At 46.3% G+C, this 125740-nt stretch overlaps 3 protein-coding genes across 10 annotated transcripts; all 3 read right to left on the reverse strand.

The window, feature by feature from the left end:
* Positions 1-18069: 18069 nt before the first annotated feature.
* Positions 18070-25480, reverse strand: AREG (amphiregulin). The gene is made up of 6 exons (XM_051618262.1): positions 25438-25480; positions 25091-25273; positions 22432-22615; positions 21823-21981; positions 20010-20112; positions 18070-19106 (listed from the first exon to the last, which is right to left on the reverse strand). Exons 1-5 carry the CDS (start codon positions 25478-25480, stop codon positions 20025-20027), a joined length of 657 nt encoding a protein of 218 aa, XP_051474222.1. The 3' UTR covers positions 18070-19106; positions 20010-20024.
* Positions 25481-42456: 16976 nt separating this feature from the next.
* On the reverse strand, positions 42457-51973 carry EREG (epiregulin). The gene is made up of 5 exons (XM_051616752.1): positions 51753-51973; positions 45310-45393; positions 44738-44861; positions 43940-44086; positions 42457-42861 (listed from the first exon to the last, which is right to left on the reverse strand). The coding sequence occupies exons 1-5, from the start codon at positions 51796-51798 to the stop codon at positions 42801-42803; spliced, it is 462 nt and encodes a 153-aa protein (XP_051472712.1). The 5' UTR covers positions 51799-51973; the 3' UTR covers positions 42457-42800.
* Positions 45326-119724, reverse strand: LOC127383591 (bifunctional methylenetetrahydrofolate dehydrogenase/cyclohydrolase 2, mitochondrial-like). 8 transcript variants are annotated; one of them, XM_051616751.1, is made up of 13 exons: positions 119563-119724; positions 114595-114779; positions 113151-113273; positions 109540-109692; positions 108691-108798; positions 98806-98898; positions 93481-93606; positions 80478-80567; positions 74937-75057; positions 74042-74194; positions 70084-73737; positions 53148-53203; positions 45326-45393 (listed from the first exon to the last, which is right to left on the reverse strand). In XM_051616751.1, the coding sequence occupies exons 1-11, from the start codon at positions 119715-119717 to the stop codon at positions 73683-73685; spliced, it is 1362 nt and encodes a 453-aa protein (XP_051472711.1). In that variant the 5' UTR covers positions 119718-119724; the 3' UTR covers positions 45326-45393; positions 53148-53203; positions 70084-73682. The 8 variants fall into 8 exon arrangements, with proteins under 8 accessions (XP_051472711.1, XP_051472708.1, XP_051472709.1 ...); XM_051616748.1 differs by lacking the exons at positions 45326-45393; positions 53148-53203; positions 70084-73737; positions 74042-74194; positions 80478-80567 and adding exons at positions 82688-83067; positions 84727-84986 and having other exon boundaries at positions 75039-75057; XM_051616749.1 differs by lacking the exons at positions 45326-45393; positions 53148-53203; positions 70084-73737; positions 74042-74194; positions 80478-80567 and adding exons at positions 82688-83067; positions 84727-84986 and having other exon boundaries at positions 75044-75054.
* Positions 119725-125740: the final 6016 nt, after the last annotated feature.

A 125740-nucleotide genomic window follows, 5' to 3' on the forward strand; every position in this document is an offset into this window, starting at 1 on the left:
AAAGACACAAAGCTAAGGAGGCCCAGCAGCCTTTGGAAGAAGCCTAACGAAGTTAATGAAGCCACTACCTCTGTGATCTTTATCTGAGTGCCTCTGATCTCCCCACACAGCTGCAGGGCCGAGACAGCCCCGTCTGCAGGGATGCTGTGAGCCTCCACCACGGCCTCGGGGACAGCAGAGTGCCAGGAGCAGGGAAGGGGGCAGGTGTGTTCCGCGCTCTGCCACGGCAGCCTGGGTGCAGCTGGCCTCTCTCCCTCCTTCTGAGCAAAGCAAATCTGAAGTACCAAGCCAGGCGGGACTTGCAGTCATTACAAATGGAAACATTAGCTTCACTAGGTCAGACCACACACTAACACCGAGGTGAGAGGTCTGCAAAGTTCAGCCTCTCTCGGTTTCCCTTATTGCCCTCGGTTCAGACATTCATTGCAGTTACACCTTTACATTCCTAAACTTCTCACAGTTGCTATTGCAAATGCTGCTTCTGCATATTCACAAGTTTCCATTTTTGCAAGGAAAACCTGAGCTGATTAGTTCAGGAAAAACAAACAGATTTTTTGCCTTCTGAACTTTTAACCAAGTGAGCAAAATACGCCTCTGGATTTCCCTGCTGGACTTTGTTTTAATTAAGTAACAGATCAGGTCCTCATTGCTGGAACTCTTTGAACTCCGTCAGCTGTAATACACCCTCAAGGGCAACATCCCCCCCTGTGCACTGCCGACTCCCTCTGCAAGGTGCAAGGAACAGCACAGGAACGCAGGGTTTTGGGTGCCTTCTGACTGATGTGGTCAGGTGGCTTGGCTCAGAGTGCGTAACAAGGAGGCAAGAAACACTCACAAAGCAATGTGCTGCTGTGGGAAAATGTGGCTCAACATTGATCTGACTTGATAGGACAAGGGGTGATGGTTTTAAACTGAAAGAGGGGAGATTTAGTTTAGACATCAGCAGAAATTCTTCGCCATGAGGGTAGTAAGGCACTGGAGTAGGTTGTCCAGGGACGTTTTTTGTTCCCCCTCCCTGGAGGTATTCAAGGCCAGGGGCATCCTGGTCTGGTGGGAGGTGTCCCTGCCCATCCAGGGGGGTTGGAACCTGATGATCTTTAAGGTCCCTTCCAACCTTAACCATTCTATGATTCTATGAAGTATTTCAGGCTGATATAAGCGAGACACAGTAGTCTGAGTTGCATTCCTGCATCCTTCTCAAGCTTTAGTTTGTTGGAAATTTATGTTAAATAAATAGCAGCTATTGGACCTGATCTAGGACAAGAAAAATGCAGTAATTTCTTGAGGGAGGAAATCTTGCTTATCAGAGCATCCTCCCCAAGTCACATCTCCACATGGGCCCAAGCGGAGCAGGACCAGTTTGCTCAGGATGTTCAGGATGGAGAGTTAAGTCTCCAGAAGCCTGAAAAGGATACAGGCACTGGAAAAAATTGCTGCACCTTTTTTTCTTAAGGAGCCGAACACCCGTGTTTACCCTGAGCTCCTGTGTTGGGCCCACAGAGTCCTTTGAGGGTACAGCTGCAGATCATATCTCCCTAGCATCGTTCTGATCGTCTCTCTGATTTCTGAGTCTCCAGCTCACGTTACACACCAGGTACAACATCTGATCCTACAGCTTCCCTGCAGACAGATCCTCTGAGCTTCCACAGTCTCACAGACGAAGTTCATGGGGCTCCAACTTGCCAGAGAAACTAGAACAGGACTGTGAATGCATGCTGGAGAGGCTGTGCAGCTGGGAGAGAAAACTTGGCTTCCAAAAGCTGAAGGTGAAGGAAAAAACTGGGTTCGTAGGACAGGCATCCCTGATCCCAAATGGGGTTTCAAGAGATGATCATAAGGAAAATATAAGACAGCACCTAACAGCTAGAAATACAAACACACATGCAAACACTTAGGTAGGGATCTAAGAGCTGATGGAAAAAATAAAAATGGAAAAATGTACTTTCTTCAGACTGAAGTGAGAGAGAAGCAGCACTTGTCTTTCCTGTGCTAAGAGTGCTGAGCTGTGCCTTACAGCATGTCCCAGCTGAGGATCCATGGAGCAGCTCAAGCAGCATGCTGAACCAGCTTTTCCACCACACCTTTGGGCTGCAGCACACTGTCATTATATCATGCATGCTTGAAATATCTTAGTAAAGCCAGGATAAAGGAACCAAGGGGCCTGTTTCTGACTTCACTTGCTCAAGCTAGCAACAGCTCTGAGTGCTTTCTGGGGGGGCTGTTCTGGAGGTGTGAAGCCAGCCAGTCCCAAGCACACAGGCAGACTGGCATCCTAGGAGGTACCACCTCCCTGCTGTCTCTCTTTGTAAGCAAGACCACACATCTCTGCAGGACTGAGCCATTACAGGGCAAGAAAGTGTCCAGGTCATTATGGTGCACACAGGGCCTTTCCTTAACTAGGTTCAGCCTTCAACACGAGTCATGTCTGCACATGTGTGAGGGAGAGAGCACACAAGCACACTGAGATACTCAAGCACTACTGCTTAATTCCCACGCAGATGGGCTTCAGATTCAGAAGAAGAGAAAAAACCCAAAATCTAGACAACTGCAGAGTCCTTGGCCAGTGCAGAAGATCGTGGAAGTAAAACAGCAACAAAACTGTGTGGTGACTTGTGTGCAGCTTGAGAGTCAGCATTCAGTAGTGATGGGTACTCTGCAAACCCTGGGTAAGTTTCAGTGAGGCCAAGCCCACCTCCTGTACACAAGGCCTGCCTGCTCTGTGACTCAGGTTCTGAATGACCTCTCACTTTGCAACATTTTTCAAACATTTCTGAAAAATTTCAAGTCCTTCCCATTCATGGAGAAAGGGGCCAGGGATATCAGAGCTCATTTCTTGCCCCGCCTGAGCCACCTTCTCCCAAGACCCACAAAACCACCTTGATGGAAAAGCTTGGGTCTTTCTATAGGACAGGCCTTGTAATTTATAGCAGGAGATAATGTCATGCACTTTCCTCATTCCTTTCTCCTGAGTAATACCTTCTCCTGTAAATGGACAAGAGAGGAAGGAAAAAAGGAAGCCAAGCAACTCCTTCACTGCCTCACAAAATATTAATATTCCCAGAATATTTACTGGGGCTAGGTTCAGGCAAATCCAAAACGGTTTTGCTTGACCAGGACCAAAGCCTGATTTCAGCCTTTTGCTGGACTGTCACAGGGCCTTTGATCTCCTTTGGCAGGACATTCAGAGCACTGGTAGCTGTCTGGCTGCAGCACTGTAAGAAACATGGCCTGGCTGCAGAGCTCGCCCCGTAGAGCACACACCACAGCAGCACTTCCACATCCAGATTAGTCCAGCATAAGCAAAACGCTTTGGTATCTCCAAGTGGAACTTGCTGGTGCACAAACCATGGTTCTCCTCCCGTTTCTCCAAGTTTAAGTCAGCACATGAACACAACTTATGGGACTGAAATCATCTACCCTCAGCACTAGAGCAGCCTTGCACCGACATGCAGACGTATCATTCTTACCTCTGCCCATCTCTTTTGTCTCCACCTCTCCACTATCATATTCCTTTTCTGTGGGTTGGCTTTACAGTGCTTGCTATTGCTCCACCTCAGATGGACTTGTCAGGTGGCTTCCCCGAGACCCTACCAGCTCTATTCCTGCTTTCCCTGCTTTTCAGAGCCATCCAGCCCTGGCTCAGAGTCTTGACATACTTCCTCCACACCCAGACTCATGGCAGTTCCTCACTGTCTCCTACTGAAACCAAGAGCCCATTTGTATCCTGCTTCTGTCCTCCTTGTGGGACCTGCTCCTCTCACTTCAGTCCTAGGGTACACCTTAAGAAAACCCCAGGGATTTGTACACAGACACAATCACAGGGAAACAAAGAACAACAAACCATCAGGACTCAGTACATTGCAAACTGCCCAGGTAAACCCACACTCCTCCAACACGAGCACAGTTATTTACCTGTACTTTCCTGCCTCCACAGCTGAGAAAAAGAACTGCGTACATCTTCGACAATACTTGTTATTAAGAGCTTTGGCCTTTGTAGAGATTATGTCATATATTTAGTTATTAACTGGTATCTGTTAAGCACTTACGCTGGTGATGAGCAGAGCTGCTAGACCTCACTGTCTCTTACAATGGTGAAACACGACTGAGTTCACAACAGGCAACAGGACCAGATCCACAATTGCAAAGCAGCGTTTTCAAATGTGTTCAACATGTGTTCAACTCTGCCCTGTTGAGATGAGTGGGAAAACACCAGTTAGTGAATCCAGGGTGTGCTCCAGGCTCCTGAAAATTAACCACAGATTTCAGTGGTACTTCTTCTGTCACTCGTGAAACTTGAACCAAACGAGGTGGTTATGTTGCACCTGTATTTTCTTGTAAAGGATCCCCAAGTATTTATAGTCACTTGTGTTTTACTTTGAGGTGTGTTTGGGTGGATAAACAACAAGGACAAAGCTAGACACCAAGGTCATCTTACTGTAAACAGATATCTTCAAATCATGTGCAGCACCAAGTGAGTACCTGCACATAGATATTTTTTAGGTTTCTGTCCCCACTGGGCAGCCTGGAGCACCCTCACCTCACAGTGGATATTCCCCGGCATTCTCATCCAAATCCAAACACACCTAAAGACAAAATTCCAGTACAAAACGTTGTCTTCTACTCAGAACATTATCTTTCCTGAATGACCTCTTCATTTCATAACAAATGTAAAACAATTTGTTTTGGTAAAAATTAAATTATCATGTTTAGAAGAAATTATTTATTTATTTGTTTATTAATTGAGAAGGGTGAAATTAGATCTGGCTGCAACTTTATTTCTTCCTGGACTAATGTCTCAGATTTGTTGAACATTCATTCTGATCAGCAGAAAGCAAAGCTGTAAGCTCCCTGAAATACCTCCCACCTACAATCACGGTCAGGTACCAGCAGCCAGATGCTTCACCAGTAACACTGTTTGCTGATCCTAGGGCAGAATTTCCCCTACGGAGTCTCCCCATGTGAGACTGCATGTTAATCAGAGCACCTGAAGTATTAAACCATGTTTCTGTACCTCTAAAACAAACACACAAGCCTTCAGATCACACCCATTGTTTCGCATACCTGAACCTGCTCACGTGAACTTCAGTATCTCCTGCAGCTGCACATGTCAGCAGCAGGGAGGTCACACAGGGTCTTCACTGCTAACTCAAGCCCTGCACATCACAGCGGCTGTTCTTGGGACAGGGCTCATGGAAGGCAGGCAAGGAAAACCAGCAAAGACCAGAGCAAAGCATCCCTTTGTTGACAGTGACAGTTGCCATTTTGCAAGCTCCTCAAGAGAGCCCCAACTCTGAGAAGGTCTCCCCATCGAAGGGCAGAGGTCAATGAAAAAGCAATGCCAATAACCACACACAGTTTATGCATGTGAGAACAAGTTCCTGATCACATGGTCCCAGTCAGGCTACAGTTCCCCATGGGCAAGACAAAAGTTGCTAAGTGTGACATCAGACTAAACTTCCTATTTTTGCTCTATGTCCCACCAATTATAAAAGGAGAGAAATCCCAAATGGTACCTCTAATATTGTACAGCAAAGGAAAAACCAAACAAGAAGCACCCAAGGCAGAGGTAGTTCCCTCTACCTTCAACATCCCAACAGCTGCTCTTAAAGCAAAATCCATTTCAAAAGGTGCCCTGGATCTCAGACATGAGACTGTCCCATGACAGCAGAGAGAGAGTTTTTATTTTACTGTTTACACTAAAAGACTCTGAGGAACCAGAAGGGCAAAGTCATCTCTTCATTAACTGAGTCAAACTGAGACAGTGGGCAGGTCAGACCTGCATGCAGGACACAGTAGGTCCCACAAATTACCAGAGTTTCCCCAGTTTATCCATTCTTTTTATTTTTGCTGGGAAATGGTGTTCAGATAGAACGTGAGGCCTCTGGACATTTGCCCAGGATTTCTAGATGTCCTACAGGTGAGTCAGGGCATTAGATCTCCAGAGATCACAGCCATGTCTGCACTACATGTACAGACTGCCAGCCAGACTAGTCATTTCTGGGTCACAGTGAGAGACAGTATCTGTTTTATTTATTTGGCTCTCATTTGGGTGCTACGCTCTTTAAAAAAGGCAGACTGCTCAGAGGACTGGCAAGACCCCAAAGGTCGGAAACAGAGGTTTTGCTTTTCCTGTGGGGCAGAAGGAACTGTGCAGCTTGCTGCAATCTAGAACCACCGAGGTGGCAGAAAGCAATCCTCTGCAAGGACAGGAGGTGTTTGTGCACGGGGGAGAGGTATTACTGCCAAAATTTCAGCCTACCCTTTGTCCTTTTGGTTTCACTCAAGAAGTTTATTATTCTAGCTTATGTTCTAATATAACCAGCTTTGGAGTTTTAAAGCCGTGTTGGTCTTTTCTGGGGAGCTGGTGATACAAAGGAGGCTTGGGCAGAGCCACCTCAAAGCTCTGGTTAACCTGGGAACCTGCCACATTTGCAGAAAGTCTAAGTATGCCTACATAGAGCATTTGGAGATGTCTCACTTCTGCTGCACTGCAGAGCTAGGACCCCCCAAAGGGACATGCCAAGGCCACCACTTCCCATGCCTGTACGGTGTCCTAACAACATGGGAGTTGGTCTCAAACCAGCAGCAACTCGGAGTATTTTGAAATCTGTTTCTCCTCCGAGGAGACGTGTCAGGCAAATATAGCCTCCCAGGCTTTAGAACACCTGCTCCAGCACTGGGGAGGCAATGAAGGGAGCAGGAAGAAAGGCTCCAGAGTGCAAGGCACAGAAGGGCAGCAGGGGGAAGTGGAGCTTGTGGTGCTGGCTTTTAACAGCAGTGCCGAGAATGGCTTGGGATGGGAAGGGCTTGTTAGACCCAACTACCCCAAGCACAGCCCTGATTAATGGCACTGCACTTCAGCAACGTGTGTGGTGCCATTCCCTTCCACACAGACAGTGTTTGCACTGTAAGGACAACTTCATAGCCTCAGCTGGGACTGCTGCTGGATCAATAGAGCTAGTGGATCCCTTCCAGCCATCAGCCACAGGAAGCTGTGTTGCAGCCTTCCCAAAGCAAAACTCTTCTCCCAGAGAAAGAAATTAACTTTTGCAGCACTTGTCTCAGGCTCTTTCTCACCTTGAGTAAGATGGGCCTTACAAAGATTGCAGCTGTTCTAACACAACATCTGTTGGCAAACATTCTGTCACCCCTGCCAGAATTAGCTGATCTGTGAAACACTCAACACCCAAAGGACAATAATTTGCTTAGAATGATCTAAGCAAATAATTTGATAGCAGCACTGGCCACTGTTCCTCCATGACTTAATTTTCTAAGTAGCTTGGGATGCTAAAGGAGTTAGGCACTACCTTCCCTTCAGTGCCAGCAACTCAGCAGGTATCAGGCAACTGAACCCTTCAGAATACCCAGCCTTGGGTGCACTTAACAGTTTTACCACAGTGCTTCCCCTCCGTATTTAATTCACTGATGGAAACAAAAAGATGGGGTTTCTGTCCTTGTTCCTTTGGAGTGCAGCTAGATCCGACACAAGGACACCAACCTGCCTTTTGCATAGGTCTTGCTGCTCATTGTGCCTCAAGCACCCTGCTGGATGGAGAGGAGTCCCTGGCAGCACTGCACTTTACTGGGTGCTTGCAGAGTGCAGGGACCAAAAGGAAAGCCCGGGATCCTGCCTCTAACAGGAGCGGGACAGAGCACTGGGCCAAAGAGCATACACCAGTCAGTTTCTGACATCGTGTGTCTCAGGGTCACTTTCAGAGGGAGGCTGTGCTTTTACCTTTGTGGTCAGCACCTTTCACTGGAGTTGTCCTTTCACTGGCTCTTTGATTTTAAAGCCATTTATGTTCCAAGCCAATCCGTACTAAAAATAGGATTCCTTACTAAGAATGGCACTGGCATTACTCACCTGCTACGTTCTCATCTCACGCTAAGTTGCCACACCTCCAGCTGGAGGAGTGTGCTGCAGTAATCATCCACAACTATGTGCTTCTCTGAGCAGGTTTTGAACCTTTGCCATCCTTTGGAAGATCCCACTGTTTTTTCTTTCATGTGCTAATACGGTTCAGTGGCTTATCTCCTTTCACATCCTTGGGGCACACCTCTTTGCAGACTGTATACTGACAAACCAACCAAGAGGGAAAAACACACAGGAGATACAGCCAGACCCCTTCCTCCTGCTTGCAGTTCAGGCCAACCTGCAGTTCTCACCTGAAAGGGATGCTGCTCTTACTTGCATTCAGGAAGAAACAATTTGCTCTCCCTGGAATGTACTGCATCCTTTGGCTTTGACACTCAAACTGCTCATCAACTACTAGCACGGAGGTTTCTGGGTTTTCCTGGGGCGAGGCACCCCTTTTCCAGCTCAGTTTCACCAGATGTTAAGCATTTCTGGAGGGGATTGTTCCTCCTCATGGTGACTGGAGACTGAAGGGTGTGGGAGATGGGACATACCTCTGGCCAGGTCTAGCTGGGTAGTTAAATGAATCCTATATGTTTTTTTTTTTTTTCTTTTTGTCCAGCATTCCTTTGAGTTTTGCACACCACTTTCAAGTGCAGGAACGTGTTTCCTCCTGCCATCCATGCCAGAGGTGCAACCAGTGCCAGAGCTGACTGTCATTTATTTGTTCTGATAAGGGGTTAAATATGCACAAGTAAACCTGGGCGTATGTTCATAATGCAGGTGGCAGTGATACTTTAAAGGAGGCACCTTTCTTTGTTCCCTTAATGATTCATTCATTGGGAGTGTGGGAATTAACCTATATAAATTTTTGCTACTAAGTAGATACACCTAGATCCTGAAATAGTGGATGGGTGAGAACCAGCTAGAGATTCTGCACATCGTCCTGGTAGCACAGAAAGAAACAAACCCACAAGGGTAGGCTGGGAATAAATGACTGCATGGCATTTCTCACGGCAAATTCCCTTTACCTCCTCCTTTCCAGTGACTCACCAAAAATCCTACAGTGCTGCAGAAGACACCTCTGAGAAAGGCCTGACTTCATTGACCCCCTCTCTTCAGGGGGCTCAACTCTTGACAGCTGGACGTGTGCAAGGGGGTAACCAACAGGGCTTAGACTGGGCAGTGAGCACAGGCAGCCACACTTTGGTTGCACCAGCAGTGGGAGGCCGGTGTGAGATTGCATCAGGAAGAAGATATGAGAAGGGAGGCTGGCTTGCCAAGCCTGGCTCAGTGCCCCCTTTGTAAGCTGTAGCTTACACCTCATCAGCTGGGAGGTGGAAAAGAAACAGGGCATTTATTTAGGGCACCTCACTAACGGAGAATTTGTCTCCCTCCCACCTAGCTAGAGGAGGAAAGAAACCTTTCTGGGAGGATGTGCAGAGTGGGCTGAAATTTCCACACTAACTCTTATCTGATTTTGTTGGAAGAACTTTTAAGGCTCAATGAACAAGAGTTGAACATTCCAAGACTGTTACAGAGAACAGATCAATCATGGTTTATCCATTGGAAGTTACATTAGCATCTGAGGAGCTGTGAGGGCCTACAGAAGCATGTGGCAGTGGTCAATGCCCTGTTGCTGGTTTCCTATAGCTTTGAAAGGAGGTCACATAGCGCTATTGTTGCCAGCATGATGAGGTCTTAGTTGCTTAATCTCTTCAAGGTAGGCTCTACAGGATGAGGTAACATCCCAGACACTGCAAAAACTGTCTGCATCTGGCAGGCACCTCCAGCCAGCTTTCCCTCACAGCAAAATATGGGAATGAATGCAGAGAAAGCAAGCCTGAAGGAGACAGCAACGAGGTCCAGGAGAGGCATCACCGTCGCCAGGACATCAGGGCACTGCTAATCCGCTGCCAGGGCCCTCAATGGTCACAAGTGAATCACAAAAGTAAGAAATGCACACACAGAGGTGAGTCTCATGGGTGAATTCCCCAGTTAGCTGTGCTAGAGGGCACAGTACATTTCACAAATCTGGCACAGAGTGGTGAAAAAAGGATGTTAGAAGTGTGAAGCACCACCAATCTCAGCTGCCTAAGGAAGGGAAACCAGAGGGTTGGGGTTCCTGGGGAAACACACAGCAACTCACAGCTCAGAAGGGCCACATACATTGGGGAGAACAGCTATTCACACTGCCTACAGGACGGAGCCTAAAGCAAGGAGGAACAAGAGGCACCAGGAGGCTATACTTCATGTAGGATCCCTTGCTGGCAGGGCAGAAAAAAACCACCTCCTGTGGCTCTCTCACTGGCCAGGCCTCTGAGCTGCAGTTAGCCCTGTGAACCACAACAGCCTACCTGTGGGCTGCGAGTGAGTGTCCTTTGGGAGGCCAGGCAGACACACCACACCAGGCCAGGGCAGAAGGCATGTGGGCACAACTCCATGCAAAGCACTCTTGTGTGGCATGTCCTGTTTCTCCTCAAGACATGTACAAGGTCTCTGGCTTAGCTGTGCTCACGAGTAATACCATCTGTTTCTTCAGTGTTCACTGTGCTATTGGAGACAGCTTTTCCAATAGTAATTAGCAAGGTAGGGGGCTGAAGAAATAATTGTCAGGCCTCTTTTTGCATAGGTCATAGCAAACTGCCTCCCCCTAACCCCTGCTTCCTCCTCCCCTGGTAACTGTGAACCTCCCTACACTCCACTTTGGGAACTACTGCACAGGACTATTTCATAAACAGGCCTGAGGGATTGTCTGCTGCCTGTCCTACTTCCTCCAGAGCACCTGAGATCAGCTGGGCTGGAACGTCTGACCGTATAATGCTTCTCTGCTGCCTGGACAGGAGATGGACACTTACCTACTGAGGTAGAAGACATCTTCTCACTTGTGGTCTTGGGCTTCCAACTTGAGCCATGGTACAGCTGGGAGACAGGCCTCTCAGATCACAACACTGATTCTAAAAATCAGGAGAGGACATAAAGTAAGCCTTGCTGTTTTCAAGTCTTTAGGGTAACATTTACTTCATACACTCAATTTCATTCCTCCTGGTCATGAATATCCTGGCTCAAAACAGGTATGTGAAACTTTGGGTTCTCAGGTCATGCCTCCATGCCAGGAGACATGCAATACTTCATGAAGCATCTCCAGGGACTGGGCCCCTCAGGAACTGCCTCATCTAGTCCTTCACAGCAGCAGGCAATTGTAGATACTTAGATTTGATGTGCCTGCATACAAATACATGTACGAAACCCCCTTAAGTTATTTCAAAGCTTCAAACTGAAACACTGTTAACATAAAATACCAAAAACTACAACTGTTTCCTTCTTGGAGCACCATCTTTGATGCAAAGGTTCACAGTGAAGTCACAAGGGCTGATGACCCCACACAAAGCAGTCGGTCTGAAACATCCTTTCTGAAAGGCTGGAGTGCTTTCCATAAAGTTATCTGTATCATCAGCTGTTAATCAGCACAGACCAGTTGATTTCATCTTCCACTAAACAAGGGCCTGGCTCATCCTTGTTTTGGTAGATGCTGGTCTGTGATAGTCGTGACAGTGAAAGATAGTACAGCTTGGTTGCATTTTTGGTGCTGCTTCATTTGTCATTTCATCCTGCCACTCAGCTTGAAGCCCAGGAAAGGGTTAATTCCTTCCCTGCTTTTGCCAGGTAACAGCTGTTCTACTGACAGCCTCCCTGGATCACCCAGGTTTTGGTGAGGTAAGAGGATGTCCTTGCAGGAGCTCCTGTGGGAGGAGCTTTGGGAAAACCAGTCAGGACTGGTCCTGCCAGCCTTGGGAGCATTCCTGCTCCCATGCTGATGCAACTGGATCCAGTCTCTTGGCAGACCAGCTGGCCTCTTTCCAAAGAGCTCCCTGCAGACTGGCTGCAAGCTGAGCTGAGACCCAGGATGGCTGTGACGAAATTTGAGCAAGGGGACAAAAGGACCTTTGGCCTTCATTAAAGCTGGGAACACTTGATGAAGATAATGCTTGTTATTAATTGGCTCCTCCCAAGAGAACACAAAACCACGAGCTGCCTTGTTTTGCTGCGAGTTTACGGTTCTGTGGAGCATCTCCCCAGCAGCAGCCAGACTGTGGATGTTGAATCACAGCATTGAACCCTGGCGCAATCTCTTGCAACCTACGAGCGGGATTCATTCAGAGACTGTTGTGCAACAACAACAGGAGCCAGTAAAGCACAGAGTTCTTCCAGTGGCAACAACTCATCCTACTCCCACTTGGGATTCAGTGTGTAACAGCTTGATGTGACATGCTGTGCAGCAGAATGTGGGCTTAAACACATCCTGGAGATGAAACAGCTGAACGGTGAGCGTGGTTTAAGTACACTCCACAACCAGGAACAGGGTTTTAACAGAGAGAAAAATGCAAATTCAAACTCTGTGTGTCTAAAACATATTCCAGATGCGCCAGGAAGGCCTCAGTTACCTATGTATGTCTTCTCAACAAAAGCAAATATTAGCACATGCCAAGATAATCTCTGCAAAGAGAATTATGAGATGCTTTAATCACGTCTTAAAGCAGCATTTCTCAGACCCCAGCAAAAGGATGGGATGCTCTGAACACTTTTCCTGGAGCTCTTGCTGAATCAGTGACAAAGCTCAGACCGATGCCACAGCGACAAGACAAAGCTGCTGGATGAGCTCCCCACCACCACCCCTTCTCCAAATCTGCTTGCCGTATTTCTGCTAACAGACACACGCTGCTGAGTCTTGCACTGCTCATTAGCCTTGCAGTAAATGACTTCTTATGTAAATCGTACCAGCCCACAGAAAAACCAGTTCAGTTCCAGTCTGCACTGCTGGGATGGACATAGAACAGAAGCGCTAATGATCCTGGGGTTTTGGGGTTTTTTTCATTCTTTCTTTTTTTTCCTTTTTTTAATAGAAAACCAAGGGCCAGGCATAAAAGCAGTCACTGCGTATCTTCCACTGCAAGCAGAATTACCCTTGCATCTGCTGAGGCTGATCCAAAACCAAAATTCCCCTGGCCACCTATTTGCAAGTGCCCTCACCAAGCCTGTATGTACAACAGCAGTTTCTGTGCACCTAATTAGTGGTTTGAAACTGATGAGCATTTTTGCCTGTGGACCTCATGTCTTCTTTCAAAGCTTAACTTCATCTTCTAAAGGCACGGCTATCTAGCTAATGGCAACATATCTTTTCTATGTGGTGTCTCATAAACTTCAATACTGGAAATGTGACTGAGAAAAATAAGTGTCTAGAGATCCTTTCCTTCTTACTGCTGCTAATAGAAGGTTCCCAGAGGTTTGGATATGGTTTCTGGTTTTATCCAAGTCACAGTGCACATGGCTGTGTCAGTATCCCATGAAGCCTGCAGACAGGTAAGAGGTGCTTCCTGCCAAGCCTACAGAAGGCATGGAAACGCTGGCACTGCAGCATACACCCACACAGCACAGGGGCCCTTCCTGAATATGCCACACTGTGCCTTGCCTTAATACCTGTACCAGTATGAGAGGGCTATTGGGTAAATTTAGTACTTGGATGCTTCATAGGTTCACTTCACAGGTGGTAAGAGAGTTTGTGGGAATTATCCTTGGTAGGTCTTTAAAACTCAAAGGGAAGTTACTATTTTTCCATGGCAGGGGTATTTGTTGGGGAGTGATAATGTAAAATCCTGTGTTTATTCTGTCCCATTTTGCTCTGATACTCCACCCTTCCACCTCACTCCCCCTTCCAGCTAAAATTCCAGCTGCTACTGCCATTTTCATAGCACTTGGGTACAACATCTAAACATGATTAAGACACATAGCAACTGTTCAAGCTCTTGAAAAGCTTTCATCATAAATGAGAGGCCCTAAGACCTGACAGGACATTTGTTGCTCTAAGCCCTGGTTCAGTTTTGTTCCATTGTGCTCCACCCAAGAGGTGTCTGCCTTTTCATCCCTGACAGTAATCAGCTCTGGGCAGAAGACAGTAAAGAAAGCACCTTTTAACTGGAAGGAGCTGGATCCACAGGAGGCAGATAGGGTGTGAAAGCAATGCAGACAGGTACCAGTGGGAGCCACACTAACCCTGCACCCTATGGAAATTACATTTAAAAGTTTCTTTTGCAACTCCTTCTACCTGGGTTTTTGGTGTGCACCTTTAATAATTTCTGAACATAAATCACACTTAGAAATATGAGGGCAAAGGATGCAAGAGGAAAGGAAGTCTTGTGCCTAGCTCTTGGGACAGCTACCAGGTTCAGCTCTTGTGACCACCACCAAGTCACCTTACCACCCCAGCAGCAAAATAAGGAGTGGAATGCAGACCTGACAGCACACCACATCACCTGGATTGTTTCTGAGATGTTCAGACCCTATGCTGATAGGAGCTGTAGATGCTCTAATAGAGATATTTTAAAACACATTCATTGCTTTAGACACCTAAAAGTAATTTCTGTTTCCACTGTTTTTTAAACAGTTATATGCAGTGCTGGAGATTTCCTTCCCTAAGCAAATAAAACCATAACTGATGCTAAAACATGTACTTCCTTGTCTTCTGGAAAACTAGCAGCTAAGGCAGTCTGCAAGTGACTGCTGCCCGATTGCCAAACACAAACTCACTGTCAGCTGTGTAAGGAAAATCACACCCAAAGGAGGAAGCAGTTTTCCAAGCTCTGGACCAAAGCATCAGCAGGCAAGAATCCAAAGGCAGCTGGAAGTAATGATGGTGTTACCTGACTTAGCGTGCATGGCATTGCAATGAGGGTATGACACGTAGGTTAAGACATTGGAAATGCTGGATTAGATCAGACTCTCAGACTATTTATCTTTGCTTTTTGTCCCAAAATGCAAAGAGAACAGGCTGCGTTATTTCAGTCTAAAGATGTTAAGCTGAAAACTGGCTCTTTTTTTCTGAATTATATGCAAAAAGATGTGTCTTCTGACACAAAGAGTGTATTTGTTTTTTCTCAATTAAAACTGCTACTTGCCTTGCTAGGAAAATGTACTTTGAGAGCATTGCTTTACCTTGGACTTAAGATGTCCCACCTCCCAGGCCTCCTTTGGTTGAAAAAGACACAAATTCTGGTTCCTTGGCTTTGGGCCTAGAGCCACAGTAAGAAAACAGTATCTGTTTCCCTCTGACATTCCCAGGCATAGGTGTCTGAACCGAGCACACTCAGGAGCCATAGGCAAAGCCAGACCTGACTCGCTCAGGGAAGGTGTAACCAGCAGAGGAACGATAGGTATGTACAGCTTTGTTCACAAAATGAGAAGGAATCAAGGTTTGCTTATTAAAGGTTGTCTGACCCTTCTGTCCACTGACGTGAAGACTCCAACACTGACTCCTCGAGCATGCTCACTCACTGCATCCAGCTGTCACCAAGAATGCAAAGCCCTCGCTTCCTATCAGAGGTAACACCTCAAGAGCCAAGTGATTGCTGCTGATTGTTGTGATTGTTCATTGAAGCGAGACACACTCTTGGTGCTTCCAGAAAACCTCTGCCAGAAGAGTCAAGCACTTGTCCCAGTTAACAACCCTGCTTTCAGGTAAGTTTGCTCAGGTAGTTTACTGAAGGAAGCTACTCTGGCCATCAACAACTGCAGAACACTCTAAAGCTCCATCAATACACAAGAGAGAAATAAAACAAGGAGCTATTGTTTTTCTACAAAATACAATAATCTTGGAGAACAAAACATTCAGGAAAGAGGATGGAATTGTGCAAGCAACCATGACCTTCACATTACCAGAATACCTGCATATGGAACTGGATAACAAAAATGCCTTGCAAAATCAGCCGTGTCTGTAGAAACTTGTGCAAGAACATCAGGCTACTCTTCCAGGTCACAGCTGAGGCAACCACAAGTGACAAGACACAGAAGCTCTCCTGTCAAAGCAACATTGTCACTGGAAGGTCAAGAAAAATCTGGAGGCATAACTTACTAATAAGCTGTGGGAGTAGAAACCCAGGCATACTTAGTGGAGCTAAGGTATCACCATGGTGAGGGGGAGCAGGTTAAAAGGCAAATGATGTGTATACCCTGAAGAGCAGACTGGGCTGTGCACAATCAACAGTAAAAATTATCTTTGGCCTTGCCCTGCAGCAGATCAGATTTAGTTGTCACACAAGCACAGCATCCTTGACTGATCATCAGCAAGAGAATTCCAGATACATAGTTCCAACCATCAACTGGGTTTTTTGTTTTTTAAGCAACCAGCCCACTGGACACCACAGGCCTTGATGTGCTTGTGTATCAAATTTACATTAGGAAGCTGGCAGCAAGCTGTTATTAGCCAGGGTCACAATTTTGACAGAAACAAGTATTCCTGCTCACTAGCAAGCACTACAGCAATGTTGGATGTGACTGACCCATAGCAAGAGTCTTCTCTACAACTGAGGTGCTGGCTGCCCTACCTCTTAAAAAATCTGGCTGTAACCTAAATACTTCCAGAGAAACAAGTCTTCTCTGAAGCCTGCCCTCCACTATTTCCAAACTATCAGCTAAGGAGACTCAGCAATTATTTTCCTTCCTGATTATTGGCCAAGCCAGGATAACTCCAGATGACACTTGAATTTTCAGAGTCCAGCCTCCCCAAAATAGCTCAGTAGGGCCTCTCCAGTTCCTAGCTGCCTACTTTTAGAAAATACCATCCAGTTCACTCAGTAATCAGTGTATCAAAAATGCACAACAGATAGATCTCACAAGCTATGCCAGAAGCTTTATTCTTGTTGGGCTTTAAGCTGGGAGAAGGAAGAGGGAAAACAGCTCAGTTTCCTGTGCCAGCATTGGCTTAGCCTATCAAGTTGAAAAACCAATTACTCCAGAAAGACTAGAGATAGAAGAGTTTCATGGCTTCCAAAGGGTATTTATAATTCCATTCCAAGTCTCACTAGACGATGGCTCTGTTACCACTGAGATTGAGCTTGTTTACTCCAAAGCAAAAAGCTTGGCATGACTTACAGAAACAGCTTTTCTTGCCAGAGCTCTAATAGCAAATGTCTGTGGAAAAGCCACTTGGAGAAGTGCTGTTTACTTTGGTAATGAAACAAGTTCCCTGGAATGAAGTCTTGCAATCTTCCCAAGAGGTGTTGCAATACATTTACCTGTACCTCAGCTACAAACCATACAGGCAGAGTCCAAGTCTGAGAACTTCTTGGCTAAGTCAGGAAGCCAAGGCAAATGCATCTCAGCTACTCTGGACAGGACTACACTCTCCTCCTACAACTGGGTACACAAACTAGGCCTGACTGAAACGTTGTGGGTTTTTGGGGTTTTTTTGTGTGTGTGTGTGTGTGTGTGTGTGTTGTTTTTTCTTTCTTCCCTGCTGCAACCTGAGCCACAGCCAGCAACACCTCTTGAAGATGCTTTTAAGAAAAGAGCCTCAAAACAAGATTCTCAATCATCTTCATCACAACTGCAGCTTTAAAGCCAAACACACCCCCCCTGACACTCATTTTCTCAGACAACTCTAGACTTAAACCCCAGCTCACTGCTGGAATTGCTTCAGGGGAACACCAGCATACAGCTGGACTAATAACCACCTGGGGAAGAAAAGAAATTCAAGGTAGACTGTGGAGGGCAAGGCTCCCTTTCTGTTTAGGGAGTCACTGGCCTGAGGCTGTTGTGCTGTTCCTCATTTATGTCAGACCAAGTTTAAAGCCACCGTCCAAATTCTCTGACCACACAGAGATGAAAGGCTCTCCCCTCTCCAATATTCCCAGCTAGAGTCCAGTGCAAAGGGCTAGTCATTTGCTCAAACTTCAGTCTGAGATTCTGCTTCCAATGAGGTGGCTTACTTAGCACCTGCCTCATCCAGTAACTAAGATTCTTTTGTAGTTGAATTAAATGGACTTCCTACTGAAACAGGTACTTGCATATTTTGTTTACAAACAAATTGCACTCTCGGGAGAGCACCAAGCTCATACTTCACAGATGGCTATAGCTCTTCACAGCTTTGCTTTGTGCTCTTACATGTTGAAATTCCTGCTTTGAGAAGAAACCAAGCTCTAATTTCAGGTGTTTATACGTATTCCCAAGAGCAAGAAAAAAACCTTACCATGATGAGGTTATGTAAAAAGTTTAATTATAAAATAAATAAGTTTGTTATGGAAACATTAAATATTAAATACAGTAATAAATATTTACACATTTACAGATATAACTTGACAATTAATGGTTTTTCTCTGCTACCAGAAGAATTCTGCTCTGTTTATACAGAATACATTCACTCTTCCAAGAAGAAACTGAACTCAAATAATACTCTGTGCTCAAGACTGCATGGACAGTTCAAGAAACCAAGGACACTGGGGTCAGCAGTTTGAGGTAACTCACGTTCTTCACACCAGAAGGCAGAGCACAAGAGACCACTGCTTGCAGAGTGTCAGTGCATAAACTTGATTCTTCAAAGGAACAGGTCCTTGGTCAGGTTCATCTGACTGGATCTGATGTGAAGCATTTGATACTTTAAGCACTGCTTTAAAGCAGCATCAGGTATCTGGGTAACAGAAGTAGCTTCGTTTATAACAGATGGGTCCAGGTTTATCAGCTTGTTTGAGCATGGATCTTCTCCTTCAGATCTTGCATTTACTGTCTCAGCATCCCAAGGAGGCTAATTTTAACTTGGGCTAGCACACACACAAAGGGATAGCTCCACTCACACAAGTGAGTCTTAGTAAATTCAGAGGGATTACCTTCCACACATACAGTAACAGAACCCAGGTGTGGCTGACCAAGATCTGACACCAATGCCCTGCAAGTCAGAACTAGAGATGAAGTTCTTTGAAGCTGCTATCAACAGGGAGCATAGTGACAGCAGAATTAGGTTTTTCATCCACTGAGGTCTAAGGAAAGAAGCCATCCAGAGCTCTTCCCTTCTTAACTTTGGGAGAGGAGAGTGAATTTCACCCCTCCATCCACTCCTGAAAGCCACAAAAAGCTCTCTCCCTGAGGGTTAGAGTTGCCAAAGGAGACTTGCTAAGAGAAGAAAGTCCACCCACACAAGAGCAGAGACTGGAGCTCCAGCACTGACAGAAGAGAGGGCTCAGTAGCAGTCGTCTCTAGCAGGTCTTGATAGCAGGTGCTCTACCCCTTGTGCCAAGATGTAGCAGTAACTGTCCTCCCCAGCAAGCAATTCAGCAGCAAGTGGCACGTTGACTTCTCCTTGCAGCAGCCTCTGTCTTGATGAATCAGGGCTCAGTGGCAACAGCTCCAGCCCACAGTGTCCAGGTGGATGTGTCAGATGGCCAGAGGTACCCTGCGGCTTGGCAGTGGCCACATGAGAATTGTTCTGTAAGGGGCAGACCAGGCACATTAATCACCACCCAAGACACCTGCACTCTGCTAGAACTGCATCAAACTACACCTGAAGCTGGCAGCTTAAGCATATGCACACACCTGAGGACACTGTGCTAGATACTCTTCAGCCTCAAATATGCTTTGAACAAAACATTCCATTTATCATTGGATAAACTTTGGACAAGGTCAGTAGCTGACACGTAGCAAAGCAAAACTTCTGAGTTCTGCCCAAACTTGTCAGGACTATCCTCTATAGCTTCCTCCTTCAGCTGGTAGTACAATTCCTGTTGTAGGGTCCTGGAGTCTGCTGTTAGGTGCACTTTTGCTCTGAAGAGACCAACTTGCTTGCTCATTAAAATCCATTAGATTTCTCCCAGAAGTGATCCACCTGGGCCATGAGCTTTAGCACTCAGCTGCTATGATAGTATGAAACTTGACTGAGAGGCTATCTACGGTGCTCACAGAATTGGCAGTTTAGTCTTGGTCTACAGCCTCAAAGCACCAAAAACATCCTGATGCCTTGCAGAGAAGACAGGAACATGGGAAATACTTCTCTTACAACAGGTGATGATCCACTTGGTTGCTGCATCATCATCCATGATGAAAGCCTACCATGGCTTCTTGCACTAACTCTTTCTTCATAGCTCCACTTACCACAGTACAGCTTCCTATCCTCACTTTTCCTTTAAGACAGCAGCCAGAAAGCCAACAGCACTGCTGAAGAACTCACACAACTGAGGCAGTTTCAGGAAACAAGAAAACCAAGCCAACATTCACATGTAACCTACACGTTTTAAGGCACTTCAAGTGTTAGAAGCAAACACTAGCCTTGCAAAGCACGCATGCTAACTTGAGCCTGGAAGGACTCAAAGGCATTTCAAGCCAGCTTTCATACCTGCCTTCTCCTCATTTACACACCAACATGGCCATTTCTGTTTTCTTGTCGAAGTTTTTTCCTTTCTTCCTTCTCATCATACTGAGGACACTTTTTCCTGACCCTGTGGAATTACAGCATGTTAGAGATAATATTGAATCCTGACATACATCCTGTTGTTACCAGCCCCCACATCCTCTTCAGCATTTACACTCATGTCCTTCAAATCGTCAAGCAGCTCCTTAGCACCAGGAAGTTTCAAGCTAGGCTGTTTTTAAACACTGGGCATCAAGCATTATCTGACAATATCAAGAAGCCCCCCGAGTTAGGCACTGACAGCTTTGCCTTACAGCACCAGAACTCCTTGGCCTAAGCCTGAATGGGTAGCAAGATGGGGAAGGTTTATTGCTGGAACCAAGAAAAGCACCAGGAACCTTTCTATGGCATAGATTTTATGGTTGCTTTAGCAAACAGTTGCAGAGACCAGACAACTCCCTACTCCCCACTGCAGAGCCCTGTGGACTTCCAAGTATGTGAAGTCCCTGTCCCCTTGATGTGACTGTTGAACACATCATAAGCACACTGCTTATCTCTTGTCCCAGTCTTTTCTAGTAACTGTTCCAAACAGGCCACCTAGCTTCTCTGGATGAAGGTACAGATTACTGAACCTCATGCTTCAAGTCTGTGAGTTCAGAGCATGAAACAAATGAAACCTATTCTACGGTTCACTCCAAAAACTTCTAATCATCATTTGCTCTTACAGAACTACAAAGCTGTGTATCTCTCGTAGCAGCGAGGAATGAGGCAGTGTTGAGAGAACAAGTGTTCATCCCAGCATTCCTCAACTTCAGATCTAAATATGAAGCAACAGTGACATGAGAAATGCACACCTTGCTTCCTGAATTGCAGGAAAGGGTACAGCATGTACGCAATTCAGTTGATGATCAATATCTAAAATTAGACTGAATTTTTGAGTTTCACCTACAATATACCAAGCCCTGCTATGGTGGAGCTGCAGTGTCAAATCAGGATAGCTCCAACACCCAGGAAACCCTGGAGACAGGCTCCCTGTGCTGGCCATCTAACCTCAGCACAAACTCCAGGTGAACACACTGGCAAGGCACTAAGACAGAAGCAAGAATAAGCTGGTGCTTATTAGCAGGTACAAAAGAGAGCTTGATACAAGGCCTGACACATGGACCCAGAAAAGCACTTTTATTCACAACAGGACCCTAGATTCTGACCACCCACCACACTGAACTGTCTGCAGTTCATTGGGCTGGAATGGTTGTTCCCTCCACATTAACAGCAAGCAGTACAGTACTTGGGACTGAAGGTGATTATTCCCTCAGCTTCTCATCCCAGTGTATTTAAACCCAGTAACCTCCATTAACAACCAAGAGTTGGAGCCCCACTTCCTTCCCTCTGCTGGGTAACAGCTGTACATTAGGCTGTCACATTGCTGCTTGAGGGCTCCTCCACAAAGATTAAGGCACTGCTGCGTCAACATTAATACTCCTCTACTCCCTGTTGCTATTCTGCACCACTGTAACTATCCTGGTTGTAGCAAGAGCAGAAAGGCTCTTGTTTTATAATATAAGGGTCACAGGCTGCCCACATCCAAAGGCAAGAAAGGACAAGTAAACTTAGTCACATTTGAATTTCTCAGACCCTGCTTCTACCCTTAAGATATATCCAAGCTGGGATAAGAACAAAGGCCTTCTGGATGTCTTCCACACAGCTCATTCAGGTGAGCCAGGCCTGTTTTGGGGATATTGGACACAAGCCCCGCTCATGCTTAAGCTAGACAGACACCAAAGAGCATAATACTTACTGCACTATCACGATGATAAGTACAGTAATGAAGCTGATGCTTGAGAGCAGGACAGCTACCACCACCAACACAGTCTTTGAGTAGTCTGCTACATCATTCTTTCTTTGAGTCTTCATGAACTGTTCACCACAGCGCTCACCAAAAAAATCCTGATGACACCTGCAAGTAAACATTAACAGAAGTTCTTATCTGCTCTGCTGGTGTCTGGAGCCAAGGACACCCACACACAAACCTCCCTCTTAGACATCTTCAGAGTTTCCCATGAATCTCAAGATGCTCCCTTCAGAGCATGTTCACGAAATGCAGTCACTGCTCTAGCACAAGGTTTGTCAGCATTTCAACAAGTCGAGATTAGTTTGGGCGTGATGTCCCAGGCAGACACACCTTTTCATTCTTTTGGTTTGAGTTTATGACCAACTGATGAGTTCAGTAGCTTGTTATGCATCTCAGATTCCATCATCACTTCATTTACATGGCAGAAAGATTCTCAGTCAAAATACAACAGGAGATGGACCTACGCCAAGTTGACACCGATTTTTTTCCTCTGAGCCCTCATCCACCACCAGCTCACACCAATCACACATAACTCACAAGGCACAAGTGACTTACTTGCAGGTCACCATCCGCAGATGTTCTAGATAAATGCATTCACCATGGATGCAAAAGTTTTTGTATTCCATTTCACAGGGTGTCCCTTTCTTTTTGTTTTTCCCTTTGTTCTTCTTCTTTCTTGACTTGCCGGCATTCTTCTCACCCCCCCTTTTTGTTGGTTTGGGTTTGACCACAGGTTCAACTGAAAAAAGGACAAAATGATTCAGTCTAGCAACGTAAAAAAGCTAGATTCTGAAAACTGAATGACAGAAATTAGTGAGGGGTAAGGGAATACTAAGTGCAGGAGAACCTGCCACCAAGAAGCACAGAATGCACGTCAGCATGCAGCTGGGCATTTCACACCCAGCACCAAGGCACTAAGCTTAGAAGCTCGTTAAGCAGAACACTGCCATCATCAAGTCCTATGCAATGCAGAGCAAAAGCAGCACAAGCAGATCAGGTGAGAGCCATCTGAGGTGAAGATCAGAGTTGAAGGGCTGCAGCATTTCACAGCATACGATACTGGAGCGAAACCATATAGGCTCAACCAAAGAGCTCTAAAGGACGTGGAGTTGACAGAGCCAAGCCATCCACTAGTTTTACATCAACTCAGATACAAGGCTAACAGCCTCCATCACTCTGAACTCTCCATTTGCATCAGTGATGAAAGGCATTATAACTCACTAGGTAGTCCTGGGCACCTGCAGAGGCAAGACAGCCTGCTTATCCCAGTTAGAATACTTGTTTCTCCCAAATAACCTGCAGTGCTGTCTTCAGCAGCAGATAGTTCATTTCCAGTTCTCCTACTTTGCAAGAGATGCCAAGCACACCAAAGCAGTGAAAGCAAGACAGCCCGCAAGAGTCAGGTTATTTGTTCTGCAGCTTACTGCTGCCCCTCATTATCTCAATTAAGACAAACCTCTAGAAGTGTGTGGTTTAAGATGCTGGTGACTTAGTAGGCTTTGGTTTTAAGCAAGGGCAATCATCTTCCTTTCACTGGGGAGAACAAGCTGAAGCCAATCACTAAGGGCCACAAGCTTCACAGCTGCTCCAGAGCATGGTTTTAGAGCAAGCTGGTACCACACTGGTTCTCTGAAGAAGCCACCCCTCTGCTGCTAGCCCTCAAGTACCCCATCTCAGTGCAACCTGTGCTACTCAGGACTAACAGTCAACCACGTGAGTTCCAACCCATCTTAACAACAGCTATGTGCAGTAGTCTTCCATTGCTGTTGTGCTCTGCAGATCCAATGAAAGTAATTTTTGAAACATTAATATTTTACCCAAGAGCACTATGCATATGGGCAATCAGCACAATAGGGCACAACTTGATCCGACTGCTCCATAACCCTGTATTTCTAGTGACAAGAAGAAAGCCTGCACAAAGAATCAAGGTGTAGTTCACTGTTGTCTAGACAGTGGATCGTTTCAACTTCTAAAGCAACAAGCCTGGCTTGAAGTTACTTAAAAGTAAAAATGCCTTCAGCAACCAGAAGTCTGATTCAAATGGCATAAGCTATATTAATATGTAAACAAGGAACACTATTCCTGCAGCAAGGTTTCCTGTCCCTAAAAGTGTGAGCTTACTACTGACTGCTGAGCCTCCCGATCTGTCCAGTTCAACTTGATATTTAGGTTCACACTTTCACAACTGAGGCTGCTTCCATTCTCCCCTCTTTCAGGCTCAGCTTGTCAGTTTGATCTCTGTGTGCCTGCCTGCAAGCTGCAGAACCAGGAAAGCTATCCACAGTTGAATCAGAACAGCTTGAAGGCTCCACAGATAAACCCCATGCCAAGCAGTAGAGCTGGTCTACAAACCAACCACCTTTGCAAACAATTCTGGTTTCTGTGTAGTTATACAACACTTAAGTCACCAAGCCAGTCGTTTTACAGGCCAGACTGCTCAATAACTCCCAACATTCCTGCTTCCCCTGGAGGGTCTTCCATTCATGAAAAACTTCAGCAAGGTCTACAAATTCCCCAGATTGCCCCCCCTGTCACCTAAGAGTTGAAGTCAAGTCTCACTGGGGGTTCTTGGAGGAAAATTAGCCAGATCCACCCTAGAGGGAAACAGCACCAGCCCAATAACACCTACTTGTAGGTACCAACCCAGTTTGGATTACAATTGCATTTAGGTCAGAATCAACAAAATCCCGCACCCCCATAATCAGGTGTGCTATTCATTTCTCTCAGCTTCCAAGTGGACAAACTGCAATAAATTCACACAAGAGCTACTCATATTGAAGCCTGAAAGATACTTAAAACTTCCCTGCAGCCACTTCAGGAGTTTAAGTGTTTGACTTCCCAGGAAATGTTGGGGTTTTTTTGTCAGCTGCTATCCAAACAAGCCACCACGAGAAAACACCCAGGAAAACGCTTCAAGCAAAGAAGACAAGCTGACATCCAACCTGCTCTGGGACCGACCAGGAGCCCCGAGCTCCCCGTGGCAAGCCGAGGGCAGCTGCCCCACCGCAGCCCTCCTGGCCAGCTCTGTCAGAGAACCCGCAGCCAGGAGAGGTCTCCCGCGTTGAACGCGAAGAGTTCCACGCAGCCCGGGAGAAGCAGCGAGCCCGAAGGCGATCGGGCAATCAGTGCCCACACCTGGCGAGCCCTCAGCCCCGGGCCTGGCCAGCCCCCCCGGCCCCCACACCCGGCCCCGCGCTCCCCTGGCCGCACTCACCTCGAATCAAGTCGTCCACGAGGTACTGATGGACGGGCAGCGCTTCCTCGTCCTCCTCGTCCTCCTCCTCGTCGGGACCCGACACCGCCTCGCCCTCCCGGGGCTCGGGCTCCCGCGGGCCGGGCCCGCCGTGCCTCTGGGGCTGGCTGGCGTTGGTCGAGGCCCCGCGGGCCGGCCGGCAGGCTGTGAGGGGGGGGGAAAACAAAAAGCCGCCGTCAGGTGCGGGTGTTGGGAGGGGGTGTGTGTGTGGGGGGGGGGGGGTGGAAAACCCGCCGGGAGAGGGCCGGGGAATCGCGCGCCGCCCCCTTCCCGCCACCCGCCGCCCGCCTCAGCCGCCCCGCACGCACCTGCCAGCAGGGCCAGCGCGGCCAGCAGCGCCACGGCTCGCATCGGCGGTCCCGGACGGGGGGGGGTTCTGGGGTGGAACGGGGGTAGGAGGTGGGGGGGGGGGGGTGTGGAACGGACGGGCGACAAAGAGAGAGGAAGAGAAAGGGAGAGACAGAGAGAGGCGGCCCCGAGGCGGTGACGGCGCCGCTGCCCCGCGCTCCATGAGGGGCCGCGCGCCGCCGCCGCCCGCTTTATAGGCGGCGGCCGTGACGTCAGCGGGGCGGCAGGTGAGGGAGGGAGCGGGGGGGGGGGGAGCAGCGCAGGCCCCGCCCACCCGCCGCGGCGGAGGGATCCCGGCGGCGGGGCACATCGCCCCCCCCCCCCGGTTGCCACGGTGACGCCAGACACACACACACACACACGGCGTGGGGTGATTGCGCCGCCACGCCCGACTGGTCACTCCGCTCTTTGCTCCCCCCCCCCCCCCGCCCCAAACCCTGTCCCCTGCTCCGCCGGCGAGATAGGGCAGAAGTGTTATTCTTCGGCCATAAATGTGGTGGGTGACCCTTCGCCGCAGTCCGCGTGCGTTTGCTGGAGCAGAGCGTGAGTAATGGCTGAGTAAGGAGCGAGGAGAAGGGCTGCAGGGCACCCGGGCACTGGGAGACCTCACCTTAGAGGGGGGAAAAAAAAAGCTAGGGCAGAGAGTTGTAACCGGTGTTGGGGTGGGAACCGAAAAGGCCTTTGGGGGGCAAGGAGGAAGGGATTGCTGCCCCTCTGCTCTGGCCCCAGCGCATTGGGAGAAGAGGATCTGGGCAACTTTCTGACCAAGAGGGGCTGCGATGCTGCTCACAGCTTAGGAAGGTGACAGAGCCTTTGCTAGAGGTGGCTGGGATCCAGGTTTCTCAGTCATCAGACCTTCTCCCCTCTTCCGCACGCGGTGAAGGAGGAGACACAGCTCCTGATGCCATCCAGTTCCAAGAAGAGATCATAGAATCACAGAGTGCTTTGGGTTGGAAGGGACCTTCAAGATCATCCCGATCCAACCCCCTCTGCATGGGCAGGGACACCTCCCACCAGCCCAGGCTGCTCCAAGCCCCATCCAACCTGCCCTTCAACACTGCCAGGGATGGGGCAGCCACAGCTTCCCTGGGCTACCTGGGCCAGGGTCTCACCACCCTCACAGCAAAGAATTTCCTCCTCATGTCTCACCTCAATCTCCCTCTTCCAGTTTTAATCCCTTCCCCCTTGTCCTCTCCCTCCCTGCCCTTGTCCCAAGTCCCTCCCCAGCTTTCCTGGAGCCCCTTCAGGCACTGGCAGGTGGTTTAAGGGCCGGGTAATTAAAGTCGATTGTCATTAGCTGAGGGCTTCACACCTGGGGGGGTTTATGGCCGTGTGTTTCCCTGTGTTTCCCCTGTCTTTCCTCATAGTGTCTACAGCAGGGAAAAGACATGTGGTGGGTGCAGGCAGTCACTGAGGAGCTCGGTGATCGCTGGGGGCAACTGGGGTCTCCACAGGGTGCCCCTTCCCCTGGGGCTTGTTGGGGGGGGGAACATAAGAGGCCCCCCCCAAGGCTTCTCCTCCTTTCACTGCTCCCGGGAACATCCTCTGGGAGCTTGTCGCGGTGGCCCGGTGAGTCCCAGGGCCTGGTGTTTAGCAGGGCCCAGGGGTGTGTGAGCGGGGTGTCTCCAGAGGCAGAGATCGGGGGGCTCGGGTTCTCTTCTGCAGAATCCTGGGGTTGGTTGTGTGAGAAGGGAGCTCTGTAAACTGGGAATTTCCTTCCTCCTCCCTGCGGTGCTCCGGGCCGGCCAGCTCAGCCAGGCACTTGCACCTTCCCTCCTGCATTTCTTTTTCTGCAGGTGGTAAAACGAAGCATTTCTCCCTTTTTGTTTGTGTTTGTTTGTTTGTTTGTTAAGCAGAGTTTCACCTGAACCATTTTCAATTCTTTTTTTTTTTTTTTGTCTTTGTCCCAGCTCAGTGGGAGGAATATCCTGAGCACGGAACGTTTCAGGCCCACGTGCTGGGCTTGGCAAGTGGCTGGAAACATGAAAGGAGCAGCTGAGCAGGGGAAAGGTTGAATGACCCGAGTGCAGTCGCCCGTGTTACCTGCGCTGTTTGGAGACCAAACACGGCATTTCCAGGGCCTGACTCACTGCGTTCCCTCTCTCCTCCAACCTCCAGCCAATGGCTCCGTCTCTCACTGGCAGCAATGAGGAATTTGGCTCCCTGGAATGCTTTGAATTCATCGGGTGTTTCGCAGACTTCCTCCTGCTGCTCCAGCTTCCTCGAAGAAATAGGGGTGGCCTGGCATCAAGCAGCACCGCTCCTCCCCGTGCAAAAGCCTCAGTGAGGTGGTGGTGGCCAAGGACAGGTTCGGGTGGGACATCAGGGGAGCTCTTCCCAAATGGCAGCAACCTGGCAAAGCCCTACTTGGCTGCTTCTCCGAGAGGACACCCACTGGAGGCCACATTTCAGGATGTTCATGGTGGGATTCTGCTGTAAGCTCCAGCTTATCGGGCAAGAGGCACTAAGTTTGGCCATTGCCTTCTTGAAGGGCTGGAATAATAGAATCACAGACTGGTCTGGGTTGGAAGGGATCTTAAAGACCATCTAGATCCAACCCCCCTGCATGGGCAGGGACACCTCCCACCAGACCAGGCTGCTCCAAGCCCCATCCAACCTGCCTTTCAACACTTCCAGGGATGGGGCAGCCACAGCTTCCCTGGGCAGCCTGGGCCAGGGTCTCACCACCCTCACACTGAAGAATTTTTTCCTAATGTCTAACCTAAATCTCCCCCCTTCCAGTTTGAAGCTATTCCCCTTTGTCCTATTGTCACCTGTCCTTGTAAAAAGGACACCTGGACTCTGCCACCAGAGGATGTTCCTGGGAGCAGTGAAAGGAGGAGAAGCCTTGGGGGGGCTGCAAGGCTCACCCACATGGGCTGCCCTGCTGCAGCTGGTCTGGTGGGGCAGGTTGCTGGGCCAACAAGGGCAGGGCTCTTCTTTGGGAAGGTAGCTGGTTCCTCACGGATGCAGAGTGCCATCTACTGAGAGGCTGCTCCGCACTCGGGGTTCTCCAGCAGGACACCCGGGATGGAGCTGCTCCTCAAAGTGCCCTTGCCTGCTCTGGATGGTCCATCATGCCAGTCCCAGAGGATGGGACTGGTCCTCTGGTCTCCAGCCATGCCTGTGGAGTCCAGCACTGTGGTCATGTCAGAGGGGAGGTTTCTGTCTGTCAGCCTGCCTCTCTTGTCCCAGGCTCATCTCCAGAAAATATCCCAATGATGAAGACTGTGGCTGTGTTTCCAGCTGTGGATCCATCATCTGGCTCCCTGCAGCCCCAGAGAAACAAAGCTACCCTGGCGAGGACATGATGTTCTGAGGTAGTGGTTCAGTGTCTCCCACTCTCTGGTGAATCCTGGTAAATGTTGCTGCTTTGACATTCATGCTCTCTCTGCTTCCACTTGGCAACTCCTGGGACCTGCTGTCCTCATCCCTGACCATGGCTTTTCACCCTGATGGGACTGGAGGGGAACGATGTGCCCAGGACGTGACGCTGCACATCCTCAGCTCTGCTTTGTGCTGGGAGCCCCCGGATTGGCACAGGATTTGAATTCTATTTCCTTCTGCTCTGGGACCCTGGGGACCAGGGCGAAAAGCCACCCTGCTGTCACCCAGGATGGGGTGGCCAGCACACAGCTTGTCCCTCCTCCAGCCATGGGCAGGGACTCGGGGGCAAAGCAGCTGACAGCTGCCTGGCCTTGGGCATTGTGTCCTCCCGAGGAGCCCGAGTGCCAACTGCCATCTTGTTATTCACTCTCTTTACTTTTGATAAGCCCCCCCGAGAAATGCGTGAAGGGAAAGGAAGTATCTCAAATACCTGCCCATTAATCTTCTTCACTGACATCAAATGTTTATTTTGCAAGGGCGGGCACAGGCTGACCCGGGTGTTTGAGCATGAGTTATCTCTTCTCATCCCTCCAGCTGAGAACAGGTGGAAAAGGGCCATGACTCAAAGTGGAGCTGTGTCTGTCTGGGAAGCTTCGCCAGACTTTCACTTGACCTATGATCTGCAGATGCCAGTCCCTCCTGCTATCAGCAGCTCCCTCACAAGCAGGAGGGAGGTATGTGTGACTCGGGTTCCTGCTGATGTAAACCGGGGTTGCTGTCACAAAGAGGATGTAGATGCGGAGCCAGGGTGTTGGTGAGGAGGGAAGGGGAAAGCCCCAGACACTCCCTTTCTGGAATTCCATATGGATTTTGTGAGCAGATGCAGGTGGCCGTGCATCCCTGCCATGAAAGCCTGCAGCAGATCATTTTTTTTTACCCAAGATGGTGCTGTTTTCCCTGTGCACCACTCCTGTCCTCAAGACTTCATCTGGACCAGGGATTTGCTGCCCTTTTTTCCATTTCCTTGGGAAAACCACTTCCCCCAGGACTCCCCAGCGAGGCAAAACTCACACCCCTACCCATGTACCCCCAAGGCAGGCTCTCCATGGTACCCCAAGAGCAAAACCCCCTTCCTGGCAATGCATGCCTGGCCCCACGGGACAGAAAGGGGCAGGTGCTGGAGACAGGAATCCCTAAGGAAACCATGGCCAGAGCTCAGCTGTTGCAGTCAGTGCCTTTACACTGATTTGCCCCAGCAAAGTGGGGCACCTTGGATCTGGCAGTGCTTCCCCCGGACTGCAGAGGGCTCGGGGTGTTCAGAGGATCACAGCACAGTGAGATGGACAAAATCATCACATCACCTCCCTTCCCTGGAACTTCTCCAGGAGAGCGAGCCAGCGCGGTCCTTGCGGAGGACGACTCATCGCTTTCCAAAGGTGTTGGGCAGCTTAGTGGATCATTCTGCAAGTGCTCCACAAGTGTTCACTCTAAAAAGAGGAGAAAAAAAGAAAAATTAAATAATGTTTCAATGTGGAGCCATGGTGAAGGTGCAGAAGCTGCATGAATGCTGCTTGTGAAGTTCTGGGGGGTCAATCACAGAACGCACTCAACCATGAGCACGTGTGGCATTCTGGGCAGTGTGCTGTTGGAAAAATGATGTCTGTACTTGGGAAAAGATAGGCTTTTTTCCCCTCTAGCTTTTCTTATTTTTTTCCTCAAATCTTAAGAGATTTGAGCTGAAAAACAGCCGGAGCAGAAATTGTTGTACTAAAAAAAAAAAGAGCCTCCACCAAACAAAATGCCCCTACGTGGTTGTTTTAAGGGCTGAAACATGGTTACCTCTAATGTATGGAACTTTAGCTATGAATCTTCTGGCTTCTTCATTCCATGCAACTTCTGAAAAACCACTTTTTTTTTCCTTATTGTAATACAGTGACTTTCTGTGGGCAAAGGTGGTTTTTAATCCTCAGATGCTGACTGCAGCCTTCTGCTTAAGGAGCACTGTGTACTCCTATCAGGGCAAATACAACAGTTAGGAGGAGCAATCTTTCCCAGTCACAAGGCAAACTTCCTTGAGATAGTCCTGTACAGATAAAGTGGCAACAATTTGGGGTTACCTTTATGGCTCCCCTAAGAGGATCTTAGGATCTCATGACAGTCCAGCTGACCTAAAGTGTGTTGGTACCAATGAAAGTTTGAGTGGGTAGTTTGACTAACTGAGTTTGTTAAGTGGGGTGAATAATACATCCCTTTCCTCACCTTAGTGGCTTGGGTATGAAGTCACCTTGGAGATGCGTATCACGGCTCATCTGAAGGTGCAAAGTATGTGAGTAAATTATATGGTACTGCTCATTTTGAGGGATTGCAGCCTCACATGAGGACTGGGAACATGTGACAGAACTAGCGTGATGTTTTCCTTTTGTGTTGCGTGTCATTTCCAATTGCGCCCAGAGTAATAGAGAAATAGAGGATATGTGAGGACTGCTGGGGGAATTTTCTCCTGGAAGTGCAGCTACATTCTTAGCTTTTCACTTTGCAATCTTCTTTGCACAATATTTTTTTTTTTTTTTTTCAGCCTGGTTCCCAAGTTGAGCAGCTGGTCAGGCAGGTAAACACACATAGATGAAGAGAGTGTGGATGTCCTCCTGTGTGAAAGGATTTCATCTCAGCAGGAAAATGCTGTGAGCTGCCTGGATCCATCCCCTGCAGGAACCCAGGCAAATCCCCTTGGCCAAGAAGGGTCCATTCCCATCCAAACTGAACTCCTTTTTTCTCAGCATTTGACAAAGCCACACGCAGCTCGTGGCATGAGACAGGGGCTGCTGTTCTGTTGCTGCATGCCCGTATCTCCTCCATGTTTGCAGGTGCTCAAGTCCTACCGTCTGATGTCTAAATCAGACACATGCCCCTGCTCTCGTGGCCACTGTAGTCATGAGGGGTCACAAACCCTGTCCATGTCCTGCTAGACAGAAAGAGGATCCAGAGCCCCTGACTCTCTCTGATCATAGATTCAAAGGGGCAGGAGGAGGCAAGAGTCAAATTCTGGTGCAAACCAAGCAGAAATGGTCCACAAAGAAGTTCTTGATTCTGCTCTGAGCCAGTATGACTTTTGTCTGGGGTTGATCATGGGCTCCCCACGAAAGACCCTTTGCCGGGCTGCTGAGGGGACCCTTTCCTGTCAGTCCAGGGCCTGCACAGCTTTGTGCTGCTGAGCTCCCTGCTGCTGCAGCAGAGAGAAGGGTCTTGGCCATAAGTATGACTCACAGTATGTCCCCTGATGGGAATGTCTTCCCTTCTGATTCACCCTTCCAGCAGGGAGAGGAGGGCATCCGGTACCGCCTTGCCAGAGCTCAGCTTTTGCCTAGTGCCTCCCCAGCAGTGCATCAGGAGGTGAATTTTTCTTCACCTATTTGAAGTCATGTCGTATGTGCCGAAACAATGAATCACAAAGAGAAGCCTACAGCAATTAGAAACTCCTTTCCTCTCACCTTTGCCAAAGCCAGATTTTTTCCCCTAGAACAAAGCCCAGGCAAGCCTTCCTACGCACAGCAAGGATTACGTAGGTCACTCTGGATTTTGTTGTGTTGGGTTTTTTTTGTTGTTTGTTTGTGGGTTGTTTTTTCACAGGCCATGAGCCAAGCAAAGAAGTTCAGGAGAACACTATTTCATGGGCATGTTTTTCATGCTTCTTTGGAAAACCCATTGTTTGCTGGCAGTGCCCTCATGACGTTGGCTGCTTCTAATTGTGCCGGTATGCAAGCACATCAGCACGAAATGTGGCAATCTGAAAAGGTGCCACTGGAATAAGTCAGTCCTGGCAGTTTGGGCGTCCTTTTCCATGTGCTGAAGTGAGATCAGTGACCAAGTGCTTTCGAAGGGCTGCTTCCAGCCAGACAGGTCCACCCGTCAGCAAAACCCGTGCAGGGAGAGCACCTTGTGGTCCCCTCTTCTTCCCCCATGTCCCCGGCAGGCTGGAGCCTGGGGCCAGTGCTTTCCCAGGAGAGGACTGCTGAGACACACCACATGAGTAAGGTCTCGTTTGCATAAAGATTGCACACTCACGCTGTGAAGGTTTCCTGGGCACAGTCTCATTTCCTCCTGTGAGCAGGGTTGCCTCTTCTTGAAGTCCTTGGAGTTCAGAGACGTAGTTGACACTGGTGGGCACCGCGCCATCCTCCTGGTGTGTCTGGGTCCACCCAGGTGTGACTGCATGGAGGCACACTCTGCGTCTCTGAAGCCAAACTGAGTTTCTGCTTCAAATTGGATGCAGGTGTCCTGCTTGCACAGGCCATGCTTTGCTGTCAAGGGGTCTCATTCCACTCCAGAAAGGCTTTCCAACATCGACGATGCATCTTCATGGCTTCTCCTCTCCAGGAGGTTTCAGTGGGAGCAGAGGTCTGCTTTGAGCAGAGAGGGAGGAACCCAGAGGTGGCAAATGCAGGGCTGAGTGCTTTGGTCTCTACCACTCGAGGCTTTCCTCAGTGTTGAGCTCAGCTCTGTCCTCTTGCCACAGTGAGAGGTAACTCGGCTACCACAGGTGAAGTCACCTGGATTCAGACTAGTGCAGAAGAATCATAGAATCATGGAATGGTTAAGGTTGGAAGGGACCTTCAAGATCACCAGGTTCCAACCTCCCTGCCATGAGCAGGGACACCTCCCACCAGACCTGGCCTGCACAAGCCTCATCCAACCTGGCCTTGAACACCTCCAGGGATGGGGCAGCCACAGCTTCCCTGGGCAACCTGTTCCAGTGCCTTCCTACCCTCATGGTGAAGAATTTCTTCCTGATGTCTAACCTAAATCTCCCCTCTTCCAGTTTAAATCCATCACCCCTTGTCCTATCACTGCCCTCTCTGATGAAAAGCCCCTCCCCTGCTTTCCTGTAGGCTCCCTTTAGGTATTGGAAGGTGCTAGAAGGTCTCTCTGAAGCCTTCTCCAGCTGATGCTGAGAGGAGGTACAGGTAGTGAGAGGGATTTGTATCAAAATCTGGCAGGGAAAGTGATCCTCGTCTCTATTGCCTCTCACTTGGGTGATGCTGTTCAGGGCAGGATGGACTGATGTGTCCCCGAGGCCCCTTTAATGTACAAGCTTTTGGTAACAGGATTTGCACCCATCTGCCCCCGCCCACTGTCTTCTGAAATCTTTATTCAAGATTTAGCTCTTGCCCTGATAATGAACGATCTCATTCATTCTTAACCCTGCAAAGTTATTCCCAAGCTTGCTCAAGCTGTTTGAAACGAATGTCTTTCTGTGTAAAAAGAGAGAGAAAATTCAATGGCATTTGACTACACTTATATTATTTTAGGATTTAAAGACATATTGTCTTAACGTGCACGAAATAGGTTAATAAGTATTCCTGCCATAAAGTCATTTTTTACCCACGTTAGCAAATAAAATAAAAAACATGTAAAAGGAGGAGCTGAGCTGAAAAAAATGCACAAGACTTTGTCAGAAAACTCAGAAATGGCTGGAGAGTGTCCACCCAAGAGTCACCCTCGAGTACCCTCAGCCCTATGACTGCCAACTTCTTCATTCTGCAGGTGTTATGCCCTACACATCAAGCCACAACATAAGTAAACACTAAATGTTTTGGAAGGAGCTGAAAGGAGGAGGGCTGAGGCTGCTTGAGGCCCTACTGACCTACAGCAACCAGTGGCTCCACACTCAGCTTTAGGGATGTCTCTGCAAAAGCCATTTCCACACAGGCTGTGTCCCATCCCCACTGCCAAACGCAGCTGGTGCTTGCCTGCCCCAGGAGGCAGAGCTGCCCTGCCTGTGCCTGTAGCCACTGGGGTGGCTGCTCTCCCCCCCCACGGCCCTTGCCCAGAGTCTGACCCCATGTCTCTTGAGGGTGCTCAGGTCTGCAGCTGCCAGGTACCACCTACCATCTTGCCACCCTGGTGCTCCATGGTGGCGCCGAACAAGCTGTCCCAGGAGTCAGACCTTGGGCGGAAAGGGGGTGGAAAGGAAGCCTCTCCACAGCCCCTGAGCTCTGGAGCTGGAAACTGTGACTCCCTGCCTGCACCACAGGTGAAAATCTGCAAGGGAGACCAAGAGGTAAAGCATCACCTCATCAGTGAGGAGAGAGGAGTCCAAGGGACAGCTCTGCACCCAGAAACTGTGACTCCGTTTGCACCACAGGTGAAAATCTGCAAGGGAGACCAAGAGGTAAAGCATCACCCCATCAGTGAAGAGAGAGGAGTCCAAGGGACAGCTCTGCACCCCAGCCTGGGACAGCCACAAGCTGCAGGCCTGCCATTTCCCTGCCACCCACGACTGCCCAATTAGCAACAGGGATGTTGCCATCCCGGGTGTCCATCGGTGGGCTAAACGCGTCAGGGCTGAGGTCATCGCCAAACCCCTGGGAGGAGACGGTGATGCTTGCATTCTCAGACCGTGAGCCTGAGCAGCAGCTCCTTTTGAAGCTTATGAACAGGTGGCTGTGGAAGGCTGGCTGTGGGGTGAATAAAATCCAACTGGATCCCCTGGCATCGCTTCCAGCCTCGGCCAGTGGCCGGCTGAGGCGCAGGGCACGCAGGGATGCGAGGGACAAGGCTGGCAAAATGCTCCCGGTGGCTGCACAGCTCTTTGGCCTTTGGTTTGGAAAGAAAGGGAGACTTTGCTGGTAGATATCAGGAAAATGAGCCTTGCAGGAGGGATCACCCACTCGGAGGACAGGAGGCACAGGGAGTGGTGAGAGCCTGCTGGGGAGGCCATGCACTTCAGACCAGGACTGACCAAAGCCATGTCCCTGCCCCTTTGGGGAAGCCTGCCTTTCCAGCTTCCAGTTCCATTCCAAAACAAGGGCATTACTCCAAAAGTGTCATAAGCGTTATTGTACCATGTTGGGGTTGGCAACGCTCCAAATTTTTGCCTCCAAAAAACGCTGAAAGCTTCGACTTCCACTTTTTTTTTTTTTTTTTTTTTTATCCATACAAAAATACCCAGTTTCCGTAAGCTCGGAACGTTCTCCACTCTTTGGAAGATGAGCACAAACCCCCTGCTTTTCCACAGGACATTTCCCAGCTGACTGGGCGCGGCAGGACTGTGCTCCCACCCCGCTCCATCTCAGCCCCACTCCCCCCCTCCTGGGGTGGTGACACTGGGGATATCCCCAACAAGCAGTGGGGACCTGGCAGAGGGGATGCAGTCTCCCAGGTGACCACTAGGTGGGATGAAACCAGTGCTAGGAATGTCAGGGGGCGGGAAGCGTTCAGGAATACTGGGATGCTGAACGGAATTTAGTCCCCTTCGCTTGATTTGGAACCAAACAGCTGGGGTGAGCTGAACAAAACAGACAAGTTTTAACTAGTGATGAACTGGCTGAAATGAAATATCCCAGGAAATATTAAAACTAAATAGTTGAATGCGTTGGGAGAAGAAGCAATCCCGAGTCAGATCATTTGTGTGTGTCAGGACCTGTTATTTTCCACCAGAAAAAGCCTTTGGGTGGAAAGACTCCCAGTGACACAGAGCCCTGCATCTCCACGAGTGGGGCAGCTGGCTGGCCTGGCTGTCACACGAGGGTGTCCTCGTGGAGGCAATGGCCAAGGAGGAATTCTGTAAGTCAGGACAAAGCAGCAGTAACCACAACATTGCCTGGGACAGGGCACTGCTCAGAGCAGTGGAAGCCAGCAGCTGTGGTGGGGCACTGGTAGCTCTTCCCTTGCCTGAGCCTTGGGAATACACTTTTCTGGGGGTTCTTCCCACTGGAAAGACAAACATGTTACTAATGAGAACGAGAGGACCTGGTGAGAAACAGGAAACAGGCAGCTTGGACACAGCCACTGGGTTTTCCAGCCGTTGTGAACCCAGTCTGATTTCTGATACTTGACCTTCCCCATTTAAACACTCCTGTCCTCCTGGTGAGCTTTCTACAGGGGACAAAACTTGCTGTGCCTTGCTCTGTGTCCCAATGCTGCTTGTTCCTGGCTCGGGTGGGCTGAGCAGGCAGACCTCCTGAATGAGCTCCAAATGTTTGGGAGGCCATCAGCGCACTGATTTTGCGAGGTCCTGAGTTGTCCTGTTTCCTCTTGACTTCAATACCATCTCCTTTACACAATCAAAAGTCTCCCCATCTTTTCTTGCTCTCATCTAAACCCTATTCTTCCAATCTTCCATCCCCTTATTACCACTCTTGGGTCTGGTTTCCATTGTCCCCCTCCCAGCAGTGACCTGAAGGCTTATTCTGCTGTTGTCGTGTGTATCCAGAGGGATATCCACTTCCCATCAGCCAGTCTCCCCTCATGAAATTAACCCATTTCCCTTCCTCTACCACCTAAATGACAGCACTTTTGGGAGAGGCAGCTAAACAGGCTTCTCTTCCTCATTCATGTGGCTTCTACAACTGCCACGGCTTCCCCGTTATAATGAAGGGCACCAACAACCAGCCTGACAGACTGGAAGAGAAAGAGCCACCACCACTGGTCCACTGGGAACCACTGACAAACATCCACAGGCAAATGGTGGTTCCCAGTCAGGGCTGTTGCCTGTTCACTATCCTGTCCCATCTCCTAAATTCCTGTTGGGTTTTCCTATCAAGGGGCTGATGCCCTCTGGTGACTGGGTCAGAAGCATCAGACTGGCATCCAGCAGGGTAGGGCAGAGAGATTTCTCAATATTTTTTGATCAAATGTTTTAATTTCCCAGTTTGCTGGGAAAGCTTTTAATCATACAGGATGGAATTATATCATGGGAGTGTTGGAGTAATTTAGGTTTGGCGCCGGCCTTATCAAAATCATGATGACTTTTTGTGCAAGACCAAACCTTGTACATTTACTGGTGGAACCCTTTCCATCTGTCCTTCCTTCCGTCCATCTTTTCTTCCCTCCTTCCACCTGTTCATTGGTCTGTCCATCCATCCATCCATCTTCATCACAGACACCAAGGATGACTGCCACTGACCTAGCCCAGATTTGCAAAGAGTATGTGACCTGTGAGTCTTTCCAGCCCATTCAACCTCCTCTCTCTCCTCCCTGTGCTCCATCCGTACCTGCCCTTCTCACGAGCAGCCCCGAGATGAGGTGCCAGATGCACTGTGCAATCCAAGGCTTGCCTCAGCAGGGACTGGGCCCAGTTGTCCAAACATCCCCCACCTCTGTGATGTAACCCAACACCATCATGGAGATTTCCTCCAGCTCTGGGCAAACTTGACCGGCTGATGCGCTCCAAGGAAACCCGTGGAAGGGGACACATGACTCACAGAGGCTTGAGATTGCCCAAGCACATCTAGGGACATTACCATGGAGTATGCAAGAGGCAAGATGGCATCTGGAGAGACGCAAGGTCAGCCTCTGAAGTTAAATGTGTTGCCATGTCACCTGCTCTGTGGGCCACAGATGAAGAGTGTACTAAAGAAGGTTTGGTTGTACCTCCTGTGGTAGCCAGGGACACTGTGGTGAGGGTAATTCCAAGTGTGGTAACAGAGCACACCACAGACACTGAAAAAGTGACTCCCTCTAGAATTGATAAGGTGATGGATGGCTTGAGTTACTGGGACTGCTCCCGTTCTGACCTCTTTGCAGCTTTGTGGCTGGCTGCTGGGAAGGTTTCTCTTAAAAAAGTTGGGATATGTTCTGACCAGGTGAAATATGAATGGCAGTAAGAGTTGCACAAAAGCACAGCATTCCCACAAGCTTTCAGTAGGCCTGCCTTCAAACAAGCACCATCCTTCCCACAGAGCACCAAGGGAGGAGTTGTTGCCATTACTTTCTAGGTCAGCCAGCCCCAGGCCTGAAAGCAGCAGTTGTCCTTTGCCTGGATCCCAAAAGGCTGGAATGAGTTTTGGCTAAAATATACAGACTTGAGGGCAAGAACCCCGCAGCAGGGCTACTGCCAGGGCAGGTCTGGGATGGGCTAAGTTTTAAAATGATAGGGAGCTGTCAAATGGAATCACAGAATCGTAGGGGCTGAAGGGACCTGGAAAGATCATCCAGTCCAAACCCTTTGCCAGAGCAGGGTCACCCAGAGCACATCCCACAGGAACGTGTCCAGGTGGGTTTGAATGTCTCCAGAGAAGGAGACTCCAAAACCTCTCTGGGCAGCCTGTCCCAGGGCTCTGTCACTCTCACAGGAAAAAAGCTTTTTCTGATGTTTACGTGGAACCTTTTATGCTGCAGCTTGCACCCATTGCCCCTTGTCCTATCACTGGACATCACTGAGAAGAATCACAGAATCACAGAATGTCCCTGGCTGGAAGAGACCTCCAAGATCATCCAGTCCAGCCCTAGACCTAAGAGTGCAAGCTCACCACTAGACCATGTCCCTAAGCACCAGGTCCACATGCCATTTAGGTGCATCCAGAGATGGTGACTCCACCACTTCCCTGGGCAATCTATTCCAATGCCTGACAACCCTTTCGGTGAAAAAATGCTTCCTAACATCTAACCTAACCCTCCCCTGGCACAGCCTGCATCCGTTCCCTCTGGTCCTACCACATGTCACCAGGGAGAAGAAAATGGAGCACCACTGCAGCTGGTGGGAGCTGTGGATGCTCAGGCCTCCAGAGAGCTGCTGGCAAAGGTGTCCCAGGGGGGAAAACTGCACAGCAACACGGCGGTGGCCCTGAGGACACGTGGGTGGCTGTGGTAGCAGAGGATCTCTCCAGAACCAGCCTCTAGCTATTGTCCCCACCCGTTTCATGCACCTGCCATGATGCAGCTGGACACAGGCATGGGAGAACTTCCCTGAGAGGAGCCTGTAACTCTGGTGGAGGAGACAAAGGTGTTTGGTAAGGAAGGCTGAGGCAGGGCAGCCTTGGAGGCACAGGGCAGGTGCTCTCAGCAGAGGGAAGAGAGCTGCAGCCAAAGGTGACTCTGACAGTGGGTGGTGCTGGTGAGGAAGAGCTGCACCAGAGGGATGGAGGTGGTGCCAGCAGAAACCATGGAAAGAATGAGGGAGGTTCACTCTCCGAGACAAATTATTTGGGGTGTGTCATCAGGACCTGGCTGCACGGTTGCTGGACCAGCAATCTACATCCAGCCAGCCCAAGCTGTTGAGGTGGCAGGCTGGTATGTGGCCCCAAGCTTGTTCAGTTGCTCAATTATGTGCAGGAGTGAGAAAAACACAGGGTCTCAAGGGCTGTTATGGGCTGGGAGTAAGATGAGCAACAGGATAAGAGGAGAAAGCCCAAGTCACATCAAGGCAGTCAGCTAAAAGTTAACATAGATAGAAAAAACCCCAAACAAATCCTGCCCAGGCCTGAAAGTGGACTGTTCCTCTTGGATTTACCTGACTCAAATAGCTGTTGCTGTCACTGCAATTTACCACTTGTGCAAGTGCAGCAGTGGGCACAGCGTGGGCAGCTGAGACCTACCTCTGTAGGGCTGCACAGGGGCAGAGGGGCTGGCAATGAGCAGGGCAAGGGGAAGGTTGGAAGCCACTTTTGGCCACTGGAGCTGCAGTAACAGGACCTCAGATACGTGGGGTCATCACTTACAAAAAGGTGTGGGGAGAGTCCCTTTTTGTGCTGCTCAAACCAGGGGGAGCAGAGGAGCAGAAAAGGGCAGAAGGGTGGCCAGGCTGCACCTGCCTCTGGGCTGGGTCCCTCCTGCAAGTCCATGTTTCTGGAGGATGGACAGGGACCAGCAGGAGCAGTTCACAGACAGGCAGGGAAGCCTGAGGGGGAAACGAAGGTGTGTCACCACGTATCCTAACTGGGTCACAGCAAGAACGGAAGGAGGCTCCAAGAATCGATTTTTTTGCCCCATCTTCCCACTGGGAAAGGCTGTGCAAACAATGAGGCTGTGGCTGGGGTTGCCTATTAGCTGTCACCAGTAACCTGGCAGAACAGGTTCCTGTGTGACAACTGGATTACAGCAGGAGAGAGGAAGTGAAAAGCTGAGGGGCAGCTAATAATGGCCCTGTGACACAAGACTTAACCCATTTAACTGGGAATGACCAACAATGCCCTTCTAACTTGATGCTGAAGGAAGACACAAAGGACCAGGCACACCAGGGATAAAATTGTACCCAGCAGACCCATCCTAAAACCCAACTGACCTGCACTGAGGGCTGGGTAAGGCCTTACAAGCAGAACTCAGATGCAGCAGCCTGGAGCATCCCCTGCTGTGTGCTGCTGTAGCATCTATCACCTGTAACGTTGGTCTGCTGGGGTCACACCTTTGTTTTGCTATAGGTAGACATCCCTCCTCATCACCTCCTGCACTCCCCACCGGGGAGAGAAGTGCAATGAAAACAGGCAGATTCTGGGCAGAGCTATTTCATCACAGCCCAGGTCTGCCCGACCACACCTTTGCTGGTGCTCGTCAGAGGAAAGATAGCAGGGAAAGTTACTCCAAGTCAGGAAGTGAGTATCAAGCTGGGCAAGAAGCAGAGCTGTCATCCCACATGACTCATCTGTTCCAAAGGAAGGGACACAGGCCACAGGGCCAGGGAAGAGCACTTGGGCAAGTCTTTTCCACCCTGCCTCCCAGCCTCAACTGCAGGAACCACCCTCAGTTCCCACTCACCGACCCCGTTCTCCAGCAGGAGCTCCACAGCCACGTTCCTGAGGATGGCTGCTGCCCAAACAACTTGTCCCAACAGCCTCCTGCCACGGGATTGCTGCATGTGTGCATGGAGGAACTTGCAGGATCCCTTCCATGGCAGGTCACAGGCAGGCTTTCATCTGCAGGACAATGCAAGGCAGGTTTAAGCTCCGCTGCCTACAAGCTCAGCTGAGAATTAGTGCTGGACAACACAGAGCAGAAAAGCAAGGCAAGTCACTTCTGAGAATAAGATCCCCCCCTTGTATTTGCTTGATCTCAGAAGCATCTAACACAAGTGGACAATTTAAGGAGAGGGAACGAGCCAGTTTATTCTTTCACAAGGGCCTCTGGCTGAATGGCAGCTTCTGAAACTCATCACTTTGCAGCCTATCAAGTCCTACCATTCATTCTTCCTTAGGAAGATCCTGTTGCACAGGCCAAGAGATCACAGGCCTCACTCTCACAAACACCAAGGAACACAGGCCTTGCAGCTCACATGGACCCCTGACAAAAGACCAGGAATGACATCAAGGTTGTGCTTTTTCCTCACACCCTCTGGAAGTTTGAGAAGTGATTAACAGGGATGACTGAGATGCAACAAGAAGCCTTCCTGTTCACAGGGACTCACACTCAGGGTGCAGCTAAACCCATCAGGCTATTTGATCATTATTTCAGGCTAACAAGATACCTATTTTAAGCCCAAGCTCAAAAACTTTGCCCTGCTCCCAGCTGTACAATAGACACTATGGCAGAAGTGCTATGGGAAGGACTCAAGTGCTGGTACCAAGCCTGAGGGAGCTTTTGTTCTGCAGCTACACTCACACCCTGAGCTGCCATCTGTTACTGTGTTCAGCTGCAGAGACCCACCAACTTGTGCTGCTGTAATCCAGAGTATATCAGCACAACTTTCCTGATGGTATGGATGAGCCAAGAGCCATGCTGCTGTCAGGCAGCAGATGCTGGAGATGCTGTGCCAGGAGCTGTGCTCTTTCTTCCTTGAAGTCTTCCTCCAATCACACCAGCTAATAGCTGTGTTCATTGGATACATATCATCAGTGATACTATGGTTTCTCTCTCAAAAAATAACTGCTGGGGCTCCAAACATCCTGCTCAACCAGGCCATGCCAAGTTTCCCTTCAAGTCAAACCGCAGAGACATTTTGACTTTGTTAACAACTTTTATTTTAAGGAGTAGAATTGTTTTGAACATATTCACAAGAATAAATATAAAATTACTCTTCAGAGTAAGAAGATGAGTTTTTATAAAAATATATCTCTATCCCACAGAACCACTCAGGTGGGGTTCTCATTAGGAAATATTATTTAATAAAAAAATAAAACACTGAAAATACAATGCTTGACCTATACTGATTGGATCACAGAACATCTGAAATTTTTTAAAGGATATAAATATTGTAAATATTGTTAATAAAAATAACGTTTAAATAGATGGGAAGCCTCTGAGTCCACCCAGATGAACAGAACACTGTAGGAAGCCACCATTTCTTCTACAGGGCACCAACTTCCTTGTACTCGCTGGCGTTTGTTCGTCTCTTCTTGTTTCGGTACCTGGAAGGAAAGAAGGGTGAGTTCTGGAAAGCCAGTTTTTCCAAATGGCTTTCTGGGGAGTGAGGGAGGGGGAGGATGAAGGAAGAAAATAAAACCAACACTGTATGACCTCCTAAGGTTTGTTTCAATCCTCTAGCAGCTAGGCTCTGTCTGTGCTCCTTTCCAGGTCTGAGATAACTTGCATGCGGAGTCTCATTTCTCAGCCCTTCACTGAGGATTTCACATCTGCACTGAAGACTTGCTGCTGGTACTAGGTTTGTCTTTGAGAAATCCTGCTGGATCCTTCCCTGCAAAAGGGCTGAGCACCCTACCCAACTAGGCAGTCTTCTGTTGGAGATGAGGTACCATCCAGTCTTCGGGTGGGGAAGAGGAGCCCTCACCCTCTAGCTGTGCGACCTGTGAAGCTGAGCTCTGCCTCTGGGGGTGGTTCCTCCTTCTGGGCTATCTGACAGCTGCTTACCATCAGTTATCAGCCTGAAGAACAACTCCTGCTGCTGGTGGGTCTGCTAAGGGAGGGAACTACTGTCCTCCATGGCAAAGCTGGTAAGGCAATGCTTGTGATATCACAGTCACCACAATAACACAGCGGGTCAACTAATTAGCTAGCATTAATCCACCCAAGTTCCTGATGACTGGGGAAATGGCACTACCAACCAAAGGCACTACAATTCTACAATTTCCCTGTTCCTCGTGTGCTCTCTCCTTTACCTCAGCACATCCTCTAAGACAGAGGTGAACTAACCTGTACAGTCCTCTGTCAGGGTTAGAAGGCATCAAAGGGTGCTGCTGCCCGGCCTGCCACGTGGGCTCAGCTGTGCAGACCCTGCCACGTGGGCTCAGCTGTGCAGACCCTGCCACGTGGGCTCAGCTGTGCTTGCTGCCTTCTTCTGCACACTCCACTAAGTGCAGGCCACCAGGTCTGTGTATCAAACCACCTCCCTGCAGTCAAGTGAGTGTAGGTAACCCAGTCTGTCTGGAGGTAGTGTAGGTAACCTGGTCTATCTGGAGGTCCTTGGTGGACATCCTACTGCACCTACAGCTGACTTGCCTTCCTGAGCCATGAAGAAAATCCTCTTACCTTCTGCAGATGTAGTAGATTGCAATGGAGAGGGCAGCGAGGAAAAGCAGAACTATGATGACGGTCAGTGCCACGTACTCCTTACTGAGGGGCTGTCTGACAAGTTCTGAATGCACACATCTGACACCAGAGAAGCCTAAATCACACCTGAGGGTAAGAGAGGCAGAATTAGAGCCATCACTTCAGCAGTCCTCAACACAGGCTCTGCTGCTGACCTGCTGTTTCCCCTGGGACAAGCAATTTGACCTGATGGAACTCAAGCCCATGCGCTCCCAGAAATGGTTGCGAATTCTTCAAGGAAACAAGAAATTCCCTTAAAAACACCTAGAGGGTCTTTATTTTGTCGTCTGGATCAAAGGAGAGACCTTGCTGCTTTGCCTGAGGTCTGGATCTCACGCTACTGTAAATGCAGACGAACAAGGAAAGCAGATCAGAATGAGCATCCCCAGTTTAAGTTGGGTCAGTGACTAATTTCAGCTAAGACTCTCACCCAGCTTTCACTAGAGCCACCAAATGTGCTTAACACTTGCTTAAATGCAGCTAAGGTTTATCATAGACACGCTGCTCCTCTTGAAGTTCTTGTGAACTTGGCTGGATTGGTGTCAGCAGCAGCGAGATCACAGACCACGCAGGGTTCCTATCTCCAAGCCCAGCTGAGGGAGGCCCTGCAGGACACACTGTGCCCAGCCCAGCCCTGCAGTAGTGCCCATCCAACCCCTGCAGGACACACTGTGCCCAGCCCAGCCCTGCAGTAGTGCCCATCCAAGCCCTGCAGGACACACTGTGCCCAGCCCATACCTGCAGTAGTGCTCATCCAAGTCCACTATGTACACGCACTGTCCATGGAAGCAGTAGTCCTTCATTTCAGGCTTGCATCTAGTTATCCCAACTTGAGCCACACGTGGACTGTCCTCTGTCTGGACTGTAAGGAGACTTCATTAGCATCTCATCAGCCTCACTGTCCCTTTGCATTTCCTAAGCTTTACATGTGTGACTACTAGTCTGGCTACCAAGAGACCTCCACCAGTGCAGAAGGCATTAAAGAAGGTGAGGCTTGTGAACAGGGAGAGGATTCTCCTAGGCCAGGAAAAGACCCCTGACTTTTCCTTCAGGAGTTCCACATAAGCTATTTCTGGTTTTACAGCAGAGTTCTCACCTCAGACAAAGCTCTTCTGCTGACAAAGCAGTATTAAAGAAAATGCAGGCTAAAAAAATGGTTCTTGTTCAATGATACTGAGAGCTTTGCAGCATGTTGGCAATATTGCTCAAGAGAACAATTATTTCCAAGAGGACCTCAGTGATGCCACCAGCCCAAGCAAGATGGGAACCAAAGACTTGTTATTTACAATGAGAGCTGTGCAGTAACTCACTTAGTGCTGTTGTACAGTTCTCCATTTCACCAGGCCCACATAACGGGATCACTGTTGTGCCCAGGACTCCTTGCAATAGGTAACCTATGAGAGATGAAAAAGAAGAGTCAAAACTAGATGCTTTTCAAGTAGAGTTAAGAATTTCAGCTACTACACTCTTATTAACAAGAAAAACAGAAACATTTTATCTTTGTAGGAAAAAAGTCTTACCAGCTGAAAAAAACAGAGGTCTGAGAGATTTGCTGCCTATACTATATAAGGCAGCCCAAAGAAACATGTCCAAAATACAAGCTTTTAATGTAGAACAAATTTCAAACAGAAGCTCAGTGTCTGTGACCACCTCTCACACACACTCCGAGTGAAACTGGGCAGGAACAGGCTTGGAGAGGCACACAGGAGAGGCAGGAATTAGGCCAGCTCTGCCCACGTTGGGTTTCTGAACAGGCTGGCATGGCACCTGCACAAGGGACATGGCCAAAGTTCCACAATCAGGCCCCAGAGTCCAGCATTCACCTCAGCAGGAGTTCTTTTGGTGATCAAAATCAAGACATCCTTGAGTCACAACACCCCATGGGCAGAGACTTTCCAAGGACTCATCAAGTCAGTGCAGCTGGTGACTCAGCACACTAAGTGGGTGCTGACCATGCTCAGTGCCCCACCGTTGCCTTCAGAGACCACGTGCTGCTCAAGGTGGGCTTCACACCAATGCTGCTCTTCATCCTCAGCCCTCTCCTTGCTGTAACCAGCCTGCAAGCCTCTCATGTCTCAGCTTTTCAGTTAAAACTCACTTGCAAGGACAGCTAACATGAGATACCAAACCCTCTTCATCTGGCCACTGTGTTGGAAAGGTCACTGCACAGTGAAGTCTGGCTGCTGGAGAGGTGGCTGCACTTCCAAGGGCTTCCCTTCTCTCAGAGATTCAGCTTGGACATCTTTCAGGCTGTATAATGCTGCAGAGACACAGCTTTCAGGTATGCTACCAGCTAAAGAAACATTTCCAAAAGGGATTCGAAAGCCAACCCAAGTACTTGTAGCTTCATGGCTAGCCCATGAGAAGCAGCCCATGTTTGCCCCAGCTGGCCATGGAATCCACTTGGCTAGCACTCCTTCTGTGGTCACAAATGAACCTGCTCATGAACTGCTTAGTCATGAGTCCCATTCCACAGAAGTCTGTAATTTGTGTCTTTGGGCTGTTTGCCTCTATTAACTTGTCAGGTCATGCATGTCTAATGGAGGGAGTGTGCCTTCCTAATTTCTTGATCACTCTAATTCAAGTCCAGTTATTAGAAAGTTTCATTACATCACAGAGTTAAATCTGGTAGTGATTTGTGGATTTCCTGTAGCTCTTCTATTGGTGGGTGATTAGTAGCTTTATTTCTTTCACGTGTTATTCCAGATAGATACATGAACAGTAGGAAAACCCACCTTAAGCAGACAGGGGCTTTTTTTGTGTGTTTGTTTCTTTAGAAATAATATTCCTTCTCTTTACCAGCCTCTCCACCATATTCCAAGCTAATCAGCCAGGTTTCCACCACGCTTTAGAAGAAAGGAAAGTGCCAGGTCTGCCAGAGAGAGAGTCACTTGACCAACGATGCTGGCACCTTGGTTTGTACAGGGGAGTAAGCTGGAGACACCTGTGCCTGCCACCGTGACTCAGCAGGACCTGCCTTTCACTCTGATGGGGCAGGACCAGCATGTTTACTTTCAGGGTGGGTTTTTTGGGTTGTTGTTTTTCAACAGTGCTGTGCTCGCTGTAGGTTTCAGCAGGGGAAGCAGTTTAACACTCTGTAAGGCCAATTCCAGTCACCAGGATAGAAAACTGAAGGTTTGAAGGATGAGGCATCTGGTGGCAGCTCAGTTACTACTAGAACAGCAGGCTTTGAGCTTCAGCCAGGGACCCAGTGTCCCAAATGATGTCAGGAAAAGATTTACCAAGTCAGTCCTTCTTCCTGGGAACTAGAGGAACGTTTCAAGAGCGCTCCACGGGCTCCTGTGGCACAGGACAGCTCTGTCCCACTAAGCAGACAGTTCCTTGCAAAAAGAGATGCTGAAATCCTGAGACCAGACAGAGTTGGTGACCTGAGGCTCCCCCCTGCTCCCCACATGCTGCTGCTATCATCTCTGTGTGACGTGCTATGGTGAGATTTGGTCTGGAGCCACGTGGCAGCAACAAACACACGTCAAGGCCAAGTATGCAAGAGGTACCCGAGATACCCACTTCTAGCATTCTTAGCTGAGTAGAAGGATTAAGCCAGCTCACGATCTCTTGTAGCTTACATGTTTCTGTCTCAGCTTGCATGCTTCCTTGATCCAAGCATAATGTCAGCAGTTACTTTTTAACCAAAAGCTCCCAGTTTGAGAGTTGCCAGAGCCCAGCTTTTGCACTTGAGAAACTCTAACTTAGGCAGGTGAAAGGAGATGGGTCAGCTCTGCTCTTTGCCCTGGCAGGAGGCACAGCTTTCCAGCTGGAGGAAAGGCCAAAACTCAGAGAACTGTGAGGGACAAGTTAAAAACAACCTCATCCTAGAACATCAAAGGCTTGCCCCACTCCAGCCATGCACAACCACCCAGAGCCTCCTCTGCCTGACTGCAGGCACCAGACAGCAAAAGCCTGGAGTGCAGGTGTGGGTATTTGCTGACACCCAGCAGTATTTTCTGCATTCGGGCAAAGTTCTTCCACTGTTATATTCTGCCCTTTCCCCCATCCACATACTTCTCCTGTGACATCAATGGGAGGGGGATCCTGCAGGAGGATAAGGGATCCACACACCACAATGGCAAAGGAGAGCCTTTCCCTGAATGATTATCAGCTGATGTGTACCAAACACAGGACTTGGGAGAGGAAGTGACATTTTTATTCCTTTGCTGTTCACTAAGCAAACACTCTGCAGGGTACAAGATAACAGTAATGAGCTGGTGGATATTCATTATTCCCAGGAACTCAAGGGCTGCACTTGTGGCTCCACCACCAGCATGTAGGGGCAATACCACCTGGCATTGCAGGAGTTCCTGTAAGGTTAACAGTGGCAGCAGTGGCTGTCACTGGAACAGGAGTAATGCTGCTGTTTGCTTGTCCTTCCACGAAGGATCAAAGAAAAATAAGAGACAGAGACTGGCTGCCTTCACATCCTGCAGCCTTCATCAAAGCTGACATGCAAGGGCTAATTATCAGGTCACTCACTGAAAGACAGCTACAGCTTCCAGTTACAGGATGACTGCTAAGGCTGAAGGAAGGATATCCAGAATACCTGTATCTGAGAACTAGTCTCTTTGCAAGATTTACACCTGTTTTAAAGGGATCAATCATCATTCAAGTTGGCTTTGCCTGTCACCAAGATCACTAGTCTTGTACTAGTTCACCTGCAGATGCCGTGAAGCTACTTCACATTTGGCACCTCTGGTCTCTCTGCCACAGTGGCAGCATCCACACTTTTCCCATGGGTTGCACTTTCAAAGCAGTGCCAAGCACAGAGGTGTCCAGCTGACACACGCCTGGAGGATCTCAGACCACTTTAACTCTGGAGACAGACCAAGGTGGATCCCTGTCACATGATTTTGGACACCCAGAGCATGCCTGACTGTTTAAGGCCTCCTTTGTATAGACTAAGCAGAAAGGGGCAAGTTGGCCAGTCTGTCCATTGGCTTTGTGAGCACCACTGCTACCACCCTTGAGCTCCAGAGTGTTGCCTTCTGTAGCCCTCTGCTGCTCACCTCCCCAGCGAGCCACAGGAGCTTGCAGGTCATCTCAGAAAGAGCAAGGACCTCTGGCAATAAAGGCTGGCTGGGTGGCTGTGTTTTAGATGAGGATCACAGAAATGCAGAGTTAGCCAGGAAAGCCTTGCAAATAGCTTAGTCTTAATTCAAGATTTGGCTGTGCAACTATTAGACCTTGCTCACATCAATCACAGCATCTCTGGAGTTCAGGTTACCCATGTAGGCTCAGCATTTTTTCCTGGAAAAGGGGAAGCAGTCAGTTGAGATAACTTTAACCACCTCAGACAGAGCATACCTCCCCATCCTTGCACTCAGGATACATCACCTGGCTTCTTCTTGAGGTTTTGGGGAGGGTGTACCCGGTGCCTAGTTGCCTGACCATGCCCAGGTGGCAAGTGCCCAACACTCCTCTTCCTGAGATGAGACAGACAAGATGTACAGGTTGCTCTTCTCACCCATGTGAAAGGAGATGCTATCAGTCCTTTCCACCCCTCATCCCCCTGCATTCTGTGTATATTTGGCCATTGTCTAAATGGAGGCACCAGATGTGACGGGCCTGAGAGAGAGAGGGGCTCAGATTACCTTTAGGGCAACTGTGCAGAACTGTCTATATGTGTTTCTGGAAAGTAGTGTCCAGGTTTCCCCATCTCACATTTAGTACCCATGACTTCAGAATTGCCAACCCAAAGTCGTGGATGCCCAGGGCCAGGCCAGAGTAGCTCTGAGGCAGCCCTGGGGAAGACTGCTCCAAAACGACTACAGGCCCACACAATCACCTTCAGCATCGTGCCAGGACTTACCCTTAAGCAGAGATAATGCAGATAATTACACACTATGTGCATGCAGTCACCTCAGCACTGCTTCCACCCCTGTGGGGACCTACACAACAGTGATCTCATTTACATGCTAACCCTGTGCCACTCTGCTTTACACCACATGAGTGGGGGGAGAGATCCCTACACTACAGAAGAAGCAGAAATCCATTGTTCTTCCAGACACATCTGCTAACACCATTTTCCACATCTCCAGACTCGGCAATCTCTGTGTCCAGCCCACTTGCTGATGGCCAGACAAATGTCATGCAGGAAAACACAAGTTCACCAGCACCTGAAACTGTCCAGTGGGTCTGGAGGTCCAAGGCCTGCCTTCCTCACTGAGGAAGGATTATAGTGACTGCAAGGAGACCAGTGCCAAGGCTCCTGCAGTAACTCATGGAAAAGGTAGGGCCTGGGCTTGGCTCCATCACCACCACATCACCGTATGGCTGGCACAGCACTATGGCTCCTCAGAGGTGAGTGACAGCTCTCCCAGCACTGCCTTTCTACTGCACAGTGGCCAAGCCCACAGTAGGCAAGGTGAGAAGCTGGCAATGACTGTTGCTTCAGTTGGACTTCAGCTGTTAAGGAGGGAACATCTCTAAGTCTGGCATAACACCAGCTACAGACAGTCTTCCCAGCTTCTGCCAGTGGCACTGAGTTCTGTTTACACTACTGACCTGGGAGGGAAAGGCAGTAAAGTGCTAGTACCACTCGTTATGATGCCATCTAGCTATGACTAATCTACCCCTTCCTATTAGGCTTTGTGCCTGCCCCGGAAATTAATAAAACTGTATCCAAATCCATGAAGACATACCAGTTCCTTCCAGTGCCAGTTTTGTACAAAGCACGGCTGAGTCACAGACTACAAGGTGCTCAGCCCTCTGTCCTGGCAAGCAAGGTGCTGTGCAGCAGCTGATCCATCAGCTATTATGGAAACAGCTGGCCAAGATGGAAGGCAGAAACTCATGCTGCAGCGGGCTTAACAGATGAGGGATCATCTGCCCCAAAAAAGAAGCCTTGGGAGCTGAGCTTGGGAGCTGAGCTTTCCCATCCACTGCCACCCTGAGCCCAACATCACGAGTGTGATTAAAGCACTGTGTGAATGTGCCAGGTCTTGGTCCTGCCTCAAACACTAGCTGCCCAAACAGTTGCAGCCACCTCCTCACAGGGTCAGCTCCTGGCAGGCACTGCCTGTCACTGCCAGTGCCCAGCAGAGGCATGTGGGGCCAGGATCAGCTGGTGCTTCACAGCACACTCGATGCTCTAAGCCTACACATGTTCACCGTGGACTTTCAGATAGCTCATGTCACGCAACAGAGTTACACGTTCCCAGCAAGGAGGTGGAGAAGTGTCAAGCAAAGGGAAGGCACAACCTGTTTGGTTACTACAAGGAAGTCCCTGCTGCCATGGGGATTCACCTGCTGAGCTCACCTGGAGCACAGCCTGAGTGAAGGCACCAGGACCAGACCACAGTCAAGACAGGACAAGGCAAAAGAGAAGACTTGCACTGCCTGGAGCAGACTGTGCTGCAAGAGGACTTGGGGAGCAGGGAAATGAACATTCACCTTCACTCAGCCACCGGGGACACCCGGGCATCACACAAGCAACTAAACCTCCCACACCAGCACCCAGCCAAGTCAGCCCCGTGGCCCCCACTCCTCAACTCACACAGCCACGCAGGCCCACCCATCCCTGCCCCCTAACTTCACCCCTCAGAGGAGAAACACCGCGGCTTCACCCGAAAGCCAGCTGAGCTTGACGTGCTGCTGGAGGTTTCCCAGCAGCGAGAGAATCTGCCCAGCCCAGGGGCTTGGTGCCCGTTTCCCCTCCCGGAGCCGACGGGCAGCGCAGCGGAGCCCCGGTACCCCCCCAGAGCCCCGGTACCCACCCACCCAGAGCCCCGGTACTCACCCAGCCAGAGCAGGAGGCTGCGGGAGTGCAGGCAGCCGGCGTCCATCACCCGGAGGAAGAGGCACAGGAGGCAGAGAAGGAAGGAGGCAGAAGAGAAGGAGGCACAGGAGGAGGAGGCAGAGGCAGCAGAGCCGTGTGTTGCCAGCCGCGCCGTCCGGCACCTTTATGGGCCGCCGGGAGAGGCGGGGCGATGCTGGCCGGTGATGAAACCCCGGCCGCGATCGGGGCAGGTACCTCTTTGCTTCCTGCCCCACCGCCCCCTCACGGGCAGGAGGAAGCATCCTGCCCACCCCCCTGCCCCTCCGGCCACGGTTGCGTTTCCCTGTTTTAGCCAGCATTGCTGTCAGCACTACGTGGGCTGGTCACAGTGACCTGGTCCAGGCACTGCTGCCCAGCACTTCCCGGGCCAGGGGTGCCCAGGGCTGCCTGCACAGCCTCGGCACCTCCTCCTTGCCCTCAGCCCATCGGTGCAGCGCCGAGCTGAGGCTGGTCACCGGCTGCTGGGCTCTGCCTGCACACAAAGGACCACCCGGGCCATCTCACTGCCTGCACGGAAAGCAAGCTTTGGAACACAGCTCAGGGCGGGCAGCCAGAAACGTGCTGCCTTCCCTCATCTCCCAGCTCCTGGCATTTCTCAAGTGACCCCTCGGCACTCGGGTGCTGCTGCCAGGGAGCCTTGGTCCCTACGGCAGGACTGGCCTGTTAAGCTGCAGCCCAGGAGTCAGGAACACCAGCACCTCGGCCTGCAGCAACAGCCTCAAGGTCAGCAGGTGCTCACAGCACATGGCCCCTCCAGCCCTTGGCCTCCTCACAGCCTGGGAGCACAAGCAGCTCCTGGTAGCCACAGACCTTTCAGCTACTGAGACAAAAGCCAACTAGTTACAACTGCTTTTTAAAAACCCCCTCCCTGCTGAAGCCCACACACTGTCACTATGTTAGGCAAGGCCTCATTTGCCACTTACATCCCATCATCAGAAGGCTGCAGGAGACCCCACCCCCAAATCCCTACTGTAAGCCTTTACCTGATATGTAAAGTGTTTTATCTAAACAAGCTGCTCAGCAATGGTGGTTATTCCTTTTCCTTTTAAAGCAAACAACTTCCTCCTCTGCCACACCACTTTCCATTATCAGAAAAGGCCACAGTGATACCAGGTTTATTGCTGAATTGATAAGCCTATCTCTTGGTGTAAGGAATTTGAGTACTGATAGTGAGGTGCAGTTTAATAGCTGATGACTCAAGTATCCATAGCTTGTCCATTTTACAAGCAGTTAAAGATGCAAGACACTTAGTGGTACAGGATACTGCAGAACATAATATACTACATCTCCACATTCAGATTGCAATCTTAAGTAAAAAACATTAATTCAGGGATCTGGAATAGATCTGGTACTTACAAATTATGCTTCTTATTTTGGGAGCATTTTCTTAGCTCTACAGAAGTGTGGAGATGCTGAAATGAAAAAAAGGCCATGTGTTACTATGGAATTGTATGCCAGCACCATTTAATTATCCAAATAGTATAAGAGTTAGCAAGATAAATGTGATAAAGATGAGTGTGAAAGTAGTGTTTAGAAGTTTGTCCTCCACAAGTAAGTCTATGTAATTATAGCCTTGTATCAGCAGCCCGATACCTTGTAACCCTGACACAATTGGAGACATTCATTGGAATTTCCTCTTTCAGATTTCAATACCTGGAAAACAAGCATCATGCACACATCTTTGTTTCATCTTTCTGTAATATCCTTTGTCCTGTGGTATGTCCACACCTGGCATCCCCACTTGCAGCTTCCACCATCCCATCCTCCCCGTGGAGGCTGCCTCCGTTGAACAAGGTGGATACACACCCCAAGGGCAAACTGGCAGTGCCTCCCTGCACCCATGGCAAGTCAGATGGATTCCATCCCACAGCTCCAAGCCAGAGTGACATGCCTGCACCACGTGGAGAGCCAGCACGGGTTGGGCAACACAGCATCACGGGTGCATTTCAGCTCAGTGCAGTGGCCTGGATTTCTGCTGGTGTGAACTGGCACACCCGAGTCAAGTCAACGGTGGGTTTATGACACTTGGCATCAGACGAGCGAGTAGCCCCCAGAATGCTTTGACCTTTCAGAATTTTCTTCTTTACAAAGTGCAACAAGCATACAAGCAAATATCTCTTAAGAACTTAGGAAAAGACTGACTTGCTTTTATAACCTTAATAACCATCTTTAAGTCTAACTTGCTGCATCAAAAGAAGCGTGGCCAGCGGGTCAAAGGAGCTGACTCTGTCCCTTTGCGCCACGCTAATAAGACCCCACCTGAAGAACTGTGTCCAGCTCTGGAGCCCTCAACACAGGAAGGACATGGAGCTCTTGGAGTGAGTCCAGAGGAGGGCCATGAAGATGATCTGGAGCAGCTCTGCTGTGGGGACAGGCAGGGAGAGTTGAGGTGTTCAGCCTCGAGAAGAGAAGGCTCCAGGGATCCCTTAGAGCACCTTCCAGTGCCTGAAGGGGCTCCAGGAAAGCTGGGGAGGGGCTTGGGACAAGGGCGGGGAGGGAGAGAACAAGGGGGAATGGATTAAAACTGGAAGAGGGGAGATTTAGATTGGACATCAGGAAGAAACTCTTGAGTGTGAGGGTGGTGAGACCCTGGCCCAGGTTGTCCAGGGAAGCTGTGGATGTCCCCTCCCTGGAAGTGTTGAAGGGCAGGTTGGATGGGGCTTGGAGCAATCTGATCTGGTGAGAGGTGTCCCTGCCCATGCAGGGGGGGTTGGAGCTAGATCATCTTTAACGTCCCCTCCAACACAAACTGTTCTATGATTCTATGATTTAAAGAAAACTTCTATTTACAAAGTACTTTGGCCCAGCTCAAGTGCAGCGTGTGCTTAATCATCTTTCAATGCCACAAACACTCACCTCTCCCTCTTGGACAGGGCAGCAGATTCATAGCTGTTATTATTTCAAGGGTATGGACTGAGCTTCATCTGCTAGTTTACCTATCACTGATGACACAGAGGATTTTCTATGAACATCATACACTTTTCAACTTCGAGAGGAAAAAATACAGGTAAAACTTACATTTTTTTTGTGCTTGAAAATAATTTTCCTTGTGGTGATTTGCTGTAGAAGATGTGTTCAAAGCAATGAACTGCCACTTTTTGTAGTGCTTTTACATGACTAAAACCATACATGACAAGTGACTACACTACTTACTTTAGCTGCTTTCTGTAGGATTTGCATCCAGATTTATGCATTGCTCTTGTGGGGATGAATCTGCACTGTTTTTGTCTGCTGAAAATTACACCTATTTGCAAAAATCAATGGGTTTTTTTTTTGTTAGAAAGCATTTTTGAAACCAGAATAAAATCCTTCCTAGTCTTGCACTGAAGCACTTGGCCCTGTTACACACACACAAAAGAAATGCAGTGTTTTCATTAATTCTTGGTCCAGCATTTCTGCAAACAGCACGAGTGCATATGTCAGCATGTCAGAGAAATTTTTATATACTTCCATTGCACAACATGAGAGATTCTCATGAAATGCTCTTAAAAGTACAGATGGTTAATTGAGGTGCAGCTCACTTGAAAGCATTTTCATTTCAATTACAGAAGATTAAGTATGAAAATCCTAAGTGCTAAAAAATATGGGGCTCACATGGGAGCACAAATGCCCTTTTAGGTGATATGTTTAACTGAAGTACCTAGATGAGGAAAAACCTTGAACCAAACTTACTCCATATAAAGGTCAGTTTCAAATCTGCCATGTATGTGAGGGATGAACTAGGTCAAATGTTCTTAAAACAACCAGGCTTTCCTATAAACTATTGCTGCCCCCAAGGCTGAAAGTGGCTGATGCCTCTTCCTGTAAATACAGGGTGAAGTCAAAGCTACTAGACAACACAGATGTTTTGCTGTTTAAAAAAAAAAAAAAAAAGAGTAATTCCCCCACATTCACTAATTTCTTAGCCCACTTCTTGGGTCAGCATTAAGTAGCAATTTAGAAAAAGAAAAAAAAAACACAACCCAAACAGCCAATTCCCATCCATGCCAGTGTGTCTCAGGAGATGGAGAAGAAAAGGCTGACAGATCCACCAGTTCATGCTGGCTTGCTCCCTACAGGGCAGTTTTTAAAGCTTCATTCTACTGGCTTGTCTGACATTTCTATTACTCTCCCCTGGGCAACTCCTGAGTGGCTCAACACATCTCACTGGCAGGAAGAGCTTCATAATGCTCAGCTGGTGTACTCACTTTCCAAATTACAGCCCAGTGCTCCATGCTACCTTATTTCTCAGCCTCCGGTTTGTAGCTTTTTTCATTTCTGGAGTCTTTTCATGACTTCTGTCCTTACTTGCTGCTAGACAAACCTGTGCAACTATTGTACTTGTACCTTTCTAAAGGGTGTTACCAAACCAAGTCCCTCCCGCACCACTGCCCCTACATCTAGTTTCTCCTTGCTCCAAGTGATTTGTTAAGAATATGAGAAGGACCAAGGTGGAAGAACAATGGTTTTCTGGACAGCAGGCTGCAGGCAAGCTGGGAGAAGAACACCAGCCCCCTTACCCAGCAGTCCCATGTGCTGTTCTGTCCACTGGCATCTCTTTTGAGTCATCTCTTCAACCGTGTTCTTCACTCTCCAGGAAGAGGTGAGTTAACCTCTGAGAGAGACAACACATGAACATATGAAGACAGCTCTCTCTGATGGCTCTCCACGTGTACACACGGGTGCAGCATTCAGACCCCTGACCAGCAGAACTGAAATGGGTATGAGAAAGTGTGCTCCTGGCAGCTGACCATGTCACACCCCTGCTCAACAGCTCTGCCTTCAGAGGTTTTTAAGGCCAGGTTGGACGAGGTTTTGTGCAACCTGGTCTAGTGGTGGGGTTCCCTGCTCACGGCAGGGGGGTTGGAACTTGATGATCTTGAAGGTCCCTTCCAACCTTCATGATTCTATGTCCACCTCAGGACAGTGAAATGACAGCCAGAACCACCCCTGAGGGGACTGTGCTACCCAGCAGGCACCCCCTGGCTCCCATCAGGCTATCCCACAGCAGTGGGTCCTGGCTATGGGCTCTCCACTGCTACCCTCCCTCCCACTCTGTGCCTCCCACCCAAACAGCTGGTGCTAGCACGGGGGAGCCAAGAGGAAGACACTCTGTATAGGGGTCCCTTTGGGGGACCTTGGCCATCAGCTAAATGGTGACACAGGCCTCAGTCACAGCGGCTTCAATCCCTCTGCCAAGCATATTTCACCCTTTTCACTGCTGCAGGGGGTGAGAGGGTAAAGCAGAGAAAGAAGAGAGGAAAGACTGTGCCTGTGCTCCAGGCCCTGCACTGCCACCAGGACTTCAGTCATCCCCAGACTCCACATTTTGGCAGAGACTCAGTGGTGACTGTCACCTGCCCGTTACCCATGCGCACGGGGAGCTGGAGCACCCTCGAAACGAGGAGTGTGTCATTAGGGGTGATGGAGCAATTCACCTGAAACCAGCTTAGCCAGCACATGTTCCAGAGCCTAGGGAAGAGGCACAGGTCCACAGGTGTATTTGTTTGGCTTCGTAACTAGTGCTAGGCATGGAAGCAGATGCACTTAGTGGAATTCCCCCATCCACTAGCATTAGGGGACACTCCCAATTCTGATAATTACTGTTAATCATTACTATTAATGAAGTGACCATAAAAAAAAAATGGCTGTCAAGATCAGGATTTTACTGTGCTGGCTGCTGTCATGCAGAGGAGATGAGACAGCCAGCCCCAGGGGACCTATAAACACAGGTGCCCAATCCATTGCTCTTACTTCCAACTAGGACACCGTGGTCCACAATGAAACTCCCCTACAGTGACAATAACCCAGGGCATTCCCTCCAGCTCCCAGCCAGGCTGGTCACATCATGCTCTGCTGAGATGCAGCTGGAACAGAAAGAAGCTCACCAGGAATTTTTTGGGGTCACAACACTCAACAAGATGTTCCCATTCTGTCTTTTCCCTCTCTAGGTCCAACCCTCTATAAAACTCCTTATTCTTTGATCAGCCAACCCTGAGTCACGTGGCACGCGGAAACCTCTGGGGTTTGGTTTGGGAATGACCAAGACTATGCAACATCATCTTCTAGTCACCTTCTCCTCCCATCCACGGTCTGAACATCACCTCAGGTATCCAAGCCTCCCTAGAAACCGTTCCTAGGTCACAGATGGAGGAAATGCAACACCCAGCTTAGCAACAGCCCGGGTACCAACAGGGAGCCTCAGGGAAGGACTGGAGGCCTGTGTGGGACTGAGAAGGACAGAGACAGCTCCAGCACAGGAGGAAACCATCTGCCTGCAATACTGATTTTTCCTCCCACGTATGTGCAGGTCTGACTGTTGTCAGCTACTGGGAAAGCAGACAGACCCCAGTTTTTTTGGTCAGAGCCAGATGTTCCCCAACTCATCTCAGGAGTGCAGCCTAGATTCTTTCCTGACTAAAAAGCAAACAAAAAGGTTTCAGACCCTGCATGTTTCTCGGCTCTCTCAGCAAGGAGCTGTGGGCTTGGCTGAGGGCCAAGGGAAGGCAAAAGCCTAGGGAACTTCCCCTGGGAACTTGTCCCTGCCTCTCCACCCATGGGTAGGGAGGGCACTGGTCACCTGCTGTGTGCATGGGCAGATGGGACAAGGAGAGGAATCTGCAGCTGGATGTCCTGGTGGGAGAGATGCCAGCAGCTGATTGGCTGACTGTGATACTTCCATGGATAACATCTCTGCCTGGCATCTACACATCCACCCCCTTGTCCTCATTCCTGCAGCTTAATGTTATTTAAGAGTGGCACGAGATTTTCTTTCAGACACTGGGAGTGCATGTGTGTAAATCAAGTGGGACAGGACAAAGGCAAGGGATGGGTTTAATGAGATTAGTGTCAGTCATTAAATTAAGAACAGCACTAAGGTAGGACTGGCACTTCTTGATCAGTGTTCCTGCAGCCACTGTCTTTATCCTTCATACATGAGAAAAAGAGCTATGGGTAAGGGGCAATTAGCCAAAGCTGCCAAACACAAGCTGGGTTTCCAAACTTAGCTAAACTCAATAGCAACAGTTCTTCTACAGGACTGTCAAAGAAAACAGGCATCCATGAAAACTACTTTTATGTAAGACTCCAAATAGAGGCTGCATATGAGATGCTCAGGATGAAACACTTTGGCCACTGACTTGCAGCATGCCTACAGCAAAGGTCACCCCCTCATACACAACACCTTCCAGCTCCACACCCAGATTAACCTACCCTGCCCAAATCAAGCACACCAGCTGCCTGACATCAACCAAAGCCAAGACCATTCAGTTAGCACAGGAGATGGCCTCTTTTTAGGTGAAACACGCTAGATGTGAGAGCCTGTGCAGAACATGGCTCCACTCTTTTTGTTTTCATCCTGGCTTCTCAACCCTTCCCCCCGTTTTGTGCTCGTAACGTTCATCTTTGCGAACCAGGAGAGAGTTTTCCAGGAAGGGCTGGTGTGAGCAAAGCTAATTACTCATCTTTCCAAATCATCCACTTGACAGAAGACGCATAGGTTGGCTAAGCTAAAAGAGAGGTCTCTGTGCAAGTCTGCTTCCCCCCTTTCCCAGAGCATTCTTATGCAACGTGCTGCAAGCTGCTGGGTGCCTTTGACGACACGGGGGCAACTTGGATTACCATGTCACACACCATCTGAGCTGCCCCCTGCCCTGCAGATGCTGGAACTGGCTTTTACGTAGATTCACATAACATCAGCGCCTTCGGGCAACGGCCTTCGATTGTTTACGTGGTTTTCATAAACAGGATATTAGCAATTTGTAAATATCCTGCTGGAAATCCCTCAGCTGTGCTTGCAAGCTCACCACAGACCAGCGTGATATGTGCCCATCTGCAGTTCAGTCTCTCTCTACTAAAACTTCCCTGCACAACTGTTACTGACCACAATTGCCTCTAATTGTACCTACCAATGCTTCTGCTTCGTGGCTTCTATACATTGTGCAGTTGGTTCATCTTTAGAGCATTTGCTGGGGAACTACAAACAAAAGAAATACTGCATTATTGTGGTCATAATTTTCCATGGGCTTATGCTGCTCAGTTCTAATTCAGATAGAGAAAGGAAGGGAATCACGCTGCTCTGAATTCTTGTTGCTACATCTTACCTAAGGTAGGGTGGGTTTTTTTTTCCTCTTCATATAAACTTTCACTTCAGCTGAATGAAGACAGTGACACACACACATACACACACTGAAAAATCTAGCATTTTCTTGGCAGTTCCCTTAGTGTTGCAAAATAGGGTGTTTTGATATTCAACAGGTACTTGTCCATAATCCTGCAATTTTGTTGCAGTACACCTAAAAATACCTTTGTAGCACTAAGGTCTCATCTTTCAGCAGTTCACCTTAGGATGTATCCTCTCAGGAGAGTTAGAGAGAGGCTGAAAGTTCCCTCTAAGTTAAAAACTGTCTTAAAAGCAATGCACACCTACCTGGTTGGCACATTTTTAACTGGCCAGGCAGCTAGCCTTGAGGGATGGAGTAGTCACCTTCATGCAGAGAGGAGCTCCAGCACAGGAGCTAACAGAAGAACAACAGTTAAGAAACCTTGGAGCAGGAGAAGTAGAAGCAACAAGTTGTGTCACCCCTAATCCACATGTGAATAACCCACTGCTGGGAGCACACTGATGCAAAGTGGCCTGAGAGTACATCTTAGCTCCAGAACAAGTGCCTCAGAGAAATAACTCCAGGCTACAACTCTGCTAGCATAAGGTCAGATGTCAGGGAAGCCTCCAAGAAGGAATGGTTGACCCATTTGGGCAGGTGAGGGAGTCTTCAAAAGAATGTAATTGTTGCTGTCCCCATACATGTTGCACCAAGAGATCTTCTCTCAGCTACCTGGTGCCCTCAGAAGTTCAGAGCTATTTCTTACTGACCCCCTGGGGTCTGTGCATTACACAGATCCTGGCACTGTCCACAGAGACTTTGGTGCTTCTCTGAATTGAGCTGCTTTCCCCCTAGCTCTCAAATCCCCATCTCTGTTGTACCCTTGACCAGAAAACAAAGCATCTTGGATGTATGTCTCCAGCACAGGATACTCAGTCAAGCTGTGCACTGCACCTGGCCCAGCCAGTCCCGCTTACTGTCCTTGCTGAAGATGGTTCTGAAGGTAAAGAGGACCCAGTTTACTATTCTGGCCTCTTCAGAAGGGCCATGACAGCCCCTTAGCTACGTCTTTGCCCCTGAATTGTGACTGTGTTGTATTCCCCACCCTTGCAGGCTCCTCTTTGGTAAAGCAATCCCATTCCTCTAGTGGCACGTGCAGCAATCCTTGTTGGCTACTAGCTGGACCCACTCTAAACCCAGCCTTTCTCTTCCCCCTGCTGCCAGCTGGATAGCTCATCTCCCAGCCACATCTTCTCTGTCACCAGCACATTTTCACCCTCTCCCATCTCCCAGTTCCAGTCCCCATCAGCCTCATTGGCTGCTTTATCTGACCACAATCCTGACCAGCAGCTGGACAGAACAGCAGTGCACCAAGCCAAGACTGCCTGGCACAGAACACCCACTGGCACCTGGTGGCCTTGCAATGGTTTTCCTTCCATCAGCCCTCAGAATGTATCAGAAAAAAGCACTGGACTTGCTAGTCTTGTTCATCCTGCACAAAATCTCAGGGAAACTGAGACAAGCTTTCCTAGGTTTCATGACCTCCCCATTCTCCTCCCCCTGGCACATGCACTTCCCCCAGACTTTGGCAAAAAGGACACAAGTCAGATGTTGCGTCACAAGCAAGAAAAAACTACAACGTGTCTCATTTCAGCCTGATTCCCAGAATAACCTCAGTGGGGCCAGTGTCAGCAAAACATTCTTAGACAGGACCCCATTTTCTTCTCCTCTCCTGCCATGCCAGTCCCTTGGGGGAAAGGCACGGCAGGGCAGGAGAGCCCACTGCTCACACCCTGAGCCCCAGCGAGCAGCCTTTGCTCTGGCTGCAAGAGCTGTCTTGGCTGTCCTCAGGTGGGACGCAGTCTGTGTTGGTGTCATTCCTGCTGCCACCACCAGTGGGAAATGTTGGGCCGGTTTTTCATGCCTCTAACCCATCATTAGCACCACTAGAACAGCCGGCTGCATCTGAAACAGGTGTTCGCTGTCACCGAGGTGAACTTCAACTTGTTCTTTAATTCGAAACACTGAGGAAAAGGCAGTGGGTGCGAGGTCCTGACTCTACTTCTTCTAAGGTAAATCACTGTGTATTGCACTATGAACTTAGCTGGGCTTCAGATTGCTCTGCAGATAAAGCAGGAGGAAACTGTAACTTACACCCACTACAAGTCTATGTACAGCTAAGGAATGAGATAACTGAATGCCCTTGGGGAGATATGAGAGGCATTTACAACATAAAAATTGCTTACCTTTCCCTTACCAGGCAGGCAGATAAACACGTATGTCTGTTCAAAAGTGCCTGAAAGTCTGATGCATGCCCTCAAAAGCAAACGAAATTAAGGCTTAGAGGCAACCATGGTGCAAGGATGTGCCACCCCGATGACAGAACATTCCTCACCAGCTCAAAAATAAGCAGTTCCAGAGCACTGCACGAGTTGGCAGAGATGATGGGCAAGGTGAGAGGGGGAGGGCAGAAGCTGGGGCCTGGGTGCTGGACAGAGGCCTGGGTGTTTCAACAAGGGCATTCCCAGCTCTCCAGGTGCTGTGCTGCACTCAAGACTTTCAGTCATGTGGCTGCTGGGACAGACACTGCTCACCACATGCTAGGAGAGGGTGGGAGCAATTTGCTTTACTGCTCTTGCCAAAAGCCTCTATTAGTAGATGTGATGAAAGCTCCAGAGAGGCAAAACATTCCTAAAACCACTTTATTGAAATTAGTAACACCCGAAACTCCCCCCAGTTGTTTATGGATGGCAGGGCTGAAGGAGGCAAGCAGTGAAAGTAGCCAGGGAAGCCTCCACTTTCTCTGCAGTGTGACAGGGCCAGGGGAGTCCCTGCATAATTTCATCTGGCTGCTGAAATGCTGCTGCATTTGGCAGTGATTTGCACCAAGTCATAAGGAATTGTAATTATTTTTTTTAAATTATTTCAATTCATTATCAATTTTGCATTCTGCATGGAACCCTAAACTTCAGGAGGATTTAACGTGTGGAAAAGACTGGACTAAAGATCTGGAGCAGAACATGAAGGCTGTGCAGGCCCTGATCTGCAACTCTGTGCACAGAGATCTGCCCTGGGGCCATGGCAGAGCCCCCTGCTCTAAACACTCAGGTGGGGCTCAGAAGGGACACGGCCAAGGGCACAGGGACCCAACTCTCCCCTACATTGCCGGGTTTTGGGTCTGTGGAGGTTTTTTTCCCCCCCCGAGTTCTTTCAAGGACAATGGGATGTTTTCTGTGGGGCTTTCTGCACATGTACTGACTGTGTGAACCTGGGTTCTAAGTTAACAAAGATTCTTTTTATGAGAAATGAAAGACAAACTTGCTGCTGTTCAATATTACAAAAACACCTGAAATCTACGACAGCCTCAGCTCTGCATCAGCACAAGGTATGGCATGCACAATGAAGTCAGATTTTCTATCATAAGCACAGGGCACCTTTGACAACACTTGACTACACATTTCCTTGTCAATGAGACAGAAAATCTGGCACAACTGAAATTCTGCACGTGGCAACACACAGCTCAAGTGCTGAAGGAAGAATGAATAAGTAACAAAGCAATGCACATTCTGAAACAAAGGTGTCCAAATGATTGGAAGACAGAGGGAATCTGGCTCCTATCTCTGTCACTTTTTCTTTCAACAGAAATAGATAGAACTATTTGAATTGAAGGAGAGAAGCACTCACTTTAATTCACTTGAATTGTGCATAATGCAGTCTCCAGAAGTCCTGTGGTAGGCATGAAGAGCTGATGGGTGGCTGATATAAACATCCTATGAAAATACACACAAAGTCCGATTCCCAGGTGTTCATTCACAACTTACTGCTCAAAATCAACAGTCTTAATTCCACTACAATTCCATCTGCACAAACAGGAGAGACAGGGGCCCAAACAAGACAGATGCCCCCAGATTCTCCTGTACCACAGGAGCCACTTGCAGTCTGCTCCAAAGCCTAGTGAAGTTGATGGAAAAATGCCCAGGATTTCAACAGTCTCTGTCCAAACTGCATCTGTATATAGTCAAGTTTTCTCCTCCCCCCAGGGTTTTTCTTAACCTTCTAGTAATATTCAAATCACACTTACATTTAGGAGTTGCTGTTACTGAATAGCACATTGACTTGTATCTTTTCCCTTGCTCTTCTTATGTATCATGGTACTTGTTACTAAAGAAAACACCATGAACAAATGGGAACTGTTAAGAATCCCCTGACACTCCAAAACCAAACATCTAAACACCCAAGGACTCAGAAGGTGCAAGTAGCCTAAGTCTGCACTCACTGAAGTCACCAGATAGCTTGACAGGGCTCTGAGCATTGTGAGATGTCCCTGCTTATTGTAGGGGAGTTTGACTAGATGACCTTTATAGGTCCTTTCCAACCCAAGACACTCTGTGATTCTGTTTTACTACAGCCTGCAGCAGCAGGACATAGAGATAGGCAAGAGCTAATTGGGAAAATGGCAGATCACTACTACATTATTAATTCTCTTGAAAAGCCTTTAGTGGGGGCATTCAATTGCTACATTTTACAATTAATTAATGGTTTAAAAAGCAATCAAATTCACCCTACTTGGAATCATCCTAAATACCCTTTTAAAGACTTTCCAGGCTGCAGTTTGAATATGGCACTTGATTTAGAAGAGGGCACTGGACAAGTTTATAGTGGTACCCCACACAGAGGTATCTTCCCTCTGCCTGGATGAACTGAGATCAAACCAGCACACATGTTCCCTGAGTAACAGGAAAGGGAACAAGACAGCAGGCTCCATCTTTCCACCTAACCCCATGAGACCTTGCACAGTTTCTTCTCAGTGGGGTGCAGCTCAGCCCTTGGCAGACATCAGAACCAGGGTTAAAATGCTCCTTTGTAGCTCTCCCCTGCACCCTGTTCAAGGGAATGGTCTCCACACAGAGTAAACCCAGGGTTTTTCCTTCTGCATTGAGGCACTTGCTCTTGGTGGGAAGAGGGGACACCTGCTTGGGATAGACCAGGAAGGATGCACCTGAAGGGAACCATGAAGGACCTGAAGGGTCAGGAAGGAATGGGAGGGGTTATACAACTCCATCCAACTACCCCCAAACTCATTGCTTCACTGAGGCCATGGCCATGGCTGTGCAGGCCTCACAGCCTGTGTGTGTCAAGTGTAAGGTCATGCCCTTCGCCTGCGTCACTGGCCATTCTTCTTGGGAACAATCAAGAAGAAACTCCTGGTGTTTTTTTGGCTCCTGCACACATTTTTCATGCACAGGGGAGCACCTAGCCCATAGAGAACATTTTTTTGCTGCTGTAATCTTGATGGAAAAAGTAGTTAGTGATGAAGGAAGGAGTTCAGGAGATGGTTGAGAAGTGCCTGAGGGAGGAAAACTTTCAAGGGTATTTGCACATGAGAAGTCATGAACGTGCCACCAAAAAAGTCAAGAGAAGTTTTAACGAGGCAAGGGGAAAGGGCAAGAGAATTTCCTGCCTTTCAGCTCCTGGGGAGTCCTGCCTGCATCTCAGGGTGCTGATTCAGGCTGGTAAACCCAGACAGCCTGAAAGGGCACTGCTCTGAGAGCAGCAGCAGACACCACAGCCATCACCCGTGGGCAGCTGGGGCTGTAAAATTCCTTTTAGCTGGAAAATGAGAGAACACCATGCTTGAACATCAGATGTGCCCTTCTTCAATGGGATCCTTTACACCCCCAGCCCATGAACTACCGAAAAGGAGCTTGCAACACAATGACCAGAGCCAGCTCTACCTCTGGGACCTGCCTCCAAATAGCAGGGGTCTGCACATCCAGCAGGGAAAGTCAAAAGCTGTTGTTTTAGGCTAGGTAAGTCAAGCTGCAGGTCATCTCGCTCACAGAGGGCCCACAACGAGCTGCTTGGTTTTAAAAGCCTAAGTGGGAAACCAGGACACAGCTGAACCAGAGGCTGCTGCAGTGAGATAGGCATCTCCTGTGACTTTACAGAGATCTCACCCTGCCATCAGCAGAACCAGCCAGCTGTCCCCAGATGGAGTTCTGGGTCTCGAACTTTGCTTCACTTCGAGATCCTCTGTCCTGTTTCTTCTGATTTGTTTTACAGAATCAGGTCGGAGGTGACTGGATTTTACAGCTTCATTGAGCACAGGGCCTGTCACTAGGCTCAACTTGCCTTCGTCTGTTTGTTCACATTTCTCCTGAAAATCATGGCTCTGCACCTCATCACCACCCTGAGAATAAAGCAGCAAGAGAAATAAGCAGAAACTCCTGCTGGAAGGTTTTCACAGTCACCACTCTCTTACAGCCATCAGGTATCAAAGGATTTGCTCCAATGTGTGGACTCTCAAATCAAACAAAAAGATTAGGCCCTAATCAATGTGCATGCAATTATTCCCCTTGCTGGTTAAGAAAAACAAGCTGCATTATCCATTGCAAGGGAAACCCTCAGCACTCAGAGCAACACCAACACCGCTACTGTCAGCAAAGCTGCATTCATTGAAAGCAGCCAAGACTGGGAACAGCACACACCTAAGCCCTGTTCAATGCAACAGGGCAGACACTGTATCCCGTTCACATCTCCAGCTGCAGCATCTGCCTTCCCTCCCCTGCCAGCAGCTCCTCTCCCTCCCCTGCCTGCATCTGCAACAGTGATGAATCCCAGTTTGCCAAGCTTCAGAGCCTGCACTCCTACAGACAGAAGGCAGATTAAGCTGCCAAAGTCCTTCAAGTGCTGTGCCAGAGTTACAAAGTCTTGTACCCAACAAACCAAAGCTTTAGATGCAAGGGGTTTCCAAAAAAAACTAGCACAGGTAAGGCCACCCAGGGGCCCTCCTTGGGCCTCTCTTCCTCAACAGCATCCCTCCAGCGAACAGACATGAACATGTGATGCTGGAGCCTTGAAAAGAGGGTAAAATGCACAAAACTGCTGGCCAGATACTGCATGTTTTGGCTACATGGCACGGCCTGTAACTCAAGGTGCCCCCTCGCTGCCCCTGCCTGCCACTGACTCCCCTCAGCCTGCTCCACCCACCCCAAAGGGTGGCTGCTGGGCTGCCTGGCTCACAAAGCAGGGATGCACTGAAGTGCCCGGGCCCTCCCTGTCACGTCAAGCTGTCACAGCTACCTGCAAGGCCGATCCTTTGCCTCACAACCTTGAAATTCCAAATGAGTATCTATTAAGCCAGCTTCCTGGAACAGCGCTCATACCCAGATCTGCTGCCGGCTCTGATCCACGGCCGACAGGAGTCAATAAAATGCAGCTCGTCATGGGATTTGCCAGAACAATGGAACACAAACAGACTTGGCCTTACGTATAGAAATGATGTCAAACAAATTAGCTTTGCCCGAGTTAGTCAGACGCTCTTGCAAACCATGGCCCTGTCCTCTCATGTCTCAGCCATGGCTGTGCTGTTTGTCAGATGGAGCTACGGAGAGAGGTGGCTTTGCACACCCATCCTGAACACGAAAGACAGTGGAAGGTTCTTCCATTGCCCCCCTCAACAACAACAACAAAAACCACCAACCAATAAGGCAGAAGTAGCAAAGAGCTTAACATATTTCACGGAGTGACAATGATAAAGCTCCAACTCTGCTGTCCCTGGATCATAACATGGCTCCTTGCCTTGGGAAGCTGAAGATGATAGCAGAGCAATTTGCAAACAGCTACTCCGAGGACTGGGTTTCCAGGAGCAACTCAGGTCTGAGGCAGCTTCTCTGGGCATTCAGCTCTGGGCTGACAGAAGTACCCTGCCCAGGAAGCTTTCCCATGTCAGCCACAGCCAGCTGAGCTCTCCATCAGCCTGTCCCTGATCAGCCAACTGCATTTTGGTCAGTTATGACCTGGAAAACTCAGCTTGACAGTGGAATATCAGCTATTCAATGCAGAGTGATCTGTATTTAGGCTTATTAAAGGATGAAACACTGTTTAAAAGAAATGTCATTAGGAAATCTTAACAAGGAAACTTGCTTGCCAACATTCACCAGATAAAGTCAATATTAGGTTTTCATTAAAAATTAGTGCTTAGGTAACTCAAGGTTAGACACTGAATCAAAACCACACATCTAACTCTTTTATGAGTTGGAAAACTGAGCCCAGAACTACAGGTCAACTTCACAGATGGCCTTATTTCCACAAAAGGGCAAAAAACCTCCAATCAAAAGTTAGAAAACTTCCCTAAAATTGCTATGCAAGACATGTCTCATCTCCCAAGTTCAGCTGATCTTGAACTGCTCTGCAGAATGAGGCTTTTTTTTAAAAAAAAACAGGTTTTACCCTCTTTTGTCTGTGAAATTCTGTCTCACAGGCTATTTCTATGTGCACATTTAAAAAAAATAAAATTGAAACAAGTAACATGATATGAAACATTTTCCTCTTCTGCACAAATCAGTGGTGTTGACTGTGCTGTGACACCCCCTTCAGCTCGCCAGGAGCTGCTGCCTGCAGAGTCTGCTCATGCTCCCATTCAATTCAGCGAGAGCAGGAGCAGCCCAAAGTCCAGTCACATTACAAGGTTTTATTGCTGTCATGATAATTAATGACTACTTACACTGAGCTTTTAATGAGTACCTGCACTTTTTGTCTTTGTTTGTTAACTGGGTCATAAAGAAGGAGTCCCAAACCATTTCCTGGATTTACAGTACAATAGGGACCTCTACAGGCATTTCCCTCTTCGGAGCAAGGCTAAGGACAGAACACGTAGGAGCAGCCAGGTGTCACTGCAGATGCCACCAGAGCTCTGCATGGTAGAGAGACCACAGAGTGCTGAGCTGAGCAGACAGCACTTTCGGTCTCCCAGTCAGCAAGTCAAGTTGCTCACTGGTACATTCAGGCCACCAAAGTGACACTTTGAATCACTCACTGCTTGTGTTTCATGCAGCTTTACCTGGAGGTTGGATCCAGCTTCTCCACTGCCAGGAAGCTGTGGGTTCCATGCCAGGAGCTACTGAGATGAGCTGGGCTATGGAAGACCCTACCTCTGATGGGCTGGAGCTGACTGAATACAGCCTTCAGATTGTTCGTCTGCATCATGCAAACTGACTTATTTCAAACACTTGTGGTTTTGGTGCGATACTTCTCTGAAAAACTTCAAAAGTTAAAACGCAAACACAAAACAATTGCACTTATGTGACACAAAATAGAAGGTTGAAATGAATATTCAGAAAGAAACTCTTGCTGTTGGCCATCAAGCTTTCATTTTACCACAAGAGACCCCTCTCTCCCCTCTCAATACTGCTGCTGCATCATTGATCTACTAAAGAACCATGACAACAACTCGAAGGAGCACAAGAATGATCTGTTGGCTACAGCCCCACCAGCAGGTTTGAAAAGTTTGCTGCGTCCTCTCCATGAGACTCTGATCCCTCCCTGTCTTAGTTCTCCATGGCACATCATCCCCACATCCTGCCTGGCTTCAGAGGGATGCTCTAAAGACAAATCCATTAAGGACTGCAAGCTTCAGTGGTCATGGGAGCTATTCTGAACTAAATTACTAAAGCAATTATTTTGTCATGTTAGCCTTCTCTTTGTGGGAAGCTTCACCAACCACAGTATATTTCATGGACCAGAAATTACATAAAACATAAAATGGCTGTAGAAAATGACAATGCTATAAAATTTTGCTGAGCACCATCTGATTTCTGGGGGCCTGATTTTTTTTGTTGGGTTTTTGTTTTTTTTGCATGAAGTCCAGAGTTCTTAGGAAGCAGCCAGCTTCACAACTAGTTCTCAGAACATAAGCTAGTACTTACACTCAGACCACAGGCTAGTTAGTCTTGAGCTGGCCACATGAGCACAGATCAGATTTTCTACTTTTAGGATGCACTGAAAGAATCTGTGTTGCCATCCTAAGTGGGAAGGACCAGAAACCTTGCTGCCTTATTATGCAAAACACACTCTTGGTTACTGAGAAGGAATGAAAACCTTCTCCAAGAGAAAAATGTCTCCCACCTACCTACCTGCCACCAGATCTCTAAGAGCTTCTTCAGGAGCCTCTGGCACTGTCTGCAGTCACTGTCTGGCTATTGGACTCCCAGAGCCAGGGGTCTGGCTGCTCCTGTGCCCTTGCAGACTGAATCAGCTGTGTGCTACCATGGGCACTGCAGCTATCAACTGTGCTCCCTTATCAGGCAGGCAGCACAGGGACACTGCATACTCCAAACATCAGCCATCACTACACTTCTTTACACTTCCTCCCAAGATTAAAACCAATGTTTTGGAAGGACAGTCATCTTTGCCACAGGTTTGCATCTCACCGTTTTAAAAAGCCCCCTCTGGGATCAGGTAAGCTGCTGGCCACCCACACACTTCAACAGAAAATGGGTGCTGAATGCAGGGGAGGTATTGAAGGCACAGCCAAGCAGGGTGACTGCAGATGCCAGTGAAGCAGGCAGAGGGCTGGGTGGCTGCAGGGCAACTAGGCTGGAGAGATGTGCTGCAGGAAAAGCCAGTATGGCTCCACCAGCCAGGATCACACACAGGGCAAGTTGCTCTGCCCTTCAGAAAGGCAGGTCCCAGTCTTTAAAGTCTCTCTCGGCCCTGCTGAGCTGGTGACATGTCAAAGCTGAGGCAGGACTGCCTAAAAGCCACAGGCACACAGGGTGTCCTCTTGAAATGACAATTTTTGGCACGTGCAGCTAATAGGAAGCAGAAGCGTACAACTCTGTTAATTATGCCATTACGGAAGGAGTCTGAGGTTGATAAATGAGCCAGGAAAGATGATCCTGAGCCTCCGACAGGCCAGTTCTGCAGGAAATTCAGCACTGTAAGCAGCAACACACCATACTAGCCCAGTAGCATCTGTCACTTATCAAGGCAGGGCTCAGCATGGCTGACTCCACGGAGCAATGTGAGGCAAGGCAAGACTTCCTCAGCCAGGTCACTGCCTCAAACAGCAGAGTGATTCATCCCTGCAGTGATGCCTCAAACACAGCTTGGGCCTGATGAAAAGCCTTAAAACTGCAGCGACAACACTCTTCTCCCACATGGGCTACAGCCTGCAGACACTGCAGACCAGTGGAGGAAGCTGTCATCTGTGTTGATGTCACCAGCCTTGGATGTTTAAGAAGCTGGGAGCCTTCTCCAAGGTTGGACTTCAGCATGAAGGTTGTACAGCACCCAGCTAATGAGGAACCCACTTCTAGAAGCCTCGATACCACTTGGAAAAAAAACCCAAACTAAAATAAAGCAAAAACCTCCTTTTCCTTCCTTCTTCACATCTTCATCTTTCCTTTTTATTCTCATTCTGCCCTTACACAAGGTTCCATTTTGCATGGCACAGACTCATCTGGTGTTTCCCTATGAAGCTTTTCTTCCATTAGCGTGAAAATCTCTGAAACTGTCACTGCCAGCCCTTCCAAAGCTGTCTTGGACCAGAAAGCATACTAGAAAAAAAATTTTCACTATTTCATCTCCTGCAAAATTGTGGCCTTGAAATAAACCCTGCTTTCCAGTTACGTTTGATCAAACATTTAAAAGAAAAGTGTGTTTCTATAGGTGCCTCACTGCAATGAGAAAAAAACCTCTGAAGAAGTACTCGCATATCATGCAAGGCACCTTCTTGGCCACTGGTACAGAAAGGGCTTTCTTTGGACAAGTGAAAGTCCAGTTGTTCAAATTCCTGCCCTTAGGACTCCTTTACCAACAGAATATAGAGCTGAGCACATTGTGCTACTGTGTATGCCTGCTCCAAAACACAGCTCTGTGATGCAGAAGGGTTGCTCCTCTAGAGGGGAACACAACACTTGCAGTGTGTCTGCAGGAAGAGACAATTCACTGCAGGGGAGATTCACTCACACGACTGAAGCTTTCAGGTTTCTCATCCTTCAGCCTGTGTAGCTATCAAGTTTTCTCCAAGGTCCATGAGAAAGGTCTCACCTGTGTTTTCCTGATGTGTGTTCCTAACAGGTGTTTCTGTTCAGTCTGTCCAGCGTGTGTGTTTTGTGTCTGTGTGCAGATGCACAGACTGTGGACATGTGGCACAGAAAATGGTAGGGCAGCTACTGAAAGCTGACTTTAAAGTCATGAAGAGCAGAAGTTGTATCTCAGTGGACAATAAGAAAAGGTCAGAAGAATGGAAAGGAGGCAACAATACAGAGATCTGAAGACGTAACTTGAGATGCAGAAAACAAAAAGGCTGAGTTGGAAATCAGCTCAGTGCCTCTTAGAAAATGCTCATGTCAAGGTGTAGAGGAAAGGACTGGGTCTGCCTCCATCCAGCTCCTCACCAACCATCCTTTCTGTCTATGCACCTGTTGCTTGCTCCAGTCTGTTCACAGGGACTTGAACCAGTGTGTGACGTGTTGTTTTATTTATTGGTATCAAACAGAGAGCCAAGATGACTCAGTTACTGACCAGAGTTCCCCTGTGTGACAAGCCCACTAAACTTCAGACCACTTGAGTTCCAAATGTACATTTACCCTTTCAAAATCCAGTCTTTCATACAAATTTCAGCATTATCATTGTAGTCTCACAAATACACGGGGTCTTTTCAACAAAGGACAAGCCTCCTGCTGTGAAAATTAACTTGCACTAACAGAGAAATGGAGCTTCCCAGGACACTTAGATTTAGGAGCCTGTATCATTCCATCAAATCACAAAGTACCTAACTGCTTTTTTCTCACAGATGACTAAGCATAGCAGATGCATCTACAATGTGCAACAGCTGAAATGAGTAACTCTTAGAGCCACCTGCAGTCTCATCAGCACTGGCAAACACTCCAGCTGCCAGTGAGAAGTCACAGTTAGTGCCACCGTCTTCAGAACCGATTTTCTTCTCTTCTCCTTGAACAAAATCCTTTTACCTTTGCAATTCTTCATAGACAGGATGAAGAAAAGCATCTGGGATGTAACGTTTGCCCAATAAAATCCCTATGGTCATTTCTCTCTTATTTGAGTGGTCACACTGTGCACACGGCGTGAAAACAGGACAAAGAGTCCGTTTCCTGGGCAAAGCTACGCTGTAGTTTCATAACAAAATCCCAGCTTCTCTAGCAACTAAAGTCTTGTGCTGAAATCATGGTACAGCAAGAGGCAATGCCTGAAGTTCTGTGAATCCTGATGAGCTGCTTTATGATGTCAGGGAAGAGTAGGGTTCTTTGTCACGAGCACACTCAATAATCCATTGTGAGAAATAAGTTTGATTCCTTTGCTTATGAAAAGAGCAAGAACTTGCCACACCCAGAGATGCCATGTTCTCATTTTCCAGGTATTGCTCACTCCCTGCTGCTAAGTTTAGGTAAGCTTTTGAGAACCATCCATCTTCCTCAGTCCAAAGCATTTTATGCTTTTGCCCTTAATGGCAAAAGAAGCCTGTCCTTTGCTGAGCACATTGAAGCTAACCCCTGTGCTGGGAGGGGGCTGTTCAGCCACACACATAGGGAGCAAGACACTGAAATCAGAACCCAAAGGGTTTCTCGTCAGCACATGATGCTCAGAATACAACTCCCTTGTGAGACAGGTTGTGATTTTTCTCCAGAGGAGAAAAAACGAAGAAAAAACCAAATCAAGACAGAAGAGAGAACACTGTACTAAGGCTTGAAATGACTGACAACAGCTAAAACCAACCAGTCCTCCCCTCGGCAAGTACCAACCACAGGAGAGCGTTGAGAGGGCTGCGAGTATCCATAGCTGTTTGGACCTGCTCATCTAAGCAACCAAAAGGAGGAAGTCTTTCTTCAAAAGTCGTCGGAGCCTGTCAGTTCTGCAGGAGTTCCTTTTATGTACTTGCTCTGCCATTCCCTTTATTTCATCCCATCAGCGAGGCTGGGGTTCCTGCCAGAGGGCACGGGGTGGCCTGCCCAGCAGAGCCTCCTCTCCTCCATAGGCAACTGGTGACTGTCCCAATGCCGGACCTTCACAACGCCGTCTCGCCCACGCAGACCTTGTAGGGTGATTTCAATTTTCTGCACCTAAAAAGGACAACATTCTATGATTTTAACTAGCCTGACTGAGAACCGCAGCCGTCTGAGCAGAACCTAAATCTAACTGCCTCCCTCGTTCAGGCAGCCCCACTGAAACCCACGTTTCAGGCAACCACACCGTTTGACCCTCCTGACAGGTCAGAAAGCTGAGGCGTAGTGCCAGCTCCTTTATCACCAGACATCAGCAACAGGCAAGAACAAACTCCCAGTGCCCTCAAAATTCTGCCCACTGTTTCTTCCTGCCCACAGTAATCCAGACCCATCTCCTCAGAAGTCTGGGTATCTCCCGTACCTCTTCCTTACGTAGCAGTAGATGATGGCAAGTATCCCACTCGTCAGAATTCCCACACCAATTCCCACAGCAATGTAGCGCTCGTAAGAATTATGTGCGTATGAATTCAGTGTTAAATGTTCACACCTCTCTCCGTTATAACCTGCAAGGCACCTACAAAACAAATACACACCATGCAAAAATTATTCAGAACTTGTTATTGCAGGGACACATGTAAGTTTTCGTCAGTTTGAAACAATTGAGAACTAGTCTAAATGAGGATGGGCTGAATCTGGTGCTCACTCAGAACCTCTTCACTCCACCAAGACTACCAGTCGCCCCAGTCTATCTAGTTTAAAGCTAGCTTGAGTACTGCAGTCACAGCAGCAAACACAGTCTAAACAAATTCTCATCACAGAGGGTGTGGACAAAGATCAGTGTGCTCTGCTGATCCTCAGCTGCTATAACGTCTCCCAAGGCTAAAGCTGCCCAGTATGGACCCTAGAAAATTTGAAGGACACCATTGTCCTGATTAATGTCTAAGCAGTTGCAGAGCAAAGAAGTGGCAGCTGGTATCTTGGAAGATTCTACCCCCAATTCACTGCACCCACTGTGAAAATCTGCTTATTCCTTTACTACTTACTCTAGCACCAGTGTGACCTGAGATGCCATCACAGCAGTGACCCACAAAGCTGTGAATTTTCCTTTCCTTAGCACCACTTCCTTGTTAACAGTCCTGAGCCACCATAGCACTCAAGTCTGTGCCAAACTTTAAGCCTGCATATACTTGACTGGCACTTGAAAGCTGTGCTCTGCTGAAAATTAGTCACATTACATTAGTAACATATAGTAGACAAAGAAACAATGCTACTCTTTTTATTTCCCAAGAAGGATACTTATAAGCAGGATTCTTTACTTGCATATGGGTTTCCTCAATTCACTGTGGAAAGCACAGAGTCCATTGATACAATAACTGTGGTGTTCCTCAAGGCAGGTCTGCATCAGCTTCAAGAGCTTTGGCTGCTCTGTGTAGTCTACTGAGAAAGGGGAAAAAGACATGCTGAATTTGGGAAAAAAATCACAGCTCAAGCTGCATAGATACTGCCTGCAGAAGACACTTATTACATAGATTTACTGTGTTGTGTTGGATGAGCAGACTCAAACACTGCTAAGCAGAACAAGCTTCTAAGACATTCCAGAATAGTTTTAGAGAAAGAACAAACTGTAAATAAATTATGTACAAAAATTATTATGGGAGATGCATCCAGGGTAACATCAGCACACTCCAACCTCCAATACAAATCAGTAAAACCATCACAGGAATATCAGGGGTTTAGGGGACACAGTGAGAGCATTTAATTATTCGCAGCATGCCTCCAAGTGAAGTTCAAGTTATTAGTTAATTCCTTTTTTCCTTTTCCCCATCACAAGACAAACTGTTCCATTTCTAACACTCCTGCCTGCCAGCTCTGCAGTTAGGAGCAAGTGATGGTTGGTGGGAATGCTCCATCATGGTCAAATGTCAGCAGTGTCCAATTATGCTTGTCAGCACTCAAGACTGCCTGGATAGTCTTCCCACACAGAAGCACGGTCTGCTACTATTAAGCTTCTGAACGTGGGCAAAATTACATCCACCCAGGTCAGTAAGCTTGCTTCTGCTTTCCAAGGACTGAAAATTACTGCCTTATTCCCAGCCATGGTGGCTCAAATGGGAATTAAGGAGAAGCTGGAGCTGTTCTTGTGGATCTTGTGTCACTGCTCTGCACTGACAGAAGAGCTCCTGAGCCCCGCAGCGAGGCACCCTCCTGTGCAGAAGGGGTGCAGAGCCCAGCACCAATCTGTAACACGGGAGCAGGGGTGCGGCAAGTGAAGAGAAAGCTCCAGAGCTTCACCATGACAGCAAGGATCTGTTTGAACTGGTCTCTCCACCTAGTTACAGGAACTGCTGGTGGGGCAGGGTGTCCAAGCAATGTCTGACTATTTCAGGGGACTGTTTCAGGTGATGGCTGAGGGAGATGTCCTAACCGAGTGTCTGTCAACACCAGCTTTCAGTTATGACCACAAGAAAAATCACATCATGCAGGAAGGTGGCAAGGTCTGTTCAGAGTGACTAAACAATGGTACAGCAAGCAGAAACCTTCCGACTAAGTGCTCCATCAATGTCTGGAGATATTACATTGATGGAACCACTGTCAGAGATGTAAAGTCTCCAGCTGTTCTGTGGACAACTCGAGATCCCGCAAGGAGTTTTTCAGGAGTACCACCACCCACCCCCTAAATTTCCAATCAAATCCCAATTTGAGTCATTTAATGGCAGGAATCCCTGCTGTGCACTCAGCTAACGAACATTTTCCTCTGTTCTTTATGCAGCTCCATCAAAGAGATGACAAGTGATGGTCAACAGCTCCTCTACACCTGCACCTTGGAGCAAAGCACATCTTCAGTTGTGGATGATGTGGTGCGGACCCTGAAGAGAAATGTTACCCAGATCAAACAACACTACTTAGAAAATAGTGCCCTCAGACAGAGTAATCAGAGTTCCAGCTTATCAAGAGACTTGGAAAGAACAACAATTCAAGTCTGCTTGAAAAAGAACACATTGGTTTACTGCACTTTCTTGGGAAGAGCTACAAGGGTGGAAAAAAACATGTCTTGCTTTAAAATGAACTCATCTGGGCTGAGGAAAGGGCATCTTTTCCATTCTTGTACGGAAAAACAAGCTTCTCTTCATACTGATGGCTGACCTAGAGCTAGAAGCTACAAACCAAATGCACAGTTTCAGCCTAGCAATGGAGTGACACAGACACAGCAAAGGACACGCCAAGGTGGCAGGCAATGATGTGTCTGGCAAGGACCTGAAGCAGCTCACAGGCCAGGTCTGGTGCAGCATCACCTTGCAGTGAGCTCTAGGCTACCACAGCCAGGTAGCCCCCAGAAACTGAAACCAGAGTGGTATCTGCTACAGAAAGCCCTGTGTAGGGCAGACACACACGCAGTCTTGAACTACGCGCTCTCCAAGGGAAGAAGTTGGTGCTGGCTACACCTGAGCTCTAGTATCAAACTCTGGCTCTTTTCTGGCTGGCTCTGGGAATGCTGCCAACAAGTTCCAGGGACAGGCTGGTTGGCTGAGAGCACAGTCAGCACAGGACCAGGCCTTGGAAGAACAGCTTTAAGGAAGAAAAATTTCAGAAAGGACAGATTTCAGGAAGAGAACACAGATTTTATGACAAGAGATGGAAGATACTACTTTCTGCACAGGAAGACCGATGCTCACTGCTGGGGAAAGCACAAGGGAAAACAAAGCATGTGGTAAACAGAGCTGTCAAGGGGATCCAGAAGACCTGCTGAAGTCCATTTTCACTTAGGCCTAATGTACTTGCAGACCAGGTAATGAAGCTCTGCAGGGAAGAGTTTTAGAAAATAGACAACAACACATTCAGGCTTTCCCTGTGCCTCTCCTTGAACACTTGGCACCAACTGCTCTGAATCCCCATTTCAGCACAAGGAGGGGTGAACAGTGCACTGTGAAAGAGCTGAAGAACCACTCAACAGGCCCCTCCAACATGTGCTTCCTGCGTCCCGAGGTACTGCTCTTCTACCAGGCCCTGAGAAAATGTCTAATGCACAGGTTCAACATTTCTCTTCTACCTCTCCCATATGGGGGAAAAAAATAAACAAGGACAGTAGAAATCAGCATGCCACAGGAGTGAAATCCCCATCCAACTCTACTTAATCTTCTACCAGCTGGACTCATGCAGCCAGAACGTCCCTCCTCATTTACCTGCTGCTGCCGGGAGGTGGCAGCCTCCCATCTGCCAACATCTGGAACAAACCTCACCTCATGCAGGTATGTGAAACCTCTTCCCCTGAGCGCCCTGGAAGTTAGTCCTGTCATTAGAAGCCGTGGTCAGCCTAGAGCAGAAGCCTGCCTGGAAAGCATTTGAGACAAATGTCTTGCTGCACAGGTGACAAACGAACAACATATTCCTCCCTCCTTGACAGAAGCAAGAGCTTTGTCCATTGTGAGCTGCAAGATGAGATCTTAAATGTACACACAAGATTTTTAAGTGTTCATTATTCTGACGTTGCAAAATACAAATTACCTCAGAAAGAATGATGAGTCTTGAAAAGAAAAAGAACAATTTTCTCACCCATCCCAGGGCATTATGCTAATTCGTATCGTATTACCCACCTAGATACTAAATAAGCTGTTGAATAAACACATCCATGTGCCCTTTCATGTCACGTGAGGAAAGAAAAGCATGCTGTGTAAGCACTTGACAGCTGCCTGCAACTGAGTCATTCCAACAGATACAGTTGGCAAGATCTGACATGAAATCAAAACTACAGGAACTTGGAAGCCCAGGCATGCCAAAACTGACAGACTGGCAACAAAAAGAGTGTCAGCCACTGAGACCACGACAGCTCAGCCTTCAAGAATGGTGAGTCGGGGAGGAACAGGAGAGTCAGGAAGGGGAGGGAAGGGGTCAGCCCAAGGTTCAGAGCTTCCCTTACAGGCTGCACAGAAGACAGCTCATGGCAAGAAGGAATCTCGTTTTTTCCCCAGTAAAACCATGCCCCTCCCTACTCCTAGCTGCCTGTTTTGCTACAAAGACTTTCCTTCAGCCCACATGGCATCAGAAGTTCTTTACCCCTGCCAAGTCAGCTCCCAGCCAGGCATCCTCTCCACTATCTATTTACCCTGTGGCAGATCACCCAGCCTAACACTTCCTAACCCTGGGCACAAGTAAAGCCTATGTAACAGAAAATAAGCAAGCAACACATGATTGTGTAAATAGGAAGCAAATGGATTGAGCAGAAATTAATGGTTTTCCAGAAAATGCACCTCAGTCCCCAGAGGACTTGCAATCCCACAAGAAACTGCCAGTTCCTCCAGTGATACTTAGCCAGGAACTAATGTTCTTAGGATTCAGTATTAATGAACTTTGGTTACAAACCTTATTATAAGCTTAACTTGCACAGGAAGAGAAGCTACAGGAAAACTTCAGGGAGATACAGTCAGTTTCTTCGGTACCTCTTTTTAAACATTTATTTTCAATCTCCTTTTTGGAAATGTTGTTTTCTAACTTTTCAGTGGCTTTGTAAAAGGCCATCTGAAATATACTTTTAACCACCCATGTCAATGTGTCCTTGTATGCCTGTGAATTTGCTTCTAGCTTTGAGGGGAACACATTCTCAACTGAAAACACTGGTACCTTGCTGACTTGCACAGCCACAGTTGGCATAAAGGTACATGGGACAATGGCAGACATGGCTGTTTCCCTGAAAACCAGCCTCTTATTTGTTAAAACATGGCCTGCAACTCCCACTCTCCAGAAAGAAAATAAACAGGGTACTGAAGGAGTCACAGCTTACTTCTACTTATTGATACTCCTGTTTGCTGTATGCAGCTCTGGCAGAACCATGTCCCAGATAAATCCACTGAAGCAGACCACAGAGCTGCTCTGACAAATCAGCATCTTCCTGACTTCACTTACATATATGTGTATACACATTTATAAAATAGATATTTTACATACATATATATATGAAACCCACATATACAGTATATATATATATATCAATGTGCGTGTGTGTACATATACACACATCAATGACAAATTAGACAAAAAATAAAGAACAGTTTGACTTGTTATGAGAAAAATAAAAAGCTTAATGGATCTACCAAGGAAAGCTTGTAAGACATCCTGTGATGACTTACTATTACCACAAGATGATTTGTATGCATGTTCTTTCTAAAGTACAAAGACATTAATAAGTATCACAGTTAAAATCCTTTCCTCCTTTACTGACCTGCCAAAACCTCAGTTCCAGATCACACAGTTCTCCAACAGTAATGACATCATTAGCACCTGAAGTAACATCAAGAGTACAGCTTGCAGGATAAACACTAAATAGCCTGAGTTCACACTTCAGTCAGAAAAGAAAAAGCAAGACAAGAGACAGCCAGCACTCTGAAGAGGGCTGTGGAAGCCACAAGAGCCAAAAGCAAAACTGCAACAAAGGAAGAAAGTACTGAGTAACAGTACATTTGCACTGTGGACATAAAGATCACACCAAAGACAGTAAGAAACCAAGCATGAGATAAAAGTAATAGAAATAGCCAACAGAAATGCGGAGTATCTATCCAAATTAGCTTTAAAATACTTTCTTCAAATTATTACTGACTTCAGATAAATGATCCTCTAGCTGGCTAGCACTGAGGGGCGGCTTCTACTTCCGAGAGGTTTTTAAGGCTCCATGAAGAAACACACAGCTCATCTCACAAATAAAACACACACAAAATTCAACATTGTCCAAGTGACAGAAGCTTCAGACCAGCTACCACCGTAACAGATTTTGTTGTGGTTTTTAATTTTGGGTCTGCTGGTTTTGGGTTTGGTTTTTTTAAGCGACAGATTGACAGAACAGAAACAGAACAAAAAAAAAGAACTACCTTCAGCGTTGTTTTTTGTCCAATTATTCCATAAGTCTGTGCTGAGGGATGAAACAGTAATAGCTGACTCTTCACTCAGTGCCCCCATTGCTGTGTAATGCAAATAGATGCTTACTGTAACAGAAAAACTCAGTATATCTATTCAAGGTTCACTTCATTCAGGAAACATGTACCCAACTTAATAAAACAGTGATACTGTGCAGCAATCTAACAATTAATTTAAAACATTCTTGCCTCTAACTTTCTTTTCCCACAGCATAATTACAACTGTGGGGAAACAAACTATTGTTTGCAAATTTCCAAAAGATATACTCATTCTGTTCTCCATTCTGCTGTCTTACACAATTTACAACACAGATACCTGTAACATACTACAACGTTACACCTCTATGCTAACAGCTTAATTTCAAAGAGTCTGAATTATACTCTATCAGTTAAATGGGGGGGTTGGACTAGATGATCTTTCGAGGTCCCTTCCAACCCCTATGATTCTATGAAATTTCATCCAGGTTCAAAACTGCTCAAGTATTTCTGCCTTTGCCTGCTTCCCACCCCTCCCACTTACTTCAGAAAGAGTCAACTGTTGTTCAAAAGAGCCTTGTATTTTACAAAGCTGAAAAGCCTCCTCCAAACCTACCTTTCAGCAAAATATAGATTAGCATTCCAAATGCCATGGCAAGCAGCTGCTTTAACACCTTCTCAGCTCTTCTTTCCAGGTGGCTTGCTGGCTCTGCTTATCTGTGCTCCCGTGTTTTCTCTTGCACTTATATGCCATGAAGCGTCATCTGCTGTTCTCACCAATCAAAAAAAGGTGCATCTGGCAACAACCTCAACCCCCCCGGGGCAACCACACATTTATTTAGGAAACTGCTACTATCTAGCAATGAGATCAGGTTTTCTTTTGAAAACCTGGTTTCCTATTACCTGTGGGCATAATTGTGCATGCAAAGATACAGTTTTAAGCCAGGCCTGGTATCTGCCAGAGCAGGGCAGTGAAATACAGGGAAACAGAGGTGAGCAAAATGAAAAATGACCTACTGTGAAACACGTGATGGTTCCTTCCCTCAGCAAAGCAGGCCTTGTGTTACTGCCAGGAGGACAGCCAGCTTCAGGATGCTACTCTGGAGTCCAGGGACCAGCCCCTGCTTTTATTGTGTTCTTTCGTTGGTCCTCCCCAAACCTCAGTTCCCTGACATCCAGAGAAGGAACTGAGAGAAAAGCTAGTGCCGAGATTAGGAAGCCATCAGACACAAAGATAAGGGAGGATGGTCTCCATCAGTCACTGCTCGTGAAGTGCATTTGATCAGAGGTTCTGTCAAGCTGAGAGGCATGTTAATCACTTCTTATTCAGCCTCCCCCTGTGCACAACACTGAAGGAAGGCAGGCCATCTGCCCTGTGCAAGGCCTGGGGTTGTGCAGGGCAGGAGTCAAAAGCTGGCAAAGCCCAGGCACCAAAAAACACAGCCTCAAAGAACAGGTCAGCTGTTGCCTCCTGTATGAGGCAACCCCTTCATTACTCCCACCATAGTACTGCCATAAAAGCCCATCTCTACCTTTCCAAGGAAGTGGATATGCATCATGAGAACAATCATACTTTTTACATCAAGTGTTTGTAGGTCTCCAAGAAGTACCTGTTGTACACATTTCTTATACAAAACCACTCTCTCCAGCCTCAAATGCTGTCCAGCTTCCTTGGTCACAGACAGCTTGGAACAAGTAGGACTGGTCTCTCTGAAGGGTACTTATGTAGCCAAACACACCAGAGCAGATCATCCCAAAGGCCCAGTTCAGTAATGTACACACACTCACTAACAATCCCAACACCCTCCAAAGCAGAGCCACGCACTTCACCACAGCAACAACTTTTGCTTTCTCAACTTTTGAGCTCCAAGCAACAAAAACATTTCACAATTTTTGTATTTTAAACCCAAAAATCTCCAGCTAAATGCTCTAGTAATGCCAGTCAACTCAAGTTCTCTCTCTGCACTGCACCCTCCTCAGTGATCTGTAGAATTAAATCTAACCACTTCACATGTTAAGGGAAAAACACAAGCTAGTTATGCTCATTTTAATTATGCCTCCTCCTGCTCATGAGCTGCATTCCAGGAGGCTTTTTTGCCTCCTTTACCACCCTGAATTCCTGCATGCCCTGCACACCCATCGAGTGCAGCTCCAGCACTCCCCGCACTGACAGTAGCACTCATGCCTACCTGGGTAACCTCTGCCATCAGTTCCGAGCAGGGCTAAAGTCTCATGCTTTCAACACACATCCACACAATGGGAGCTTAATCCAGCTTGAATCTGAGAGGTGGCTTCGTCCGTTGGGCAATGGAGCTGGGTGTGGCAGGCCTGGGAGAAGGCTTCCCTGGGCAAGGCCGTGCCTCTGCCCGCCACGGGGCGTTCGCGCTCGGACCGGACCTGACCAGGGCTGGCAGGCGAGCGTGCTGTCGGGTTGGTGAATAGGCTCTTCCCTCTGGATGCTCCTTCTGGATGCTGTCCCAGTGGAAAATGCTTTCACAGATAGGTCTGGCAGCTCTGGAAACAGCATGGTGTTGAGTGAAACCTTGGTCTTGCTGGCTTCGGTGTAATGCTAACCCGTCCACCGCAGGTGAAAAGAGAGTAAGCTTAGTGTGAGAGATGCAGACTCGCTCAAGCAACATAAGCAAAAGACTGTTATTTTGCCCCCCCAAAATTCAAAGAATATTATAGTTAAAGAAAGGGGAATATAGAGCAGCAATGTAAACATGAAAACAGTAACTGAACATGCACAAGACCTCCATTAGCTGCACTCTTAACACACTGGCAAGGAAAGAAAAAACACAACCAGCCCCAAAGCTGTATTACATTTATTCCATCTTAGGGGATGATGGGTCTAAGTATTATCTCCTTGATCCTCCCAACATTCATACCACCACTTCAATTAAAAGAGAGAACCAGCATCTGCACTACTGGCACTATATATTTAGCTATGATTCTGTCAACCCCTTTTGTAAACAACGCATTAAACAAAACTCTCAACGTCCATCACAAGAACAATCCTCATGCAAGTGATGCCCCACCTTGTTTCCTTTATTACAGTAAGGGCATTTTTTTTTTGTATAACAGCAGCAGTATTTAGCCACAATATTTTTTTTCTTCCCCTTTCAAGTTACCTATAGTCTACTGGCTCTTGATGAAAATAAATTGTTATCCCAACTGAAATAAAAACAAGAAGATAAAAGTCCAAACTGGCTCCCACTGGGAATTGGGATAGGCTCTTCATGTCAATAGTGCACACACTCAGTTCAACCAGCATCTTAGCAGCAACTCCAACTTTTACATGGCATGAGACTACTGGAACTAAGATTTTTGGGAAGAGGAACATAGTGATTTTATTATCCCAAACAGTCCTCTCTAAGCAGCAAAACTTTGTAGCCAAGGATTCACAGGGCTGATCATGGACTAAATAAAACCCAAACAAACCCTTCATGCAGTCTCAGAAAATAACAGAATAACTAAATAATTTAAAAATTCCAACACAAAATTTCTTCAGGGATAAACTTAGGCTTTTCTTTTCCTCTTCTCCCCCTCCCCACTATACATAATGCATACACAAAGCAGTTCTAACTATATTCTACCCAATTTAAGTCAAAACCAGTTCCAGATCTATTCACAGGTTGTTTTGTGGGATAAGGGTTTTATGAACTAAAACATCTTGTCAAACAAATCCAGACATGGAAAGAAAATTATGCTGGCTTCAACTCTAAATACTTCTTCATGCATACCTCTTGCATATATTTAAGGTTAGAATTTTACCAGGATTCAAGCTGGACAATTTTAAAACAGGTGCTGAACATTTGCACTCATGTCAACATTACTGCCTAGCAGCTAAAACAAAAATTTCAAGTCTTTCACTCCTCTCAGATTCAAAATTTCTCCTCCTAAGTGTTTTAAACAAAATATTCTGAGATTTCAAAGTACACCCAGAGTGCTTCAGGATCTCAGAACTCGAACTGGACTTTTAAAAGATACAAAGTTCATTAAAACTTAGTTTCTTCTACTGTTTGATCAAAACTGAGGGTCCCAAGTGCTTAAAAGATCTTGGTAAACACACCCCAAACCCAGTGACAAAGGTGTATTTGCAATGCACGCATCATTCTTCATTTTCCACACACATAATTGACCACCACCAACGTATCTGCATAGGCTGCATTCTCCAATTCATTTTTGCTCACAGTAAGTCAGTAGGAGTTAACAAAAAGTATTTTACCATTTTGTAAACCATCAGGCTTAGCACACTTCACATGAAAAAATAAAGACAATGTAGAAATAAATATCTTTGTAGTAAAAAATAAATGTTTTGTGTATCAATAAATAGAACAACTTGGATTCTTCTTCCAAGGTAGCCCTGCTTGCTCTAGTAAATGAGCTTTTTAGCAAGTAGGAGAGTGTTCTTCAGAAGCATTGCAACAGTCATAGGTCCTACCCCTCCTGGCACTGGAGTGATAAAGCCAGCCTTCTTCTTCACTTCTAAAAGAAAAGAGAAAAAGGTATTGAATAAGAATGTTTCCAAACCCTTTTTTTCCCCTCCAGTTGCCCACACACGCCTAGCTGGCAAGCAGCACAAAGGACTGTGACTTGGCAAATACTGGAGATGATGGGTAAAGTTGAGGTCCAAGTCTTGTTACAGCCATGGTGGTGACAGAATGCAGTTGGGACTGGGGCTGCCAGCCAGTTTTCTTCATCTGAGTATGATTACCCAGGAGCTATTCCCAAGCATGGTTTCATGACCTCTTCGAGCTGATCTACCTGAAGCATGGTGCCTGTTGATGCAGCTTGTGGTCAGGCAGCTGGGAAGTCAAACCTGCCAAATTTGTTTTGGAATGGGCAGTTTTTGAATGTTTGACCTGGCTAACCAGCTGGCCCAGGAACATTTGGGTGACACAAGGGCAAGATGACCCCAGGAAGGCATCATGGACTTGCATCACTCCCATCTCCCAGCTGTGATGCTTCAAAATCCAGAAGAGCTACAGAAGGTGGGGATCTCGTGAGGACCCCCAACCTTTGTGTGTTCCTGGGGAGTGGCATGGAGAGCAGGACCCTGCTGTAGCTATCAACATGGACAGCAGAGCTCCAGCAGCAATTCAGTCACCTGTTCAGCCTCTTTCCTCAACTCTGGCTTGCACCTTCTAACAAAGACATTCTGTGATCATCAAAGGGAACTTAAAACCACAGAGGGAGAAAGTAGAGTTTCCTGGTTGATTTCTTTTGCTGCTTCACAATATGGACAAAGGAAAAAAAAAAGAGCATTGTCTCCAAGGAAAAAGAGATGGCAAAATACCCATTGCAACTTCAGCCAGAAACACTCAGCTCCTCCAGAGAAGACTTTTTTTTTTTTAAAAAAAAACAGTGCTACTAGGGTGCTTGTATGGAACTAGACATGGCCCATCCCCAAGTCTCAAGCAGAAAGGAAACTCTTACAGCTGAATTAGCTCCAACCATGAACCACATCATACTATCCAAAGCTACTCTACACCTTGAATGCTTGTGTTAACAGGTAAATACATACAGATCTTTTTTTTTTAAGCATTTAACACTTGTCAAGCTAATCGCTTTGTATGAGGAATTAATATAACATAGCAATAAATCCTGACTTGATATTCTTATCTACTGTGCAAAATGCAATCAACTGGAATTGCAGGTTACTTGCAAAGAAATTATATGCAACTGGCTGAGAATTCATTGCATGACAAACTGTAATGAGTAGTTATTTGCTAATAATGTTTAGTCCAAATGGCATATTACTAACCTGATTACTACATAGGTGGTTTTTTTTTTCTCAAGTGCCACCGTGAGAGGTTTTTTGTTTGCTCATTTGGGGTTTTTTGCTTGCTTAGAAATAATTTCTTGGAAACTCACCCTCCACTTTTAAAAGCATTGTTTTTAAAAAGGCAGACACACATACACAGGAAAAAACTGAGCCAGCATAACTGACTCAAGCACACACATTTGCACTGAAGTCACTACAGCACAGAATCTATACCTGGCTCTGAGAAGAGATCAGTGGATGGAAAACTAGGCAGCTGGATTTTGGAACAAACAAGATAACTTGCTTCTCCTTTAAGTGTATTCATCTGGAATGTATGTGGTGCTTTACTGCTGAGAATAACAAGGCCTCACAAAACGAAATATTACAAGAGAATTTGAAAAGATGGGTATTGTTTTTCTGGAGAGAATATTTATTAGATTTCATGGGCGGACGGAAATGGAATTAAAAAACATTGTCTGAACTCTGCAAGGCAAAGACCTAAGAAGAGCATTTGAAGAAGTTAACAGCTAAAGAACAGAAGATTAAGCCACACTGAGGAGAGACTGTAATTACAACTGTTAAGATTTTAATTACTCAGTTGACTGGTACCAGCAGATGTATTGTTAAAATAGTTAGAAAGGTGAACAAATTGCAGTGTGGTTTTTACATGTAAATTGTAACAAATTAATTCAGAACTCATATGATCTTTTAATATTCTCAAACACAAATAATTTGTCTTTTTAACAGCTACACTATTTTAAACTACCTGCCATTTGAGATTGGTGTTTTTACTTAACACATTTAATACAAATCCCCAGATTTATGTCATAATTATTGAAACGTACCCACAACTGAAGTAAACACAGTAATTAATGTAGAAATATTTTAGGCACTTGAAATTGAACTAAGTTTGTTTCCATGGCAGGGTTGCCTACCTCTTCTTGTGGTATGTTATTCAGAGTACTCCTATCTTCCTTACAAAGAGGTACAATCCACAAATGGACCATGCCTTACCTAAAGAAAGCCTTCTAATGAATTGAATGTCATGTACAGCACTCATTGCCTCCAAGTGCCAGCAAGAGCACTCAGCTGCAGACACACAGTACCCTGTTTTCACAAGTTGTTGGGGGAATTTTTCTACCCGTACTCTATCATTATGGAAATCCCTGTGGGCCAGTGTGGCAGAAGATATATTTTGTATCAGCACAAAACCACCCGGATAGCTTATTCACAAAAGCTGATGTGGATTTTAAAAGGAACAGGTGTCTGTGTTGAGGAAACTATCATCTGGTAAGTCTCCTTCTGGAAAATGCAACGTCCCAAGATGAAAGCCAGTGACCAAGGTGGGAAAAATAACTTAGTCCTCAAAACTATATGTAGATTCTCCTTTCCTCAGGAAATGCAGGCCAAAGCACAGTTCCAGGACAGCACTTCAGCATGGCCAACCTCATGCTGGCAAGTAAGGTGCAGCACTGTCTGTTCCTTCAGAAGGTCATGTTTCTGCTTCTCAGCAATAGTAGAACTTTGTCCCTATCTTTAACTCTGCATTTCTTGAGATGCCTGCTGTTGTCCCAGGCCAATCTGGAAAGTGTTGGATGCAAATTAAGTGCCTATGGGGGAGGAGCTGCTGTTTTGCAGCTTCTGTAGAACCTTAAAATCTTCCTTTGATACTTGAGAAGAAATGAAATGTAGATTGTTTCCTTGAAAAACAGGATCCACTGCTTTGGAAACAGCCCTTCATTCCTAGGTTCCTTTAAAGCTAAGGACATCAGACACCTAATAGGGTTAATCACACAAACCAACAGCAAGTCTCAACCTGAAGACAGTTCTGGGTTTTGTGCATCTGCATTAAGTGATGCAGAGTAATTCCTGCCTAAGCACTGTTTCCCCACACCTTTATTAGTCCCCATAAATCTCCTCTGGATCACTGCATCCCTGCAGCACTGCAGAAGTGCAAATCACGTGCTCAGCAATCGCAGTTCTACTCCACACATGCTGGGATTCTTCTGGGTTGGTATTCTGGGACACCAACCAGCAGGCCTCTAGCCCAATTTCTCATAGTCCCTTCTTTTGGTGTTATCCCTGTTCCTCTCACTGCAGCCATTTTAACAGCAATATAAAGGAAAACCAAGGGATTATGGCCCAGCACTCTAATTCTAATAGTGCGTACACCTTTCCTCCTCCAGCACCTCAAAAAGCCAAGCCACAGTGATATCTTGGGCAGAAAAGTCCAGCGTAAAATTATGCACAACTGCTTCTTTGCACTCAGCGAATGAGCACAGACAGGTGGATGGGATATCTCTGTAGCCTTGGAACAACAAGCAGAGGCAGCAGAAATGTGTGATATCAAAGATTGCTTACTTAGACCCTTGCATGACATACTCTTCTGAGAAGGAGCATCTAGACTTGACCACCCAGCAGCTCACGGCCAGCAATCAGTAATCAGTCAGTTTGACCTTCTGGTGGTCACAGCCCAACAGTGACATTCCTATTTAATTCCTGCACTAGTGCAGTACAGCAAGAGGCAATGCTTCCCCTGATTTTAGCAAAGCAGCAACATGGTGACAAGATTACACACACCGGACTTCTATTAATTGCAAAATGAACACCAAGTCTTCAAGATGAACTGAGAAATTAACTAGCAAAAGCTGTAGCAAATCCACCTTCTGATTTCAGGACCACTGTTTGGCAAAGCTCCACAGAGAAATAACTTGGAAAGGATGCAATAAGCTGCAGAGAAACCTACAGCATGGAAGGTAACACAACGCATGCAAAGTGGCAGCAAACAACCACCAGAAGCCACTGTTGTCACAAAGCCTGGGCTTCCTGCAAACTGTGGCTAAGACACACCTGCAGGACCACCATTTCCATCAAGAAATTTGATGTGAAGATTATGGTGGCTAGTCTCTTAAACCACATGAACAAGTTTCAAGAAGCTTGTCAACTTGCCCAATTACTTCGCAGTCGTTAGTCCTGTAGCTGGCGAGGACAGGATACATTTCTTTGGTTTTAATTCAACTGATGGCTTCTTTCTGGTGCTCTTGGGACTATCCAGAAGCAAAAAGTCAATCTGGTCCACTCTTCACCTTAGCAGTACTCAACATCCCATTTCTGCATTCAGTATGTATGATTGTTCCTCATTCCAGAGAAATTCATAATACATGCCCATCACATTCTTTTCTGCTCTTCAATACTGGGACCTCCACACTGCTCCTGGTGGCACCCATCTTTCAGAAGCTCTTTTACATTGCCTAGGCTGCACTAAACAAGCCAGGAGAACAATTCTCAATTATAACCCCCTCCGCTGATACTGCAACTTCACCGCCTACGAAGGTCATATGAATAATTTCTTTTCTCTACAGGAATTAAGACTCAAAACTCAGCATAGATACAGGAGGAATCATAAATAAAGGCAGTAGTTAAAGCAAACTCCACTCAAGTTCTGTACACTTTGGTCTCATTTCTAGTTCCAGCTCCAAAGGTTAGCTACTACACTGGCATCTTACTACCCTGCTCTACCAGTCACTCCTGCAAATGGTGCTCCACCCAAAAAGAGCTGTTCCAGTTAAATGCTCTGTGTAAGTTGTTGCTTTACTTCATGTTCCTGGTCCTTGTAGCCTTCCTCCTCCCTTAGCATTATTGCTGTGGCAACAAAAGCCCTATAAAACAGGGCCAAGTACACCCACACATGCACTACCCTGCTCACAGAAACATCTCCCTTTCTGCAACAGAAACTCGCTGCCTGAAAGTCACTAAAATGGTGCTGGCAATAACCTAAGGATGCCACCCTTCCTCCTCCTCCTCCTCCCAGGCACTTCACCCCTCCTCCTGTGGCTCCCAGAAGCTACAGAACCTCCCCGGACTGTATATTTTGGCATATTATTAACATAAACAGGGGTACAATTAAGGTGCTGCACTGGTTATACAAAGAGTGATGCAGACTGGGTTTAAGATACGGTAGCAGTACCAGGCCAGGTACCTCAGGGCTTCCCAGTTGACCTCCACGTGCAGAGACTTTCCCTGTCCTGTTCTTTTAGATACTTTGGAGCTGCACAGTGAACTATTCTGAACAAGAAAAAAATAAATAAATCCCTTTTTTGATGTGGATACAGTTTGGAGAGTCAAAATAAAGAGCACATTTGTGGATGGGGGGGAAAAAAAAAATCACAAACACTATTTAAAGACAACCCACAATAAAGTCTGGAATTTTTGCCCAAAACAAAGGGTTAAGCCTGACCAGCACAGAGGTAGCCTGGCCATCACTGGCAAACAAACCATCACAACAGCTGTAAGTGTGATACACACAAGTCTAATACTGTTCATAGAATCATAGAATGGTTAAGGTTGGAAGGGACCTTAAAGATCATCTAGTTCCAACCCCCCTGAGCAGGGAACCACGAGACCAGGTTGCACAAAACCTCGTCCAACCTGGCCTTAAAAACCTCCAGGGATGGGGCATCAACAACCTCCCTGGGCAACCCATTCCAGTTCCTCACCACCCTTAGAGTGAAGAATTTCTTCCTAATATCTAACCTCAATCTCCCCTCCCTCAGTTTAAAACCATCACCCCTTGTCCTGTCACTATCTTCTGTAATGAAAAGCCCCTCCCCAGCTTTTCTGCAGCCCTTCAGGCACTGGAAGGTGCTCTAAGTTCTCCCTGGAGCCTTCTCTTCTCCAGGCTGAACACCCCAACTCTCTCAGCCTGTCTTCATAGCAGAGCTGCTCCAGCCCTTTGATCATCTTGGTGGCCCTTCTCTGGACCATCTCCAACAGGTTCCATTTCTGTAAGTAAACTAAACCATCTTGTTGCTCCTCCTCCTCTCCAGAGTTTAAAGGCCAAGCAAAGCGCATTCCCTGACTTCAGAGGGTGCACCACAGGTACAGCAGCACACATGTGTGGTCAGTCCCCTGGCTCCAGGGGACTGCATGCAAAGCAGGAGCTGAGATGGCTCCAACTAATTCAGATTGTAGAATAGAGTTCAGATTTTTAAAATTCATTTTTTGGCCAGCTGTTAAATTATCTTGGCCTGTTTTAGGGATTTTTTAATTTCTCCAGGCATTTCTTACATCGAATGTAATAATGAACAACACTTAAAAAAATACTGAAATGGCAGTCATTTCTTGTTAAAGAGATCAAAATAAACTTTAATGCCTAACCTACTCCCTAGAGATCAGAGGATGGCATCCAAGCATTGCTAGGATATGACAACTGAGTCACATACAGTCATAACAGTTTTCACCCATCTAATAATCTGAATTTCCACTACAGGAGATTTTCAGTCGGATGAGCTGGTGAAGTGAACCACTTCCATCTATTTCTTAAAAATTAGATTTACCTTCTGATTGCCCAGTTAAATCTCAACCCTCCTCACGGCCGTATTTTTTCTATTTAAAGAAGAGAATGATGAGACAATAGATTTTGGTGGGCTACATGATGTTAAACATGTATGTCATGCAGCCATTTATGTGTCCAGCCTTAACTTGCAAAAATAATTTTCACTTTGGCTGGAATATAAATTCAGTCTAGTGATCAGAGGAAAGGAATAAAAATATTTGCTACATGAGGACATTGGCTTGTTCCATTTCCTAATTGCCCAATCAAATACTTGGCAAGGGTGATTTACCTTTTAGTATTTAGAACTTTATACACTGGGCGGGTTTTTTTTGTTGTTGTTGTTACAGATTTAGTGAAACTTTCACCGATACCACTGAACCAACAACAATTTCCCTTTGGCAATGCACAGTGCAATGCTACTTGCAACTGTAGTGGCATAATCCAAGTTGAAGTTCCTCCCTCTTTTTTGGATCTTCCCTCCCCCCAGGTAAAATCCTGAGTACATCCCACAGCAGACATGACGAGACATATACAGTGCATTGCTGAAACTCTGAATCACTGGCTTTGCCATTGAATCTACACCTGTATCACATTCAGGAGGTGTATTCATTCAGCATTTAAAGCAAAACAAACAAAAAGGATACAAAATTTCATGTTTCTCAAAGTTATAGCTTTTTTCCTGCCATCCTTGCTAAAGCAAACAACAAAACCTGCAAAAAGTCTCTGTCCTTTAATTCAGCTCCAAAATCAAAATAGAACTTTTTGCTTGTGATAGTACAAACAGGTAGCAAATCAAAACAAGGTTTCAGGTTGTACTCTGCAAGTATTTTTCTACTGGAGGTCTGTTGCACACACACAGTTCTACATTTCCCAGCACATCCTGAGACAGTTGCTCAGCTGTGCTCGTGCAGGTAATTGCAGGGATTTTTAACAGCCAGGAATCGTGTTTGATGAGGAAAAGAAGCAGGAACTAAGGGAATGATGTAATTACAAATACAGCTGGCTAGAAACATTTTGAATATAATTAAGCTTTGAGACATTATGCCAGCCAAGATGTTAATAACTGTGAAAAAAAAAACAACATCTGTGGGTGATTTTCATACTTATCAAAATAAGGAACTGTTGAGAACCATTAATAATGTGGGCAAATGCTGTCTAAGCTTCCCACACTCAACTCTGCCAATAAGCTTTAATTTTCAACTGCAACAATCCTGCTATTCCAGTTTGGAGCTCCTCCAGAGCAGAGATATTTAATCTAGTTACATTGTGAACTTGCTCTGCAACACATTAAACACAAAAAGATCAATACGTAACACAATTTTTTATCTGTTAGGCTTGCCTGGATCAAGATTTTCAACAGCTTAAGGAGAACCCACATTAAACCTTAGCAAAAAGGATACTTCTAAAGCAGGAATTAACATTTTCACATACAAGGGTAGAGTGAGAGCATAAAAGGAGGCTTGAGGGACTGTGGAATAAGAGTAGTTGCTATGAATAGTGGGAGAACCTACACTTGTGAAAAAGCAGAAATTGTTTTTATTGCTTAGTCTTGAAACACTTGACAGACCCACAAAGGATTAAAGAAACCTGGAGACAAGCATCTTCTGCCACCACACTGCTTTAAGAACTCATCTGCATCTCTTAAATGATGCTGGTATGTGTACTTAAACATAACATTTCCTCTCAAATAATACACCATTTCTTAAGAGCAGATACATGAACAATTACTTTGTGTTCACATTTAAGTAAATAAAACAGAAAAAAATCCTGCAAGTGTTGTCTCATTTGAGACACTGGCCATTCCAAGTGTTTATAATGGATTAATCCCCCAAACTTAAATACATTTATCCAAGTTTATACATGAAGAGTGTTTCACTAACCTTCAAAGTCTACATCCCCAACTAATTTGGTCTTTCCTGTAAGAGGATCATGGATATGGTTGATGCCTACGTCAATCACAGCTGCACCTTCTTTGACCATATCAGTTGTGATCAACTTTGGGATACCTGGAAACATCAAGGTACATTTGGTTAACACAGCCAGGTAGTCTCAGGCCATCAGCTTCCAATTGTATCAAGGGATGTGCAGGCTCGTGTATGTATGCACAAAAAAGAAAGTGATTCTTTAACTTTTCTTGATATGTCTCACAAGGAAAACATCTATTTCTCAGTTTCACACAGCTTGTGATTATGAAAAGGAAAGGTGATGCTTGTTCATTTTGACTAAATATTTTCAGCTAAAGCTGCAACCATGATCAGTTGAAGGAAATACTTGCTAGTTTGTGGCAATGTGTTCCTTTCATAGCATTTCCAAAGCAAAGCTGGACCATAAAGATGCTCTGCAAGCTACAAGAAGCTGTTATCATTGTCAGGGGTCTGCTGGTCCAGAGTTGCTGTCAGCTGCTGAAGCAAGCCATGCATGTTACCTCCACAGCATTTTCTTTATCTGTTGCTTTTTTAATATCTGTATTGGATTTGTGTTACTCTTGACTTCTCTGACTGCTCATATTCTCTACTTAAATACTCCCCAGTTACTTAAATAATGAACTACATGAAATACCATTGGTGCAAATAAAAAATGCTAGCATGGTGAGATTCTGATCTATCCTGCCATCTTATTTTTGACTCCCCTCATTTAGTAGCCAACAGATTGACAACCATAAAAAATAAAATGGCCAGCTCAGATTTATCCATAATACACAGCATGGCCTGTATCTGGTGGAGAGAAGCAACTGCCTTTCAGGTAAATCTTTCTCCACCTGCACTTTCCAAGAAAAATATACTAGATGAAAATCCAGCTGGGTAATTGTATGCAGGTAAGAGGCTCCAATAGTACTGTATGAAAATGAGAGCACAAGTGGAGGGAGCACCAGGAGGCCTGGGAGTTTACTTATATGTCATCAGTGTGATGGTAGAGAACCCTTATTATTCAGTAGTGGCACAAGTGCAGATGACACAAAGCTGGGAAGAACTTGGAACAGGTTAGCTTAGAAATCATGTGCCACTGGGAAAAAAAAAAAAATGAGCCATGCATCAAAAATCACTTGACAGTCAACAGAAAAGAAGGGAAGACACCATATTTACACATAAACCATTAACCCTCATAAAGGCAAGACAGCAAACAACTGATTAGCCAGTAAGTTTTCAGAAAAAGAATTTAGGATTAGATCAACTGAACACAGACAGACACAATCATGCTGCTGCAAGACACACATATAAACCCTCATCTCTTCAACATGTGACACCAAGCTGGGATACCACACTCTCACTGTGACTGCTAGACTTCTCTGATCTGTCTGTTCACATCTCTACAAAACACCAAGAGCAATGAGGATTATGAGGAAATTGCAAATAATTAACCTTTTATGACAGCCTTCAAGGATATTACAAACTTTTGGCACAAGAAGAGGACCTATGCTTTTTTTTCCATGTCCATGATCAACATGACACAAAATAATAGACTTAAGTCGTTTCCCTTGCCACACTCTCCAGGACTTTTTAACCACAGGCGCAGAGAAACCACAAGAAGAGAGCAAGTAGTCTGGGAAAAGAATATGGAGGTCTCTAGCACTGCAAAAGCAGACTGAACTAATATGTACAAAATAACATTTTTGGTGCACTAGTATGGACTAGATGGGCTTTCCAAGGACCATTCTCACTCTGCCTTTCTACCATTTCCACATGGACATAGCAAAGGGGAAGCAGAAAGACCACCTGCATTTAAAGGTTACTGATGAACAGAAGACACTGCTCTGTCTGTATTCTTTAGATAATGAAGCCTTGGACACTTGGCAAACACATTTACCAAAATTTGTTCAAGGGTGGAGGATGGCAGACTGAAACACTGGCAATCTTTTCCCTATATTCACTTCAAATGCCTTCCTGTATTTCTTTCCTACTATGCAACCTCCAGCTTTGAGCGACAGGAAATTCCAACTTCATAATTACATTCTCTTTGCTTCTTCAGTAGTTCTTTCAGTTGTATGTTCTGTGAGGAAACACTAGTCACCTCCAGAGAGGGAGTCTACACTCCCCTCTCCCCACGTAAGCAGCTTTCTCTCAGGTGAAGAGAAGAAAAAATGCAGTTTGAAACCCTAGTTTTACTGGAGGCAAGTGCTGCTATTCAAGGGCTTTGGCTTCATGTGAAGTGCTGGATCACAGCCAATTTGTCATTTAGATACAGGCAATACAAGAACCTTTCCTGCTCACCATTTCTCACTCCCCCATAGGACACAAGCCTGGAACTCTTGCTTCTGATGTTGAGCAAGCCAAGATCTCAAATTCTTTCCTATGCCATTTGATAACATCTGGCTGGCTGCATCTACTTCATCACACTCTTATGCAATCAATTGCAAGCTGGCTGGTAGCTGGAGAGTGCCTCAGCCTTATGGGGGTAAATGACCTGTGTGTGATAGGGATGGAAGCACATTAACGGAAGCTGCACAGTTACACCCTTTGTAAAATGGTTTGATAATAGGCCAAATACTTAATAGCAACAAATAAACTAACCCCCAAACCAAATGAGCAGAGCTATTTACTTAAGCCTACTTTACATACCAAGTAGGAAGAGATAAGCATTAGAGAAGCTATTCCTAAAATGCACTGACTGAAGAATGTGGGAAAATCTTTCATTGGTAATTTTTGTAGAAAAGGATTAACCCTGGTTTAGACAAAAGAGAAAACACAGCCCAGCTTAGGTACAAGGACTGTGAAATACCAAACCCCTAAGAAAGCCAACCAGCCACTATCTGAATAAAAGGCTCTGACAAATCAGCAATTCCTATACAAGAGGACCACAGATCATGTCCCAAGGGACAGCCTAAGTAGTCCCAGAATTTCTTCTGGCATTTGGCACCCCCCCTTCTCCTTCTCTTTACCCCCTCTCCAAACCCAGCAGGCAGGTGAGTCTTCTCTCTCAAGGCAGACAGGAAAGCCAAGACGGCAGAAGCAACAGGTTGACTAGTCAAAGACTGCCTACTGCCTCCATCACCACCTTGGAGGTGCTGTGGGGGCTTTATTAGCACCACAGGTAAAGCTGCACTTCCTTCTTCTAGTATGGGTCTGGGCTGATGGCAAAAAGAATAGCCTTGGTGGGATGTCTGAATAGGCAGGGATAGCAGACAAAGATAGGAAAGGCCATGGTGGGATGTGAGATGCCAGGTGTGCTCAGGAGGAAACACTATGCCTTGGCTAGAAATGCAGAACCTGCATCACAGTGAAAGAATTTAGGTAGCTCCACCTGGAAGCAGACACACAGATTTTGGAGAGGGGTAGGCTGGGCAAGATCAACATCGTTGGAACTTAGGGTGCAAGGAGCTGGGAAGGAGTAAGAGGGAAAGAATAAACTGCATGGATAGTTACAATCAAAGTAAGCAGGAAAACTGGGGTCCCAAGGCAAGGGGCAAATGGGTGACAACATATGAAGATGGGTATTTGACAAACTCAGGAGTGAAAACAGAAGCACGTGATTTGAAGCATCACAAAAGCCATGAATGCGAGTGAGCAGAACACTCCTCAGAGATAGAGCACCACATCAGAATGAACAGAGTCACTCCAACAAGTCACCAAACCCAGAGCCAGAGTGCAGATGGCACTTCTGAACTATCAATGGAAAGAGGAGAATGAGAACAGGTATCTTGCTCTTACATGCAGACACACACAAAAAGCTCTTTCCCATTTATACATCTTGCACAGTGCCTTATGACAGCAGCTGTTTATACCTGCTAGGGTAGAAGTGACCTTTTTTGCAACTCACTGGACAGGTTGCCTATTTCCAGGGAATATATGATCCCAAAGTACAATGTGCACAGTTCTCAAGTAACAAGAGGAACCTTGGAGGGATTCCACCTTTTTAAAGTGTCCTCTTCCCCAGAGTATCCACTGGGGCAGGGCTGCATACTGTTTGCACAATCTGACCTGGAGTTTTTTCATCACTACAAGTATATCACATGTTGTGTAACGAGTGATGTATCATGCTCCTGTTACAAAAGACATGAGGAAAATAATGTGAAGAGCAAACACGGCTGAATTGCTACTGAACCATTTAACTACAAGCACAACTGATGACAAACTACGCTCAGCATAAAAATCAGAAGTGATGATTGAACTGGAAGCAGTGAATGTGGATGAGAAGTTACTAGTTTATTTCCAGTTAGCACATGCATTATTATCTTTCATTCACAGTGAGTGTATTCTGGTCAGGCCCATAGTTGACTAAACACCCGTGAGACCAGTGAGCTGTTTCTTGTTCATGACCTGGCATGAGAAAGAGATAGTGCAGTTAAGCCCTGAAGCAAAGGACATGTTGCTTCAACAGGAAGTGATGAGCTTTAGAGAGGTACCTCTCTGTCTTCACCTAGAAAATAAGTAAGCAAGACATTGGTCTTGAGGATGATGGGGAGGGTGGAAGGGAGGAGAAAAAACACAATCTTCTTGTAATGGTACAAGATGTACTAAATGGTACAAGATGAGGAGGATCTCATGAGCTGCGAGGGGACACAGACTTTTACCCAGGTTTTTATTAAGTTGGATTTTTCAGTTTTGGGGTTTTTTTTGTATTAATTTGTATTTCTATCTATAATAGCCACAAACAAAAAAACAGAGGTTGCTCAGAAGCAGAGTTCGGCTTGTTTCTTTGCTCTAGACTAGTCAAAGTATTTCTCACTCCTTTTACGAACAGACACGGATCTTTCAGACCCCTTCCTCCAGGCAATTACAGTTCTCTTCCTCTACATTATGATTGTGAAAGAAGAAAATTTCAGCCATTAATAACACCTTAACAAAACGACCAGTTAATTTGGCAAGGCTGCCCTTAATTCTAACAGCAAGAGAATGATACCATTGTTTTATGAACGCAGCCTCCAGCTGATTTAAAGAAACCCTCCTGTCAAAATTCAAATGACTCATGATTTTTGCACTGCACAGAGAATGTTTTAATTTACATAATTATATCTGTATAAACTATGCACTGACTGGTTCCCAATCCTGAGTTCACTCTGAAGTCTCCCTAAGGGAAAGGTGTCACATGTGACGAGAAACAGTTTATGAGTCTGCAAATGTGAAGGGCAAGAACAAACAGCCAAATCACTTGCTCTTCTTACAACAAGAAATCCTACTTACTGCAACACCCTCAGCAAGCACAAGCACCAAAGTCTACTTTAAGGTTTTAAACGTGATGATTGGAGTATCAACAACAACTTGTATTACCTGCAGCTACTATAACAATGTCAGCGAGCTGTGTATGGATCTTGAGCTGCTCTTTTGGTGTGTATCTGTGAGTAATGGTCACTGTGGCATCACCTGAAATGCAAGAGATTATCAATTAACTGCAACATATGAAATGCAAGCATAGCATTTATTTTCAGGTGAAAATGATTGACTCAACAGCATAGATTATCATCAGATTTGTCTTGGGATGCATCACTTATTTCAGCATAGGCAGAACACTCACAACACTTGCTGGTCACACATATGAAAACACGTTTATTCCTAAAAATTCTCCCAGGATGAAGGAATTCTTACACTGTGGACTAACTTTTTTTGTAACCTGCTTCATATGTTTAGTGGAATTACACAGAGCAAACCCAGCATGGAATCCAGTGTCTACCTTACTAAGCACAATTTGCACAGCGTGCCTTGAGACTCAGCTGTTTGTAACAAACTAAAGTTTTAAGTGTAAGATCACCATGTTTGCATCTCTGTCCTCAACCACATGGGTCATTCATCTGTCCTGGAGCTCCCCAGATTTTGTGACCTAATTTCACAACAGTGTTTCCCTTGAGTCAAAGTTAGTCTTTGGTCTGTGGTTATGACAGATTTTGAGTATTCAAGGAATAATTGGTAATTCAAGTTCAGTGAAGTGGCACCATCCCTTGCTGATATTTTCTCTCTCACCAACTAACATGGCTGATAGTCTGGCCAGCAACAGAAGATGACAACTGAGGCTCTTCTCTTTGTAGGGTCTGATTGCATAGGGCATGAGTCTAGTAGCTATGACCAGAAAGACACTCTTGGGCCAAGGGTCTTTGCTTAGCAACCCTGCTGGCCAACAAGTGCAGGCAAGGGTCAGACAGCAAAACCCCTCTCAACCTAAACATTACCAGGTTTCATCAAGAAGAGGCATTCTGGAACATACACATGGAACACAATCAACAGCAGCATCTGTATTTACACAATTCCAATAAGATGAATCTGAGGTCTATCACCATAACCAGTTCAGTAATCAATATATCCAGTGCATGTATCTTTTCCATACACTTAAAGCCTTTCAAGTCATCACTTCACGCAGCTCAAGCACAACAACAGGAACGGAGAAGACCAGGCAAAAAGATGCTCAGATTTTTGCAGGTGTCCTACCATCTCTTGTATCTCCTGACAAAACAAGAACAGCTCAACCCTTACTTCACACCAGAGTAGGAAGCGTTTGAAGTTATCACAAATAGAAGCACTCATCCTTTTGGGCAAACTCAAAAGACCTGGGCCTGCTCCTGCATGTATCCACATTTCTTGTCAAGAAGCTACAAATAAGTCCACCTAGTAAGACATCAAAAACCTTGTGCTGTTTGATGAAGGTACTGAGGAGGCCGCTACACACACAACAATTGTCTCAGGGATTGGGACTGCAGTCACAGGCTCCACTCAGCAAGCACAGTGATCCTTCAAGGACAGCCCAAGAAAGCAGCAAAGATAACAGCTATCAAAGCAGACTCCTCCCAACATTCTCTCTGTCAACTATTTGTACCACACAGTGTTCAGGTGTTACATCCCACTATCTCCACCTTCCACTTGTCATAGACTCCTAAGCCACATTGTCAACCATTAAACTAAGAGATTCTGCCATCTCAGACACTAGCACCACATCTGCTTCCTCTGGAATGTGTCTGACTGATCTAATCTGTGCCTCTCATTAACTCTCTTCCTCAAGCATCTCATCTTCTACCTGTCTGTGCTCCGACTTCTCTGCACTTTCCCCCCATCTTTGATCCCTCTTATCCTTCTCTCTCTATAGTGCATATTGACTCCTCAAAGAGAAACAGATCAAGACATTTTCAGATGATAAGACAAGTCCAGATGTGCATAAGCAAGTCCATTAAATAAGCAAGAGGAATTGCCAGAATTTAGAAGCCTCTCACTGACTTTCTAGAACTGCTCATGAATTTAAGTGCATGGAGAGCTTAGACAGCTAATTGTCTTAAAAGTATCTCTGCTGTAACCCTTCTTGCAATAGCAACACCCCAGCCTGTACACAAAGCCTTTCTTCCTTGAATATATCTTTGGGATCATGAAATATCAACTGATACAGACAAAACACTTGGAACAGGACTGATGTATTACTCATTGATACTCTTCATTTTGCTAATCTGAAGCAGCATGTCTCCAGCTGCTGATTCATTTGCACACAGGCCATGCACATACTCATTGGAGCAAGGAGCATACAGGCTGCATAGATGGTCAGATTTCCTTCTCTGGAGGCCTCACTCTCCAAACACATCACTTAACAAATCACCCCTTGCTGAAGAACCATGCCTGTTCTTTCATGTGACACACTTTCCTTTTCTTGGCTAATGCTCTATCAGTCACACTAAAACTTGGGGCAATCCTTCACACATGAAAGGCAGGTAGACTTATCATTGGATTCTGGAAAGAAAGGTTTGCATAAAACAGAAGAATCTTCTGATACGTATTTTAAGCAAAAAAAATAAAGATGTCTTGCCCAAAATCACAATAGTTCTTTATATATTTTAGGAAGTAATGAGATTCTTTACATCTCTTATCCTGTACTCAGCAGAGAGGGTGAGAAAAACCAATGAATAATGTCCAAAGTTAAAAAAATTCACATATTCTAAGATATCAAATCAGTAGTATTTTCCCACCAAGATTTCAGTGGGGACTACAAATTTCAGTGGGGAATTTGTAGTCAGCTCCTAAAACTCAGTCATTGCTCTCACCACCAAAATGGAAAGGAGAAAAAAAGAAGGAGGGGGGGGAGGAAAAGGTGTGTAGAGTCCAGAATCTCACAGATACCTCAGAAATGCTAGGTTTGCCATTCACTTGTGATCAAGCCAAAACAGAAAATAAAAAACTATTTTTAAACTGCTACTTCTGCTGAAAGAAGAGGAATACATTTAGCAATCAAGATTCTGTGTGTTACTGCTGACTCAATTCACTGGCTTAAGAAAAAGAGATAGTTTCTTGACTGGCCTGCACAAAACCGAGTTTGTTTTGTAGGGATTCAGATAGGTTTCCCATCTGATCAGACATCGCCACCTGCAGGACATGACGGTTTCTACATAAAAAACATCACAGACTCCGGGTTTTCAATTTTGTTCACAGTCTGTAAAAAACCCAACAGCTAAAACCTACAAAAAAATAACAGCATCGCATACTCCCCAGGCATCACTTCTCAATAAAAATTCATCAATCAAGTCAGCCCAATTGCTGATAAAACCCTATCCTAACTGACAGCCCAAGAAAGTTCTTCTCCAGCACTTAACTGGATGTCTTGTGTGGTCCTCATCCCACTGAATTAAAAAAGAATAAATAATTTAAAAGTTTCCACTTACTTTGTAATAACAGGTTAAGATTGTTCTTTATACATGCTTAAGAAGAAAGCTGCTTTTGCTTGGTAAAAATAAAATCAGCAACATGTAATTTTCAACTCCAAAACATCTAGAAACTGAACACACATGCTAAAGCCACTTCATCTTCTATCCTGACACGTCTCTGATCATAATGCACAAATTTTACCCTGCTATTAGCCACTAAGAAAACAGGCAGAAAGGATTATTCTGATTATTTTTATTATGTTCACACTTCCAGTCTTTCCTTCAGCTCCATCTCCTTCATCTCACTATACTTCAGCGTTATGCATTCTCCTTCACTGTCTATCTCAGCTTTATGTCAACTGTCTTCAGTTTCTTCTCTGTCAGGACACATCCAGATATTCTGATGGCCACTGAGGTAAAGCTAAAACCACACACTGTCCAGACTGGCCTCTTGTTGCTCAGAGCAGAAGCAGAGAAGAAAGTTAACTGCGTAAGACCAACCAGATCTTCAAGGACAGCCCAATCTGAGTCAGGAATGAAAACTGTACTACACTCCCACAACTACAAAAGTATTTATGACCATGTACACACCAAATGCATACATACTGCTCATTATTGTGGAAGAAATACCAGCGTTCCTTTGTTTTCTCGTTGCCAGCTGCTTTGTAAGGTGTACTTCCACTTGGTAGATTGGAAAGCAAGAAAAAAGATCTTAGAAAGAAATCAATTTCTTCAGAATAAGCAAAGGTAACTTCTGTGAGGTAACTTTTTCCTCATCTATATTTCAGTGTCACTGTCAGTAAGGGAATATGACTGTTGTTCTGTCCATACACCACACACTCGACACACACCAGTGACAATGCCAGCAACCAGGGCTGCCCTGAAGTAACATGTAACATGGCAGCACTCAACGTGGGCAGGTGAGCAATTAAAGCACAACAACGTTCCTTCATAGGCCAACAAACTCATGGACTAGCCCCCAAAGCAAGTCATACTACCAGGCAGTCAAACAAGAACCACAAACCCAGGATAAGTGAACAAAACTGAGCCACAGATCAAACTAACTCAGAAGTTGAAAGCTACGACAAGGTATTTATTTAAGCTAAAAAACTTCTACGGCTTTTTTAACAAGTTGCTGAAAGGACCACAGGTCACAAAGTCTCCTCATTTCTAGCTGACAAACATCCAAGTAGTTTGCAACATAACTCTGTGTTGTTTAAAGCCTATTTCAAACCCCAAACTGCACAGTCAGTAACATATATATTTGCTGCAAATGGCAAAAATGCTACTAATTTTCATGGGAATGGGGATTAGACCAGAACTATGCACTGATGGTAATTACAATTCAAACACTGAGAGAAGTTTCAAATAGCAACTTTCCCACAGAGACTCAGTGGAAAAAACAACTCTGTGATTAGTAAGAAGCTTTTAGTGTTTTATTATATTAATAACACATTTCAGTCCACTCATATTAAATAAGCCTGGGATTAAATATTCATGTTTACCTCATTTATGCACACCACCTTGGCAGTTTCTAACATCAAAATGAAGTTGCAAAAGGACAGGATTATATTTAAATTATATTTGTTTCTCTTTCTACAGCACAATTACAGCAGCACACGCATGCTTCAGTAATTAGAATTACTTAAAAATAACTCCATTACAACCCCCAATTTCCAGGGGGATATAAACTGCACTGCAGAAAAATCCCCCAGGCTAACATGTAACATCATAGAGCTCACATTGAAGAGTTACTTTGTTGGTCACTTGGGTATTTTCATAACCACCATTTAGCTAACATAGGCCAACACAGGAATCATGACATGTATTTACGTATGCGTGTGTGTGTGTGTATACATATGTGTGCAAGCATGCCTGTGTACCAATAACTTGAAATGATTATTACATAAGCATGAGGATAAGACATATAGCTAGCTATACCACTTTGTATAAATATAGAATCATAGAATCATAGAATCCTAGGGGTTGGAAGGGACCTCGAAAGATCATCTAGTCCAACCCCCCTGCCAGAGCAGGGTCACCTAGAGTACATCACGCAGGAAGGCGTCCAGGCGGGTTTTGAATGTCTCCAGCGAAGGAGACTCCACAACCTTTCTGGGCAGCCTGTTCCAGGGCTCTGTCACTCTTACAGTAAAAAAATTTTTCCTGATATTCATCTTAAACCTCCTATGCTCCAACTTGTATCCATTACTCCTTGTCCTATCACTGGTCTTCACTGAAAAAAGCTTAACTCCATCGTCTTGACACTCACCCTTTACATATTTGTAAACATTGATGAGGTCCCCCCTCAGTCTCCTTTTCTCCAAACTAAAGAGACCCAGCTCCCTCAGCCTTTCCTCATAAGGGAGATGTTCCACTCCCTTAATCATCCTTGTGGCTCTGCGCTGGACTCTTTCAAGCACTTCCCTGTCCTTCTTGAACTGAGGGGCCCAGAACTGGACACAATATTCCAGATGTGGCCTCACCAATGCAGAATAGAGGGGGAGGAGAACCTCTCTTGACTGACTAACCACACCCTTTCTAATACACCCCAGGATGCCATTGGCCTTCTTAGCCACAAGGGCACACTGCTGACTCATGGTCATCCTCCTGTCTACCATGACCCCCAGGTCCCTTTCACCTACACTGCTCTCCAGCAGGTCAGCCCCCAACCTGTACTGGTGCATGGCGTTTTTCTTCCCCAAATGCAAAACTCTACACTTGCTCTTGTTAAACTTCATCAGGTTTTTCCCCGCCCAAGTCTCCAGCCTGTCTAAGTCTCTCTGAATGGCAGCACAGCCTTCTGGTGTGTCAGCCACTCCTCCCAGCTTGGTGTCATCAGCAAACTTGCTGAGGGTACATTCTGTGCCCTCATCCAGGTCGTTGATGAAGATGTTGAACAACACCGGTCCCAGTACCGACCCCTGAGGGACTCCACTAGTCACAGGCCTCCAACTAGATTCTGCCCCATTGACTACAACTCTCTGACTTCTTCCTTTCAACCAGTTCTTGATCCACCTCACTGCCTGATCATCAAACCCATACTTGATCAACTTATCTACAAGGATGCTGTGGGAGACGGTGTCAAATGCTTTACTGAAATCAAGATAGACCACATCTACCGCTCTACCATCATCTATCCACCTAGTAATTTCCTCATAGAAGGCTATGAGGTTAGTCAAACATGACTTACCCTTGGTAAAACCATGTTGACTGCTCTTGATGACCCCCATCTCCTTGATATGTCTAGAGATAGTGCCAAGGACAAGTTGTTCCATTACCTTTCCAGGGATGGAGGTGAGGCTGACCGGTCTATAGTTACCCGGGTCCTCCTTCTTGCCCTTCTTGTAGACTGGAGTGACATTTGCTATCCTCCAGTCCTCAGGCACCTCTCCAGTTACCCATGACTTACCGAAGATGATGGAGAGTGGACTAGCAATGACCTCCGCCAGCTCCCTCAGCACCCTTGGATGCATTTCATCCGGACCCATCGATTTATGGATGTCCAGATTATGCAACTGATCCCTAACCCAATCCTCATCTACTATGTCCTCACCTATCTTGACTACTTCTGGGGTTATATGAATCTGGGGCTCATGGGAAAAGCCTGCAGGAGTAAAGACAGAGGCAAAGAAGGCATTCAGCACCTCTGCCTTCTTCATATCCTCTGTCACCAGGGCACCCACCTCATTCAGCAGTGGGCCTATATTGCCTCTGGTATTAGCTTTGTTGGCTATGTATTTGAAAAAGCCCTTTCTACTGTCCTTAACCCGACTTGCAAGGTTAAGTTCCAAGGAGGCCTTAGCTTTCCTAGTTGCCTCCCTACATTCCCTGACAACATTCCTATATTCCTCCCAAGTGACCAGTCCCTCCTTCCATGATCTATAGATTTTCCTCTTCCACTTGAGTTTCCCCAGCAGTTCCTTTTTTAACCACGCTGGTCTCCTAGCTCCCTTACTAGATTTTCTACCCATTGGGACACACTGATGCTGTGCTTGCAAGAAGTGGTCCTTGAATATTGTCCAGCTATCTTGAGCCCCTTTACCTTCTAGCACTCTGTCCCATGGGACTTCCCTTAACAATTGGTTGAGGAGGCCGAAGTTTGCTCTGTAGAAGTCCAGGGTTCTGGTCCTGCTGGAAATTCTGTTCCTCCCACACAGGATCCTGAACTCCACCATCTCATGGTCGCTGCAGCCAAGGTTGCCATTGACCACCACTGCTTCAATAAGGCCCTCCTTGTTGGTGAGCACAAGATCCAGCAGCGCTCCTCTTCTAGTCGGCTCATCCACCATTTGCATTAAGAAGTTGTCATCAATGCATTGGAGGAACCTCCTAGACTGTGAAAGGCTGGCTGTATAAGTCTTCCAGCAGATATCGGGATAGTTAAAATCTCCCATGAGGACCAAGGACTGCAGTTGTGAGGCTGCTTTCAGCTGCCTGTAGAAAGCCTCATCAACTTCCTCATCTTGATCAGGAGGTCTGTAGTAGACCCCCACAACTGTGTCACCCATACTACCCTGTCCTTTAATTCTTACCCACAGAATTTCAACTCGCCCCTCATCAGCCCCTGTACAAAACTCAATACATTCTAGTTGCTCTCTCACATAAAGAGCAACTCCACCACCTCGCTTCACCGACCGATCTTTCCTAAAAAGCACATAGCCATCCATGGCCACATTCCAGTCGTGTGAGCTGTCCCACCATGTCTCTGTTATTGCTACCAGATCGTAACCCTTAGACCGCACACAGACCTCTAACTCTTCCTGTTTATTCCCCATGCTGCGTGCATTGGTGTACAGACATTTCAGGAAGCAAGTAGAGCACATCGGTGGGACTAAATCCTCCTTAGCCCATCCTCCTACAGGCCCTGGTATGTTCCTCTTGGGCTTGTCCCTAACAGACCCAGTTTTCTCCCCTTCCCCCTTCACATCTAGTTTAAAGCTCTCTCAATGAGCCCTGCTAAGTCCTGCCCCAAAAGCCTTTTCCCCCTCTGGGACAGGTGCATCCCACCCGCCACCATCAGGCCAGGTGTCTCATAGAGCAGCCCATGATCAAAAAAGCCAAAGCCCTGCCTTTGGCACCAGTCTCTTAGCCATTCGTTCATCATTAAACTCTTCCTGCTTATCTCTCCACCCATTCTTGCAGGAGGTATGGAGGCAAACACGACTTGTGCTCCAGACCCCCTAACTAGCCGTCCCAGGGCCCTGAAGTCTCTCTTCATTGCCCTTACATTTCTTGTAGTAATTTCGTCACTGCCAACCTGAAAAATCAGCAGTGGGTAGTAATCGGATGGATTTACCATACTAGAGAGTTTCCTTTTAACATCTCTAATGCGAGCCCCAGGGAGGCAGCAGACCTCCTTGTGGGATGGGTCAGGTCTACAGATGGGCCCCTCTGTTCCCCTCAGAAGGGAGTCACCCACCACAACTACCCTCCTTTCCTTCTTAGTTGAAGAAGTCCTAAGTCGTGGAGCTGAGCGACAAGTCATAGGCGGTTCACTAGACAAATCTGTCACTCCAGCTTCATTTTCCTTTCCCTGAAGTTCCAAGACCTCGCACCTATTCTTCAAGGGCAATTCGGAGGATGGACGGAGTTGGGAGGGTTTTTTCTTGCCTCTCCGAGGACGGACCTCCCTCCATTCCTCCATGTTCCTAAAGTTCTCTCCTTCTGTCTGAGAACAGGAGGGGAGGGGATCCATCACTTGTTCTAGCATCTCTTTCTCCTGCCCTTGCCTCAGGGTTTGACTCCACCAATCTATTTCATTCTCACATTCTCTGATAATTCTCAGTCTTTCAATCTCCTCTGTCAGTCTAACCACCTGCCTGAGGAGATCATCGATTTGCTCGCACCGCACACACGCGGTGCCACTGGCTCCCTCTGGCACCAGTGCCAGGCTCAGGCACTCGCTGCAGCCAGAGACCTGCACGGCTGCGTGCCTGCTCAGAACCTCCGTCTGAGTTCCCATATCCTTCTTCAATACAGTTTTAGGGCGTGTTGCCACCATGCTAGAGAAATTTACTGGTGTTCTCTGCTTCCTGCCTCCACTCACGCCGCTCTCCCCCTGCCCTCGCGCTACTTCACTTCCTGTGATGGCCGCTGCCGCTCTGCGCTCTCACCGCTGCCACGTGCTCTGAGGGAGCTGCCGAGATGGCCGCTTTTAAACCTTGCCGCGGTTCTCAGCCACACCCCCTGCCACGTCAGCCTTCCTGCTCCTCTCAGGATTCCCGCTCATCACATAAACCTCTGCAGCTCTTTCAGGCCACACCATCAGGCGTTATTCTCAACGTTCAGTGCTAACCATGTTTGAACCGAAGCTGTTTCAAACATAAGATGAAATTATGACATTACCCCAGATGAAGTCGAGCCCAGAAACTTCTCTCCAGAGAATATGTCATTCCTGACGTGTATTAGCTATTTTTTTTTCCTTAATCTGGTTGCAAATTGTGTACAAGAGACAAAACCTTTATCTTTTTATCCCACTCCTCCAATCAGCTTTATTTTAATGATTTCACAAATTGAAACCTGAAAACAACATTCATGTACTCACCTCCAGGCCTTTCATGTTCTCCATCACTATGTAAAAGCATTGAAATAGGCATTCCAACATTCTTAGATCTTCCAGCTACTACAACGTTTTTTCCAACTGTCTGTATTCCTTATAGGAAAAACAAAACAAAACACTTGCAAAAAATTGTATTCTGCTATTTTGATGTAACTCAAACCTTCTTCTTAATACCCAAAATACAATTATGTTCTGTTGTGGACTGCTGATATCAACATGACTTGAAAATCCAGAAGGCTTAACTTGAGGGCTGAATCCACAAAACAACTTTCAACTTTCACCTTAGAGAAACCAAACTGCCAACTCATCCCAGTTATCTGAACCACCCTTTGGAGGGACTTAATTTCTCTTCTCTGCCCACAAAGAGAAATGGAAGCTTCTATGTCTAACAATAAGAAAATATATATGATCAGATGACAACTACTGAATATCTGTGTATTCTTTTATCCCTCTAGTACTCAATTAAATATTCCCATTTTTGTTCTTGTTTATTCCCTTCACCCCCACAAGAACTTATGCATTCAAATCTTCTATTTTGAGAAATAACCAGTAGCACAGCAGTATCACAGAAGTTCCTTGCAACATTATAAATACAGGAACTTAGTTACCAAACTGTTCCATGAAGTGTTTTTCATAGACTAATGTCCACAGCTAATTAATGGTTATGCTACTGGCAAAAGATCCCTTCTGTTTGGATTTAGATTAATCCTCTAAATGTTTGTTCTTCAGTCAGCCCAATACATTTAGGTAACTTACAACTTTTAACTTACACTCGACCTTCTCCTTTATCCATTTTCAGAGATAAGAGACTTTCAGCAGAGTCTAGTGTCTTACCTGTCCGTTTTATAATCTCCCACACGGCAGCAGCAGTGGCAGGTATGACAGAAGGCTGATCAAGACACAAACGTCCAATATTCATAATATGAAACCCATCCACGTCCTTGTCAGGTGCGATAGCGTTACAAACGGTTCGTTCATCGATGTGATCTAGGAAACACATGGCTTTCAAACTGCAGTTGCTGTCACTTTGACGGGTTTCATCAATCACTATACTACATCAATACAATCTGAAGTATTACACAGAGAAACACACAAGCTGGGTCTAGCTAGGGTGGTTATTACTCATGAGGAATAAACTATACTCCCGCTCTAAAGGCAGCAGTTACAACTTCACCTTTTGAAGTCACTACTGAAAACTAAATTATTCAGTGTGTGACACTGCTACTACAAGAAATTCAGTCAAAATATGAGGCCCATACTCAGCTGAGAATGATGACTTAGTAGCCATAAAAATAAAGGTTTAAGCAAGACACTTCAGAGTCACTTCTGCATTCAAAGTTCTACTTAAGATATTTTTGGTTTTGCATTGAAAGAAGTTAGCTAATTACAAGATATCATGCATGCTATAAAACTTTGAAGAGGAATAAATTAATTTGGAGTAACCTATTAAACAGTTTTTCCGAAAGAAAACTTGTTAACCTTAGGCAAGTTAGTTGTTCAGCAAACAAAATCTTGGCAGCCCTGCTTTTATCTTGTGCCTGGGATAGGCCAGAACACTGCTCTGACAAACAGCTCCACATTGCTGGCTGTCTTCAGATTCCCAGAAATAGACACAGTAATAGAGACATTTATGCAAAATGGAAAAACTATCATGCTTTACATGGATTGTCCGGGTTTTTTTCCACTCAAAACGGATCTGCAGAATTTTGGAAAAGGCCACATCATGCTGGGAAGAAATGCAGCTACATAGCTGAGGACAAGAAGACTGGCAGGAACCTGTGACAAGAGCATGCAGACACCTCCCCTTCCCCATCAGAGACACTTCCAACTTCCAACATAGGGTTACTATGTTACTTAACGAGTAGATTTGATTTGCCTCAAGGAATGTGTCTTCAGGTTTGGTTCCAGTTGACTCCACATGGCCTCATTTATTTTCAGAGGAACAAAATAATTTCTTAGGTCAGTTAGCGTCACTCTCATAGAACATGCTTAGCCTCTTCTCACCTGACATTCACACAAACTGACTTGCTGTCACTCCAAGCTACTCTCCATGCCAAGTTCCTCTCTGCACTCATCCTTTCACTTCCTAGCCCGACTTGCAAGTTGACATGGGGCATCCCTTGCCTAATTACTCTCACATGCACAAAAAGAAACAATTATTTACACAACAAACACCATGTGCCTCTAAGGTTGACATAAAAAAATAAAGACTGGTTTTGAAAAGGGAAGACTAATGAAAATAAAAGCATAGCACAAAAGGGATTTGAAAACATAGCACATGAATCAAGAAATACAGACATGGAGCAAGGAGGATGCTGTTCAGCAGCAGCAATAAGCTCCCTGGAAATAATTTGGAGAAGCTGTACTGAGACACTGCTATGATTGTAGCAGTCAGTTCCACCACAGCAGGCCAGGTTTGGGCTTGCACAGTCAGAGGAACATCCCATTTGTACTAATCTGTCTCACACTTCTCACAAGTAAAAAAACTGAGGTTTTCATATTCAATATCAAACAGATACCTAACACTTCATAGCCATCTTCCAGGCAATTAAAAAAAAGATAGAGGAAGCTCTCCACAAAACCATTACCACACCAGAAGTAGTGCACTCAAAATGTACACAGAAATGAACTTTTCCTCAGGCAAAGATGACAATCCTCAAAGTTAAGTTGTTCCAGCTCACAAAAGTGTAAGAGAACTAAGCTATTTTCTGCTTCTATTTTCATACCAATGTTGATCATAAGCCACACTTATGTGTGGTTTACTGAAAAGAACCCAAACCCCACACAACCATCTCATCTCTGGAATAAGCAGCCTCCACTTGAAAGTTTTCACAGCTTCTAGGCTTTGTCTCCTTCAATTACAATGCAAATCAAAAGTATTTTGGAAAATGAGCTAACTTAGCTTTCTGCCCTTTTGTTTCTGTAGTTCCTTTGGGAGAAAAAAAATAAACCAGGAATCAGAGTTATATCTCATATCTACTATGAAAAGAAATCCCTGAACATTTCAGCTCATGGTAACTTGCATATTTAACTTTCCTATACAGACAATGCAATATGGAAAAGGTTCTGCTATTGATTAAATTGTTCTAAGGTTTTTACTAAGCAGGCAACATTCAGGCCTCAAACTAGTTACTGAGCTACCAGTGAAGGAAGACAGCTCAAGAGCATTCTGTTATGACATGATATCCTCCTCATAAAAAACCTGCATTTCTGCAAGCAGTACCTAACCATTTTACTGAGTATCTACCCAATTAAGACAGGTGGCACTTGACAACTCCCATTTCTGGGAACACAACAGTGGTTTGGGAGTACAGCAGATAAATCTGTTTCCTTTGCTGTGTGCTTCAGACAAAAGATTTCCATCCCTAGGCTTTCACTGCTCCACCTTTTGCCTAAGTTAGTACTCCTGAAATGAAAATGTGTTACATTACCTGTTTCCCCTCATCTGTTCTTAGTGGGAGAGATGTTTGTTTAAGGTAAACAGATTACATTACATCAGCTCTCAGAGCTCCTAACTTGCTGTCCAAGATTTCAGTCTCCTTACTTGTGCTGCACTTCCACCTTGTGGCCAACTTATTTCAGCAAGGGGCTGATTTCATTCATACCATACGAAGTGCTATACTTTTATATCACACCTACACACGCCAAAAAACCCAGCTCCTGCCTTTCAGAGCATACAGTATAAATGCATTATAAAAGACAGCACTTGGAAACACAGAGATAGGGGAAAGCCAACATACCAGTCAGTTTAGTACAAGGACTCCAGCAGCTTAGGTACCTTTCCATTAGGAAGCATACAGTGATTTAACTAAGTTGACTTATGTAGGTTGAGATGAAAACTGCAGGTTTTATCACTGCCAAGTGCTATTTTAGTGAGACTTCAGTATGCATTAGGAGAAGACAAATAAAACCCAAGAAAATAGCAGAGCCTATTAGAACATTTGCACAAAGCTCACGTGAAACATTAGGGACAGCATAGAAAAGATAAACAAATATTTAAGGCAAAACTTGGAATGATTGTGGAGAAAGGCTGTAGCATCATTCAATAGGTAACACAACTTGGCATGATACAGGGGCTGAAAATACAGCAAAGGTCTTGGAGTTCAAGGCAAAACAGTGCAACATGATAAAAAACAAAACCAAACCAAAAAGATAAATAAACTGGATTAAGTGTGTGTGTGTAGAAAAATTCTTTGAAATAACATTCTGACTGAACTTTAAAAAAAAGGGCAAGGTTGCCAGTATGAAATGATTCACACAATTCAATATGCTATTTTGTTTAAAATTAACTCTAGGCTAGTATACAACAAATTTAACATTTCAACTAACCCTTCATTATGCATGTCCTCTTTCAAGATCTTCCTATGTCACTTAGATACACCTGCAACCCAAAATGGTCAAGCTCTTTCCTCTTATGTTGACTGTATGTGAAAGATGTCACCTACCTGGGAGAGGTAGCTGAACTAATAAACCACTAACTGTTGCATCTTTGTTGAGTTTTACCGTCATGTCTAAGAGTTCTTCCTGAGAAATGTCTTTAGGCCTCAGTATGATCTCACTAGAAATGCCTGATAAAAAACAAAACCAGAAGACACACATTAGTATCAGGAAATTTATCTATGGACAGTTTAGTTGTTTTGTCTAAAAATCTGCCCAGTGCTTAACAATTGTCTTGAATAACCATGGAGGGCTTCCTAAAAATTCTGCTTTTGCTGTCTGGTCTTTAATGCTGTATTTCTAAATACCAAGCACAATCTTACAATGCAACATACAGAAAACAAATAAATAAAACAAATCTATAGTTGGACACAGTAGCTTCAAAATTAAACAACAGTTTGGAAATATTTGGAATATAAACCACGTAACTTTACTACAACTGTGCTCTTGAGGGTTATAACTAAAACTGAGCAGATAATGCTACACTAGCAATACTGGCATTTTATCTAACAGATTTTCTTCTTCTGTGGGACAAAACTTGTTATTAGAAAATAAAATATTTCAAGTTACTTCACAAGGTGGCAGTTTCAGTGACAAAAACAACATTGGAGTTCACTGTTTAGGCTATGATACTCTTTCATTTAGAGATAAGATATCATAGTGATCGGCCCTTCTCCAGGGCCATTTAGCGTTACTGTTGGATTTCATGATATCTGAAATTTTCCCCTTCATATTCAGAGCTATGAAGCCTTGGTTTTGGATTGGCCTGCCTGGCTCTAAAACATTCAGGGAAGACAGATATTCCATGAGAAACAGCAGATGCACATGAAGACTGACATCATGAAGAAATTACTGACGTTACGAAGAATAAGGCTCTTCTCAATATCTTCCTGTGAAACTGGCTACTTCATCACTGTTCCCATCCACTCCCAGGTAGTAGGGACTGCTACCACAGGTGGAGGTGGGCTGAAAATCCACATATGAAAAAAGGAATCTAATAGGTACTGAGGAGGCAACCTCTTAAGCAAATACAACACATTGAAAAATAATCCAAGTGTCTTGCAGAAACAACTAAAAATTGACAGAACTTCTCTCTGCTTATCTTTATTCACCAAGCCTCTTAAAGCCAGTTAAGATATAGAACTGTCAAAAACTTTCTCTGTATTCTCCTTTAGTTTCCAGTTTCTAATGGTAGGGGTGCAAACTGTTTCCTAACAACATTTTAAGATACAGAATTCAACATATGGCTACCATTCCATGTGCCACTAAAACTACTTTCTTCATGTGTCAATGCACTTTATTTTCTCTAGGTTCATCAGAGAAGATAAGGAAGAAAACAGTGCAAAATTAAATAAAGATACAAAGGGGGTTCCCCCCCCCAGCTTGTTTTTCAGTTTGAAATAACAGTATCCTGTGCTTACCAAAGGATCATTGATATTGCATAACACATACCCACAGCTGCAGCTGCTTTTATCTTGTTTCTCACATAGATATGACTAGCTGGATTGTCTCCTACTAATACAACAGTAAGATGAGGTCTCTTGTTTCCAAAGGATATCCATGATTCTACATCCCTTTGAACTTCTTTCAAAACTTGTTTAGCAAGCTTTGTCCCTGAGATAATGGTTGCTTCATCACTATAAAGACAAAAAGATACACAACATTTAGGTCTAAAACATCATAAACAAAACACTTCTAAGTGTGTGATCTACCACGTTAAACACTAGCACGTGCTTTGATTAGCTAATTTGCTAGTATTTCAAATATTATTTGAAAATCACTAATGCACTACCAATCCACCAAGGGAAAGAAACATTTCTCCACTCTCTCATTTGAAGAGCAGGAATGTGCCACCAGCACACAGCACACTTACCACACCCCACCTTCCCAACACACGGAGGTTGCACATTATCTATGAAACCCTGCATTTGGGAACAGAACAAGAAAACACTCTTACACCCTTACGTTTTTTCTGATTCAAGGAATTTTTACCCATCTCACTTCCCAAATTTCCTTCAAAAACCTATTTGACATGTGATTATCCACACTATTATTTTGTTCAAGCCTACAGGATACCATTTGTCAGCTTCCTTAGGACTTGTATAAGTCCTGTATAAGTGACTAACTCAGGAGCTTCTGTCATGCTGTCCCCATTTTTGTCCTTTCAATTCCCTCTCCTTCCAGTAACCTCCCTCTGATCCTCAACCAGCACTACAGCAAACTAACATCCTCCTTGGGTGAAGGGCCCACAACCATTGCCCTACCTATGTAGAAAAGCAGAGGAAAACTGAAAAAAGTCTTGTGCCTTGACATTGTTCCAGAGCCCCCTAGCCCTCTTTCCCCTCTATCATTGCTGGGATCATCATCCCAATCAAGGATGTTTAACTGCCACATAGACCCCACTAGCTTGCAACAAACAAGAAACCTCTTGCACATGTAACTTTTGGATGCTAAAATGTTAATTCCTTTTGCATCAGATAAGCAGCCATGAAAGCTGCAGAGCAAGAAACTGCATCACTGGTCTGATTTAAAACATGGCATTCCCTAAGACTTAAAACCCTAATTATAAGCAGATGAAAAAAAAGTAAGTTGCATTTTACTTATTTCAGAAATTTGTACAGTTTCAATCATTCTTGGTAAATCTTCAAGACCAAAGAAGCTAAATGCACAGGGGTGGGAAGCCTGTCTGCTCACTGTGAGAAGCGTAAGTGCTCCTCCCCATGTACACCTTCCACCACACATTCCATCTCTGTTCAAGTTTCATCTACACTATCTCCTTCACTAGTTGAACTTCTCATTTTCTCAAAGACATGCCAAGAATCCTAGCATGATACACACATATACTTACCAGTGTTTCTTGGCACAATCACCTGATATTGTAACAATAAAGTAAAAACTATTCTGCCTGCAAAAATGCAGAAAAAACACACCCACTTCCCAGAAGTGGAACTACCAAGATAGACACCAAGTTAGTTACTAATTGTAATGGATTTACAACAATTTCCTCCAGAATTGTAAGACAAGGGTACAAATTCAACATATTATGGAAACTTGTATTACCTATTGTGTAACAGAAGTGTGGGTTTAGTTTCAAAGAAAAATCTCCCTAGGAAGAAGAAGGAAAAAAACAATAAACCCCTAAGAGATTGAAAAATGTTTGATAAGGTATTAAGGGAACAAAAGCTGGGTATCCTTCAGCAGTAACCTTTTTCTTTGCCTGACTACCTCGAACAGCCAGAACTAAAACATTTTAACACTCTCTACAAATACATATACTTGAAGATTTAATGTATATCTGTACACAAACATGTCTAACAGTGATGGTTAATATATGTTGAGTTAGTTTGCCACGATGAAACTAGTTCATAGTCATTTGCAAAAACAGTAAAGTGTTCTGGTTTTATGTTAAAATTGGATTGGTTTTCAAAATGCTGCAAGTCTGTTGCAAGATCAGTTGGGGTTTTTTTCTGTACCATGTTTTGAAAAAGATCACGCCTAGAACAACATTCAGGAAAAAAAAACAACCCATGCTTTCTGAGATGGTTCAAAACCAGTTTTGAGCTCTGCCTCTACTTTAAGAAACTACACAACCAGAGTAAAATATTGTATTAATACTTTGTTATATTTATTGAATGCGTATTTGCCTGTTTATCAGCATACTCAAACTTGAGATATGTTCAACGATTCAAGAAAATATCTAAAAGCCAGCAGACGTCATATTTATTCAGAGACACTTCTTTAAACTTTACAGACACATGGATGGTAGAACATTCAGAATTTAAAATATTACCTAACAGCATATGGAAGAAATGCACATTGTCCACTCCTGAAGATGGAAATGCTGAGTCTTGAAGATGGAAAAAAAATTCAAAAAAATAACCCTAGAAGCATGAACAAACTGCCAGGAGCACCACCCCACCTTAATATAGTTCATCTGTACCTTGAAAAGAACTCTTGGCTTAAATAAAATTGTATTTGGAAACAGCTGCTGCTAGCACTTCTAGAAAAAAAAAAAACAAACACACATCCGTCTACACATTTGTAACTGCATCCAAAACACAGCTGTCTTGCTAATATATATACACTATAACCTATAAAGTTACTGAAATAAACTTGTTTAAATGCCAGTGACTATAAAGCAGAAACCGTTCCTGGGTTTAGATGTAAACACTAAAAAGGAAACAAATCAGGTGGGAATGCACTGTCATTTACCATTCCAGAGAAGCGTCTGGTTTTCCTTATTCCAAGATTATTCCCTGTCCTTCACAATTCCAGAAATAACCTTCCCAAAAGTAAGAAAACAGTTGCACTAACATCACCTTTTATGTAAAATAGCCGATTTATTTTTATGAAGTATATTTAATCAAGAGCCTGCTTTCTGCTATATGTTAATCATCTATTCATACCACATTTTTAACAGTCTCTGGATTTGCTCAGCAACCATTAAAGCTCTGAGCATTTCTCCAGGTGTGACACATAAAGTTCAGAGAGTTGATCAGGGAAAGATGAAGCAGCAGCACACACATGCACACCTGCTGCATAAAATAGACTTCAGTTCACCTTCCAATTCTCACAACTTCCTGAACAATCAGTTTTAAGGACAACAAAGGTCACCTTGAAAACAACTATGATTTCCTGATTCAACTGTCATTTGCCTTCTCTACATCAATCCACAAAGCAAAGACAATGCTTACAGCGTAGGCTACTTAGGACCGGATTAACTGAGAAAATGTTCAAGTTAAAAACAACTCCAGTATAAATGAAAAGGCTGACAAGCAAGAGCTTAGGTAAAACCCTCCCCTCCACATCCAGGCAAGGCGTCAAGAGGTGCCACGCAGCAGGAGCAACACCAGAGGCTCAATCCAGCCACCACATTCCATAAAACACATGGGTAACACTGTCTCCCACAGCACCCTCGTAGATAAACTGAGGAAGAGTGGTCTTGATGATCAGGTAGTGAGGTGGATCATGAACTGGTTGAAAGGAAAAAGTCAGAGAGTTGTGGTCAATGGGACAGAATCTAGCCGGAGGTTGGTGACTCGTGGAGTCCTTCAGGGGTCAGTACTGGGACTGGGACTGTTCAATATTTTCATCAACGACCTGGATGAGGGAACAGAGTGTGCCCTCAGCAAGTTTGCTGGTGACACTAAACTGGGAGGTGTGGCTGACACAGCAGAAGGCTGTGCTGCCATTCAGCGAGACCTGGACTGGCTGGAGAGTTGGGCAGGGAGAAACTTAAGGGCGACCTCATCCATGTTTACAAATATGTTAAGGGTGAGTGTCAGGAGGATGGAGCCAGGCTTTGTTCAGTGATCTCCAGTGACAGGACAAGGAGCAGTGGGTGCAAACTGGAGCACAGAAGGTTCCACGTAAACATCAGAAAAAGCTTTTTCACTGTGAGAGTGACAGAGCCCTGGGACAGGCTGCCCAGAGAGGCTGTGGAGTCTCCTTCTCTGGAGACATTCAAACCCACCTGGACACGTTCCTGTGGGATGTGCTCTGGGTGACCCTGCTCTGGCAGGGGGGTTGGGCTGGATGATCTTTCCAGGTCCCTTCCAACCCTTAAGACTCTCTGATTCTGTACCAGTGTCAGGGGACAGGTCCTCTCTGTGGGACAGTGTGTCCTGCCAGCCCTAGGCATCCAGGCTGGCAGCAAACACTGGCAGACCCGGGCACACCGCTGTGGCACCTGAGACACCGAGCGACCTTAGTTATTCATAGCCTCATTTTTTTAATTTATTTTTTATTTTAACACTTGTATTTATTTATTTTTCCGAGGACAAAGGAACACCACAGCACCATGCACCGGGGCGGGCTGTCACCATCGCGTGCCCCTTCATACAGACTATAACATTCCTCACAAAAGATTAAAGGAAAATCATGGAATGCCAGGTTGAAGGGGACCTCAAGGATCATCAGGTCGAGCCCTCCTGTGCAGAAATACTTGCCTGCAAGCCACCGCCGAAAAGAACCGTCAGCGCTCGGAAATGAAGATGCACAGCGATGCTGCAGGAACCCGCGGAGGGGCTCCCGAAGGCCCCGGGAGCAAAGAAAAGGCGGCAGGGCCGGGCAGGAGGCGGGAAGGCCGCGTCGCCGGGGCTGCCCCGTCCCAGGGCGCCCTTCCAGCGCCCACGGAACCAGCGGCACCCCTTGCCGGTACCTCTGCCGGCTCCGACAGACCCGCCGGGACCTCGTTATTCCCGGGGAGAACCTGCGCCTCAGCCGGGGTCCCGGAACCCACCACCTCGGGGAGGCGACCGGCGAAGCTGCCGAGCCCCCCCCGGGGAGGCCGCGCCCTTTCCCTCAGGCGGCAGCGGCCCCGGAGCTCCTCGGAACCCGCCTCAGCGGCGGGAGGAGGAGGAAGGAGGGCATGAGGGAGGGGAAGAGGAGGATGAAGATGCCCCGAGCAGCGCGGCGTACCTGGCAGCGCGGCGAGGGGAGCTGCTGGCGGCCCGGGGCGGCGGCAGCGGGAGGGCTGGCCATCGCCTCAGCGGCGCCAAGCCCGGGCGCAGCACGGAGGAGGAGGAGGAGGAGGAGGAAGAGGCAGCGGAGAAGGCAGCAGCGGCCGCCGCCATGTCGGGCCCGCCGGACGGAAGCGCCGGGGAGGGAGGGGAGGGAGGAGCCCGGCCCAGCGGCGGGAGCGCGGCCGCGGCGGGCGGAGCTGCCGGGGCGGGAGCGAGTCCGAGCGATGCGGGCGAGAGACGCGGCCCGGGAGGACTAAGAGGCGGGCAGGACAGCGGCCCTGCGGTGTGTGACCCGCGGCTCGTTCCCAAGTGGGCTCTTGATTCGAATGAGTAATTAATTAAGCGAACGGAAGGAAGCGAACAGCGGCTGGGCGCGCCGGGAGCCTCCGCTCCCGCAGGACGTGCCCAAAACAGCTGCAGCTCTGGGCTTGACTAACACGTACGCATTGCTGTTTCGAGAAAAGGGTCGGCTTATGTTAATTATTTCCAAGAATCTGCTTTATAACATTCTCTTCCTTAACAACCAAGCCGGTCTATGCTAAAAAAAATAACTTTAAGATGTTTGCCCATTGTCTGCTACACAATACAAAAATCACATGCAATGCAAGCACAAGATCCACAAGAGCAGCATGCAATGCAAGCACAAGATCCACAAGAGCAACATGCAATGCAAGCACAAGATCCACAATACAAGAGCAACATGCAATGCAAGCAAAAGATCCACAAGAGCAGCATGCAATGCAAGCAGAAGATCCACAAGAGCAGCATGCAATGCAAGCAGAAGATCCACAAGAGCAGCATGCAATGCAAGCAGAAGATCCACAAGAGCAACATGCAATGCAAGCAGAAGATACAAAATTTTGTTACACGATACAAAAACAGGCAGCACAAGCAAAGACACTATACACAAATAATTATTCTTCATTCTATGACTCTAACGTTGTTCCACAAAGGATTATTCTTCAGCCTGTGACTCTTAACATTGTGCCATATTGACACGGATCAGGTAAACACACCTCACATGGTGTGTCCCGGGCCTGGCAAGCGCGGCCCCCGGGATTGATTGTGAACAGGAACCTCTTCGGATGAAGCTGCAAAAGGACTTTGATCCCTAGGGACTCCCGGTCCTGCCAAAACGTTGGTGTGTGTGAAGCCAGCGCCGAGTCAGGCCTCCACGAGGAGCCGCCGATGCCCTGCGTTATTTTTAGCTGTGCACTCGTATTTTTCCCCAGGGAAGCCAAGGTGAGCATCCTTGCAGCTCACTTGTTGGTGGCCAGCTGGACTCTGGTTCGACAACAAGGCTCTCGATCCCCTCCCACTCAGGTAGGGAAGGAGAGAATCAGGAGGGAGGCACTCTAGATTGAAAACTAAAGTACGCAGCTTTAATTAAACACCAATGATAAAAGAACATATATACAATTATATACAGATATGTTCAGGTATCTGCAAAAGCCTCTCTCCTCCCCCCACCCCCAGCAACTCCCACAGCATCTCCTGAGCTGGGAACAGTCCCAAAAAATCCCGGAGCTGCTGGAGGAAGTGCAGAGTGATGAGGGGCAGGAGAGCTGGAGCCTGGGGGTCCATGGTGAGGGATGGACGGAGTCCTCCCCAGATGCTGGCCATGGGTGGAGGAGAAGAAGAAGCAGGAAGGAAGTTGTCTTCTGTGATCTCTGACCTTTGAGCTTACGTGGATAGATGGAATGGAACATCTCTGGCCGATTTTGCTGTCTGTCTCACTCAGCCTCCTACGGGGGGGGTCACAGATCTCCCCGCAGTGTCTGAGCTGGCAGAGTGAAGGTGCGACCTTGAAGGCCCAGCAGGTAGAAAAACATTCCACCATTTGTTACCATTCCTAGCTGGAACACTCTGCTACTAGTTAAAAGAAAGCTTACTGAAGGAAAAAATAAATCAGTAAAAGGAAAATAGGCTTCATCCTGGCTCAAACCAGGCCCCACCTATACACAGCGCTGGTGAGGCCTCATCTCGAGTCCTGTCACTAACTCACTGCAAGAAGGACCTTGGGGTGCTGGAGCAGGTCCAGAGGAGAGCAATGAGGCTGGTGAAGGGACCAGAGGGAAAGTCTTACAGGGATGGGCTGAGGGAGCTGGGGATGTTTAGCCCGGAGGAGACTTGGGGGACCTTCTCACTCTCTTCAGCTACCTGAAGGGAGGTTGTAGTTGGGTGGGGTCGGGCTCTTTTTCCAGGTGACTGGTGACAAGACAAGAGGGCACGGCCTGAAGCTGCTCCAGGGGAGGTTTAGCTTGGATATCAGGAAGCAGCTCCTCACAGAGAGGGTGATCAGACACTGGGATGGACTGCCCACGGCAGTGGTGAAGGCACCATCCTTGGATGTGTTCAGGGACAGGCTGGATGTGGCACTTAGTGCCCTGGTCTGGAGATGTGGGGGTGTTGGTCATAGGCTGGACTTGAGGGTCTTAAGGTCTTTTCTAGCCTTGGTGACTCTGTGATTGTTGTTCGAGGGCCTTCCCTGGCTTGCGGTGCTGTGGGGGATCTGCCCACGGGAGGCACTCACCCCCCGCCTGCTGCCGCCTCCGAAGCGCGCTCCTTGCCGAGCCAAGTTTGGTTTGGATGTCGTGAGGAGCGTTACTTGGGGCCTTCACTACATCTGTTGCTACTCTGAGATGTAAAACAACAGCTTCCAGTCACTTCTCTCACATAATGTTGGCTGGGAAACACAGGCAGGAGCTCTGTTCAGCATAGCTGTCAGCTGAAACAGAAAACAGATTAAATTGTGCTGCAGGAAATGAGAACTGGATTCAAGATGGAAATTCATGTTTCTGATCTTCAAGAGAAATATAAACATGAAAGCACAGGCAAGCTTTTAAGAACTACATTCCTATGCTTTTCATGCAACTATGGTGAGTCCTCAGGCTAACACGTTTAGAAAAACCTTGGCTCAAACGTGCAGTTTTAAGGCATGAATTAAGAAATAAATACCCAGCCATGTCTGTTTTAATGAGCATTTTTAATCTGCGTTTTAATTTTGCCATCCCTTTTATAGATGTCAAGGCAGGAAATCAATGGTCTTCGTGTGCTCAAGTTTATGGATAGATGCATCTTTGATTAATAACTATTGTCTGGCATGATCTGGCTCTGAAATGTCTTCTTAAGTGAGCACACTGATACGAGCTGGGTAAATTGTGTCATTCAGTAACAGTGCATTGTATTTTTACAGAGGTCCTGAATATTCAATGTGGGGTTTTTGCTCAGCTTTCTCTGGCATGATTAGAATAACCTAAGGATCTCCTTTTCTCTGCACCCTGTCTTACCACTGTACTTAAAAGAGCCTTACAGTGGAAACCACAGAATGTATGTTTTTAATGTGAAAAAGGAATATTCCAGCATTTGGTGTAGGATTGAATTTGGAGAAAAGGTTCTGGTATTATTACATATGTAAATATAAAGATATATAATCTTAGATTAAAACTTACTCTATTAAAAAAAGAAAGTTACAAATACAAATTATTTTTCTGATAACATTCATCAACCAAACACACAACCAGCATTTTGTGTGACTTTTACTTGGGTGTGCAGGCACAATTAGCACTGCTACTGAAGTCAACAGATGTCTTTATGAGTTTCAAACAAATTAAATCCACACTGAAGTTCCCAGCAAACCCATACTAGTTATCTTCATTCTTGTCACTTGCCAAGCTGTTCTTCAGCTATCTTTGGTTTTGATAGATCACTAGATAACAAACATTTTTGGTAAAACACTCATTTGTAGACAATCCCAGAAAGCAGTTAATTCTCTCCAGTTCATTCAAAAAATCTGGAAATTATATAAAGTTAGGTAGCAATTTTCAATAGTAGTTTTCACATGAAAAATTCAGAAAAGATTTAATTGCTAATGTTATCTATATGAAACCCTCTAAGCTTGTGGCATTTTCTTTATTGAAAATGTGTATTGTTTCAAATCTTCCTGAAAGTTATGGAGACTCCAAAATAGCTGTCATACAGTTGCTATTCCCTTATACATCATCTCAATTTTGCCATCCCTCTTTGTGGGGAATTAGAGTCATAGAAGCAGTAAAATGCCCCTGGTGCAAAGTTCCCATTTCTTTGTATCTGTTGTTTTGTTGTGGTTTGTTGGTTTTTTTTAATGGCACTAAGTTTCTGTCCCATAAAGAGCTGAAATTCTCTACATTTCCATCACTGACTTTGTATTCTGTGTCTTTTCTTTCAGTCAAGGAGGCAGTTCCTACCCAAGTTTTGCTTCTGGGGCCTGAAGAGTTGTTTGGTTCTGAGCAAACAGTGGAATGCTGAGGTGAGCAGCTGATGGAACATTATGAGCAGGGCTGAAAAGGGCTGAAAATCACCTGGAGGGAAGCTACAAATAGCATGGTGGGCTGGGAAAGGACAGGGAGATTTGTGTTAGGTGGCTGTGAGCACTCTTCTTTTTAGAGGACACCTTTATGTTCTGGTAAGGGTTGGTAAATTGGTATCCAGGGCCTAAAGGATTTGCATGTGTCCCTGTGGGATAGCCTGTGTGCTGACAGCTGTCTAGGATCAGAAGGAGAATGACAGAAAAATCACTTAAATCAGTCTATGAAAATGTGCAGTTGGTCTTGTCTTCTGGAGTGAAGGGCATGGGAGAAAACTTAAAAAGAAATGTGTCAAAATGGTGGTGTTAAGTGTAAAAAGAAAATGGGTCCATTTTACATGATTGTGCAGTAGTAAAAATCTAGTTTAATACCCTTGTGATGAGGAGTGCAGTGTCCCTGGCAAGCAGAAGATGCTGGTCAAAATGAAAGTGCAGGTAAAAGTTAGAAAAGTCAACTGTGTTACATGAACATGGTTCGACAAAGAACAATAGGCCTTTTAAAAGCAAGCCCATGGTCAGTGCTTTTCTCTGGATCTGAATTTATTTGCTTTCCCTGTAGTTTTTTTAAAACTTCACATAATTCTATTTTTCCTGCTGTGCAAACTGGACACTTTGAAACTTTGTTTTTTATTTAATTATAAATGGAATTTAAAAATAATATTGAATGAGAAAGAGAGGACTAGCAAGTTTGTTGAAATAAAAATACTCCCTGTGGGGTGTATTATATTTATTGTTTGAGTATTACAGCAACAGTGTTATTCTGAAAATAGGAGGAAATCAGCACTTTATTGAAAGGTCACTGGTATAATAAAATGTATAGAAGTATATATGCAAGACATCCTAAAAATAGATATCAGCTATATCAACAATCCACTGATGAGGAGCAAGTACAGCATCTTAACTGAGATGACATATTTTGTGTGGGTGTCAAAAGGGAGGCTGTGCTGCCAGCAGGGAAGAGTATGAAGGAAGTTCTGAGGTGAAAAGTTGGATTTATGCTGACTGGCAAGTCAGGAATGATAAGGACAGATTTATCCTTAGGATAAATCTCTGAAGTCAGTAGGTGAGCTTTATTTATGACACCAGATGTTTCACATGGAAACCCTGCATGCTGTTCCTTTTTTTTTGTGCAGAGCCGTTTCTGTGCAGGGCATCAGAACCTGCTTTTTGCTTAGTCTGAGTATGGAAGCCCCTTGAAATACAGCACCCTCACTGGCAATGTGCTCAGCTCCTTTATTCAAACAGTACTGGCAAAAAATGAAAACACCAAACCCTATAATAGTTGTCACTAGCTTGGCAAGTGAGTTTCTGAGTGCACTCTATCTGTGGGGAGGAGCATAGTGAACTTGTATCCATGGAGCATGATACTTGGCAGTGTCTTTGCTGGAGTAGGTGTTCCTCTGTTTTTAATACTAAATGGGAGTGTACTTCTCAAGAAATTTTCCTGGCTTTCCACAGAGGTCATTGCAAACAACTGACAGGTTATTCAGATGCTAACAATCATCATCTTTGAGTACCATTTTAGAGTAAGCAATTTCTATTTTCTCCATGAAAACCTTTCTGCTTCCACAGTACGCAACTGTGGAGAGCAAAGCAACTTCCTACCTATTCCCCTAAACATCTTATAAATATTTTCAGATCATCAAGTTTATTACTCTACAGCACAAAGGTTACTATGATAATCCATCCCTCAAAGTCTGAACTTTACATGGAAACTTTCTGTCCAGTTCCACTTTTCATGCCAATAAAAGCCATAAGGGGTTCCAAGGGTTAAATCCAGTTTTAAGTT

Source organism: Apus apus, chromosome 4 (genome assembly GCF_020740795.1).
Source record: "Apus apus isolate bApuApu2 chromosome 4, bApuApu2.pri.cur, whole genome shotgun sequence".
Classification (NCBI taxonomy): Eukaryota; Metazoa; Chordata; class Aves; order Apodiformes; family Apodidae; genus Apus; species Apus apus.

Excerpts from the sequence above, each read along its gene's own strand:
- AREG (XM_051618262.1), bottom strand. The coding sequence starts at position 25,480 with ATGCGAGCCGTGGCGCTGCTGGCCGCGCTGGCCCTGCTGGCAG. Across the intron at positions 22,616-25,090 it reads CGTGGACGACTTGATTCGAG|TTGAACCTGTGGTCAAACCC; the intron begins GTGAGTGCGGCC and ends TCCTTTTTTCAG. Across the intron at positions 21,982-22,431 it reads CTGCGGATGGTGACCTGCAA|GTGTCATCAGGATTTTTTTG; the intron begins GTAAGTCACTTG and ends GTTTACTTGCAG.
- EREG (XM_051616752.1), bottom strand. The coding sequence starts at position 51,798 with ATGGACGCCGGCTGCCTGCACTCCCGCAGCCTCCTGCTCTGGCTGG. Across the intron at positions 45,394-51,752 it reads CAGCCTCCTGCTCTGGCTGG|GTTACCTATTGCAAGGAGTC; the intron begins GTGAGTACCGGG and ends CATCTCTCATAG. Across the intron at positions 44,087-44,737 it reads TTGGATGAGCACTACTGCAG|GTGTGATTTAGGCTTCTCTG; the intron begins GTATGGGCTGGG and ends TCTTACCCTCAG.
- LOC127383591 (XM_051616751.1), bottom strand. The coding sequence starts at position 119,717 with ATGGCGGCGGCCGCTGCTGCCTTCTCCGCTGCCTCTTCCTCCTCCTCC. Across the intron at positions 93,607-98,805 it reads CATTGTTATAGTAGCTGCAG|GTATCCCAAAGTTGATCACA; the intron begins GTAATACAAGTT and ends TGATGTTTCCAG. Across the intron at positions 80,568-93,480 it reads TGGGGATGTAGACTTTGAAG|CAATGGGGGCACTGAGTGAA; the intron begins GTTAGTGAAACA and ends TGCATTACACAG.